Source organism: Schistocerca cancellata, chromosome 3 (genome assembly GCF_023864275.1).
Source record: "Schistocerca cancellata isolate TAMUIC-IGC-003103 chromosome 3, iqSchCanc2.1, whole genome shotgun sequence".
In the NCBI taxonomy this organism is placed as follows: Eukaryota; Metazoa; Arthropoda; class Insecta; order Orthoptera; family Acrididae; genus Schistocerca; species Schistocerca cancellata.
This window is the reverse complement of record NC_064628.1, coordinates 25,974,625-26,118,803: the sequence shown is the minus strand read 5'-3', so window position 1 is coordinate 26,118,803 and position 144,179 is coordinate 25,974,625. Positions and strand designations below refer to the sequence as shown.

Genomic DNA, 144,179 nt, shown 5'->3' with positions numbered 1-144,179 from the left:
TTGACCTCCCAACTCAACACAAAAGAATGAAAATCGTCACCTTTGGATAAACGTTAATATTGAGGGGTGAACACTGATATGAGATGTACAACTTGGCGACAAACATTTTTAATTGCATCACAAGAACTTGGGAAATGCATGATGCGGCCACAGCATCAACAGGGCGACCAATCAATGACTCTTCATAAGTTCTCACCCCGTCAGAGAGGTGACTATCGATATACTGGTGGTACAACAGTATGCTTACAGGCTGTTCCTCGGTCTCCGTTCGAGACGTCCAACAAGACTGTCTCCATGAAGGATCGTTTGCTGCTGGTAAATCTCTTTTACAAGAACGGTAACTGTGCACCATAGTCCTGCAGAAGTTCTGGAGATTTAAGGGGCTCCGGAACGCCCTATACTTGCAATGTTAAAATAACGCTTATAAATTACATCTTTCCTCACAAAGTATTTGAGGTAGGAAGTTGAACTTTTTACAGATTATTTATTGGAATATGGCCTACAACTGAACACAGGGATTTTACAAAATTTTAGTTCAGTTATTAAAGATGAATTTTTTTCAATTGTAATGAAAATTCACAAAATTTTTTTGCAATTTTTTATTTATATATTCAAAAATATACAGTTTTTTTGGAAAAAGGCTGTGTTAAATTATGCAGAAGGTGCTGTGTAACATTTACTGAAAGTTTGAAACAAATATGTTTGGAAGATCCTTAGAAAACATGTAATTAGTATGAGAAAATAAAAGTTTTGGGAATCGAGCGACAAAGATTGGATTAACTTTTTAGTGAATTCCAGGTCCATAGGATGGATTATCTTCATCCTCTGCAAACTCCTCCTCCAGCTTCCTCTTGTTCCTCCTCCTGTTTACTCTTGCTTGTATTTCTAGACTCCTTACAGCCCTGTCTGCAGCCCGAAGGCGTTCCTTGTCTAAAGCAAGCATCGCTCGTACCATGTTAGAAGCTATCTTCATTCCCATAATAACACATACCTTTGGCTTTCCAACATGTCTCCTTTTCTTAAAAGCCTTCAGAGGATTTCTAATAACTTTACTTTTACTCATTATTATACTTCAACAAAACAGAGACTCAAGAAACAGAATTAATTACGAATATTTTCGAGATAACGACAGAGTAAATAAACATGAAACAATCGACAATCACACCAGCGATATATATTGAATCATCACAGGTTAGCCACAACACATACTTTATCTCACATCACTAAAATGTACCTGATGAACACGGACGTTAATAATAACACCATTTGACAGCAGTTTAACAGCGCCACAGTGGGTCACGCCCATGTAGAACACATTTCAAAAAAAAATTAAAAATAGTTGTAGTCTTCGGAATTGAATAAATTATATATCTATTAAAAGGTAATAGTCTGCAGATTCAGAAAACGCAAAAAAGTAAAAATTGAACTTTTCATGATTTTGAGCCTTTCCGGAGCCCATTAAGGGTATGAAAAAAGGAATTGATCCCATGTCTGCTAAGGGTCTGGGCGAAAATGTCTACAAAATTCGAAGTGACAGGTTTTTATGAACATTGCAGGGGGAGGAAAGTAGTTGATCCGGCGTTCGTCGAAGATGTAGCCACAGCATTGCAGGAGTGGTTGAATGGAGGTGTGCAGACATGCAGCGCAAGGGAAATTCCCCGAACGTTGAAGGGGGCCTGGAGCCATGGAGCATTAAATCCTTTGAAACCTCCTGCGTTGCTGTCTGTACAAAATAAATATGCAGAGTTGCAGAATGTGGGCAGCAGAAAACCTGCATGCACATCAGCTGGATTTGGATTGTTTTGGGGGGGAAGAGACCAAACAGCGAGGTCATCGGGATCATCGGATTAGGGGAGGACGGGGAAGGAAGTCGGCCGTGCCCTTTCAAAGGAACCATCCCGGTATCTGCCTGGAGTGATTTAGGGAAATCACGGAAAACCAAATCAGGATGGCCGGACGCGGGATTGAACCGTCGTCCTCCCGAATGCGAGCCCAGTGTGCTAACCACTGCGCCACCTTGCTCGGTACATCAGCTGGTACCACTTCATTCTGCAAAGGTGACTGTTTGGTGCGGGTTGAGGGTATCGTTTATCACAGAGCCACATTTTTTCGAGGAGACGAGTCCTGCGCATACTGTTACCTCCACCGTCACTGGTAAAAACCATAGTGAGCATTAACATGCGCAAAACAGAGTTTGTGTTGTCAACACACATTGCCGGCCTGGTCACGTGTTCTCGGGACGTTGTGTGTTTGTCCGTATAGCGCCCTGTACATTTCGAATGTCACTACATCCCTAGTACAGACGGATTCTTTTCGTGCGTGTCGTGGATTATTTATATACGTTGCGCAGACATTTTAACAGTATCCATTTGATACCGGGGATAAACCAGCTACGTAACTTTTAAGGGCAAGTGATATTGCATTCTGCTTCTTTGCGATAGGTGTCACAGTTTAGATGCACTCGATTTTTGGTAGTTTTCGGTATGATACGGGGCTTTATAGTATTACAGAGCCTGACGTACATTTTTGCAGTGATAGTCTTGCAAAACGGCTTGAGAGTACGCTAGTACTTTTGCAAGTGTCCGGAAAACACTGAAATTGCCACACATTAGCGATTACATTTTTTGCTATTTCTGCGTATTTATTCTCTTGTTTTTGCGACCTAAAGCACAATTTTTCTTACTGGTGACACTTTGAAGTGTTTGTTTAACGCATTTTACGTACTTGCTCCCAGTTTATTAAATAAATAGTAGACTGAGTAAGAAGGGGGGGGGGGAAGTCATTGGAGAATAAATGTACTGTAAAGCAAATACAGTTGGTCATGTAACAGTCAACCCATATAACACCATTAAGGGAAGTGGAAAGTGACACAAATGAAAGAGTTTGGGGACATGTTTACTAATATTTTACGCTTCTTAATCAAATGGTAAAGAAAATAAATTGAAGGCAAAATACACCAAATAAGATGAATGTGTACTTTGATTAGCTACACTATTGTGTTTTTTATTTGATTTGTGCAGAAAATGTATTTAAACTGAATGCAGAAATTGGTAGTAGGTGCGGTGGAAAATTAAAAATAGTTGTTATAGCATCTACCTTCAGCCACACACGTCCAAATTTTTCTCTGTCTAAACATTCCTCTCCAAAGTGTTTTGAACATACTTGGGAATATTTTGTGGGGACAACATTACTCCTCCTTATTTTATGGAGCCACATCTTTACTCGTTGTTCATCCTTCGGGAAACTAAAATATAAATCACACATAATCATTCTCCATGTCCTAGACACACTTAACATGGTCTCCTACTGTAACTTTATAGTAGACAAAAAGGTTTGGACACACATATTATGCGAAAACAATTACAGACGCCCACTCTATTGAATTTATCTGTCTCCCGTCTTGCAAATCTATATACATAATCGACAAGTCACTGATAAATGCATGGAGGATAGTATTTGCTGAAACAACTAACCATTCCCTTTCCTGTTCCATTAGCGAATTTACGAGAGGAAGAGATTGTTTGTAAGCTTTTGTACGAGCCGTAATATCTATCATATAGTCATAAAATCGTAGAAAAATAGGTCTACACAATCAAGTCTTAATTATAATGCGTCTCGAAATATTTAAACATTGTACCCATGAAAAGTTACTATCCCTCCTTTCACATATTTCTCTTTGCATCCGTAGCAACAACAGTAATTCACCACAGCTATTACACTATCAACAAACGGTGAAAACACAACAAAAACTCTTGATATTATAAACTTCAAACTCTGCGGAAAGCACACACGCACAGCGAAGTCCCGAAAACACGTGACAGTCCTGGTTTAATGTTGTTGACAACTTGCGCAGAACGCAATGCTCACTCCAGAGATATTTACTCTATAGTAAAAACTATAAGTCTTTTGCATACCAACATCACTCCAAGCTTAGAGCAGTGTTGATATATGTCTAGAAGTATTTTTATGTAAGATGGTGCTCCTGTTCAAATTGTGCAGCAAGTGAAGAGGCTGCTGCAGAGGCATCTTGGAAATGCGAGAAAGTCTGGCCGTCCAGATCACCCAACCTTAATCTGTGTGACACTTCTGGCTGTGTGGTTATCTGAAGGATGTTGAATTCAGTGCTCCAATTACGAACGTAGCTGAACTGAAGCCATCCATTCCGCAACGCATTCTGAACGTGACCCCAAAACACTCTGACCTGTTGTGGAACCTGCTGTTTCTCGACTTCAACATGCGGCAGAAAGCGCTGAACAACATATTGAACATATCTTTTGCCAGTCTCTCGACAATTAGAAATCAATGTCATTCTGCTTTTCGTGTCGTGTTCGACCCCAAGACAATTAAAAACCGATTTCATTTTGCTTTTTATGCGGTTTTTGACCCCAGGACGATTAAAAACCGCTTTTTGTCATCCGATGTGGTACAATCTTGCCAAGGAGGATAGGCTTACCTGACAATCAGTGCCAGAACTGTTGACTGCCTAACTTGTGCAGTCATGTACATTGAGTAGTACGGACCACGTAAATTCCATCTCAAACAATAGCCAGCGTATTGCGATTCATCTGTCATTTTTAGCCAACCCCATTTACATAAGACCCTTACGATGTCATTCTCAGTAGTGGTTCTGTTTCTGCAGCGATTTGAAGCTGGAACTTTCATTAAGGACTCCCTTTATATCTGTTTTAGCAGATGCGTATTTACAATAAATGTTAGAGTGCTGTGCACTCAAAACCGTTGGCGTCCTCATGTGCTGTAGTGAGAGACAAATTTAAAAAAAAAGAATGGTGAGGTGAGATACTTTGACACTGTAGTGTGTGTGACATCTTAATATACTCCGCAAATCTAAGGTAAATATTAATGTATGATGATTAGACATTAAAGTGTGTGTGAATTCCCCAAAATAATGTTAATTTGTATGTCTGTGTCAAACAGGGAGGTAAAAAAAAGAAAGGAGGTGGCAATACAGACTTACGCTAAACGTTTTCTTGAAGCCAGAGTGGGTGCGGCCTGCCGCCGTTTGAAGTAGCCCAAAACATTATTAGACTACTGTTTACGCTTGCTGCTTGATCATTATTTCTGTCGTGTGAGCGCAACAACTATTTTAAACACTACAAATTATAGAGCTTACGTGAGTAACGTAGTGTCAGGAAGAAATTTAGAATGCTTTTGTGTTCTTCAATGCGTATTTGCTCTAGTAATACGAGACATTTGGCCTCGTTAACGTAAATTATTTTTTATTGCTACAATTCGGATAACCATAAACAGAAGAAAGTAATGTGAAAAGCGTACTTTCGTAATCCACTTTTACTGTATTTGTGTCAATAGCCAGGCCCGGATCTATCGGGTGGCAAACCATGGTATCTGCCCAGGCAGCAATTTGAGGGAGGGCGCCAAATTCATAATTTTGTAGAAAAAACCTTGTTTCACAAAGTGTCTAGTATCAAGCGCACGTTGGTCTATCGATTATTCACATTATTTTGCAACGCGTCAGTTTTAGAACATTTTTGAACATGTTCTAAGTTGATTTCTGAACGAGTCATACGCTGATTTTTGAATGCGTGCGCAGTGTACCCTAGAGTTGTGGCGATTCGTGAATGAGTCGTTCATTTGAACGACTCTAAGTAAAGAATCGTAAGAATCGAATCGTGATACGGACGAATCTTCGTTCAAAAGAATCGTAAGAACGTTTGCATGTTTCCGAGTCGTGACGATTGCAAGTTCCAACGATTCATCGATTCTTAGTTCGCTATGCTTCGAAGGCAACTGCCGAAACATGCCGAGTCGTGCCGAATGATTAGGACCGCCAGATGGCAGTCAAGTGGAGGATGCGTGTGAACAAATGAAGCTCGGAACGAACAAATGAAGTTCGTGGGCCGTAATATTACTCGTGAAAACAAAGCTGACACTTGGCGGTGGCTGACGGGAACGAGCGTGAAGGCATTTCCCATTTACTATCCCTATCATCAGCCACCACGCCGACGTCAGCTTTCATCAATTAAGGCATTACACGTATAACTCGAGAATCACACTTGTAACGTTATATGCATGTTTACTCATAAATAAACTATTTCTGGCATATCTTATCATGGCACAGTTCGATTCTAACCCCATTGACAATTGCAGACAAGTCCTGCCATCTGTGAGTAAGATGTAGAACTTTTTGCATTCCGTAAGAAGCGTGCCATCGCAGACTAGAATGAATCGTGAACGAATTGTAGGAATCGATTCGCAATGTGAGATTGAATCGTAGGAATCGAATCGGGAAAAAGAATCGTGTTGCCCAACTCTAGACTGTACGCAGTGTCTCTGCAAGGGGAATCCCCTTCGCATCTAGAAACGGAAAACTTCCCTGCAGACAAAAGGTGACGGTGCTATACGCGTTGAGCCGAATAAATCCGAAAGGCTGAATGCCAATTGCGGTCCGTTTTTGGTGTCGATTGGGTGTGCGAATGATCAGCGTTGTTATAATTATTATCGAAATCAATATTCATACTACCAGATCAAAAAGTACAGGTAAGAAAGATTACATATTATCTTCTCGGTGTAAAAAATTACATATTACCTTCTCGATGTAAAAGATTACATATTACCTTCTCGGTGTATCCAAGAAAATGAAATTTTGACAGAAAATTTTTGCCAGATCGCTACACAAGTAGCGGCCAGTTATGCACTCCCTGGTTAGCAAACGCGTAAGTTCTGTACCCCGAATAGCGCGGGAAAAGTGTTTTACGAACACGTAATAACGCCTAACCGAAGAATGGTTCAAATGGCTCTAAGCACTATGGGACTTAACATCTCAGGTCAACAGTCCCCTAGACTTAGAACTACTTAAACCTAACTAACCTAAGGACATCACACACATTGCTACGCAGCGTGGTTCAGGACTGAGGTGCCCGTAGAATGAACGCGAGATAACTAAAGTGGTGATTCTGGCAGGGCTAGTGAACTTAACTGGAGAATAAGTTTTGTGAAAGGCAGGAATAGTTACAGAATTAGTGATGACAAGATTGTTTGCTAGAACAATGAAGGAGAAGAAATGGGGGCATCACACAAATTATATGGAAGAATACGACGAGTCCAAATTTATATAAAAATTTCGTACTACTAGTTTTCGATCTGACGCTTGAGAAACTGGATCATATGAATGAAATGTGAAACTATTTACTTGTAGTACATCTAATAGGCATTTTATATTGGTACTTCGTGAATTATATTCTGTCGTGTTATTTATGTAAATGAGGTAGATAAAAATTGCCATTTGTGCCAAAACAGTCTCCCTTATTTGGCGTGTGTTACAGTTCCTGCAATATTAGTAAGCCTATTTCGTTTTATCTAGCTGATAGTGACAAAACAGACATAATCAAATAGAGAAACCACATCAGTTTTGGGTGCTGTTCGTATTAATAGCTTTTTCAGTATTAGACAACGATATTTTGATTTTACATATAGCAAAACGTTTGGCGAACTTTGTCTTTCGCAGAAAGGAAAGCACGCCGTGTACAGCTGTAGCAAGATTAGAGAGAAAAAACTGCTGGGACCTAAGGATTTAAGAAATGTGTACTATCTTGCTTGTCTGTTGCCTTTACTGGTTTTATGTTTCCTACATTTAATTGTATGTCACACGAAAGAGAAAGTTATTAGCTAATAGGCAATAAAGGGTGCAAATTTCCTGAAGAGTTCTTATTCTGTCAGTCAGAAATAATCCCACCCAGTATTAATTGTGAGTTTTTTTTTAAGGGGGTGTAGGATGTCAAACCGGCCGACTAGGAGCAGGAGAGTCACCACAGGACATTTTAATTTCCACTGTCCTGAATATAGACTTGATGGCTTCCATTACAAAATATACGCGTTTGAATTCCACAAACCGAAATACAGTGATGTGTGATAGAAGAACGTTGTGTGAAGAGGTGTGGCACCGCAGTTTAGCACACTATAGACCAAATAACATGTCTTACATTTCCTCGAACATGTAATGTTTTATACATAAAAAAACTGTTCAGAAAGATGCGCGCGACAAAATGAACACATCTTTCGGAAATGTCGTACATCCTGGGCTGCCTATAGCAAGTGAAACTGGATCTCCAAAACCAACGCTTGTTTGCTTACTGGTATCGGTACTGCATCTTGTTAGTCATATTTTCAGCTTTCAACTCGTATGCACGACATTTTTACTGTTCAAGTTTGCAAAAAACTTACCTACCAGTTCTTTGCTAGCCCCTAAACGTGTGCGTTGAGGAAAGAAGCAAGGCATTCTATCGTATGCTGTGCATGTCAACAAAGTGAATCATTATTGAAATGCCGAAGAAACAGAACTGCATAGAGGTGTACCTCCATGAAAAATGGAGTTCTTGTTTTACTAGATTGTCAGCGCATTAGTCTCGCTGTGGTTCACCCATTTTCTCACTCTTAAATCTTACCTAACATGGGTCATTCCGTGTGTGGCCAATAACAGCAACTTAGGGTAAAAAAAACGATATTATTTTTAAACATCTTCCAGCATTATGGAATGCTGTAAATGTGTTCAAAGGAAAGGCCTCAAACGCATAAGACCCATTAAAATTTATATTTTGTTTTAACATGTATGAATAACTTTTTAGTAACGATAGCCTAACCTGTGAAAGATGTAGTCCTGCCTTTCCAACAGTAGCGAGTGAGAAGATGGGTAAACTACAGCAAGACAAATGCACGGACAATCTAATTCGACAAGAACTCTGTTCTGCATGGAGGTATACCTCTATGCAGTTCTATTTCTTCGACATTTCAATAATCATTCACTTGCTGACATTCACAAGATATAATACAATGCCTTTCTTTGTGAGACATCCATAGTTATTTACATGTTCAATGTAACATTTGTACGATTTATGGAACGAGTCATTATATGTTTCCATCTTTTTTTTTTGTAGTTATGCCTCCATGCTGATCATTTATTAGTTTTTACATACAGACATATGCTAGCCAGCAATTCCTACCCGTCACCAATTACACATTATGGTAGGCTAATAGATAATCGTCCGCAGAATAGGAGTTGTCGAAGAGAAACGTTTCCGGTTCAGTTTCAAAGTTTACTTTGCTGTGTGTCAGGCACTTTATATCAATGGATAAGTGATCAAAACCTTTGGTTGCAGCATTATGAACCCCTGTCTATGTCACAACCTTAACGTGGCGTAATGAATGTAATTTTATCTTTTGGTATTGTAATTCCTACCCCCATGAACCATGGAGCTTGCCGTTGGTGGGGAGGCTTGCGTGCCTCAGCGATACAGATGGCCGTACCGTAGGTGCAACCACAACGGAGGGGTATCTGTTGAGAGGCCAGACGAACGTGTGGTTCCTGAAGAGGGGCAGCAGCCTTTTCAGTAGTTGCAGGGGCAACAGTCTGGATGATTGACTGATCTGGCCTTGCAACACTAACCAAAACGGCCTTGCTGTGCTGGTACTGCGAACGGCTAAAAACAAGGGGAAACTACAGCCGTAATTTTTCCCGAGGGCACGCAGCTTTACTGTATGTTAAATGATGATGGCGTCCTCTTGGGTAAAATATTCCGGAGGTAAAATAGTCCCCCATTTGGATCTCCGGGCGGAGACTACTCAAGAGGACGTCGTTATCAGGAGAAAGAAAACTGGCGTTCTACGGATCGGAGCGTGGAATGTCAGATCCCTTAAGCGGGCTGGTAGGTTAGAAAATTTAAAAAGGGAAATGGATAGGTTGAAGTTAGATATAGAGGGAATTAGTGAAGTTCGGTGGCAGGAGGAACAAGACTATTGGTCAGGTGAATACAGGGTCATAAATACAATATCAAATAGGGGTAATGCAGGAGTAGGTTTAATAATGAATAAAAAAATAGGAGTGTGGGTAAGCTACTACCAACAGCATAGTGAATGCATTATTGTGGCCAAGATAGACACGAAGCTCATGCTTACTACAGTAGTACAAGTTTATATGCCAACTAGTTCTGCGGATGATGAAGAAATTGATGACATGTATGATGAGATAAAAGAAATTATTCAGGTAGTGAAGGGAGACGAAAATTTAATAGTCATGGGTGACTGGAATTCAGTAGTAGGAAAAGGGAGAGAAGGAAACGTAGTAGGTGAATATGGAATGGGGGTAAGAAATGAAAGAGGAAGCCGTCTGGTAGAATTTTGCACAGAGCATAACTTAATCATAGCTAACACTTGGTTCAAGAATCATAAAAGAAGGTTGTATACATGGAAGAATCCTGGAGATACTAGAAGGTATCAGATAGATTATATAATGGTAAGACAGAGATTTAGGAAACAGGTTTTAAATTGTAAGACATTTACAGGGGCAGATGTAGACTCTGACCACAATCTATTGGTTATGAACTGTAAATTAAAACTGAAGAAATTGCAAATAGGTGCGAATTTAAGGAGATGGGCCCTGGATAAACTGAAAGAACCAGAGGTTGTACAGAGTTTCAGGGAGAGTATAAGGGAACAATTGACAGGAATGGGGGAAAGAAATACAGTAGAAGAAGAATGGGTACCTCTGAGGAATGAAGTAGTGAAGGCAGCAGATGATCAAGTATTGAATTTAATTGATGAAAGGAGAAAATATAAAAACGCAGTAAATAAAGCAGGCAAAAAGGAATACAAACGTCTCAAAAATGTGATCGACAAGAAGTGCAAAATAGCTAAGCAGGGATGGCTAGAGGACAAATGTAAGGATGTAGAGGCTTACCTCACTAGGGGTAAGACTGCCTACAGGAAAATTAAAGAGATCTTTGGAGAAAAGATAACCACTTGTATGAGTATCAAGAGCTCAGATGGAAAACCAGTTCTAAGCAAAGAAGGGAAATCAGAAAGGTGGAAGGAGTATATAGAGGGTCTATACAATGGCGATGTAATTGAGGACAATATTATGGAAATGGAAGAGGATGTAGATGAAGATGAAATGGGAGATAAGATACTGCGTGAAAAGTTTGACAGAGCACTGAAAGACCTGAGTCGAAACAAGGTCCCGGGAGTAGACAACATTCCATTAGAACTACTGACGGCCTTGGGAGAGCCAGTCCTGACAAAACTCTACCATCTGGTGAGCAAGATGTATGAGACAGGCGAAATACCCTCAAACTTCAAGAAGAATATAATAATCCCAATCCCAATGAAATTAGGTGTTGACAGATGTGAAAATTACCGAACTATCAGTTTAATAAGTCACAGCTGCAAAATACTAATGCGAATTCTTTACAGACGAATGGCAAAACTAGTAGAAGCCGACGTCGGCGAAGATCAGTTTGGATTTCGCAGAAATGTTGGAACACGTGAGGCAATACTGACCCTACGACTTATCTTAGAAAATAGATTAAGGAAAGGCAAACCTACATTTCATGCATTTGTAGACTTAGAGAAAGCTTTTGACAATGTTGATTGGAATACTCTTTCAAATTCTAAAGGTGGCAGGGGTAAAATAGAGGGAGCGAAAGGCTATTTACAATTTGTACAGAAACCAGATGGCAGTTATAAGAGTCGAGGGACATGAAAGGGAAGCAGCGGTTGGGAAGGGAGTGAGACAGGGTTGTAGCCTGTCCCCGATGTTATTCAATCTGTATATTGAGCAAGCAGTAAAGGAAACAAAAGAAAAATTCGGAGTAGGTATTAAAGTCCACGGAGAAGAAATAAAAACGTTGAGGTTCGCCGATGACATTGTAATTCTATCAGAGACAGCAAAGGACTTGGAAGAGCTGTTGAACGGATGGTGTCTTGAAAGGAGGATATAAGATGTACATCAACAAAAGCAAAACGAGGATAATGGAATGTAGTCGAATTAAGTTGGGTGATGCTGAGGGAATTAGATTCGGAAATGAGACACTTAAAGTAGTAAAGGAGTTTTGCTATTTGGGGAGCAAAATAACTGACAATGGTCGAAGTAGAGAGGATATAAAATGTAGACTGCCAATGGCAAGGAAAGCGTTTCTGAAGAAGAGAAATTTGTTAACATCGAGTATAGATATAGTATATAAGTGTAAGGAAGTCGTTTCTGAAAGTATTTTTATGTAGTGTAGCCATGTATGGAAGTGAAACATGGACGATAAATAGTTTGGACAAGAAGAGAATAGAAGCTTTCGAAACGTGGTGCTACAGAATAATGCTGAAGATTAGATGGGTAGATCACATAACTAAGGAGGAGGTATTGAATAGAATTGGGTAGAAGAGGAGTTTGTGGCACAACTTGATTAGAAGAAGGGATCGGTTGGTAGGACATGTTCTGAGGCGTCAAGGGATCACAAATTTAGCATTGGAGGGCAGCTTGGAGGGTAAAAATCGTAGAGGGAGACCAATAGGTGAATACACTAAGCAGATTCAGAAGGATGTAGGCTGCAGTAAGTACGGGGAGATGAAGAAGCCTGTACATGATAGAGTAGCATGGAGAGCTGCATCAAACCAGTCTCAGGAATAAAGACAACAATAATAACGGTATTGTAATTATGTACATCGTTGATCTTGTTGTAGAGCAGTGGATTATTTCAACATACTTCAGGAATGAATAACTATATTGTGAAACGGATAGAGCACAAGGCTGGCTGGCACGACGAAAAGAAAGTGCACAGAAATTTTCAGCCAAAGCCTTCTTCAGAAAGGAAGACAAGCACACATACACATAGATACAACATACACACTAAACTCACCCACACATAACCGCTGTCTCCGTCTGTTCTAGCCAGAATCTTTTTTAAAGGGGGAGGAAATGTGAACAATGGATAACAGCTGTCGGCGAGAGAAATTTAGGGCATCAGATGTTGCCCCAACAATCTGCGCCGTTACGTAGCCGTGTGCTGTGCGGGGACGTGGCCATTGATTCAATGTGGCTCGGATGTCGGAGCATTTGCGACTTGGTAGGCAGTGAAAAGCACAAGAAAGAAGAGAAACAAAGGACAAAGAGTAAAAGTAAGGCAAATCTAAAGTCAAATGACAGAATTAAAACCATTACAATAAAACTAAATAGTGCAACTGTAATTCATGTACAGGGCTATTACAAATGATTGAAGCGATTTCATAAATTCACTGTAGCTCCATTCATTGACACATGGTCACGACACACTACAGATAAGTAGAAAAACTCATAAAGTTTTGTTCGGCTGAAGCCGCACTTCAGGTTTCTGCCGCCAGAGCGCTCGAGAGCGCAGTGAGACAAAATGGCGACAGGAGCCGAGAAAGCGTATGTCGTGCTTGAAATGCACTCACATCAGTCAGTCATAACAGTGCAACGCCACTTCAGGACGAAGTTCAACAAAGCTTCACCAACTGCTGACTCCATTCGGCGATGGTATGCGCAGTTTAAAGCTTCTGCATGCCTCTGTACGGGGAAATCAACGGGTCGGCCTGCAGTGAGCGAAGAAACGGTTGAACGCGTGCGGGCAAGTTTCACGCGTACACCGCGGAAGTCGACGAATAAAGCAAGCAGGGAGCTAAACGTACCACAGCCGATGGTTTGGAAAATCTTACGGAATAGGCTAAAGCAGAAGCATTTCTTAAACAGGAGATTGGAAAACCGATGGATCGGTCGTGGTGGAGATCATGATCAACAATTCATGTCATGGCCTCCACGCTCTCCCGACTTAACCCCATGCGATTTTTTTCTGTGGGGTTATGTGAAAGATTCAGTGTTTAAACCTCCTCTACTAAGAAACGTGCCAGAACTGCGAGCTCGCATCAACGATGCTTTCGAACTCATTGATGGGGACGTGCTGCGCCGAGTGTGGGAGGAACTTGATTATCGGCTTGATGTGTGCCGAATCACTAAAGGGGCACATATCGAACATTTGTGAATGCCTAAAAAAACTTTTTGAGTTTTTGTATGTGTGTGCAAAGCATTGTGAAAATATCTCAAATAATAAAGTTATTGTAGAGCTGTGAAATCGCTTCAATCATTTGTAATAACCCTGTATACAAAAGAAAACATTGCTTGAATAGCTCCACTTACGAATGAAATGTGATTCCTTTAAACTTTAGACGATCGGATCGATTAGTACACCGGTAAATAACGCAAGTTGGAAGTTTTGATAAAACAACTTCATCTCCATACAATCACAACACCCAGCACTGTCGAAACTGGGCACGTCAGAGTGACGTCAGAGGAAAGTACCAATGCGGTGAAGCTAACGTTTGGCCTAGCTGAGATGGCGGACATCGGTTTCAAGTTTGTGACGTGCTGACATCTCCCTCCTTTTCTTAACTCGATGGTGTCAAACACCTTTGATCAAATCATTGACAGTGTAGCAGGGAAGATTTCAGCAATGATCTGTGACAAACGTTACGAGTGAAGCCATTGTTTTCATGTCACTTATCCGCTAGTGCATTTAAACTATAAAATGGCAAAATACATTTGGTGCATGGCTACCACCACAGTGATCCTTGGAAGGCATGAAAATTACAAAATTCCTCATGCCACACAGCTCCATTCGGAAGTTCCTGCACTTTGGATGATGTCAAGCTTACATTTAAAAAGAAGGGATATGGAAGATTAAGGAGTTGTGAAAAGCCAAGGATGTTTAAAGTATACATAAGTGAAATAAATGTGTTTATTTGTACTCCACATAACCTAACATAACCTTCAGAAATGCCACATTGGTGATTAATATATTGGTTCACATGTTTCTTTGGACTAATACATAAACATACATTGTGGGATTCGAGTAATATACTGAAAGCAGGAATAGCTTTCACCTATTACAAAAAGCCTCAAAATAGCCATGAGACCATCTTTAGCAGAAATAACATTCATGATTTAAAGAACGAAACACTGCACCAGTTACTTTTTTTCGCGATTTTCACAATGCTTTGCGAGAATTTATTCTCATGATCGTCCAAAAGAAATCTGTCCGACGACAACTGATCATAACATCACAACTGCAGGGCAGTTGTTTCATAAAATATTTGTGTGAATACTTCTTTTTGATAAAGAAAATAAAATTCTCGAAAACAGTCATATTAAGCATGGAAAAATATGTAACTAGTGCAGTGTTTCATTATTTAAATCGTGAATGATGCATTTGCAGGTATTCCAAAACATCGGTTATGGTGAATGAAATTAAGAAAAGGCATTTCTTAAATGAGTATCGTGTACGCAAGTATGAGAAACCAATTTCATGAGGGCAGATTAAAATATCTGTTCGCCTATTAAATAAATTTCCTTGTTCTTTATATCCTCGCACTGTAGCTCATGTAGCTAATTACGGTGAACACTGAGTTTCTCCTCTCGCTATCCACGGTTTCGCTCGCTATTGTTTCCATTTCTCTTTCTTTTCAGGCAGTGCACTAGACCGACAACACATGCGTTGTTAACTGTTCGGCATCCATTCCCAAAAAAATACGTAGAATAATTTTAAGATCGTGTAATACGTAGTTCCAGGGAACAAGTTTGGTCAGAGAAGTATGACAAAATCTTTGACAAAGGAAGAGTTTATGTCAGCCAGGAAGGCTAAAATAAAGGGGAAGTGGCGTTACAACACTAACATAACAGTCGCGACTCTGTCTCATTTTTGTTACCCACTGCGATAGCAATGTGCCAAGCGGCCATAAAGTGACACTTCTCGATATCGGATAAGTAGGAAAACTACTATTTATACTGATTTGTAACGCAGATTTTACAATAGAGAGTGCATGTTGTGCAGTAAAAATCGACAATAACTAAAAAATGCCACTAAATTTGACATTCTTTTGTTTCTTAAGGACCCTAGGAAGTATGAACCTGTAGATTATAGGTTTCTTTACGATTCTCTTGTAACGTACTGATACTTACTGAAGAATGTTATTTCCTTTCATAACAAAAAACACTGGAAGACGTGAACTTTTGCAGAAAGACGTCACAGATCACCCAACAATGCGCTAGCGCAATCTGTGAATTTGCTACGTAGTTAACCGCTATGAAAGGTAATACCTACATTATTTAACGTACCAAATAAGCCACCGCACATGTAGCTGAAGGGAAAACCGCACAGACCTCATAATATAACGTCAAAAAGCAACAAAACTGTTTCGCAGCAAGGAAGAAACTATGCCAAGAATTGTTGCTACATCTGAGCCATACACTGCAAGCATCTTCAACATCGCGTTTGAAGCAAAAGTAATTACAATTACAAAAATATTAGTGTATCAGAAAGTCAAAACATTAAACTCCATAAAAAATGGTTTACGTGTCAAGGGAAGTTCAAATGGTTCAAATGGCTCTGAGCACTATGCGACTTAACTGCTGAGGTCATCAGTCGCCTAGAACTTAGAACTAATTAAACCTAACTAACCTAAGGACATCACACACATCCATGCCCGAAGCAGGATTCGAACCTGCGACAGTAGCGGTCACGCGGTTCCAGACTGAAGCGCCTAGAACCGCACGGTCACACCGGCCGGCGTCAAGGGAATTGCCTGTCAGATGTTTCAATTGGCTCTAAGCACTATGGGACTTAACACCCGACGTCATCAGTCCCCTAGACATAGAACTACTTAAACCTAACTAACCTAAGGACATCACACACATCCATGCCCGAGGCAGGACTCGAACCTGCAACCGTAGCAGCAGCGCTGTTCCCAAATGAAGCGCCTAGAACCGCTCGGCCACAGCGGCCGGCTGCCTGTCAGAATCAGCAGCGCTGTTCCCAAATGAAGCGCATAGAACCGCTCGGTCACAGCGGCCGGCTGCCTGTCAGAATAAGAACAAACAGTAAGAGAAATATATTCTTCTTAGGCATATTCTCTTGTCAGTGAAGTAAGCTGCAGTTATTCACGAATTCAAAGGTATTTATTCATGAACACGTTGTAGCTTATATCATTGAATCAATGAAATTCGGCTGTTTGTAGAGGTATTTCAGGATAATCCGTATCCCTTGGTAATTTAGTAATGCATGGACTGCAAAAATGTAGCAATTATTCCGTTACTTAATCAGAAAAATAAATAAAATATACGCTATCCTCCGACACATGTCACTGTTTGCTTTCTCAGCGCTTGGAGCGCTAGTGTCGCTCCAGCTGTCAAATAGGAACTTCCATACGAGAGAGCGTCAAGACTGTATTTACTAGACTGTGGCGTTACCTACATGGAGGTAAAAAAAAAAGAAGGGAGGTTTGTTACGTCACAAACTTGAAGCCAATATCCGCCATCTTAACTAACCCAAAACATTAGGTTCATCGCATTCATACCTCCACAGTTCACTATGGTGATGCTTGCCCATGATGTCGCTTTTGACGTGCCTGTGCTCAGCTTAGACCCTGTTGGGTGCTTTGATTGTGTGGAGACGTACTTGTTCATCAAAAATAACAGCCTGTGTTGTTTATAGGTGTATTAATCCATCCGATCGTAATCGAATGTTTAAATGAATCACATTTCATTAGTAAGTGGCGCTGTTCAAGCAACATTTTCTTTTGTATACTGTGGTGTCACCGCCAGACACCACACTTGCTAGGTGGTAGCTTTTAAATCGGCCGCGGTCCGCTAGTATACGACGGACCCGCGTGTCGCCACTGTCAGTAATTGCAGACCGAGCGCCACCACACGGCAGGTCAAGAGACACGTACTAGCACTCGACCCCAGTTGTACAGCCGACGTTGCTAGCCATGGTTCACTGACAACTACGCTCTCATTTGCCGAGACGATAGTTAGCATAGCCTTCAGCTACTTTTGCTACGACCTAGCAAGGCGCCCTTACCAATTGATATTGTGATTATAAAGCCTGTACAGTAACGAGAGATGTTCTACAAATGTTGCTTAAAGTTAAGTATTCCAGAAGATACGTACTTTTCTTTATAGCATTCGTTACGTATCCTGTTTCAGACCTCACGCCAGCCTGCGTGAGCTTATAGCGTGCATTTCGGTCTCCTCCAACAAAACAGTGTTGGCACGTCTGTCGACACTTCATATACTGTTTGTATATTGTTGCACTGATTATTTTTATTGTAGTGGTTTTATTTCTGTCATTTGACTTTAGATTTCCCTTATTTTCCTCAGTGTCCTTTTCTTTCTCTCCTTTCCAGTGTTTTTCATTGCCTTCCAAATCACAAACGCTCTGACATCCGTGTCAGCGATCTCCTCCCTGCACAACACACGGCTACGTAACAACGCTGATTGTTGGAGCAGCATCTCGCCGGTGATTATTACTATTCATTGTTTACATTTCCTCCCATTTTAAAAAAAGATTCTGGCTAGAACAGCCGGAAATAGCGGTCATATCTACGAGAGTTTCGTCTGTAAGAATGGGTATGCATGCTTTGCTCCCTTGCTGATGCAGGCTTTGGCTGAAAATTTATGTGAACACTCTTTTCGTCGTGCCTGCCTTATGCTCGGCGCTTGAGTAGCAATCTATATGTTTCAGAGTATAGTTATTCTCTTACAAAGTTCGCTGGAAATAATCTACTGCACTTAAGTAGGATCAATGGTGTACGTAATTACAATACCAGAAGAAAAAACGACATCCATTACGCCACATCAAGATTGTCTGTAGCACACACAGGGGCTCACAACGCTGCAACCAAAAGTTCAGATCACCTACCCATTGATATAAAATGCCTGAAACACAGCAAAGTAAAATTTTAAACTACACTGAAAACATTTCTCTTTGACAACTCCTACTCTGATGAAAATTATCTATTACTGTAATGTGTCAGTGGTGATGGGTAGGAATTGCTGGCTAACATATATCTGTCTTTAATTAAAAAACGTAAAAAGTAATAAATGGTTAGCGTGAAGGCATATTTACAAAGAAAAATTGATCTCAATATATGACTCATTGCATATCATTAAGATTTATCATACAAAAGTTACATGGAACATGAAACTGACTAAGTAACTAATTATGGGTATATCACAAAGCATGTCTATACACTAAAACCTCAAAACTAAATTCAAAATTAAAATCAAGCAGGTCAGGCTACACTTACTAAAAAAACGACTTACCTACATACATGTTAACGCAAAATATTCATTTTACGGGGTCTAAGCATTTGAGATCATTTCCTTAATCACTTTTTTAGCATTGCACAATGCTCGAACATGTTTATAAAATTAAATCGTTTTTTACCCTGTAAACTGCAATTATTAGCCACACAATTATTGCACATCACATATATAAGATTTCAAAGTGAGAAGATGTGTAAACTACAGTGAGACAAATGCACAGACAACCTAATGAAACAAAAATTGTATTCTGGGTGGAGGTATCTCTCTATGCACTTCTGTTTCTTTGACATTTCAATAATATTTCACTTTGTTAATATGCACAAGGTACGAAAGCATCCCTTCTTCTTTTCTCATTGCACACGTTTATAGACAAACGAAGCACACGCAGATAAGGTTTTTGCAAACACGAACATTGAAAATGTTTTGCATAGGTGTTGAAAGCTGAAAATGTAACGAACAGGATGCAGTACTAGTAAGAAAACAAGCATTGATTTCAAAGTTCCAACTTCATTTGCTATCGACACAAATATAGTAGAGTGGAACTTAATGGATTACGAAAGCATGTTCTTCACATCACTCCCTTCTCTTCTTGGTTATTCGAAATATATTAACAAAAAAACAAGTTACATTAACGAGGCCAAATGTGTCGTATTATAAATACTAGAGCAAAGACGTATTTAAGTACAGAGAAACGGTCGAAATTGCCTTCTTGACACTATGTTATTTATATAAGTACTGTAATTTTTAGTATTTAAAACAGTTGTTGCTTGTACATGACAGAAATAATGAGCAAGAAGTAGTCATAAACAGTAGTCTGTTAATGTTTTGGTCTACTTAAAATGGCGGCGGCTCCGCTACCCTTCATCTTGAAAACAACAAAGTGCGTAAGTCTGTAGTGCCATCTCCCTTTTTTTTTTCTACTTCCATGGCTACCTACGCTGAGTACAAGGGCGATTCTAACCTCCTCGGTGTCGGCCGATGGTTATCACTACATTGCTGACGTCACACAGACGGGGGCTTAGGCCTGTTCAAAATGGTTCAAATGGCTCTAAGCACTATGGGACTTAACTTCTGAGCTCATCAGTCCCGTAGAACTTAGAACTACTTAAACCTAACTAACCTAAGGACATCACACACACCCTTGCCTGAGGCAGGATTCGAACCTGCGACCGTTGCGGTCGAGCGGCTTAAGCCTGTATTTATCCTTGGCCAGGGATCGTCAAATTTTTCGTCATAGTTGTTTGGGAATGAATGCTGAGCAATTGTTGGTGGCGGGTGCACTGCTGGAAAAAAAAAAGAGAAATGAAAATGATAGAGGTTGAAACCATGGATGGCGAGAGGAGAAACTCGTAAGTGTTCACTAGAATTAATCATCTTGTGGTGCAGTTCTTCTTGTTGTCTCCGTGCTTGCTAAGAAAATGGGATGAGAAGTTCCGCCTTATGCAATACACCTTATTTCTTTTGATTCACCCATACATGTTTCAGCACTTTTGTGCTATCATCAGTGGGTTCTACTTATTTTTAACTTACATTATATTGTTGTCCTCTTGTTTTGGTAGCTGTTATGCTACACAATATACAACATGTCATAGTTTTGAAGTTGTGGTAGGTTTTCCTGTTTTGTTGGCGACTTCGCCAACAAAACAGGAAAACCTACCACAACTTCAAAACTATGACATGTTGTATATTGTGTAGCATAACAGCTACCAAAACAAGAGGACAACAATATAATGTAAGTTAAAAATAAATAGAACCCACTGATGATAGCACAAAAGTGCTGAAACATGTATGGGTGAATCAAAAGAAATAAGGTGTATTGCATAAGGCGGAACTTCTCATCCCATTCACTAGAATTATTTACATGAGCTATAGTGCGAGGACAGTAACAACAACGAAAATCATTTAAGAATAGGTGAACAGACATTTCAGTCTGCCCTCATGAAACTGGTCCCTTATACATGATACATAATACTTATTTAAGAAGCGCTATTTCTTAATTTCATTAAACATATCGATGTTTTTAAAAATCTGCAACTGTATCATTCATGATTTAAATAATGAAGCACTGCACTGGTTACACATTTTTCCATGCATAATATGACTCTTTCCGAGAATTTTTCTTTATCAAAAAGAAGTATTCACATAGGTATTTTGTGTGGTGTTTGTATGTGTGTTGTTCTGCCTATTTTGCCCTGCAGTTCTGATAGGGTCAACTGCAGTCGGACAGATTTCTTTCAGGTGATTTTCCGAAACATCATGTAAAATATCCATGTAAATATTTGTATTCGATCATGAGGATGAATTATCACAAAGCATTGTGCAAATAGTGAAGAAATACATAATTGGTGTAGTGTTTCGTTCTTTAAATCACGAATTTAATTTCGCTAAAGATGGCCTCGTGGCTAATTTAAGGATTTTAGCAACAGCCGATAGCTATTCCAGCTTTCAGTATATTACTCGAATCCCATGATGTACCATTTTACGTATTGTTCCAAAAAACATGTCAACCAATATATAAATCACCCAGTGAGACCACGAACACTACATTGCTGACATCACACAGCTGTGCTCTCAGACCTGTATTTATTGTTAAGTCACAATGTCGTACCCCATCACTTGAGGAGTGTGAAGAGATGATTGAGAGATGCAGTGCTTGTGTTCGAGCAGTGTCAGTTTGTATTGTATACGTAGAAGTTACAAAATAATTGTCCTCGCTGTAAGCAAGTAGAAGCTGCCCTTCTTTTTTTGTTAAAAAAGTCATTTACTGGTAATGTCGGAATTCGGACTCTTATACTCATATATTCCTGATCCAATATGTTGTTGTAGTGTACTTTGCAATAAACCAGAGACCTTCATCTCCACATGCTAAGGCCACGTATGTGAATACTTGATTTGGGTGGGGATGATCAGGGGCAACAGACCGATAGGCTCAACCTCTGCATGTGCAGCGAGGTATGTTATTTTGTAACGCCAAGCATTCAAATTATGGAAATGGAAGAGGATATAGATGAAGGGGGAGATAAGATACTGCGTGAAAAGTTTGACAGAGCACTGAAAGACCTGAGTCGAAACAAGGCCCCGGGAGTAGACAACATTCCATTTGAACTACTGATGGCCTTGGGAGAGCCAGTCATGACAAAACTCTACCATCTGGTGAGCACGATGTATGAGACAGGCGAAATACCCTCAAGACTTCAAGAAGAATATAATAATTCCAATCCAAAGAAAGCAGGTGTTGACAGATGTGAAAATTACCGAACTATCAGTTTAACAAGTCACATCTGCAAAATACTAACGCGAATTCTTTACAGACGAATGGAAAAACTGGTAGAAGCCGACCTCGGGGAAGATCAGTTTGGATTCCGTAGAAATGTTGGAACACGTGAGGCAATACTGACCTTACGACTTATCTTAGAAGAAAGATTAAGAAAAGGCAAACCTACATTTCTAGCATTTATAGACTTAGAGAAAGCTTTTGATAATGTTAACTGGAATACTCTCTTTCAAATTCTGAAGGTTGCAGGGGTAAAATACAGGGAGCGAAAGGCTATTTACAATTTGTACAGAAACCAGATGGCAGTTATAAGAGTCGAGGGACATGAAAGGGAAGCAGTGGTTAAGAAGGGAGTAAGACAGGGTTGAAGCCTCTCCCCGATGTTATTCAATCTGTATATTGAGCAAGCAGTAAAGGAAACAAAAGAAAAATTCGGAGTAGGTATTAAAATCCATGGAGAAGAAATAAAAACTTTGAGGTTCGCCGATGACATTGTAATTCTGTCAGAGACAGCAAAGGACTTGGAAGAGCAGTTGAAGGGAATGGACAGTGTCTTGAAAGGAGGATATAAGCTGAAAATCAATAAAAGCAAAACGAGGATAATGGAATGTAGTCAAATTAAGTCGGGTGATGCTGAGGGAATTAGATTAGGAAATGAGACACTTAAAGTAGTACAGGAGTTTTGCTATTTAGGGAGTAAAATAACCGATGATGGTCGAAGTAGAGACATAAAATGTAGACTGGCAATGGCAAGGAAAGTGTTTCTCAAGAAGAGGAATTTGTTAACATCGAGTATAGATTTAAGTGTCAGGAAGTCGTTTCTGAAAGTATTTGTATGGAGTGTAGCCATGTATGGAAGTGAAACATGGACGATAACTAGTTTGGACAAGAAGAGAATAGAAGCTTTCAAAATGTGGTGCTACAGAAGAATGCTGAAGATAAGGTGGGTAGATCACGTAACTAATGAGGAGGTATTGAATAGGATTGGGGAGAAGAGAAGTTTGTGGCACAACTTGACTAGAAGAAGGGATCGGTTGGTAGGAGATGTTTTGAGGCATCAAGGGATCACAAATTTAGCATTGGAGGGCAGCTTGGAGGGTAAAAATCGTAGAGGGAGACCAAGAGATGAATACACTAAGCAGATTCAGAAGGATGTAGGTTGCAGTAGATACTGGGAGATGAAGAAGCTTGCACAGGATAGAGTAGCATGGACAGCTGCATCAAACCAGTCTCAGGACTGAAGACCACAACAACAACAACAAGCATTCAAAATTTGTCACCAATTTTTTGGGTATTTCCCAACATTAGCATTCCCTGTGCCTTATATTAAACTGTGGTACTTGTCTCAGTGTCATCTACATTGCTTCGGATGTTTTTAAACATTAATAAGAACGGCACCATATAACATTACCTGTTATAGCATTGGAGTACTAAGCTGACACATCAAAAACAATGTCATGGTCTTGCGACCAATTGTAAGTCTTTAACTGATAATGCATTAAGTCTGGTTAACACTCTGACTCCTTAAGATACCTTTATTTGACAGTAAGACAGTCAGGCATCTAGAGACGTATAGCAGATTTTTATCCCTAGATTTTTATTCCTGTACTTAACACTAGCAAAGAAAACCCGTGTGAAAGTGATGTTTTGCCAGCCATTGTAATTGCAAATAATAAACATGAAACTTTGTGGCGGATTAAATCTGCATGCTGGGCTGAGACCCGGACTTAGAACCTTTGCCATTCGCAGGCAAGTGCTTTGTGAAGTTTGGAAGGTAGGAGATGAGATACTGGTGGATGGCTCTGAGCACTATGGGACTTAACATCTGAGGTCATCAGTCCCCTAGAACTTAGAACTACTTAAACCTAACAGACTGAAGGACATCACACACATCCATGCCCGAGGCAGAATTTGAATCTGCGACCGTAGTGGTCGTGCGGCTCCAAACTGAAGCGCCTGGAACCGCTCGGCCACGCCGGCCGGCACTGATGGGAGTAAAGTTATGAGTGCAATTCATGAGTTGTGCTTGGGTATCTCCGTAAGTAGAACACTTGCCTGCAGAAGGTAAAGCTCCCAAGTTGGAGTTGTAGGGAAGCAGCCTACTCACGCCGTATAAAATTCACATCAGTCTTTCCATTGTGTGCCAGCCAGTCCTCTGTAATTAGCTCTGACGTCATAAATGTTGCGCAATACTTTAAAAATCAAGTAAATAACCTGAAATGTTTCTAGCATGTCAGGAGTAATACTAAATCAATATGTGCTGAATGTCAGTTCAATAACTTTAACCATTTTCGAAATTTGGACGTTTTTCTGTAAAAATCATTGGCGCAACAGAAAAGAGCTAGAAACTTAAAAATTTGTATTTAGATTCCTTTTGCATAATAATTTAGTAGAAACAGTATTCTGGATCTCACAAATTAAAATTTTTGTTGAAATTCATGATTTTCTGGTTTTTGTCTTAGAAATTAAGGAAGCAAGATAGATTAAGTAGCCTAATATATAAGGCTAGGATGTTTAAATTTAAGTAGAAGGGAGATCCGCTATAATCATGAAGATGTGAGAAGTTTCAACAGAACAACTATAAAACTATAGCTATAGCGTATCTTCAAAGAGCAAGTTCAGAGCTCGTCTACTGCGTGTAGTGTAATTAAATTAATTCTCTCGCCCAAAATATTTGACTTAGCCACGTCAGACATTTATTATGATTACTTACCTGTGTGCTGATTGTACATTTAAACTGAGAGCTTCATCGGCCATCGGCAGAGGAAGCAATGATTTATTCAATAGCTTAAAGTGGTGCATTACTAGTCCAGCGGCTAGTCGGTAGAGCGGAATTGATCAGGCGTTCCCTTAGCCGTCCGCACCGCGGCTTTATGGCTTTATATATAAGAATGCTGCGCAAGAGAAAAAGGCCCCAGTTCTCTCCAGACGATGAATAGCACACCACCTGTGCCGGGAGTCGTGTCGCGTCGGTATCATTGCTCTAAACAGCCTCGGATGCCGTAATAAGTTACTCGGGATACGCATAACTATGAAATCTTTTTCGAGTGAAGTGTTAATTCTGGGATGACTTTAATGATCTATCTTCAGTATTCGTATGTCGTATTTTCACGTGCCGTCGCGGGACAGACATTCTACCATTATTTAGTGTGGCGTTTGATGAACATTATCATCAAATTATGGCGAGCATTCACTTAAACATTTTATTTGAACAGTTATAGTTGTATCAGCGCATTAGACTCTGAACTGCTCTGTTAGTTGGATTGTGTGGATTCTTTTTGGTCTGTGACTTTCAGAATACAGTGAACATTTTTAGAGAATCGTTTTTGATTATGAATCCCAGACAATCTCCTAATTCCTCAGAGCTATAAGCTGTAGCTATAAGTGTATTTCTCAGATGAAGTGAGCACTAGGAATTATAATTACAGGCTTCACGTTTTGCTAATCACTTTCTGGTTGCCAATATTGTAGTTAGAGAGCCAGTGTTGAGAACGGCAAAAGACTGCATAAATAATAGGAACATTTTATACAACAATAATTCCACCCACCGCCCCACATATGGTTAATCGGCCGGGAAATGCATCTTTTCTACATAACATTCTATTTATATTAACAATTAATTTCCACCCGCCGCCCCACAGGGTCTTCAGCCAACACACAATTTTCATCAGGAAGTTTCATATCAGTGCACATTCCACCATGGAGTGAAAATTTCAGTCGACAAATAATAAACATGTTTCCTAGTATCATCATCTTACCCAGTTTCAACTCTATAATAAGTATCCTTCCCGGTAATGCAACTGGCAAATCAGTTTCCACATAGATGAACTTCATCTACATCCATACTCTGCAAGCCATCTGACGGTGTGTGGCGGAGTTCTACATGGAAATTCTGCAATGGATAGCCAGTCACAAACTCACGGCAACCACAGACAAATGCTTTAAAAAACTGACACTCTTGTAGAGAACACACATTCTTTGAGTCATCAGTCTTGTGACTGATCTGATGCAGCCTGCCATGTATTCCTTTCCTGTGCCAACAATTTTGTCTCAAATAGCACTTGGAACCTACATTCCAATCTTTGTCTTCCTCTACAGTTTTTACCCTCTAAATCTCCCTCTAGTACCATGGAAGTTATTCCGTGATGTTATATCATTCTGTCCCATTTTCTTGTCAATGTTTTCCATATATTTCTTTCCTCAACAGAAGCAGAAGCTTCTCATTCCTACCTTACCAGTCCACATACTTTTCAACATTCTTCTATGGCACCACATCTGAAATGATTCGATTCCCTTCTGTTCCACTTTTCCCACAGTCCATGTTTCATTACCATATAATGCTGCGCTCCAAATGTATATTCTCAAATATTTATTCTTTACTCCCCATGGTTCCAGAATCCACACAAGTGCTGAGCTTATAAAAATGTTCCTCTCCTTTTGTTCCAAAAACATTCCTCTGTGTTAGCTCTAGTGTAATTAATGCTCTTGTTAATTTGGAGCGTGCACTTCATGCTTGCTTAGACTTCATTCCAATGCTCTAGTACCTTCCATGCTTATAGAGCATCTCCATTCTCCTCTCCATCAAATCTGACATTGCTAATAGCCACAACAAACTTGTGCAATAAATAAGATCTGTTTTTGTACAAGATTGGAGAGGGTAATTATGGTCTATGAAGGCCTCACTGAGACCCTTGGTATATTTTGAGAGGGACTGCTCATCACTACAGATGCAACGGCCACAGGTGGCTAGGCTGTGTGGAAGGGGCTTCTTGGTATCGAATGGGTGGCAGCTGTCAACGTGAAGGATTGCTGGTGGTTGATAGGTCTGAACCAGGATTCTGGGTATTTAGGAAGGCCCATGAATAGGATGGCACAGGATGGTGCCATGCAGGTGCCCATAGCTAGAGGTCTGCGCGTATGCGGATATCCGCGGTATTTGTTACTTGGCGGATAAAATCGCGACCGGCGCGGATATCTGCGGGTCATCTGTGGATAATGAGCGAGGCCTCAGGACTGAAGACCACAACAACAACAACATCACCACCCTTGTATAGACCCTCTATATACTCCTTCCACCTTTCTGCTTTCCCTCCTTTGTTTAGAACTGGGTTTCCATCTGAGTTCTTGATATTCATACAAGTGGTTCTCTTTTCTTCAAAGGTCTCTTTGATTTTCCTGTAGGCAGCATCTATCTTACTCCTCGTGAGGTATGCCTCTATATCCTTACATTTGTCCTCTAGCCATCCCTGCTTAGCCATTTTGCACTTCCTGTTGATCTCATTTTTGAGAAGTTTGTATTCCTTTTTGCCTGCTTTATTTACTGCATTTTTATGTTTTCTCCTTTCATCAATTAAATTCAATATATCTTCTGTTACCCAAGGATTTCTACTAGACCTCATCTTTTTACCTATTTGACCCTCTGCTGCTTTCACTATTACATCTCTCAAAGCTACCCATTCTTCTACTACTGTATTTCTTTCCCCCCATTCTTATCAATCGTTCCCTAATTCTCTCCCTGAAACTCTCTACAACCTCTGGTTCTGTTAGTTTATCCAGGCCCCATCTCCTTAAATTCCCACCTTTTTGCAGTGTCTTCAGTTTTAATCTACAGTTCATAACCAATAAATTGTAGTCAGAATACACACCTGCCCCTGCAAATGTCTTACAATTTAAAACCTGGTTCCTAAACCTCAGTCTTACCATTATATAATCTATCTGAAACCTTCCAGTATTTCCAGGCCTCTTCCATGTACACAACCTTCTTTCAAGATTCTTGAACCAAGTGTTAGCTATGATTAAGTTACGCTCTGTGCAAAATTCTACCAGGCGGCTTCCTCTTTCATTTCTTACCCCCATTTCATATTCACCTATTACATTTCCTTCTCTTCCTTTTCCTACTATCAAATTTTCGTATCCCTTCACTATCTGAATAATTTCTTTTATCTTATCATACATTTCATCAATCTCTTTGTCACCTGCAGAGCCAGTTGGCATATAAACTTGTACTACTGTGGTTTACGTGGGCTTCCTGTCTATCTTGGCTACAATAATGTGTTCACTATGCTGTTTATAGCCTACCCACACTCCTATTTTTTATTCATTATTAAACCTTCTCATGCATTACCCCTATTTAATTTAGTATTGATAACCCTGTAATTTCTTGGCCAGAAGTCTTGTTCCTCCTGCCACCAAACTTCACTAATTCCCACTATATCTAACTTTAACATATCCATTTCCTTTTTCAAATTTTCTAACCTACCTGCCCGATTAAGGGAGCTAACATTCCACGCTCCGATCTGTAGAATGCCAGTTTTCTTTCTCCTGGTAACAATGTCCTCCTGAGTAGTCCCTGCCCGGAGGTCCGAAAGGAGGGACTATTTTACCTCCGTTCTATTTTACCCAAGAGGACACCATCATCATTTAACCATACAGTAAAGCTGCATGCCCTCGGGAAAAATTACGGCTGTAGTTTCCCCTTGCTTTCAGCCGTTCACAGTACTAGCACAGCAAGGCCGTTTTGGTTAGTGTTACAAGGCCAGATCAGTCAATCATCCAGACTGTTGCCCCTGCAACTACTGAAAAGGCTGCTGCCCCTCTTCAGGTATGCCTCTGTTTGTCTGGCCTCTCAACAGATACCCCTCCATTGTGGTTGCACCTATGGTATAGCTGTCTGTATCACTGAGGCAGGCAAGCCTCCCCACCAGCGGCAAGGTCCATGATTCATGGGGGGTTCTGGGATTACAACTCGATTCTGTAGTATGCCCTTTCCAAATAAATTTATTATTATGGGATTACAACTCGATAATAAATTTAGTTGGGAAGGGCATACTACAGAATTGCTGAAGTGGCTAAACACGCTTTTATTTGCAATGCGAATGACGTCAGATGTAGAAGATATAGATATTAAAAAACTTTGCATACTTTCATTAAATTATGCGATATGGGATGATATATTGGGGTAACTCGTCAAACCAAGCAAAAGTTTTCAGAGAGCAAAGTGTGTAATTATCTTAACAGGGACTGTTAGACCATTTTACATAAAAATCTACATCTACATCTACATCCATACTCCGCAAGCCACCTGACGGTGTGTGGCGGAGGGTACCTTCAGTACCTCTATCGGTTCTCCCTTCTATTCCAGTCTTGTATTGTTCGTGGAAAGAAGGATTGTCGGTATGCCTCTGTGTGGGCTCTAATCTCTCTGATTTTATCCTCATGGTCTCTTCGCAAGATATACGTAGGAGGGAGCAATATACTGCTTGACTCTTCGGTGAAGGTATGTTCTCGAAACTTTGACAAAAGCCCGTACCGAGCTACTGAGCGTCTCTCCTGCAGAGTCTTCCACTGGAGTTTATCTATCATCTCCGTAAAGCTTTCGCGATTACTAAATGATCCTGTAACGAAGCGCGCTGCTCTCCGTTGGATCTTCTCTCTGTCTTGTATCAACCCTATCTGATACGGATCCCACACTGCTGAGCAGTATTCAAGCAGTGGGCGAACAAGCGTACTGTAACCTACTTCCTTTGTTTTCGGATTGCATTTCCTTAGGATTCTTCCAATAAATCTCAGTCTGGCATCTGCTTTACCGACAATCAACATTATATGATCATTCCATTTTAAATCACTCCTAATGCGTACTCCCAGATAATTTATGGTATTAACTGCTTCCAGTTGCTGACCTGCTATTTTGTAGCTAAATGATAAAGGATCTATCTTTCTGTGTATTCGCAGCACATTACACTTGTCTACATTGAGATTCAGTTGCCATTCCCTGCACCATGCGTCAATTCGCTGCAGATCCTCCTGCATTTCAGTACAATTTTCCATTGTTACAACCTCTCGATACACCACAGCATCATCTGCAAAAAGCCTCAGTGAACTTCCGATGTCATCCACCAGGTCATTTATGTATATTGTGAACAGCAACGGTCCCATGACACTCCCCTGCGGCACACCTGATATTACTCTTACTTCGGAAGACTTCTCTCCATTGAGAATAACATGCTGCGTCCTGTTATCTAGGAACTCCTCAATCCAATCACACAATTGGTCTGATAGTCCATATGCTCTTACTTTGTTCATTAAACGACTGTGGGGAACTGTATCGAACGCCTTGCGGAAGTCAAGAAACACGGCATCTACCTGTGAACCCGTGTCTATGGCCCTCTGAGTCTCGTGGACGAATAGCGCGAGCTGGGTTTCACATGACCGTCTTTTTCGAAACCCATGCTGATTCCTACAGAGTAGATTTCTAGTCTCCAGAAAAGTCATTATACTCGAACACAATACGTGTTCCAAAATTCTACAACTGATCGACGTTAGAGATATAGGTCTATAGTTCTGCACATCTGTTCGATGTCCCTTCTTGAAAACGGGGATGACCTGTGCCCTTTTCCAATCCTTTGGAACGCTACGCTCTTCTAGAGACCTACGGTACACCGCTGCAAGAAGGGGGGCAAGTTCCTTTGCGTACTCTGTGTAAAATTGAACTGGTATCCCATCAGGTCCAGAGGCCTTTCCTCTTTTGAGCGATTTTAATTGTTTCTCTATCCCTCTGTCGTCTATTTCGATATCTACCATTTTGTCATCTGTACGACAATCTAGAGAAGGAACTACAGTGCAATCTTCCTCTGTGAAACTGTTACATTTCAGTTCTGACATCACCTGGTCACATCAGTCAAGATTAGGTATTTTGTGTACGATTTCATAACTATGTTTCATTATGGTAGTGTATTAATTCTGTAAATATTAGCCAGTTCCAATTTACTATAATGTATTCACATATCATGACGATTTCCTGACAAATTATTATATACACACATTCTATGTATTTTTATGTTATACTTCCCGACATGTTCCACACCCACAAGAATCATCTCATTTTTGGGTTCACGGAACGAAAACTGGATCTAATCTATTTGCCTAGCTCGCTCTGCGCATAGCGCAATTGTGACATGACGCATTATGCATGTTTGGCCTATGAATAGAAACATTAGACACAGACATAAGAACAGCATTGGTTGGCTTATCTATAAAGTCTAGTGGTATATCTCCTCATTCCTCCTTATACTTATCCTTTGCACTCATGGACTTGGAATGGACCTTTTCTGTGCACTGTCTACTTCATCACTCAAAAGTGGACAAGTTGGACTTGTATATATTTAGGCAACTTCTTTAGGTTTCTTAACTTCAAAACCTCATAATAATTACGACCAATAAACGCAAGCTATGATTTGAGATTGTAATTGGTAGAGGAATTGAAGCTTTCAACCAAATAGTTTATTTATGATTGTGTGATAAAGATTATGAATCTGACATTTTTCTTTTCAGTATTTCTGAGCAGAAAAAACAATTTTTACCAAAGACTAACTTCAACATGTACAGTTCTGCATTATTTGCATAAAAATATTTGTATAGAGAGCAATGACAGTGCTTCCCTTCCCCTCCTGCCTCCCTCACATGGACCTCCCCCCCCCCCCCCCCCCCCAACACCTGCAGACACATCCATGTCGCCTGGAAACGCTTGTTCCTGCAGGACAGGCAACACAGCAACCACATGGAGCCTAAGAAGCAGTTGTGATTGGCTGGCACCTGGCCCCTACCATTCAACTCGCTGAAGCATTAATCACAGAGTAATTTTAATCAGCTAATAATAAATATAGTTCTAAATCTCGGAATAATCTTTCTACTCAACTTTACAAAAATGCACAACTATACATGCTTGTTCATTTATACATCATCAAACTAGTATAGCATTTTCCTATTAATCAGATGAGTTTCTTTCTTTATATATATAAATTTCTTACCAATCAAATAATGGAAAATCTCATACCCTCTCAGTGGTGTGGGACTATATCACTGAGTAACCAAGGCACATAGAACTTCTAAGGTTTTTTTAATCACACAAACAAAGTAAATTTTAACATTTATTTTCAACTACAATATATTAATACAGGCGAAGTGTTTCAATTGAGTATGCTTTGTTACTACACTGTCGTTTCTTCAATGGTTTTCCTGCTTTCAGCCTATGAAGAATTGCTGCTGATGTCTCAAGGTCCTTCATGCAGCTCAACTGTAACATAACACAAATAGAGAGTTTAGTTTGTAATAAAATGATTTCTTGAATCAATTACAGTTATCAGCTATTTACTTCAACTAAAATACGCGATACTGATAATGATCAATAGTAATATACAGCAACATTATGGGACATTACTGGTTCAACAATTCTTTTACTGAAATGTGGGGCAGGTACAAAACACAATAGCTAAAGTACGGAAACTCAGGTGGTGGAAGGGAAGATAAGGCAGTTCCAACTATTAAAAAGAGATATTAGGGGGACCAAAATGTAATGTATTTTTTTGCATTAAAATTCAAACAGATAAAGTGCTAACAAGTTTTTATTTTTAATCAGTTATTTAATTGCTCTCATTATCAACAACCTTTTGTCGTCTAGTATGCAAATTTTTAATTCCAGATCGATAAAAATCAATTAGTTTTTGAGAAAAGTATCTGAAGATGGCATTTTGGGCATCATTCACATTTCACTTTTTTTGCCACTCAGAAAATGTTGTTGCTAATGGAACAAATGGAAATCCAATGGCGCAAAATGGGCAAATATGGTAGGCGAGGCAAAACTTCCCAACCCAGTTCATTAATTTTTTCTAGGACTTGTCCTGCATAGTGAACTCTTGCATTATATAGGAACTGAAGTTCCGGCATTGTCAAATAGTGGTAAAGCACTGTGAGCAAATAAGGAGCAGAGGAGATAATGTAACTCTTCATTCAAAAGCAGACACTCCAAACTTTCTGAGAACATATTTGGAATTATCTGCAATTAATTATGAAATAATTGACATAACTGAAATAATTCGGACCCCTCAATATTTCAGTTATCTATTTTGCCTTAATGGCTGCAAAATAAGGAACTTTTAATAATAAACTTTATTGCTTTATTGTCTTTCCCCGGTAGCTGAATGGTCAGCATGATGGATTGTCAATCCTCTGGGCCCGGGTTTGATTCCCGGCTGGGTCGGGGAATTTTCTCCACCCAGGGACTGGGTGTTGTGCTGTCATCATCATCGTATCATCCTCATCGACTGCAGGTCGCCGAAGTAGCATCAAATTGAAAGACCGGCACCCAGCAAACGGCCTGCCCGACAGGTGGCCCTAGCCATACGATTAAATAAATAAATAAATAGCTTTATTTTTTATGAATCAGATAATACCGCTCACTAATCAATTCAGTCAGTAATTAAGATTTAAAATAATTTAGAATCATAAAATTTTTGTTTCAAGATGGATGCCATACTTGTAAAGAAGCGATTTCAGATGACATTCAGTCAGTAATTAAGATTTCAAATAATTTAGAATCATAAAATTTTTATTTCAAGGTGGATGCCATAATTGTAAAGAAGCGATTTCAGATGACGCATAGTAATAATATCCATGTACATTTGTGAATTATTAATCTGAAATATTTTCCATAAATCAAACAATACTTGAGCCTTGCGAGTCCATGGAAAACTGTAAAATCTAACCCAGCCAAATTTCAAAGCATTAAGTAGTTTTATAATTCACGTCATGTTCTTACATCTGTCTTTAAATAGCCACCCCTACCCCAAATACACATATAACATCTCTGTCACATTGTGTCAGAGTCTGTGACTGGCAAGCACTTAGCTAACATCTAAGTGCTGGTTAAAGTGAAATTCTGCACCAAAATATGATAGGTGTGACACATATGTTTGTAAACAGACTGAAACTAAGTAATATCTTTATGTCTTAAAATCTTGGGAGAGCTAATAAATACACAACTTGAAAGTGTTATGATCTACTAATTCTGTTCATTGGAAATTATTGTTAATGCTGGTGATAATACTCCAAGTTATTTAGGGTGCAATTTACTTTCCTGTGTCTGTCACTGTACATTACACCACTGACTTTAACCAATACTTTGATGGTGTTTAGTGATTGGGTGATTCTTCGTCCATATGCATTCCCAAAGGAAGAGATCCGCATGCCTGTAGCTGTATAAATTGTAAATTGTAAAACTGGAACTAGCCATCAACTACAGTATACTGCAAATTTGGATTGGCCATTTTTAAAATTCAATTCCACGATACTTTTTCAGTACAGCAACATATGAGACCAAGAGGTTCGTCAGAACCGAGTAGAACCGCTAACCAAAGCAGACCATCACATGTTGGATAAGAAAGGAAAAATAAAGCAGCTTTGTCCTTGTCAAAAGAACAGATCTTCTAACATGATTTAGGGAAATCACGGAAAACCTACATCTGTATGGCCAGACAGAATTTTAACTTCACTCCTCCCACACAAGAATTCAATGTTTTAAACACTGTGCTTCCTTGTTTAGTAAACGAAAAGATGAGAAGGATAAAGAATTACTGTAATTTGGTAGCAAGTTGATGGCGAAAGACAAGTGCATACTGGAGTTTCAGTTCTCACCTCTAAGCTCAGAATCACTATGGTTTTAAAAAGAGATATCCAAATAGTGTATTTATCCGAGCATAAGATGACCAAGAATATACTACGCCCCTATTTTTTTAAAGAGACATTTTTATTTTTAAAATATTCTGATTATTCAAAATTACAAACTGTTTTGTTGGCACAGAGTATCTGCCTAGAAGTTAACGTTACACCTATTCTAAACCTATACCATTTATTGTTGTGTACATTTTGATAATACAAGGAGAAATAAGATAAACAAAAAGAAATAGTTTACATCAATTTTTATCTTCACTTCCTTCTTTGCTTACTACCCAAGACAGTGGCATCTCTATTTCCTAGAACAGGACCAGCAACAGTTATGGCACTGTGTGTCTACTGCAGACAAGTTGGCAAGATATTAAGTTTTGTGTAGTCAGTGGGATGATACTTTCACGCAAACAATGACAGGCAAGCAAAGAGCCAATGAATTTCCCACACTGAAACTGAAACCATTCTCTTCTTCACTGTTGTCACAAATATTTCACTGTTTTTCTGAATATGTCACGAATTATGAGGCTGTGATTAGGTTGGGACCTGATAGCACAGCAATATTTACTGCCAAAGGAACAAGCAGTAATTAAACTTATAATCTTAGCTGTCACAAATACTTGGCTATTACTACTCCCTCATTGGCTGCCTAGAACCTTCAGCTGACAAACCTCCTTCGTTTCCATTATATCTCATGGTGTGTGCTGACAACACTGCTGCACAACACACACACATATGCCACTGGGCCTTAACTATACTTTTACCTCTCCTTTAGAAATAAGTACTATTTTGAGTATTTGTCCAATTTTAAAGTCAGTTCAATTCCAATTGCAAATGGATTCAGGCAAACTTCAGTTCAAAATTGGTAGAAGTACATAAAAAGCTGAGGTACAAAGTATACATTCCCATGGTTGGTAGCACACGAAATCTGCTGCCCACTTACCATTCCCCTTCCCACACTCGTTCTAATTCTTCAAAATAAATCTGCACATGACCCCAACTGGCAAAGCAGGATGACCCCTATATTGATCTTTTACACAATGTAAAAACATTGACCTCAGCAGCAATAATTCAATCTGTGAATCTAAGACAAGCCTCTATTTTTGAATGATGAATTGAAGAAAAAGCCTTGCCCTATAACAGAGTAAATACAATAAATTCATGCGATGAGACAAGTACCAAATTTCCTGCTATTATGTTCAATACTAACTTTAACAGTCATGTATTGGGTACTCCAAGTGTAGATCATTTGAGTGTGAGGTTAGTGTTGGTCATGCCAATACAGAATGCTGGACAAACTTTCACATCTACTCATACACAATTTCTGTAGTCTCACAAGTTGCCTCCCCTTGAATGCGAGAGTTGGTTAGTTGTGAGGCTACAAAACCACCAATCAGATTTTATGATGGGACCATGGTGTACAAAAACATCCTCATGGATCTTACAGAACTTGAAAAGCATACATCTAAGACGAAATGAGTTGAAGATGTTGCTGTGGAAGCAAATGAACTTTTTTTTTATAAAATCCAATTAATTTCAATTTAGAGCAGTCTTCAGTAATATGAACACCATCCCATGAATATTCTGGTAGGCTACCATTTAATTTGAGTTGAGCTGGTGTTATTCTAGACTCTTTGTTGCATGTAAACTCATTTAAGTAGTTACAGACTGTGGTTTATTTAATAAGTGCATCTGTATTCTGCATAGTCCAATGTGTAGGGGAAAGGGTTACACAGTCAAGAAATTCTGGAAACTATCAAAATTAACGAAGTTCAGGTTCATCCCAAGTCAATACAGTAAATGCGTCATTCATGGATCGCAACCAAACTGAAAGTTTCCAGTCACCACACTTCAAGAAAGCAACATTCATTTAGTGAAAAATGTTGGCAGAAAGGGGGAGGCTTGATGTGCATTTCTGGTGTGTCTACAAACACATCAATTCTATACAGATTGACACCCAGACCAGCAACTGAAGGCGGGGTGCCCTGATGCCGCACATCAGGTACAATAAATCACAACCACTTTTTAGGAATTTGAATATTTGCTCTTATGGCCCTTTACACTTTTCAGTTTTTCACTATATCTTTTGCTACTCCTGATTCAAAATTCAGAGTAACTAATTGTGCATTCCATTACTTGTAAATATTTTATTTCTCTCTCCTTTTTTGGCTTTTGTTTCAAAAAGTATTTTTTTTTTCAAAAAGTTACAGCCTTTTTTCTCACGTGGTATTAATTTTAATTGTACAGCTCTTCATTTCACAATAATGATATAAATATCACCATATTTTATAAAATTTATCATACTTACAAGATGGAAGTAAATAACAGGATATCCAACCACTGCTCATACTAGATGTGCAATAAATGGTGACTGAGACACATTATTTGGTTCAAGTCACTGCTTCTTGGATTTCAAAATGCCCCCAGTCAAAGAAAAATCATATCCACCTACACCAAGGCAATTTAACAATTTACACAGTGGCAAAAATGCCAGTGCTATCTTATCAATCCTACCAGCATGACCTAATATCATGTGGCTTCTTCCTGTTCTCAATGATCACAGAAAATGATTGTGCTTTTTATTTGAAAAGCTTTCAGCAACCTACATCAATGTGCTGAACAACATTCCAACCCCCCCCCCCCCCTCAAAAAAAAAAAAAAAATTCCACAGAAGGGATCTTGAAAAGAAAAGAAAATGTAGATTGCGAAAGGCAAATATAAGAAGCATTCAAAAAGAAACGAGCCAGAGGCAACAAACAGGAATGGCCCGCCAACAAACTAGACAGACGAATGGGAAAGGATGGACACGCACAATGACAGACGACCGAGCAAGACACCAAGAACAACAACACGCAAGAAGCAACGGGGTCACAATAAAAAACCTCATGAAATCAACAACGTCCACTTTTCCACGGAAATAAGCAAAGCAAACACAATGTCTGTAAGCGATATATCGAGAGACTCACGCGAATATCAGACTGCCTCCCTGAGTGATGGGCAGGCGCTTAAATGCAAGATAGGGTACATTGCTATTTGCCACTGGGACCACGTGCTCTACAGTGGCGCTTTCACATTATACGTGGGCCAGGAGCGCGCACAGCCAAGGCTTATGCTGCGACCTCTAGTGGTAATCAAGGTCCACGCCGTCTGGTGCGGATTTGAAACCTGCGGCACTCTGTACCAGAACAAGTGTCTCAACAGCCGAGACACAGCCAGGGTCAATACTTCTTACATACAGGTACTGGTTTTTGTACTTATCCCTCTGGCTTGTTTCTCTTTGAACACCCCTTATACTTTCCACTTCAAAATCTATAATCCCTACCTTAGCAAAACCCCAGCTGAAATACCCATGGACACTACAGCTCATACCAGCACTAGTTCTCAGCAACACCTTCACAGGTAGGAACATCTGCCGGGTCTAGCCCAAAAATTAACCTTCCAGGCCATAACCTCCCACAATTCTGACCTCCCCTCTATCACTGTTAACCAAGCCGAAGTGGTAGTGTTCTCTTTATTCATTATCTTTCCCAACAACCTATCCATCTTGCATTATATTAAGTTCTATCTTCATCCTATTCCTCTTCTAATAACGTTCCCATAGATCAAACCATTATCAATTATGTAGGTGCTGCAGTGTGAGGTAAATCAGTTGTCATGCATACCCGCTGTTGCCAACTTTAAACTCGGCTTTTCCTGTTCCCCTACTGCTCTTCCTCCCCTATCCTTTGTTTCAGACATTCTTCACTCTTCCCATCCTAGCCTCTGTTAATTGTATTTTTAACTCCTTCTTTGACCTCCTGTTCCTTCCTTGCTACCCCCTCCCCTTTTCTCTTCTTCCTCCTTCCTCCTCTTCCCCTCAACCATCCCCAAATATTTTACCTGGTTCCAGGACCCTGTGTTTGTGTTCCCCTCTCCCCCAGTTACCTCCAATTCCGCAGCCCTCTTCGAATCTTATTATTGCCACTGTTCCTACCTTCCTCAATCTGAAACACTACTTACCAGTCATGATGCAGCATCACAAATAAGTCTTGACACTGATTAACTTCCATTTAAATTACTTAACTGATCAAAGATATTTGTGACTTTAACGAACAAAGTAACTATAGTGGAAGTTGCATAGCACTAATACTAGAGAATAGTAACACATCATTTTTCTTTAATTTTGAAAAAAATGGGTCAAATAAAACAGAAATGTGTATGTTTGTACTTTCAAAGATTTTGCTCTGAAAAAGGAATTGGAATTCCACAGTTCCAAAAGCAATGAACTTCATATCTGCCTAATCACAATCAATACTTCATCTAACAGTCAAGTGCTGGTATACCATCATAATCCTGTTCAAAGCCTAAGAGCCACTTAATTATGCATGTATGGGTGCATGAAGTATACACAAGTTCAAATATCTTTTCAGTTGATCTAATACTGTATAATATACAACTCAAAATGATACAGTCACGCACATCAGATATGAGCCAACCATTTTGCTACTGCTACATTATGCATTATTTGCTCAAAGTCTCATGAATTAGACAAACAGCTACTGGACTCACATTTCCAATGACAATCTGATGGAAGGCGGCAAGTAACTGGGCAACCTGGTTGTCTCTGCTGAGCAGCAGCTGCTGATAGTGGGCATCAAGCACTGTGCACGACCAGTTCAGCAGCCGAACATCAGTCACGTCTTGCTGCAGCTGGTAAACTAAATGACGCAGCAAGAGTAGCACCTCATCCAGTGGAAGTGTGCGCAGATGTGCTGTCAGTTTTGCATCACTCACATGAGCATTCAGAGCTAATTGCAAGAGATGTGCCCTACCAGGAGGACATAACGGCTTTATCTTCATAATTTTGTTGGTTCCAATGTCTGCATCATCATCCAGAACACCTGCAGAAACGTTAAAAAAAATGACATAAGCAATTCATCGAAAGAGCTAGTTACAAATGCAAATTCGAGTGGCATATAAGACTCACTGTATTTATAATATAATAATTATGTGAAGCTACACAAAAGGGATTACAATGTATTTCTTAGTTTCAAAATGTAAGCCATGTAGCAAAAGCTGCAATTACAATACTGAAGACAGTAAACAATGAACCAGATTCTGAACACTATTAGGCACATTTATTTTCACAGTCAAGAATTGGAAACAGAAAGAGCCACACATGTAATGAGTCCAATCAGAATCCTAAATGTTATTCACCATATAGCAGAGATGCTGAGTCACAGATAGGTCATAATTAAAGCTTTCGTCCATTAATGCCTTCATCAACAACAGATGACTGGCGCGCGCGCACACACGCACACACACACACACACACACACACACACACACACACACACACACACACACACACACACAGAGAGAGAGAGAGAGAGAGAGAGAGAGAGAGAGAGAGAGAGTCACGCAAACTCTACTCGCGCACATGACTGCAGTCTCAGTCAATTGAAACCATACTCGAGCGGCAGCACCATTGCATGATGAGAGTGGCAACTGGGTGGGGGTAAAGAGGAGGCTGGGGTGGGGAGGGGAAGAGATAGTATAGGGGGGGGGGGGGGTGGCGGACAGTGAAGTGCTGCAGGTTAGATGGAGGGCAGGGAAGAGGTGGGGAGAGGGGAGTAGTGGAAAAGGAGAGAAATAAAAAGATTCCAATGTGCCTTGCTGTGCTCTACAGTTTTATGTTATTTTTGTGAGATATAACAACACTACACAAATCGAGTTACATGCCAAATCTATGGATTTCACATGCCTATTTACACATCTAAGCAGACTTCGGTATTAACTTTGTGTCTGAATAAAATTGTGTGTGTCAGATAAATTCACTTTCTAAAACTTGGTTAAAAAACTTTATGTAAACTTAAATTTGTTTCTCGTGTCAACTGTATCAATACTCATGAACAACTCAGGATATATTGTGTATTGTTGTATGGTGAATGCAGTGAAAGACATGTTTTGTGGTACAGCATCAGTTGTAATCTACATTTGAGCTTTGTACAGTTTTAACAGTAGTATCCCAGTTTAAAAAAATAAATAAAAATTATAAATCATCCACTCCAAATTTCAGTGTCCAGCTATGTGAATAATGCATACTTTTGAACATTTTTGAAAGATGCAAATATTGTGCATAATATATTTCATAGTGAATCAGTACTTGTGATTTACAGTTACTGTAGCACAGTAACAAAGCAAGGTGGGCTTATCCTACTCACTCTTATACCACTCCTACGCCAAAATTACTTTCTTTTTCCTTTTCTCATCTCTTTTCATTAGAAGAACATATATGATAGTTACAGGAAATAACTTATTTCTTACTCAAGCAACATTTCATTAAATTTCATTGTTCATTGTTTGATTTACTGATTGCTGGTGACAATAGTATATTTAGTTCTGAAGAAACGATTTAGGTTCCCTTCTATGACCCTGAGGGACATACATGACTATAGAGGCACACTAATTGCTAGGGATAACAATAAATAATGGGCCATTCTGGAAAAGCCACATCAGCTGGTTCAGAGATATTATTCCTAAAAGCTATCAACTACAGCACAACAGAGGGCACCACACTCTTGGTGGAGCCATTGAACAGGACGCTTTGCTGATTGCTGGTTTTCAGTGTTGCTACAGATGAAGGCAAATGGAAAGAGTCACCACAGTTCTAATGGAAACATTTTTTTAAAGACATATTCTTGGTTTTCAATTATTACAAACTGCCTGCATGTCAAATTTCAGTGCTGCTTAGAAACTGTTTGTTTCGTGATTGACATAGCTCACTTAAAAGCCCACTTTCTCCGATTTTCAGTAAGCTTTCTTTTTTTCTAAAAAAATAATATTTCAGAAGTTATACATGTGCAAAACTTTTGTGCCATAATTGTGTATTACAATTTTCTGTTTCCAAAACTGTATACTTTCACTTACTTAACCAGTCAGTTTGTTAATTATTCAAATTAGGAGACTTAACATTTTAGAGACTTCTTAGCGAACCTTGGGAATTCCAATGCACATTAAAACATCACTCTCATAAATGGTACCTATTATTTTTTATTTTCTAATTAAACAGCTATTGGTTAATCAATCTTACTTCACTGGCTACTGCACCGTTGTCACTTTTACTTTTCTGTCTTTTATGTTAACATTTTGAAATGGAATAGCTTAGTATTTTACCAGTCTGTTGTTTTATGTAAATGCATGTCTATAGGTAGGTGTTGGTATTGAGCCACTAAGTCAGTATTTGGTAGTTAAAAATGTATGTGGTTTATGAGCATTCAACACAGTGGTTACCATCAGTTAAATGTGTACTATATTTATCTAAATATAAGACAACCCCCCCCCCCCCCATTTTTTTAAGAGGCTCCTTCAGAAATTTTTATTTTTAACATGTTCTGACTACTCAAAATTACAAACTGTTTTACCGATATAAAGAATCTGCCTAAAAAAGTTAACATTATACCTAATCTAAACCAATGTCATTTATTGATTGTCTGCATTTTGATAACACAAGGAGAATAAAATAAGCAAAAAAAAAGGTCTACATCAATTTTTAACTTCGCCCTTTTCTAACTACAGTGTCCCGTGGTGGGACGGTGCATGCAGAAAAAAGGAAGGCACCCAGGGAACATTGCACAATGGAAGTTTATTTGACAGGCAAGCAGGCAAGAAAACATGAACAACAGAAAACAGAATCTCCATGAAATAAAGTATGAGATTGTCCTGATCTAACAGAATAACTGCCACTCATTCAATAAAGTTCCAGGAAGGCACGAGAGAAAGCACACAGTCTGGGATCACAGGTTACTCAGCTGCAGTCAGGTTCGGAATTGGTCATGATCTAAATCGTTGGTTGCGCTGTCACTGTCTTGGTGCTATTGCATTGCATCGGTGCCTAATCACAGTACTTGGATTCAGAGTTGAGTTCAGACTCAGCATCAGCTGGAGAGCTGCAGGCAGTGGTCCTATAGAGGCCACCCGACATGTGGATGCCAGGAAGTGTTCAGCACAATGTAGCTTTGCAGATGTGAGGTAATGCCGGCTGTGTTTGGTGATCGTAGTGCCCTCGTTACCACAGCAGTTGTCACAGTGCAGTGGAGCTGCATCAGCTGCAGGCATCTGGCAGAGAGGCAGTCCACAGAGCAATGCTACCGTATTTACTCGAATCTAAGACGCACTCGAATCTAAGCCGCACCTGAAAAATGAGACTCGAAATAAAGGAAAAAAAAAATTCCCGAATCTAAGCCGCACCTGAAATTTGAAACTCGAAATTCAAGGAGAGAGAAAAGTTTTAGTCCGCACCTCCAAATCGAAACAAAGTTGGTCCATTGTAATACGAGACACAATTTAGGTTGAATGAATGACGATACACCTACAGTAGTTTGGTTCGAGTTGTAAGCTTAGCAGTTAAGCTTTACCAGGTAGCCCTTGCTATGCGTCAGGCACTCTGTCCGTATTTATACGGGTACCCTTCCTTTTTCATGTGCTTCGTCTGGTTTGAATCGATTGCTTATTTTGCTTTGATCTGATAAGTGCCGTTTTCTTTGTTATAGGTGTTTACGTCACTCTAAGCTGAAAATGCATTACTGTACTGTGTCATGCATTGTTTGTCGCATTCTGATAGTGTGTTTACGGCCTGTCGCCGCTCGCGGCATGGCTTGCTTTTGTGCGCGCTACCACCGTTTACAAAAAAAAAAAAAAAAAAAAAAAAAAAAAAAAAGGAGAGGAATCGTCTCATTAACGAAACAATGGAAAGAGACTACTATTTTTGTTACTTACACTGCTGCTTTCTTTGATAATGATCAACAAGAACCAAATAATAGACTGCGTATGATAGAACATGTTCTGAACGAGAGTTAGGCGAAAATTTTTCTCCGTTTGAAAATCTTTGCGGCCGCTTCTTTAGTACATCAAAATCTGCACAGAAATTAGAGTCATCTTAGATTTTAAAATCTAGTCAGTTGCCGTGCTTCATTTCTGACTGTATCACTTTTAGGCATAAGAATAATACGAATATAAACGTGACACGATAGGTATATTCTTCCGCGTTTGCTGTTGTCTCACTCTAGTTTCGTAGTTTATTAGGCAGACAGGATTTAAATGAGATAGCAGCAAACACGAAAAAATACATGGCAAAATGTTTATATTCGTATTATTCTTATGGTGAAGAGAATACTGTATGTGATTCACATTTCATCAGGTTCCTATTAGCAACCATCTCTTCTCACAGGTAGGCAAAAACTCAGAACGTAGAGTTGGCCATATTGACAAATATCCCAAACAGTCTTGCCAGTCGGATTTTCGTAGTATATTGAAATTCTGCTACATTCGAAGATGAACAATACGGAATTTATTTTTACTTTGTTGGATAACGTATGAAAATGCAGTGGTTGAAACTCGGGGCGGAGAAAAAAGCTCGTCTTCCACCTTTTTTTATATTTATTTACTGACGCAGAGGTTTAGGCGCCAGTATTTATCTTTGTGCCTACAAATCATGCCTGTGTAGCGCTACATATATTCGACGGCAGAAGTTAGTTGTGGCGGCACCTACCAACATTTTTAAGAACTTCCGCTTGCTTTGCACTCGATTCTAACCCGCAGGCGGTTTTTTGGATTACAAAAACCGGAAAAAAAGTGCGGCTTGGATTCGAGTAAATACAGTATGTGGCATGTGTGCAGGGTCATCAGGCACCAGCTAGACAATGCATTCCTCTTCCTTTTGGAGAGAGATGGTGAAGCCATCTCAACAATTCAGTAATCTGTTGCACCCCTATTTTTAATCTTCATCATCATCATCATCTTCATCTTCATTTGTAAGCATACTGGAGTTCCTACTCATCCTACAGTATGCCATCTTCTGAGCCATCCACAACATTGGCTATGCAGTACTTTCTAAGGACCCAGTGGCCCAGCATGGGTATTGAGAGTTTCTGTAACTTCCCACCTGGAGCGAAGGCTTGGTCTCCTTGGCAAAGCCACTCATTGTAAAGCTGTCTGTCACAGGTGAGCCTTAAAAGGTCTATTCAAAACAACATCCATTACTTGAAGTTGTGAGGTGATGCCGACAGGAATTATTACCTGGTCTGTGTTGTTATTTGCTAAGAGATCCTTAACTTGCTGGGTGAGATATCCCATCAACAAATCCAGCATCAAAATTTTCCTTCTATTAAGCAAAGAAGCCTGGTTTTCTCTTCCATACAATCTTAAAACAAGTTAACATCAAGTCTTGTCATGCAATCCTTTCCTTGGCATCTAAATATAAGTCCTGCTGGCATTTTTTCTGTCTACATTGTTTCCCTGTGAAGAATCATATGTGGGAAGCTTCCTCCCAACCACTAGTGCCCTCAGCCTTCTCATTGCGAGAACTTCTGATAGGAACACTTAATGTCCTTCATGTTGACAGCAATATTTGACGCATATCAAAATAAACTGGTGTCAGACTGGCCTGTGTGGCTTAGCTAATAGTCATGCCATTTTCTTAGATTGATGATCTGTATTACTAGATGGTTACGGACACCTAGTCCCAGTTGCAGGTTGGTTATCTAACAGCTTCCAGTACTTCACATAAATATGGGCTAAAGTTAAAAATTTAAAGTACTGACATGATCTACTTCTTAAGGGGATTAATCTTACATTAATGGTTTAGCATGATAAGTCAAATATTAATTCATAAAATCAAATATTAAACTTGGAAACTTTGTATATTCATCCAGTGTTTGACAATGAGAACACTTAGTGACTTCCAACAACCTTTACACATAATTTCACACCTTTTCAGAACCTTTTCTCTTACATCATCCACAAAATACATTTTTGCTGTTCACGCAGTAAAACTTCAGCACCAGTCATGACATCCTAATCTCTACTTCCTCACTACCAGATCTATTCACAACACAGAATGTGCCTGCAAAATTATCACACCACATGTTACAAAGTTCAGGAAATATGACATCATAAACGTGAGATCACAATGGCGAGGGGGGGGGGGGGGGGGGAGTTTACTGGTATGAGGCTGATATGCAATATGTTTTTCATCAAACTCAATGTGAAGTCACTGAGCTAGAGCTGTTCTGCATTGTAACATAAGCCCCACTCTCTTCACCATCCTCACTGATCAGCCAGTACTTGCTTTGAATTCCATAACACATGCAGTCAGAAAATTCCTCTGTATCTCCAGTGCCATAACTGTTCAGCTTGGGATGGATGGGATGGTCTTTCCCGAGTCCTTCTAAATGGGCTTGAGAATACTAGGCTGTGCTCTAGGGTGAGTGATTTTTTCCGTGACAGCTGATGTTTTACATCATCTGTTGGTAAGAAACTTCTGGAACTTCTTACAGCAAGGGGCACCTTTCAGGTGCACTTCTAGTGGGAGCAGAGCATGGCCAATGAAGAGGCCAACATGCTGCTCCTGACTCTGACATGCTGAAAGGGTTACATATTAAAGAATTCAGTGGTGCGCTTTGGAACTCATGCAGGCATGTATCAGTCCTTTTTGGGGGGGGGGGATTGAGATAGCCCTCTGTGATGGAGCTTGTGTGTTTTAAAGTGGTTAACATTTTGCGGGTCAGGAGTTAGTGATCCTCCATAGTCAGCTAGGTGCTTTTCCTGTATGGAAAGCCTGCAATGCATTTGAAAATCTGTACCTGTGTAAAAAGCATGAATTCTGCTGAAGCACTTTCATGACTTTTGCAGCAAATGTTGGGGTTTAGTGAGTGTGTACATGATCAGTACAGTAGAAAGAAGCATCATAGCACAGTGTGGAGCCATTAGCTAGCTGGAGATACTTTTGGATAAAAGGAACAGACTTGGCTAGGTTTAACTGAATTACATTTGTTTCCTTGGAAATTTCAGCTTGGTATTTCTGTGATCTTTTCTGCTGATTTTGAACTAAACTCTTTGTTTTGTTGTGGTACAGGTTATTGGTGGAAGTTGCTAGGAGGGAGTTAGAGGCAGTGTATGAACTGTTAGCACTGTACATACTCCAGTCCAGTGGTGATATCCGGGCAGCTTCCACAGATATATGTAAACTCTGTGCCCTAATGTCCCATCCATTGCAAAAGGAACCAGAAAATCCAGTTCATGCTCGAAGTAGAGGATAATGGTGGAATTCCATTCCTAGACATGGAAGTATACAAGACAATGGATGTCACATGTGGCACAGAGTATACCAGAAGCCAACATATACAAACAAGTACTTACATGCCTAATCCAATCACACCAAGCACAAAAGAACTCAGTCATCCATTCCCTGACTACCTGCATGCAGCACCTACGTGAGCCACACAATGTTAACACGTGAATTCAAAAGGCTGTGAACATGTATTTACCTTCTTGGTAAATACATGAAATTAATTCACAGTTGCGAATATGGACAGCCATCAACTGTATAGTGGAACAATGACAATGAAAATCCAGGTCGGACTGGAACTCAAACTTGGATTTCCCACTTATTCCAAATAGCTGGCTTACCATTAGGCTATCTGAGAATGACTCATGGCAAGATACATGGCTGACAACATATGGAATTTTGGGTCTGGCCATGAGTTGTGCTTGGATAGCCTAAGGGTAACGTGACCGCTCATGATAAGCAGGAAATCTGGGTTCGAGTCCCAGTCCGGCATGAATTTTTATTGTCTTCGTTCCATTATACAGCTGATGGTTGTCCATATTTGCAACTGTGAATTAATTTCATATATTTCAAAGCAGCTGTGGTCATTGCAGTGCCTGTTCCAGTAACATTGCATCATAATTTGGAATAACACTGACACTGTAATATCCTATTCTTAGTAAATGGTTACAACTTTAAATCAAATCACACAGCCAAGGAAACAAACAAATGAATGCAGGATGGGCAGGGAATCATCAAACTGCAGCCAGCACTGTGCTTACCCTATGTGAAGAATGTCTCTAACCAGACTGGTAAATACCTCTGTTGTGTTGGTGTCTAATCTGCCTTCAACAGCAGCCACAAGATCCAGGATGTGTTAAGCTCCACCATGGACAAGGTAGATGTTCTGCACACTGCAGATGTGTACAAGGTGGGATGGGAGTGTGGGGAAGTATACAGTGGTGAAACCTGCAGGCCAGCAGCAACATGCCTACAGGAGCACAAGCACTATATGTGACTTGGGCAGCACAACGAATCTACAGAGGCTGAACGCCAGACAAATTATGGCAGGGAAATAAAATTTAATGAAACCTGTGTACTTGCCCAGCACCCAGGGATGGTGCAGTGCAACATCTGAGACACCACTGAAATACTGAAACATCCTTAAAACACTATGGGGTTGCAATGGGAAGTTTCCCTTATAAGTATTACTGCACACGTCAGAGATCTCCCATTGTACCTCACACAGCCGTCCAGCTGTGAGGACACCTATGTAATATACTACCTACAGTGCTGCACGTCTGCTTCTTCATGTGCAACAACAAATGCTGGTCACACAATATCAGTTATCATTGATATTACTTCACAAACATGCAAGAGTCAGGCTTGCCCCATCCTGGTTGCCAGCCATTAGATCCCAATAGGCCGCAAAAACAAAATGAAACATGAGTGTTACGATCAAGTAACTGCTGCTGCACACCCTACACCCAACTGGAGGAAAACATGGCTTCAAACCTCATTCGTTGATGACTACCAATATAGGACACACTGTAAGAAGTAACAGACAACAGCAGATTCTTACTCATTCCATCACAGTTCTTTCTTTCTATCTTTAGCTTGGGCCTTTGGCCCGCAACGATGCAGCGTCGGCATGGGTAATCGAATTTGGCAAGGTTAATTTAAGGGGTGACCAGATGCCCTTCCTGCCGCCACCCCGTACCCCTGGGACGGAATTAGTGTACCCCAACTGTCTGTGTCTAGTGTAAACCATGGAATAGTACGAAAGTGTTCAGATGTCTGCGAGCTGGGTAACTGAGGCGGGACATGGGGACCAGCCCAGTATTCATCTAGTGGGATGTGGAAAACCGCCTGCCTAAAAACAACATCCAGGCTGGCCGACACACCGGCCTCTATCGTTAAGCTGCCAGACGGATTTGAAACGGAGCCGGTGCGCCTACCCGCATTAGTGCTCTCGGCTAACCTGGCGGGTACTCATTCCATCATAGTAACCTATTACAATACGTTTCTCACTTCTTCCATCACAAGAAACCGCTTACATCAATGTTTTTTTTTTAAATTATGGCCCAAAGTCATCCTCATCCTCAGTGAGCAGTCATGGCAAAATATAAGTTACTCTGGACACAAAAATACACCAAGAAGGAGGGCACTGTAACCATGGCCAAAATGTTTGTTTCACTAGTAATACGCTTTTAAGGTGTAATAAGGTAACATACCCAAGAAAACTTCCATGTCAACTGATTCTGACCACGGAAGTCTTCGCAATTATAAAAAAATTATTCTTACTATGTGTAAATTGGTAGACAGAAATACAAGTCATTGGAACTGGAGGTGCCTTCATTCAAAAGAAGAGGAAAATTGTTGTGTGAAATGATAATAGTGATGGAATAAGTAAAAAGAAGTAACACAAGTGATCAGGTCAAGAAAGACAAGTGACAGAAGGGGACAAGAGAGAAGTCAATAAGAGATGGCAACAACTGAAAAATAAAAAAATATCACGACTGTGATATGTAAAATATTTGATATGATAGTACAGGAATTTTTGTCATGCCACATGCAGGAGTTGGTAAGTCAGCTAACTGGTTTTAACATGTTATGCATTTCCTATAGCAAAATATGTGAATATGCACTGCCATCTCAGATTGCAAACGGGTGTCCTCCAACCTATAAATACAGTTCTATTATAAAGATCTAGGGATTAGTTTCATGGCTCAAAACTGGATAATAACGGCAGTCTTTTGCATTTATTCTAACATACTTTACTGTCAGGGCTTGACAATGCAAACTGTTAATGGATTAATTAATTAGTCAATGGTGTACACTATCTGGATTTAACTAGCTGTGGATTGGATTCTGTAGTCAGCATCTGAGCATTTTCTCCAGTAAAGATTAGACAATTGCTGCTCTATCAATCAATGTGCATTTCATCTCAACATGATCACACTTAGACAAGTACTTAACCACTATGAAAATATTAATTCATCTTCGAATTTAACCTAATAAATTAATTTCAAGTTGTGACAACACAAAATTATACTAAATGAATGCATAACTGTGAACTTTACCATTCATTAAAAATGATGCATCCCCGTCAACAGCTGGCACACCAGAATCAAAAACTGTATCATTCGCTGACAGGCAGAATGACAATACTTGCACAAGGCCATCTTCTGGTAAGTCTGTGAGGTGTCTTAAGCACCATTCTAGACTTTTAACATCTTTCTTCTGTATCAGATGAGGCAGAATTTCACAAAATATTCTGGAAACAAAATCAAACATTATGCTTAAACAACTCTGTTGTCCAGTGTAATGTCAATGAACAGAACATTCTCTTTAACTTTTCATATCATGCAGTAATATGAAACCAACAGCACTCCAGACATTAAAAATCAGAAATAAATCATAACAGCACAGGCTTTACTGTAAAATAGTACAGCTATCAGCTTTTAGTCTATTACCCACTAATGAAGAGATTGTTTCAAAATAATGGAAACACTTGTACTTCACAACACTGCATGTTTGTGAAGTAATATCAATGATAACTGATGTTGTGTGACCAGCATTTGTTGTTGCACATCAAGAAGCAGATGTGCAGCATTGTAGGTAGTATATTACATAGGTGTCCTCGCAGCTGGACGGCCGTGTGAGGTACAATGGGAGATCTCTGACTTGTGCAGTAATACTTATAAGGGAAACTTCCCATTGCAACCCCATCAGATTTAGTCTTAAGATGGCCCAGTGGATAGCCTGTCAAAAACTGAGCACAGATCAAGCATGAAAACAGGAAGAAGGTGTACTGAACTGTGAAAAAGGAAGCAAAAAATTGAAACACTGAACAGTCCAAGCTGAAGATGTGCACCATCTAGTGAATTCGAATAGCCATGGCGTCATGGTTCTGTGGTCATGCTGTTGGACTGCAAGGTGGGAGATCCGTGTTCAAATCTCACTTGTGCCCCATTTTCTTCTTCTTCTTCTCAAAATCGTGAACTGTCCATCTAGTCAGTGATGTGTCTGTTTTCTGTATTCAAATTTGTGTCTACGTCATGGAGTAACATCCATTTGCAACAGCGATGTGCAAGGGAGGGGCCTCCAGACGTATGTAGCTCCTATTTGTTTTACACAAGTACCGCAAGTTACAACTCCTACATTCTATTTTGGAAGTTTTGGCTCTTGAATTCCTTTGTAACATAATTTACATCTGTATATTTGTTGTTTTTATTTCTGTGAGAGGTCTATGCGGCATCTCATCTGCTCTCACTTTTCATCACATTTCCTTGCAACAGTAGTATATTCTTATGACATGACTGTATTCTATAACCAATGCGTAGTACGACAATTACCAAGACTACAGAAGGAGAAGAGAAACAGCAATGAGCGACAAAAAACAGCAATGACCGACAAAAAGCTCATAATTTTGTGAAAACAAAGGTGCATCAGGAAGATCTGAACATAGATTTCCCACTTTGCAGTCCAACAACATGACCACACAACCACAACAGTATGGTTCTTGGACTTTGATCGATGTTGTACACCTTAAGCTTAGATCATTTACTGTTTCTACTTTGCTCCTTTTCTCACAGTTCAGTACACCTTCTTCCTGTTTTCATGCTCGATCTATGTTCCATTTTTGACCGGCTATCCAATGGGCTATTTCACCACTAAACCTGAGGGAGGTGCGATGGGGAGTTTCCTTTGTCAGCACTGCCCATATATTAAGTAAATTAAGAGCAACAGATCAATACACGGTTACAGTTTGACATAATGTTTACATACAAACCATCAGGTATGGGCATATCCTGAGGCAGACAAATATGGGCCACAGAATTGGTAATAGTCCTTTGTACGGAACCATCCTAGACTTTACATGAAGTGGTTTAGCAATACTCCAAAAAACTAAAGCAGTGTAGCTGGACAGGAATCTGAATACTGTTTCCTGCAAATACGAGTTCAGAGCCTTAAGCATGCTATCTTCCAAGTCTCAGTGAATAGAATCATTTAACTTTACAAGGATTGCCGAAAAGAACTGTAAATGAGATAAGATGAGGGTTTAGTACTCAACTGATGACTAGGTCATTTGGAATGGAGCAGAGCCTCAGGCTGCATATATTGGAACAGGAATTCATCCATCACCTCTCCAACGGAACCATCCCTGTATGCAGTTTAAGTGATTTAGGGAAAACATAGAAAACCTAAACCTGAGTGGTCAACAGTGACTGGAATCCTATTCATCCTCAATGCAAACATTGTACACTTCACTCGGTAATGAGATTATGTGAAATCTGTCAGCATCAGCAGTAATGACTTCCTGCAAATGACATCTGACATATGCCTTAGAAACTGAACAACTGCAATAAGACAGTGATCTCAGAATTTCTGATTCCCAGTAGAATATGACAACAACATACATGTGACAGTGGAACAACACATATAACAATCACTGGAAGAAAAAAATTTCGCCTCGTTTTTCCTCAAACATCTTTGAACACAGTTGCACCATCCTCAGTGGATATTCTGTATTTAATCATGTTCCATTTGGACTTACAGTGTTTATGAGGTATCCTCATTACTGTCATCCTCAGCTCTTTAGAATTACTGCAGCTCCTCTGCAGCCTTTTGCTTTTTTTCCCATGGCTGAAGAGTAGTGACTAGTACCTAAATATCTATGCAGTTACTTCCTTCCACATTTGTTTTTCATTACATATATTTCTCTGTTAACTGAGTTTCTTCAGATGGAGAACACAGTAACATTTCGTACTGCATTGTTTTTTAAAAATTACAAACAATGAGCTTTTTGATAATTTAAAAAATGGCCACTTTCCATTCATAACAGGCACCAAAAAGCTTCTGCAAATGACAGACTGTAACAATAATATCATCATCCCAGTAACACCTTGTACATTGACTGTACTGAAAGTCAAAAGCAACCCAGTGTTATGAATATTACTTTTTATTTTTTAGACAACTAATGTATACCACTCTAAACTATAAAGTTTTCATTCAATTTTCAACACTATCTCCACTTCACTGCATACATTTTTCCTATTCTTCTCCAAGTCTGTAATTTCCTTTGCAATAGAAGTCATTTCTGGCTACTCAAAGATAGTCATGCTCTGCTTTCTTGAAGTCCTCCAGTGTCTCACAGCACTGGATATGATGGTGTTCTTTCACAAAACCAAAAAGATGGTAGACTGCCATGCTATGGCTGCAGGGTGGAGAATACAAACGCTCGAATTCCTAATTTTCTCCACCGTGACATAAGCAGTGTGTTGCCAAACATCCTGCTGCTGGACAATCTTCTTCCCAAGGTTTCATTGTGGAATACTTAGATGTGTCTGGATGTAAAGAACAGCATTTATGGTTTGTCTAAGTCAAACAGCCAGAATGCAATCTTCTGCGTCCCAGAAGACTGCCCATAACTTTCCCAGCAGATCACACTGTCCTTGCTCTCTTTGCAGATGGTGAATCCTCATGGTGCCATTCTGTACTTTGTCACTTTGTTTCAGGTTCACAACAATGGAATCAGTTTTCATCACCTGTCTCAATGTTCATCACAAAATCATCTCCTACATTTCAAAATCTCCTCAGAACACACTGGGTGAAAGTTTGTATCTCAGATTTCCAGTGTTCAGTCAGTAGAAGTAGGATTCACCTGGTAGAAACTTCTTGATAAACCAAAGTTTCAAATTTTCTTAAATTGCAATCTCACTCTCAGTGGCGTAACTGATTAGGTAATGAACTCATCAAGTCTTTTACTGTTGTCTACTGTGAAGGCAGTTCAAGGATGACTGCTATAGGTCTCATATATTATACTTTTGTTCCTGTCTTTCAGATGTTTCACCCAACTCCTAATCCTGCTGGCACACAAGAGCATGTCTCCAAAACCACACTGAACTCTGGGATGAATCGGAGCTGAAGATTTTTCTTATTTAACAGGGAATTCAATGGCAGCACATAGTAGGAATAAAACACAGATCAGCTGTTTTGTAAAGATAGCCTGTAGCCAAAAGATAGAAGTTAATACTATCATTACTTTGCCAACACTTAGTGCAAATATTGTAAATGGCACAACTATAATTAAACATGATAATATTCTTCTCAGGTATGCAGCCGGATCATAACGTCTTCATGACACAATATTTCCGCGGTCCAACTGGCCGCCATCTTCAGGTGAGAGTGCTGGTGCACGATCTCGCCGGAACTGACTTCCCAGCGCAAGCGGCGGCCCCTATATAGGCCGCAGAAGACCCACAACGCATGCGCGAGAAGGTGCCGCAACTGCCCTCTAGCGCAGTAAACATGCCGCGCCGCAAGTGGTGGAAACAGGCAAAATCGAGATATCGCTGTCAAAAATTAAAAAATTTTTAAAAATTTTTATTCCGACGATTGAAACACAGACCGTTGTTTTTTAATGTCAGATAACACCGGGCCCCAAGTCTTACTTAAAAGATAACCCTTGTCTCTATTAATAAGATTGTCAGATAAATGAATCTCTATGGATTCTTTTAAAACACAGTCCCAATAGCGAGATGCAGGGGCAACCATTTGTGTCGCGTCAAATAGCATTCTGTGTCCCTCGGTGAGATAGCGCTCTGCCACTGCGGATTTCTCAGGTTGAAGCAGCCGTGTGTGCCGCTGATGCTCAACACATCGGTCCTGAATGGTCCGGATTGTCTGACCAATATAAGCCTTCCCACAGTGGCAAGGGATCTTACACACACCGGGCTTCCTCAAACCCAAGTCATCCTTAACAGAGCCAAGAAGCGCTCTAATCTTGGCTGGCGGACGAAAAATACTTTTGATATGATATCTTTTCAGAGTTCTTCCTATCTTTGAGGAAATGCTCCCAGCAAAAGGCAGGAAAGCCACCGATTTGCAGATATCTTCTGGTGGTTCAGGCAATGGTCCAAACTGGAAAGCACGATGGATCTGTTTATCTGCATAGCCATTCTGCTTGAACACAACCTTAAGATGGTCCAATTCTTGTGTCAAGCTTTCTCCATCTGAAATGGCATAAGCTCTTCTCGCCAACGTCCGCAGGACCCCCGTATGCTGGAACAATGGATGACAGCTAGAAGCATGCAGGTAACGGTCCGTGTGCATAGGCTTTCGATAAACACTGTGTCCCTGTGTCCCATTCTCCTTTCTGTACAGCAGAACATCCAGAAACAGAAGCTTTCCATCACTTTCCACCTCCATGGTAAACTTAATGCTAGGATGCAGGGAATTAAAATGATCTAGGAGGCAGTCAAGAGCTTCTCTCCCATGAGGCCACACCATAAACGTATCGTCAACGTACCTCCAGAAACAGGTTGATTTTAAGGACGCCGTCTTCAGTGTCATGTCCTCCAAATCTTCCATAAAAAGGTTGGCAACTATTGGGGACAATGGGTTCCCCATAGCCATTCCGTCAGTCTGTCATTGAATAAAAAGTACGTCGACATCAGCACGTGGCGACAAAGCCTGGTTGTTTCCTCATCCAGTTTCTCACCAATTAATTGCAAGGATTCTTCCAGAGGAACCCGGGTAAAAAGCGATACGACATCAAAGCTCACAAGCAAATCGCAGGGACTAAGAGACAAGGACTTCAATCTCTGAATAAACACCATAGAATTGGGAATGTGATGTTCGCATTTACCGATGTGAGAGCCAAGAACAGATGCTAAATACTTGGCTAGATTGTAGGTAGGAGCACCCAAATTACTCACGATCGGACGAAGCAGGACCCCCTTTCTTATGAATCTTGGGTAGACCATATAGTCTCGGTGGCACGGCAGCACCAAGACGAAGTTTTTTGAGAACGTTGTCAGGTAAAGAAATCTTCTTCAGCTGCAGAGATTAGGCAAGAGGTCTCACATACATTGCGGCGGGCGCCGCCTCCACGGAGTAACATCTCCTCTCTCGAAAGGGCAGCCGTCCGGTTCATTAGAGAAGATGAGGATCTGATAGTTCTACCAGCGGACAAAGGCAACGCAACGGTTCTTCTGTCACATGATGACTATCTGGGAAAGATGGATCTCTTACTTGCAGGACGACCCAACTGAACGGAAAAAACGAAAGACGCTTTCACTGCTGAAGAAGAGTTCTTTACTTGACGACGTTCTCAAAAAACTTCGTCCTGGTGCTACTGTGCCACCGAGACTATAAACGAAAGACGCTTTCACTGCTGAAGAAGAGTTCTTTACTTGACGACGTTCTCAAAAAACTTCGTCCTGGTGCTACTGTGCCACCGAGACTATACGGTCTACCCAAGATTCATAAGAAAGGGGTCCCGCTTCGTCCGATCGTGAGTAATTTGGGTGCTCCTACCTACAATCTAGCCAAGTATTTAGCATCTGTTCTTGGCCCTCACGTTGGTAAATGCGAACGTCACATTCCCAATTCTATGGTGTTTATTCAGAGATTGAAGTCCTTGTCTCTTAGTCCCTGCGATTTGCTTGTGAGCTTTGATGTCGTGTCGCTTTTACCCGGGTTCCTCTGGAAGAATCCTTGCAATTAATTGGTGAGAAACTGGATGAGGAAACAACCAGGCTTTGTCGCCACGTGCTGACGTCGGCGTACTTTTTATTCAATGACAAATATTTTGAAAAGACTGACGGAGTGGCTATGGGGAGCCCATTGTCCCCAATAGTAGCCAACCTTTTTATGGAAGATTTGGAGGACATGGCGCTGAAGACGGCGTCCTTAAAACCAACCTGTTACTGGAGGTACGTTGACGATACGTTTATGGTGTGGCCTCATGGGAGAGAAGCTCTTGACCGCCTCCTAGATCATTTTAATTCCCTGCATCCTAGCATTAAGTTTACCATGGAGGTGGAAAGTGATGGAAAGCTTCCGTTTCTGGATGTTGTGGTGTACAGAAAGGATGATGGGACACTGGAAAACAGTGTTTATCGAAAGCCTACGCACATGGACCGTTACCTGCATGCTTCTAGCTGTCATCCATCGTTCCAGCGTACAGGGGTCCTGCGGACGTTGGCGAGAAGAGCTTATGCCATTTCAGATGGAGAAAGCTTGACACAAGAATTGGACCATCTTAAGGTTGTGTTCAAGCAGAATGGCTATACAGATAAACAGATCCGTCGTGCTTTCCAGTTTGGACCATCGCCTGAACCACCAGAAGATATCTGCAAATCGGTGGCTTTCCTGCCTTTTGCTGGGAGCATTTCCTCAAAGATAGGAAGAACTCTGAAAAGATATCATATCAAAAGTATTTTTCGTCCGCCAGCCAAGATTAGAGCACTTCTTGGCTCTGTTAAGGATGACTTGGGTTTGAGGAAGCCCGGTGTGTGTAAGATCCCTTGCCACAGTGGGAAGGCTTATATTGGTCAGACAATCTGGACCATTCAGGACCGATGTGTTGAGCATCAGCGGCACACACGGCTGCTTCAACCTGAGAAATCCGCAGTGGCGGAGCACTGTCTGACCGAGGGACACAGAATGCTATATGACGCGACACAAATGGTTGCCACTGCATCTCGCTATTGGGACTGTGTTTTAAAAGAATCCATAGAGATTCGTTTATCTGACAATCTTATTAATAGAGACAAGGGTTATCTTTTAAGTAAGACTTGGGACCTGGTGTTATCTGACATTAAAAAACAACGGTCTGTGTTTCGATTGTTGGAATAAAAAATTTTTTAATTTTTTAATTTTTGACAGCGATATCTCGATTTTGCCTGTTTCCACTACTGGCGGCGCGACATGCTTACTGCGCTAGAGGGCAGTTACGGCACCTTCTCGCGCACGCGTTGTGGGTCTTCTGCGGCCTATATAGGGGCCGCCACTTGCGCTGGGAAGTCAGTTCCGGTGAGATCGTGCACCAGCACTCTCACCTGAAGATGGTGGCCAGTTGGACCGCGGAAATATTGTGTCATGAAGACGTTATGATCCAGTTGCATACCCAAGGAGAATATTATCAATTATCACGCCAGGAAAGCCTTCATAGACATATAATTAAACATGTTGGGAACTATACTACACAGTAAATGGTTACTCTTACTCCTTCCATTATTTGGAACATGCTACTACTACTACTACTACTACTACTACTAGTAGTAGTAGTAGTAGTAGTAGTAGTAGTAGTAGTAATAATAATAATAATAATAATAATAATAATAATAATATCGTGATGTTAAAGCACTTCTTTATACAGTTAAATATCACAATGAAATACAAATATTATATTACAATACTTTTGATTAATGCTTTAAAAAATCAAGCATATTTTATGTTGCATCAGCATCACAAAAGACTTCTTCCTTAACAATTTCATATGCTATTGTACAATACAAGAACAGTGATATAATGCCACCCAAACCTTTCACACTACAAACACCAATTCTTACAGCCTTTTCGTCATGGTATCTCCATCAATGTGAAAACTGTATCACCATCCAAAGAGAAACTGCAACGAAACCAATGCACTCAACATGTCACAATTCTGCTGTACAAGTAGCAAATAGAAGTAGTGAAATTCATCAAACAACATTATATGCAATGCTCCAAGATATTGAGAGACCTCACCATAAACATGAAAATGCCATCTTTGTCTGATCTGATTTTCCGATTCTATTCAAGGCCTCCACAGAAGATTTCTCTTACATCAGGAAAATGGACAGATTTGTTTGTTTTGATGAAACTATACTTCTCAGTGTCAGGAGCATAATCCAACATTTAAGGGCATATAAATGAACTGATTGATCATTTTACATAGGTTCATTTATGTGAGCTGCTTGCAGCAACATTCTTGCAAGTATTGAAAGATGATACAGGAACAAAGTTGTTTTAAGTAACAACAGCTGAAAGTCACCTTTTCAAAGACTGAAAAGTGGGTCAGTGTGAATATTCAATATTGCTCTGTTACTTATGTTAAACAAGTTATCGTCATTGCCCCTTTTGATCAACATCATATATTTCTATGCCACAGAAAATAATCATTCTGACACACGATGTATTAAACTAATCACAAAAAATCTCAACAGGTGCACAACAATGTATACTCTAGGAGATTAAGTAATGACTGACATTTTGGGAAAACATTTTGACTTTTATTCTTGAATCACAAACAGTTCTACAACAGAGAACATTGGTGCTAGTTAGTCTAATTGGAGAGCTTAATTTCCTTCCCATGTTTCACACAAATACAACTGGCAATAAGTAAACAAGAAAAATAATCACTGGCTATGTATATCATTTCAGATATTATCATAAAAATGCACAGCATCCTGTACAACTTACAGTGCCTGTGGCCAGCCATCTGATGCAACACCTTCGAGCCTTTCACGAATGTGATTCGGTGCCGTGGAGAAGATATTCTGTGCTGAACCCACACTGGAGCTAGTATCACTGGTAGTGCCCCAGTCAGCCACAATAGCTGGCCGCAATCCAGCTTCAGAAAGAAGAGGCCGTGAAGTGCCAAGTAGGGCAGCGAGGCGTTCATCACCTATGTGAAATGGCACTACCACCAGGCTAAGGCCAACAGGGAGAAGCAGTGCCGACTGCACACGCCACACCTGTGGCCGCGGGCTGAAGAGTTTGAAGTGCAGTCTTGATTTTACCAGTCGGAACTGCAAATTCAGCACCAGCATAAAGGCACCTAATGAAAATAAGAAAAACAAGCACCCAAATTCAGTGCATAGCAATGGTGATGTACATTTGTTCAGTTCCCCCCCCCCCCCCCCCTAACTGGGCAAACTGAAATACTGCATGTCCCAAAAAATATCCAACAGTGAGTCGTATAATGCTAACAAAAACCTTAAGGTTGTAAAATAGCTAACATCAACCTGGAAAAGTTTGCACTGACTTTCGATCATTCTTCCCCTTCAGGTCTTATTTTGTATATCTAGCTACAAGCAGTACCAAGCCTTAGTAACCGAAATAAATAACTCATTTATTCAATGAAAATAACTGAAAAGCACTGCTTTGTGATACCCGAATTTGACTAAAATCTCACTAGAAAAGCATATATACTGGCTCCAGTGTCATTAACCGACAACTAATATTTTTTTTCATAAAATCTGAAACTGTAATCGGAAGGCACAGAAAATGGTATGTTTCTGCGTTGACAAACATGACACAAAAAACAATTGTTGTGCAAAAAGATTAAGGGAGTGCAGTCAAGTGATGTCTTCAACAACTGCCAATATTTTGAGAGGTACGCAGAGAGAGGGGGCAAGAGGAGATGGACAGAGAGATGGATGAGAAGGAGATGGACAAATAGAAGGGACAGGTGTGGGAAGTGTATACGCAGATGGAAGATGCAGATGATTGGAAAAGAAACGTGGTGAGAGGAGACAGGTGGAAGTGGAAGGGATTTGGAGAGGCAGGTGGAAGAGGGACAGGTTGTGAGGAGGTAAGTGGAAGGGGGGACATTGTGAGGAGGCAGTTAGAGAATGCACTGGGTGTGAGGAGGCAGGTGGAAGATGTACTGGGTGTGAGGAGGCAGGTGGAAGATTTACTGGGTGTGAGGAGGCAGGTGGAAGATATACTGGGTGTGAGGACCCAGGTGGAAGAGGGATTGTGTGTGAGGAAGCAGTTGGAAAAGGGAAAGGGGTGTAGCAGGAGGAAAGAAGATTGGGGAGAGATTTAAATTTATCCAGATTATTCTGCTGAAACTATTTCAACAAGCTCTGATATAAACATGATATTATTTGAATACAAAAAGTGTGGAAGTAAGACATCCCTACTCCACCTAGGGATGGGGTGAGAAGGGAGTGATACATAAATATCTTCTACTACATGAATGAGCACTTCAGCGAGTTTTTGTCAGTGTGTTTCCTCATGGTTAAATTCCAAATATACATTTAACATCCTGTGTGGAATCGTATGGTGTACTTATGTGTGCATATATGTGGTGGTGGTGGTGTTGTGTGTGTGTGTGTGTGTGTGTGTAAGTAATACAGGCTGCAGGGCGTTATGAATAATCTTGATGTTCCGTGATCAATCTCATGGAGAAAGCTTTCGGAGAGAAGCATGTCATGTGCTGACTTGGGCACGTTTGCCCAAGAGATTACAGCAGCAGAGTGGGCTGCTTTGTATTCACTCCACATGTATCCTGATATTGTTAGTTTATTCAAGGACAAGGGCTATGCTACATTTGTGTAGGACAAGCAGGATTATGTACAAAAGATGCAGTGTTTACTATCCAATCCAGCATATTGTAAACTCAGAGCTGATCCAACAAAGGGCTGAGAGGAAGACTAATAACCTCCTGAATAAACATTCCCTGTTGAAAGAGATTATCCCCCACAGTTGGTGCTCCAAAATAATGTGTAGCAAAACACATTGCTATTTTGTTGAAAACACTTGTAGGCCAGTGTGTACATCACATTAAGAATGCAGCGGATTTCTTATGTCAATTAGAGGGACTGTGTTTGAAAGAGTCTGATATTTCAGTGAGTTTCGATGGAGTCTCCCCACTCACATTCCTCTGTCTCATTCATTAAGTGAGGTTAGGTTCAGTGTTGAATTAACTAACTTAGTTCAACATATGTTGACTTCCTTTTCTTTTTATTCAATGACCTGTTCTATAAACAGACAGATGAAGTTGTGATGGAGAGCCCTTCGTCACCTATTATTGCTGAGCTGTTTATGGGAGATTTCGAGGAACGTGCCCTGGAGTCAGTGGCTTTGAAACTTGTTGCTTTTTTAGATATGTAGATGATACTTTTGTTGTTTGGGCTCACGGAATTGAGTTAAACAACTTTTGAGAACATCTTAATTTAGTCCACCTAAATATTCACTTCCTTGATGGAAGTGGAAAAGGATGGCTACCTTCCATTCCTTGATGAAAAGGTTGATAGTACATTGGGACTGCTGTTTACAGGAAGCAACTCTCACTGATTTGGACATTTAGGCTGATAACTGTCAGCAGCTGGCTCAGCATGGAGGTGTACTTCATACCTTAAAACACAGGGCCCATGCCATCTCAGACCCTGCAAGTTACTCAGCTGAGTTGGCCCACCTCAAAGTCACCTTTCACCTGAAAGGTTACAGTGAAAGCCACAGGTCAGCTTGTTGTGCTGTGGACCAAACACAAATCGAGTGAGTGATGAAAAAAATAATGAGGCCGCAGCCTCATGTACATTTCATTTCCAACAGGAGTGGTTGTATTCATAGAAAAATGATGTGAAGTGTGTTTTTCGAACACTATCTAAGATAAGGGCCCCTTTAGGGTCTGTAAAGGGTGATCTTGGTTTGAATAAGGCAGGTGTCGACTGAATCCCTTGAAGTTGTAACATATCATACACTGGTTAGACCATCAGGACTGTGGAGGACTGCTGGTGAGCCTAAGCATCACACATGCTTACAATAATGAAGCAAATCTGCTCTTGCAGAATACTGCCTTGACACCAGCCATCCTAAGTAATATAACAAGATGGACAATCTGGCATGTACTTCTAGCTGTTGGGACACCAGTTTATGCAGGCTTTTGCTTGAATCCTGATCGAATCTCCCCCCCCCCCCCCCCTCCCTCCGATCAAACAACAGAGGGACAGAATTAATGCTACCATATCACCTGTTACTAATTAAAATTCACTACCAATGATTTTCAACATTTGTCATCTAAAGTTGTGTGGCGGCCCTTTTATGGTGCCTATGTTGTCTTTCTGCATGTGTCCTGCTTATTGAAGATTTAAATTTTCTTGCATAACACTCTCTCACAGCATTTATGCCTTAAAAATGGCAGGGTGTACACCTGTAAAAATATCAGTGACCGTCAAAGACTTCACCCACCTGTAGTCACAAAAGTTATTTGAATATTTTATATGTGGGAGAAACTGAAGTTTCACAATATGATTATTTGCAAACTAGTGTGTACATAATTTCTCATTAAAGTTTGAAGTAATTGCATCGGTATTACAATAAAATGACAGAATCTTCATGAACAAATTTTCAAGTGCTGTGGCACATCAGTCTTATATGGGAATTCTCTCCCCACTCCAATGGTGTAGCAGCAGCCAGTTATCATGTGCTAACATGCTACAGCACACTGTAAATAACACTCTAAAATTATCCTATTTCTCTTCAAATTAAGCCAGAAATCAAACTTAAAATTACACCATTTCTCTTCGAGGGCAAGCCACAAATCACACTAAAGTTATGCCATTTCTCCTCGAATACATGCTGGTATGCAAATAAAATGGACAAAAACATGTTTTGTAGTACTCTCTTCAATATGACTAGAAACCAGTATGCTATGATCAAGTGCTGAAATGATCATCAGCCACACTATGATGAACTCAGAGAAGGAATCCAGCTGTCTGTTTTCCACTGGGCATGCTCTGATATGGTGTCATCCCTTCCAGTCCTATGACTACTAAGTTGCTCACAGCACAAGAGTGGTATTTCTCTTTGAAATTCCATGTAACATATTGTGCAAGCATAGAGGGGTATAATACCTCTGTAAATATCAAGCTGTCAAACCAACAAGACAACATTTGTGGACAAGAGCAAATAAAAAAAACATATTTAAAAATGCCGAAATTTCAATATGTAAGGCATAGTTTTCTATTGCAGAATCACAAAAATCACTTGACAGTGGGCTAGAAGGCTAAAACTAGTCATGAACAAACAAAACTAATACAGCAAAAGTGAGAAATGCCACCACCTTTTAGTATGAAAGTGTTTTCTGTAGGTTATCTGCTATAGAGGCACTTTTGCAGTCGATCTTCGGAGGAGAAAGTGAGATTTAAGGAGACAGATAGGTCTTTTCTGGATCTAAAGCTAAAAAATGGAGGAAATGGGATGAGACTCATTGACCTGGCTCAAGCTATGTGATTAGAAGCAGGTAGATTACCCTTCCAAGTTTGTACAATATACCACTTGGGTGATCCACAGGAACAGGTAAAAAGCTCTCTAAAGGATCTACACGTATAGCATGGGGGATATCTGAGCAGCATATCTCATAATGGTGTGGCAACTAAGCATTTAAGACCACAGACTCACAATTTTGTGGCCCGAATTCGATTCCCACTGGTTTATTTCTTTTTTCTATTTCTCGAAGTGTTACACAATTATAAAATTAAATATATTTAAAAGTTCAATTGATATACGTACTATTAATAAACTGAATTTAGTTACGATTACTACCCTTACAAATTAAAAGCCTAAAGATGACCAAATATGTAAAATCAGTAAGTGGGTCTAAATCATCTATTCATTCTCTCAGTGACCACACAACAGAGAGAAGGCCAAAATACTGAATTCGGTCTTCCAAAGTTGTTTCACCGTGGAAGATCGTAGCACTGTCCCTCCTTTCAATCGTCGTACGAACATCGAAATAGTAGATATTGAGATAACCAATCGCAGAATTGAAAAGCAGCTACAATCACTTAGTAGTGGAAAGGCTAGAGAACCAGATGAGATGCCTATAAGATTCTGTAAAAATTATGCAAAAGAACTTGCTCCCCTTCTAGCAGTAATTTATCGTAGATTGTTTGAGCAACGAAAGGTACCTAATGACTGGAAAAGAGCACAGGTCATTCCCGTTTTTAAGAAAGGTCATAAGGCAGATCCACACAATTACAGACCTATATCGTTGACGTCAATCTGTTGTAGAATTAAGGAACATGTTTCATGCTCAAGAATTATGGTGTTTTTGGAAACTGAACATCTCCTCTATAAAAGTAAACATGAATTCCGCAAACAGAGATTCTGCAAAACTCAGCTCGCTCTGTTCCTCTACGAGATCCACAGCGCAGTGGACAACAGCGCTCAGGTTGATGCCACGTTCCTTGATTTCAGTAAGGCATTTGACACCATCCCGCATTGCCCTTTAATGAAAAAAATATGAGCTTACAGAGCACCCGAGCAGACCTGCGATTGGATTCAAGACTTTCTTGCAGATAGAATGCAACAAATCACTCTTAATGGAACTAAATCAACAGATGTAAAGGTAATATTCAGAGTACATACAAATGATCTAGTAGAAAGCATCGGATGCTCTTTAAGGCTATTCGCAGATGATGCAGTTGCTATACCAAAGTAGCAACGTCAGAAGATAGTGAGAATCTGCAGAAGACCTGCAGAGAATTGATGAATAGTGCAGACTCTGGTAACTGGCATTGAACATAAATAAATGTAACATACTGTGCATAAATAAGAAAATAAATCCACTACTGTACAGCTACACTACTGATGATAAACAACCGGAGACAGCGTCTGCTGTAAAATATATAGGCATAACTATCCAGAGCGACCTTAAGTGGAATGACGATATAAAACAGGTAGTGGGAAAAGCAGACACCAGACTCAGATTCATTGGAAGAATCTTAAGGAAATGTAACTCATCCACAAAAGAAGTGGCTTATAAGGTGCTTGTTTGCCCAATTCTTGAGTATTGTTCATCTATCTGGAATCCCTATCAGGTAGGACTGATAGAGGAGATAGAGAAGATCCAGCAAAGAGCAGCACATTTCGTCACGGGATTGTTTACCTGGCGAGAGAGCGTTACGGAGATGCTAAGCAAACTCCACTGGCAGACATTACAAGAGAGGCGTTGTGCATCATGGAGAGCTTTACTATTGAAATTTTGGGACAGCACTCTTCAGGAGCAGTTGGACAACATATTACTTCCCCCCACATACATCTCGCATATTGACAATGAGGAGAAAATTCAAGAAATTAGAACCAATATAGAGGTTTACCAACAATCATTCTTCCCACTCACTATTTGCGAGTGGAACAGGGTTGGAGGGATCAGATAGTGGCACCGAAAGTACCCTCTGCCACACACCATTAGGTGGCTTGTGGAGTATGATGTAGATGTAGATGTTGTAGCACAAATTTTGCACAAGCCGCCACTGTGTTGGTGTCATCAGAATTTATTAAGCATGTAATCCATGTAAATGATTGTCATTTTTATACTCTTAATTACTATAATTCATAATTACCCTAACAGAAATACACGCAACAATAAACATATTTACCCCGTTTCTCAGTTACAAACAATTATTATTACACTGGGGTGCACTGTGAGTACATATTCTGAAATTCCTCATCATGATCTGGAATATGGTTTGCTGTAAGTTATCACAGTTCACTGTGGTCAAAAGTTATTGACTTTCAAAGTTTTCAGTGATTTGCTAACTGCTCCATCTTGCAAAAAGTGCACATGCAAATAAGTCTGACATGTCAAAATTTTGTGCACCCATACTGTTTGATGAAATGCCTCAACAAGCACTACATCTCTAATACTTGCTGTACAAACAGCATACATCAAAAGTATAAAGGGCATTTTGCCCACACCTCCCTCTGTGGTTACCCAGTTCAAAAATCTTCTTGCTAACAATGTGCAGGAAGGGTCAAAGCATGTGTCGTCTGCTAGATCAGCTTTGGAACCACATTACCTCAGCATTTGCTGTCTAAACAATCTATAGAAGTCATATACCCGTGTTACTCAGCACTACTGCCCTAATCTATCATGCAAACAGTAGCTCATTACATGTTGTATTCATCCGAGGAGATAAATGTAAAAGTATGTGTATGCATATGGAAAGAAACTAAGTGGGTACTATAAAACTTGACAGGGTCATTCTCAAATTTCAGGAGCTTGCAAAGTTGCAATATTAATTTTCCATTACCAGTAAGTCAAAACCAATAAGTCAAACCAGTTCATATCCATTGGAGATGACAGCACAATATAAAAATAAAAGTAGAACAACATGATACATGATGACATACATGTCAGACATGCCAGCCTAAATATGGGACTACAGGAAGGGCAATTTTATTTTACTGTTACAGTAAACGTCAGAAAGATTCTAAAGCCCAGGTTTGGTGTGAGTTTTGTAGTTTATTCAAGGAAAACTCTCAGTTCTTATCTGTCAAATTATACTGAAATGATTAATGACATGCAAGTATCTTTTTAAAAATTTCTCTTTCTGTTTTAAGTGTACTCATTAGGCTTACAGCTCTTTTCGTGTCCTGTCCTTTCTCCTTCAAGAATTAATAATCATAAAAATGATCTATGATCCAAAGCATCCCCAACAGATATTTCTGCTGCCTCTCCTTTGTGCTTTTGAAGAGTGTCTGATCAGTAACTTGGATGAAAGTATAAAGCAACTAACCTTACAGTAACACCAAAATGACTCGGATGAAATTGAACTCGGAAATCTGCATCATATAAATGTTAATGCCAGATTATATCACTGTCAAATAGGACCCTCTTTGCATGGCGAAATTTCATGTACCAAGCCAATTTCAGCTGCAACTGTCAGTTCACAGCCTAGTGGCATTACAAAACAACACTCTTATTTTGCACAAATACGAGTTTTAAAAAAGTAAATAATAAAGAATTTGTTATTAACACAAAATGTGTGTAAAGCTCCAGCAATGTCTCTTCAATTTAGTTTCAGACTAATTTTTGCAATTATTGGACCCAAGTATGGAAGGTTTACAAGGGAACACACTTCGTTACGAAATAGACCTGACTGTGTGCTTAATGCAAATACTTCACTCTTATATGTTTCAAATATTTAACTTTTCAGTTAAAGAATGGGAAATGTCACACATAAGTAATAACAGCACAAGTCAAATAACTTTGTTTATAGTCCCTTTAGCACGTAACACATCTCGCTAACAATGCCAAAAAGCATCCAGTCTCATGCAAAATTATGCATGTTTCACATTCACAATGAAGTAACCATTGCTACAGTGTGTTTCAACTCTAAAAACAGGTAGTCATTAATCATGACAGCCTTTTTATTTTATGTTTTGATATCAATGTGTTTCTCCATCAAAATTACTGATAAATAAACACAACACTGTTTCAACCATAAATCTCGTAACTAATACTATGTGCCTTTCTGTGAAATAGCTCAATTACTCAAACACTTTTCTCCTACAGACTGATGTTACACATCCAACTATTAATTACAATCTCTAGCAAAATTCTTCATACTGATTGACCTGCAACGTGGCCGCATGCGATACCAAGACAGCATGGGACCACTAACACTGGGGCACAGAACAACAAGACAATGCACCATCAGTGAAAAAGCACACTAAGCTCCGAAAGTTCCAGAAGGCAGCAATAGGTACGGAGTATAATATTGACATATTATAACATTAAAGATAGAAGTACTCATAACAAATGTCAAGTAAATATGTGACTATGTCGCTCTTAAAATGCTGAAACACACACACACACACACACACACACACACACACACACACACACACACACACCTGTAATGTTAGGTTAAGAAATTATCCATTAAACACAAACCTTCTTCACTAGGATCTGCACCATACAACATTAAATATGTGCTACTCAGTGCCTTCAGCACAACTGGATTCTTGGTGTTGACACATGAGACCGCTTGCACAAAATTTCCGGGAGACTTTATGTCTGAGGTATGGAAGATGTTCAGTGAGAATAGTTTGCCATCACTCCCTGAAAACCCAAATGTTCATTTGATCAAGCCTTTCAATAAAAACAGTGAAACTGGTATTTATATCTTAAAACATGTCCAAATACTCACATAAAGTGAAAATGTGGCAGGAAGATGAATCCTGGACAACTGTAAAGCCTTTTAAGGTTACATCAGGTTCATCCCTATTTAAGTTTACTTTTTGTATTTCATTCCTGGATCCAACAACAGGTATCACATACAAAAATACACCATTCTGCAACAAGAATAAGCACTAAGGGAACAAACTCTTCCATTACGGCACTGCTGTACAAAACATTCTCGGAGTTCTTGCTATGGCAGTTCAGGGTAAATACAGTCTACTACCCTGAAATAATGTGGCCAGAAGTCCAAGGATCTTTTATAGAAGAATAAGTACTAGCACAGTCTAATTGTGTTCGTATATGTTACTCTTGTTATTTCAGAGATACAGATGTACAATAGAACTAAAATGCATAAGAACTGTTTAGATCGCCTTGTGCTTCGTACCACAGACAACATGACAAACAATTAATTATGATGTGGAACGAGTCAGTATGTAACAAATCTGATATATCAGACACATCTTCCAAGTGCATGTGTGACAACTAAAAGGACATTTATAGTTATACTTACCAGTTTTCATCATATGATAGTGATAAATTAACTTCATTTCCGGTTTAATACAGCAGAAATATCTCCCCCCCCCCCCCTCTCTCTCTCCCCCCCCCCCCCCCCCTTACTCTTTGCACAATACTGAAGCTGATCATTGGTTAACATGTGTAATTTTTCCTTACAGTATCATACTTGTGAAAGTTCCAGTTACTTCTAGACAATCAATGATTGTTGACAACAACAGAATAAATGTACTGTGAAGATGATGTTGGCATATGCAGCTACATAAAGAATTCCACAATGGACACCATGTGTTACAAACTATACTGATGTGACAAAAGTCAAGGGATAGCAATAGGCACATATACAGATGTTCGTAATATCACATACACAAAGGTATAAAGGGCAATGCATTGGCAGAGTTATCACTGTACTCAGACTCAGGTCATTCATGTGAAAAGGTTTCCGATGTGATTATGGCTGCATGAGGGAATTAACAGACATTGAACACAGAACGGTAGTTGGAGATAGACACATAAACATTCCATTTAGGAAATTGTTGGGGGAATTCAATATCCGAAATATACAGTTGTGACAGTTCACCTTCTTTATTTCTTCGTTTGTTGTCCCCAGTGTCGATGTACTGCATTGTGATACCAGCTGAAAAATGGGGTGTGGAAGTACAACACTGACTACTTTAAATAATGTAGCTGACAGGTACATAGTTGCATTTCACAGTAGTTTACTTTCACTATTCACAACCTATCCCTCCGCCCACCTAAATAATACACAGTTTTATATGGCCAGTGCACTATGGTTTTAACTTTCCATAAGCCTCATTAATAGTTTGCACGCAAACCTCCACATACTGCTACAATAGTTTACTGTTGAACATCTACGAGCAGTAAAAACCTAACCACAAAGTTCACAGTTCTATTCAGAAAGGTATGTATGGAGCAGACACTGTCATTGTTTTAACACAAGGCCTAATTGTGTTACACTTATTTCACGGATGCACTGTTGTTGATCCAACCAATACAGGTTCCTCGTCTGATACTCGGCCGTGAACTGACTGTCTCTGGACAAAAAATCATGCTCTTATATACCCTCACAATAATAGGTGCTGAAACTACACATTGGTCGAAGTTAAATTCACAGAAATTACAATTAAAACTTAACTCATTTGATTAACTGAATAGATCAGAAAATTGATTTTCTTTAACAGTTTTTTCTACAACATGAGTGAGGCTGAATTATTGTTTAAATGATGCAATTAACGTATATCGTTACACAAATAATACCTTTGATAAACTGTCAATTACTTTGGAATTAATTAAGGGCTGACTTTGCTAACATATTTTCAAATAGAGCCAAATAGAATCTTTAAGAGTAGCATTAGTTGTTCCTCCAAATGTTTATAATTAGTACAGAATTTATATTTGTTTATACATCAACAACAGAATTTAAGTTAGGAAACAATTACTGATTTTGTCCTTTAATGAAAGTATAAACTAGGAATAGTCAAAATAAATTAGAAAATCAATTACATACGTAAAACTAAGCACAAAATTAGATCTGATGTTACATTCTTTAAAACTGAGGGCCAATATTTCTCTTTTATGAAAATGCAGATTATACTCACGTATGTTAATGGCAATCAGTCAAAATTGATAAAAACGAATTTAAGGAGGCAGATGGCAAAACAAGAGGGTAAGTAAACATATACCTACTTGCTTTGTCACACAGTGTCAAGTGTCCCCAGAAAATCACATCTGATGCATTACCTCTCACCAAGGACAACGCAATGGCTGATGGCCTCCACTTAATGATCGAAAGCAGAGGCATTCAGAGAGAGTTGTCAGTGCTAACAGACAAGCAGCACAGTGTGAAATAAAAGTAGAAATCAATGTGGGAGTTATGATGAACAGATCCATTAGGGCAGTATGGAAAAATTTGGCATTAATGAGCTATGGCAGCAGATGAGCGAGATTAGTGCCATTGCTAACAGCATGACATTGCCCGCAGTGCTTCTCTTGGGCTCTTGACCATATTGGCTGGACACTAGAATGGAATCGTCAGATGAGTCCCGATTTCAGTTGGCAAGAGCTGATGGTATGGTTCGAGTGTGGCTGCAGACCACACAAAGCCAATGACCCAAGTTGTCAACAAGGCACTCTGCAAGTAGAGGGTGGGCGACAATGGTGTGGGCTGTGTTTACATGAAATGGACTGGGTCTTGGTTATGTTTTGCTACTCTGAAACCATCTGCAGCCATTCATGGGCTTCGTGTTTCCAAACAATAATGGTATTTTTATAGATGACAATGTGCTATGTCACCAGACCACAATTGTTCGCAATTGATTTGAAGAACATTCTGGACACATCAAGCAAATGATTTGGCCATCCCGATCGTCCAACATGAAACCCATCAAACAGGGATGCGACATGATTGAGAGGTCAGTTCATGGACAGAATCCTGCACCGGCAGCACCTTTGAAATTATGGATGGCTACAGAGGCAACAGGCTCAATATTTCTGCAGGGGACTTTCAACAACTGCCATGTTAAGTTGCTGCACTATGCCAGGCAAAAGGAGTTCTGACAGGATACTAGGAGGTATCCCATTACTTTTGTCACCTCAGTGTGTTACCTGTCATTGACAAATAAACACATTCTTCCACAATATTTTTTTTATTTTTATTTTAAAAGATTCAGGCATAACGTTTTTTGTTAATACTTTCTACACTGTCACACAGTTACACATCTGTGCAATGTAGCACTACAAATCAATAACAACTAAGTTGTATTAATGTATTTTAATAATATTAATAATAATGTGAAATGCACACTCATCCATTCACTCCACAAAAAAGGGGACAAAACTGAACCAAATAATTACAGGGGTATCTCACTCGTGCCGGTCACGTATAAAATCCTATCAAAAGTTCTCACGAATAGATTAGAATAACAAGCTGACCCACAAATAGGAGAATACCAGGCTGGTTTTTGCAAGGGACGATCATGCATAGAACAGATCTGGAATCTGTAAATGATTCTCCAGATGAGAAACACCCAAAAGACAGTGGCCCCTTTTGTAGATCTTAAAAAGGCCTACGACTCAATAGACAGAGTAGTGCTCTGCAACGCGCTGGAAGAATTCAGCATTGCCAGAAAGACAAGAGCAATCATTCGCCAAACATTAACTGTCACAGTCTCCCAGGTTAAATTTATGGGGGTATCTCTGAACCATTTGAAATCCAAACTGGAGTGGGACAGGGTGACGGACTTTCACCATTACTCTTTAATATCATTCTTGAAAAAAATTAATAATAGATTCAATATGAAGTGTTTAGCTTTTGCAGATGACCTTGCAATCCTCACAAATAATAGAAAAGAAGCCACTAATGCCATAGAGAAGTTACACGAAATTGCACAAAGAACTGGCCTGCAAATTTCGTATGAGAAAACCCAGTACATAGAAAGAGTGGCACAAGACAAATTGCCTATTGTGACAACCCATGGGAAAATGGTACAAGTACCACATTTTAAGTACCTGGGAGAAATCATCCAGCCATCAGGGGTCAAACTAATGGCCAATGAGGAAATAATAAAAAAACTACAGAAAGCATATAAACTCATGTGGAACTATTATAACAAACAGTCCATATCCATTAATGCAAAACTGAGGCACTACAACACTGTCGTACTTCCGGAGGCACTGTATGCATCTGAAACAACACAAATAGGTGGGCAAACTAAAATCAAAGAAATAGAGAAACATGAAAGGAAAATTCTCAGGAAAATTTTTGGCTCGATACAAGAGCAAGGAATTTGGAAGAAGATACCAACATCAGAATTCTAGAAATACACAGACAAGATCACAGATACAATAAGGAAAAGAAGAATGCAGTTCTACGGACATATCCACAGGATGAATGAAAACAGAATTTCAAAGCGAATTCTTAAAGTCATCAACTCAGGCAGGGGAAAAAACAAAATCAATAAAAGAAGTTGAAGAGGACCTCAGACAAGCACACATAACAGTAAACAATGCAGAAAATAGAACTGAATTCAGGATCATCATCAAAAAAACATAAATTTGACACCACGACACAGAAGAGACCAGGAGGCAAATGGACAGCAGAGCGAAAGAAACAACACAGTGAACAAACGAAGAAAATTTGGGCTCAGAAAACGATAAACAATCATCATCGAGGAATTCATGCTCTCTTTAAATGGGAATAATCAAAAATAATAACAATAACAATAATAATAATCTCTACAAATGGTATTATTTTCAGTTTCCTAGTACTTGAAATGAGATGGGTAATGTGTTATGAATGTTTGTTGTTATGGACCATCCCCCCAACCTTTAGCCCTCATTGAAAGTGCAATACTTCCTAAATACCACTTGTTTTAATAAATAACAATAATGACAATTATAGTTAAGTAGGCATTCCATATTCTTATAAGTGATCAGGAATATTAGTCCATAATACACCAATCCATTTAAACAGCCCCTTTCATCTCTAAAATCTTCTGGCATCCATGTTGTAAAAGTCACTAACCTTAAACATCTTGTAATACCTATGTACTTTTGAGTTCAAGTTCTTATCAATGCGCATACTCAAACTTCTGAGTTTTTAATTTAAATTGTCACATAAGCTGCATCACTTGAGGCAGGCTGTATTTTGCAAAAAGTAAACTTTGTCCCATATCACGCGCTAAGTGATGATTAAAAGTGACACTTTATTTTGAGCAATTTAATTAACACATATTGCAGTTAAGTGAGCACAGGGATTATTTTGAGTGGAAATAACTAACTTTATATGTTTATTATACATTTGAAATGCTATCTGTAGGCCTAATTTTTGCAGCTCATAAATAATGAAAATTTGTGTACTGTACAGTGTGTCAATTGGTTTGCAACTGTTTTTGAGCACAAATTTTGTTTCTCAATGTGTAACAAATGTGGATGTTACCGTAGGGTATTCAGTCAGGAAGTGGTGAAGATTGTGGCTTGGAGTTCCAGTGGGGTAATTTTAGAGGGGAATTGAATGGGAAACTCAAAGCTCTCTCATGGAACTGTTGGCTATGTTAAAAAGACGAGAGAATTGTAGAGTAGAAAGTACAGATTTGTGCCTTTCAGGCTGCATTAAATTACGTGAAATTTGAACCAGATAGGTTGAAGGGAGGAAAAAGTCTGTGGGAACTGGGGAAATGTAAGTAGTAATGGGCAAAAGGGTGAACAGTTATTCTGCTTCTTCATCTGCATTTGAGATTCCACAATCTAATAAATTTGCTGTGTTGCCTGAAGTGGTAGGAGAAGAGCCTCTCATCCAACTGTAGGTTGTAGCAGACTTTTAACAGAAAACTGAGTGTCAATGAAAAAGAGATTCTGAAAAAAAAGTCTTGCTGCTAGGTAGCTGATACTATGCAGGCATTTAAGACAGATGATACAGGACAAATCAGAAGCAAGATACCAGGTCACAAGTATTTTGAAACCAATAGGAAGCCTTAGCTTGTCTCTGTCCCCTCCCTGTCTCTTTCTTCATCTCCACCTTCTTCATCCGTCTCCCTCTCCCCTCTCCCCACCCTCTCCCTCTTTCTATATCTCTTATATGCTCTATCCTCAGAACTCCTTTCATCTAGCTGTGCAGCCGTTGAATCATCTGTCGAAAGATCCGCCTCACATTATCCTGTTACCCTTTCCTTGCCTCACGATCGTTTCCCACCCCCACCCCACCTCAAACTGCCCACACAAGTTCTCTCAATAACTGATAACAATCAGTCTTGCTGTGGTAGTGATCATTTGGGTATCCGTGTAAGTGAATGTGCATACTTTTTGTAGAAAAAGAGCAAGAGCTCAAAAGCTACTATGAACAATGTTTTCTGTTACATGTATCTATGCATCATACATCTGCCCACTATAGGTGGGAGATTCTTTTACATATTGTTCCATGTACATGTAGATCCAGGAATTTCCATTATTGTTGATAATATAGATGTCTCTCTCTCACTTCTCCTTAATTAATAAATAATTAATAAAGTTACATATTCTCTCAAAAATAAAAGCTCATCTGGATTTGATAGTATTTTTAACAGAGTGCTAAAGTGTTTCCCTGCATAACAACTATTGTCATTTCTAAAATATGTATTGTATCACTAACTCAGAGCATTTTTCCAGTGAGACTGAAATATGCCATTGTTAAAGCTGCATCTATAAGAAATGGAATAGGACAACGTCAGTAACTACCAACTGGTTTCACTACTGCCATCATTTCCCAAAAAATCTGAGAAGGTTATATCGTCTAGAATAGTAGCCTACCTCAGCAACAATAATATCCTTAGCAAATCACTGTTTCAATTTCAGAACAGTTGATCAACTGGGAATGCCAGTTATATATACAAGGTTTGTTCAAAAAATTTCGCTACATTCAGAATTTTGTACCAATGGTGTGTTGACGCAAAATGCGGTTGGCGACCCTATACAAAGCTGTGTGTAATGTGTAACTGCTGGAAGTTTCATTGTTGTATGTCTGTTAGTTATTGTTCAGTGCTGTATTGGGTAGAAGGTCGTGTCGCACAGTTTGCGAATTTCAAAATAGCAGAAGCAGAGGAGCAATGCGTCTGTATTAAATTTTGTATGAAACTCAAGAAAATCTTTACAGTGACACACCAAATGATGCAGGAATCCTACAGTGATGAGTGATTAAGCCACACTCAGTGTTAGTAGTGGTTCACATGGCTTGAAAATGGCAGGATGGAAGTTAAAGATGACCCTCATTCAGAACACCCTCCGACAACTATTGACGATGCTCGTGTCAGGAACATTAACAAAATTGAGCATGCCAGTCAGAGATTGACTGTCCAAGAGATTACAGAACAATGTAACATTTCAATTGGATCATGTCATGAAATCCTGACACAGCATCTTGGAATGGATTGTGTTGTCGCCAAGTCCGTCCCGTGGCTCATGAGTCAGGACCAGAATGACCTTCGCCTTGCAATCTGAGAAGAGCTTTTGGATCGCGCAAATGAGAGTGAGATGTTTCTTAAGAGAATCATAACCAATGACGAGATGTGTGTCCATGGGTCTGATGTTGGGACCAAGGTTCAATCTTCACAATAGATTGGGAGAGGTTCTCCAAGACCAGAAAAAGCTAATTAGCTTAAGTTAAATGTCAATGCCATGCTGATAGTTTTATTTGACTTTGAAGGATTAGTTCATCATGAGTTCTCGCCACAGGGACAAATTGTTAATCAATGGTACTATCAGGACATGTTGTGACACATGTGAGAAAATATGAGAATGGAAGGGCCTGAAACGTGGTGAGACAATTTGTAGCTCTTCCATCACAATAAGGCACCCGTACATTCATCGCTTTTGGTGCATGACTACAGCACAAAAAATTAAATCACTGTGCTGCCTCATCCTCTATACTCACCAGACCTGACCCGTGTGGACTTCTTTTATTTTGAAAGTTGAAAACCACACTGAAAGGACAAAGATTTGCAACTCTTGACGAGATAAAAGAAAGTTCGCAGATGGCTTTTTGCACAATCCAGCTATAGACGTACCAAGACTGCTTCCGGAAGTGGAGACAGCATTGGGAGCAGAGTATCAAATGTCAAGCAGAGTATTTCGAAGGACACCATGCACAATAAGTAAAAGGTAAATGTAGAAAAATTTTGTGGACAAAGTTCCAGAATTTTTTGAACAGACCTCATATATTCACCACATTTTAGAAGCATTCCACAAGGTTCAATCTCAGACACAGGAGCACATAGGTGCATTTAATGTACATTAAAAATAGATTAAGCTGTCAGACACATGCACATGCGCACACACACACACACACACACACACACACACACACACACACACACACACACACACACAGAGGCCAAACAGAACTGGTTCCATTTGCAGATGACATTGATAATTTATCGTAATAAATCCAAGTAGGCATACAGGAACAGAAGAAATGACAAACAATGTTCAAAAAAGTATTAGAGAATGTTTTGCTGCAAATGATTTCAAAAAGATGTGACATGCACATATAATGGTATGATGTCAATGATATAACTACATAACACATGGAGCAGAAGTAATAACTATGGTGAAAAAGTCAAAATTTTAGGTGTCTATTTTGTTGATAACTTAATCAGGAAAAACCACATTCTTGAACTCCTAGAACAACTCAGTTCAGCCACATTTGCACTTTCAATCATTGCAAATATTGAAAACTGATAAGTTGTTATGTTAACATATTTCACATAGAATAACATTATGGAAAAACTCAAGTTTAAGAAATTTAGTTTTCATTGTACAAAAAGCTCATCCATGATTATTTTGTGGACATCTGTTTAAGGAATTAGGTATTTTTGACTACTGCTTCACAGTGTATGGGTACTCTCCCATGAAGTTTGTTGAAAATAACTCACTACATTTGAAAAGGAACGATGATGTACTTAGCTACAAAGCAGAAGAAAAAATGACATTCATTATTCCACATTAAGGTAGACTTTAGCCCAAAAAGGGTCCACTACTCAGCCACCAAAGTTTTTAATCACCTGTCCAATAACATAAAATGTCTGGCAGACACTGGAATTAAATTTGAAAACTGAAAAAGTTTCTCCTTGACATTTATTTACATGATTTGTATACAGTGGTGAGTAAAAATTACTAATTTACAACTGAAAAGGGGAAAAAATACTTGTAAATGGTCAGCATGTAGCCATACTGTTGAGACTGAAAGAAAAATGGCCAAAACTAGAAGATGAATATTTTCAGGGATTTGAAAGGTCAGTTCAGTTTTATAGATTAAGAATTCTTTTCGCCTTGCTTTGCAATCTAATAATAAAAATAGTAAAAATGTTTTTTTAACTGCTTAAAAATTACGATGTGTCCTACAGTCTGTAGCATCTTAAGAGTCCATAAAATGTGGTACATATGAATATAAAATGACTCATTCCATACAGCTTCTGACACTTGCTTGGACGACAAGAGACAGTGCTGTGCTGGGTTGTGCGGCTCACATGTCTCTTCCAGTTGACTCATACGTTGTGTGTGCAGCTGATCCTCTTCTTTGGGTCATCAAATATGTTGCTCTCACTGTTTAATTCTTCTCTGAAGACTGTATCAGGTTAAAGGGAATAATATTAACCAGCTCTCTATTCTTGAAATAAATCATGGACTTGTAGAATCTTTTCAGTTCAACAATCATATATTTTCAATTCTCATCTTCAAAGTAACAATTATTCTGTACAAGCTCCAGCAAGCCAACTGCTTCCAAGATAAACGTCAGAATCGACAAAATACCCATACAATTACATAAGTGCTGCCTCATACAGAGCCAAGACATCAAGTGAGAGTCTCTATACAATACACGCTTCATCTGTCTCTGTAACAATCCTCATGACACCACAAACCACAGAACATTATACAAACACTCTTTGACTTTTTTATGTAAATTCCAAGGCACTGCTGGTAACCACTTGTCAGGGCCGCTCATCTGATGCAGCTCCTGGCTTCTCATGACAGCTGTCCCTCCTGCACACACAGATGAGTGTGGTGCAGTAAAAAGGCTCTCTCACCCTCATCATTAAAATGTCGGGTGTTCGAGACGGTGAAGAGCTAAGTGTTTCTAGAATTTACCCCGAAATCCTCGAAGCACTACATATCCCTCCCTTAGCTCGAACAGCAATATTTTACGCATATTCATCATGTACATTAATATCTATCACAACACTAATTTATATTTCAATCAGTATACAATATATCTCTTTTAGTCCTTGTGTACTTAATACCTATATTTTCCTTTTCTTGTTTTTGTTCGTTTCGACAATAACTATCTGAGCATTTTACCTGATGTTGGAGTTAGTACTTTTACATCTAGGAATTGTGCTGACAGCATTTTTGTTTTCCAGTCACAAACTCCAGGTGGCATAGACTATTGATTGCCTCATCCTTTAGTATAATTCTCTAAACTACCTTTTCTTTAGTACTTAACAGTCTCATTTCCTACAGTAACTTGTAGTCTGGAGAAAAAAATGAACGTGTTCTTTCTAACACTCGAAACTCCTAATAACGCTGCCGATGTAAAGAATCCAAACTTATCAGAATAATCTCTATAAAACTGTGTGACTTCTGTCATGATACTGTCCTTCCCTTTAGGCACAATACCTATACTTTATCTCCGGGTTGATCCTATGGATGCACTACCTCCTTCCGTTTTGGTAGGTACGCCTCTTTCTTATTCCTATATTCTATGGTACAGGTCAATCCCCTTCTTGGTGCCCCTGCCCGCACAGTATAGGTCAGCCTCTCTTCAGTCTGCCTATCTGCCTTTTTCTTCATTTAATAAAAGCTGGGTGCGCCCCCCTTATCCTTTGTGAGTAGGCCCCATGGTTCATTGCCCTAGTATACATATTTATGTGTACTGTCGCTAAATATTACCTGGCAAAATTCAGTTCTACTTCACACTTCACTCTTACCTCTGGGTACCTTATTTGATGTCCTAGAGTCCTCCATAACTTTTCAACTTCTACACTTTCAGCAGACCTCATATTTATATATAATTCAATATATCATACCTTTCTTTATTCTATACTTCTCCTACAAACCATTAGAACAAATATTCAACTGATATTCCTAAATAATTATCACCATTAGTTCCTCCCTGGCTTATGCTCATTAGTTCTTCCTTAGTTTCTGCTCTCCATTTCTCACACTTCCTTGTGCGATGTAGAACTGCCTCTGTTCTTATACCTATGTATAAATATATAAGAAGTAACAGAAGATAAAAAAAAAGGGATGATGCAGAACCGTCATATATCAACCATACAATATGTGCATCTACTCATATGTACATATGTCTTTATTCCTCTCCATCCCTTGGCAGTTCTGACATCGCTTCAGGTTTCTAGCCCATAATTTTCATGTTTGTGTCTAAGTGTTCAAATGGCCCTGAGCATTATGGGACTTAACATCTAAGGTCATCAGTCCCCTGTCTAAGTGTAACCTTGTGTGTATGTCAATGTGTGTTTGTGCAGCCTGATTCTTTGGCCTACTTATGTGAAATAAGTTGAAGGTTATAGGAAACCACAGAGAATGAGAAGGACTTTAGCAATAGAAGTATATGCATATGGAAAAAGGGAAAGATAGACAAGTACTCAGATGACAAGTAAGAAAGTAAAAAATAGAGATGGTTACTAAGATTGAAGGAGAAAAAGGAGATAGCCTTAAATACAGGAAAACCCTTCCCACCCCCTTCCCCAGGATCCTTACTTCGCCAGTACATGAGCGAGAAGCCGGAGGAGGTATGATGTTCAACGTCTCCTGCAGAACGAACATTCTCACCTTCACCTTTGAAGCCCCCGAAGAAAAATCTTAGCAACATCTATAGAATGGCAAATGGTGAAGAATCAATCACACTTGTTCGTGATGGTTATCTGAAAGGTGTGGTAGGTTAGGTGTGGTGTGTGTGTGTGTGTGTGTGTGTGTGTGTGTGTGTGTGGTGCAAGTCATGTCTTTACCTACAATACCCACCCCTTTCAAGATCGATACAAATCCTCCCATCTACACCACATCTCATAAAAGGTATAAATGTTCTATAAAAATAGAAAATTATACACTACGATAAGATAGTTATTTCATTAGTCACCTCATATTATATTATTCTTAAATCTAATATTCTATTCTGTTCATTCAGTCTTAAAGTCACATAGTACCATCACATTATACATTCTACCAGAATATTATTCTGTTCATTTCATTTTACGTTTAGAGATCACTGTTTATACATGATTCTCTTAAATTAGTCACAATCTTCTTGTAGTCATGTTCGGTCACTTAAATACTAACATGATAGGATAGTTTAAGAGGTTATGAATAGATTACAGATTAGTTGAAGATTTGAAGTGAACTAGATGTAGGAAAACTAATGTGGAAACAACACCGAAAACAATTCAGAAACCGACGGTCGTCACTCTGTCCGTTAACACAGAATGTTAACGTCCCTGGGGAACAGATGTGACTCCGCCCGCATCCCATGAATCTGACATTAACCTCACTTGAGCAAGAGCAAACCGGTACTTCTCTTTACATTTTGAGTGAAAGTCTCCCTACAGAAAAACAATCACCACTTTACTAGGTAACACAACATCATATAAGGTTATTCTGTTTTCAACTTTGTCATGGACAAGTTTGAATTTCTTGCACAAGTTGTCTATAACCTTGTTAGTATCATTCTGTTTGGAAAAAGCAACAGTTGCAACGTTTATGGAGATTATACTCTCAGTAATTTCTCGATCTATAATTCGGTCAAATGGTTCTGCCAGATTACTTACATTTATAAAGTCAAAGTTCACTATTTTTTCTTTGAAATTTTGTTCTACATTATTTACTTGCATGTTGACGCATGCAATTTGTGATTGGACTGTAGGAATTGGCTTATCCTGTTTCTCAACACTCTCTTTCAGGGTGCACAACCTTTGCTTTACAGCATTGAATGTAACATTACATACATGCTGAAATGATCCTAATTTTTCGACAAGTTCCGTATCTATATTATTACATTTATCTTCAATGTCATATTCTAATTTTTTATATCTAAAAAGAAAGATGATGAGACTTACCAAACAAAAGCGCTGGCAGGTCGATAGACACACAAACAAACACAAACATACACACAAAATTCTAGCTTTCGCAACCAACGGTTGCCTCGTCAGGAAAGAGGGAAGGAGAGGGAAAGAAAAAAGGATTTGGGTTTTAAGGGAGAGGGTAAGGAGTCATTCCAATCCCGGGAGCGGAAAGACTTACCTTAGGGGGAAAAAAGGACAGGTATACACTTGCACACACACACATATCCATCCTCATATACACAGACACAAGCAGACATTTGTAAAGGCAAAGAGTTTGGGCAGAGATGTCAGTCGGGGCGGAAGTACAAAGGCAAAGATGATGTTGAAAGACAGGTGAGGTATGAGCGGCGGCAAATTGAAATTAGAAATTAGCGGAGATTGAGGCCTGGCGGATAGCGAGAAGAGAGGATATGCTGAAGGGCAAGTTCCCATCTCCGGAGTTCTGACAGGTTGGTGTTAGTGGGAAGTATCCAGATAACCCAGACGGTGTAACACTGTGCCAAGATGTGCTGGCCGTGCACCAAGGCATGTTTAGCCACAGGGTGATCCTCATTACCAACAAACACTGTCTGCCTGTGTCCATTCATGCGAATGGACAGTTTGTTGCTGGTCATTCCCACATAGAACGCTTCACAGTGTAGGCAGGTCAGTTGGTAAATCACGTGGGTGCTTTCACACGTGGCTCTGCCTTTGATCGTGTATACCTTCCGGGTTACAGGACTGGAATAGGTGGTGGTGGGAGGGTGCATGGGACAGGTTTTACACCGGGGACGGTTACAGGGGTAGGAGCCAGAGGGTAGGGAAGGTGGTTTGGGGATTTCATAGGGATGAACTAAAAGGTTACGAATTTTTTAGTTAAATCCTGAAATTGCTCATCCTGTCTTTGGTTAAACTCAGTGAATAGTTGATCAAGATGAGTATTCAAAGAACTGGTTTGTACACTCTTTAAATCCAATTTCAGATTTTCTACCTTATTATTTAAAGAGTCAAATTCAGTCTTTAACAAAACCATATTAGCTGCTTGACTGTTTAAGATTCCACTTTGGCTACTTAAAACATCACTCTGAGCATCTAATTTGATGTTCAATTGTGTATTTACTGAATCTAACTTAAGAGTTTGATCACTTAGTTCTTGTCTTAAAGAAGCATTTTCAGCATTTAAATCTGCTCTTTGAGCATCTAACTTAGCATTTAATTCTTTTCTTAATGAAGCATTCTGATCACTTAGTTCTTTTCTTAAAGCCGCTGAATCTGCTCTCTGGGCTTTAAGTAAATTCACTACCTCAGACCAGTCTGGTGCCTCCTTACTGTCGTAGTCATGGCTAGTTCTGAAGTTTCCCCAGTTTTTTGAATGCTATCCATATCCCTATTGATTTTCGGCCTAGTGATCATCTAAAACAACTTCACCTCTAAATGTACTAGCTACAGTACTATAGTCTTTGAACAGTTTCTTTTTTATCCCCCTACTCAAACAATTATTGTTGTTCCCTCACCCAGTGTAGAGTTTTATGTTGCGTCGGCAAGCAGGTGTAGAATCAGCACCGGTGAATAGCACAGGTGCCGGCAGCGTCAAACGTTGGTTGCGGTGTTGGTGAGTGGAAACGAAGTCAGCAACGGTGAATGGCAGCCGTTGCAGTCAACGTCGGTGGCTGGTTACTGCATCGACATCAGTGGCTGGTTACTGAGTGTGTGAGAATTGCTTCCTCCCCACACTCAAATCATCTTAATTGGGCCCTCCATTCTTTTGACATTATTACCTTCTACCGTCTTATATTATGTTGCTTTCACAACTTTCTTCCTTTGGTTCAGTAGACACAACGCAATTACTCGAAACAGTTTCTCAGTCTTGTTATGCCTGGTTGCTATGGCAACTCAAATATCTTCTTCCCATTTTTGGCTTACAATTTCGCTTTCTCTTCCAGTCCTCTCACTTGGTCGCCACGTTCTAACGCTTTCTTGAATGACAAGAGACAGTGCTGCGTTGGGTTGAGCGGCTCACGTCTCTTCCAGTTGACTCATACGCTTGCGTGCAGCCGATCCTCCTCTTTGGGTAATCAGCTAAGTCGTTCTCACTGTTTAATTCTTCTCTGAAGACTGTATCAGGTTAAAGGGAATAATATTAACCAATTCTCTATTCTTGAAATCATAGAATTCATGGAACATATTTTGTGTTCAGACATAATGACCTTTCTAGACTCTGAGAAGCTCATCTGCAGAAACCAGCATGGTTTTTGGAAACAGCGATCATGTGAGACACAGCTGGCCCTCTTTGTGCATGATATACAACAAGTTCTAGATAACGGCTCCCAGGTTGATGCCATATTTCCCGACTTTCGAAAGGCGTTCGACTCAGTTCCGCACTGCGACTCAGTTCCGCACTGTCGCTTTCTCCAAAAAGTGCGCACTTACGGTCCATCCGATGACATATGCATTTGGATAGAAAGTTTTCTAACAGACAGGGGGCAGTATATCATCCTGAATGGGGTGACTTCAACAGAAACAAGCATAACTTCATGTGTGCCCCAGGGCAGCATAATAGGTCCGCTTCTTTCTACGATTTACATAAACAATCTGGTTGATGGTATTGACAGCAGCATTAGACTGTTTGCCGATGATGCTGTAGTCTACGGGAAAGTAACAACACACAAAAGTTGTGAACAAATCAATGAGGATTTGCACAAAATATATGCGTGGTGTAATGACTGGCAGTTATCTCTCAATATTAGTAAGTGTAACCTACTGCATATAACAAGGCAAAAATCCCTATTAATGTATGAGTACAAAATAAATGCCCAGTCTTTGGAAGTGCTAACATCCGTCAAGTATCTTGGTGTGACTATTCAAAATGATCTCAAATGGAATGATCCAGATTACACAAGTAATGGGTAAGGCGGACTCTAGATTGCGGTTTATTGGTAGAATCCTGAAGCGATGCAGTCCTTCAACAAAGTAAATAGCTTACGATATGTTAGTTCGTCCAGTCTTGAGTATTGTTCGTCTGTATGGGACACTTACCAGATGGGTCTGATTCAAGAGATTGAGAAGGTGCAAAGAAGAGCGGCAAGATTCTTGACTGGTACATTTAGCCATCGCGAGAGCTTTACATATCTCATAGTAAGTTTGCAGTGGGACACACTTTCAATTACATGGCACACTAAATGGAAGGGGCTGCTCACTAAATTCCGAAATCCGGATCTTCACCGAGGATGTAGAGCATATATTATTACCACCAACTTTCAAATCGCGCAATGATCACCATTCAAAGATAAGGGAAATTAGAGTTCATACTGAGGCATTCAGACAGTTGTTTTTGCCTCGGGCAATCCGTGAGTGGAACGGGGGGGGGGGCTCTGACTTTGGCGCGAATTGTGCCCTCCGCCACACTACTTCGTGGCTAGTGGAGTACATATGTAGATGTAGAAATAAATCATGTACTCATAGAATATTTTCAGTTCAACAACAATATATTTTCAGCTCTTATCCCCAAAGTAACAATTATTCCATACAAGCTCCAGCAAGCCAACTGGTTCCAAGATAAATGTCAGAATCGACAAACCACCCACACAATTACATACGTGCTGCCTCATACAGAGCCAAGACATGAAGTGAGAGTCTCTATACAATACACGCTTCATCTGTCTCTGTAACAATCTTCATGACACCACAAACCACGGAACATTATACAAACACTTTTTGACTTTTTGATGTTAATTCCAAGGCGCTGCTGGTAACCACTTGTCGGGGCCGCTCATCTGACACAGCTCCTGGCTTCTCATGACAGCTGTCCCTCCAGCACACACAGATGAGTGTGGTGCAGTAAAAAGGCTCTCTCACCCTCGTCATTAAAATATCGGGTGTTCAAGACGGTGGAGAGCCAAGTGTTTCTAGAATTTATCCCGAAATTCTCGAAGCATTACAAACTGATGATTAACTGTACAAATGATCCCAGTTTATTTTAAACTAAATGAAACATTTGCTACACTGCATTTATTTAGTTATTTATTATCTCCTCTCATACATTACTACTGCAATGAAGGTCAGTTCTTGTGCTGTACAGGAAAAATGCAGTGTGTCGTATGCCAGTTTTGTTGTACTCCTTTTACAGAGAATCCATCAGCAATTTTTTAACACAAAGGTTTCCTTACAATGTTTATTCAGTAGATATGACCCCATTCTGAACATGCTGATTCACTAGGCATAAGTCTGAAGTTTCTTACTGTAGCTCTTTGTATTTGAACGGTTTTTCGGAATGAAAAGTAGTTCTGAGATACATACCTAAATTTCAGTTTATGTAGAAAAAATTGGAAAACAACAGGAGCTTTTGAAGTGATGTGCTACAAAGGGATCTAATTTTGTTCACAGGCACCTAACATTAGCCTGAATTTGAGTATCTGCATGGTTCAGACAGAAGATATCAAGATATGAAACTTAAGGAACAACTTAATTGCTGTATTTCATTCATGTTTTATTCCTAATATATTGAGAAGCAGGTTACCTGACTATGTTTTCTGCAACTGAGGTAAACCTATTCATGGAACTACAGTGTACATTCAACATTCATTATGTAAATGCACACTATCGTACATGACTGTCAGCATTCAGGAGCAAGTTTCACGTAAGTGATTAATAATAAAAAGACTTCTTAAAAATACATTCAGTACATATAATTACCTTTACAATGAACTGTCTGTTCACCTTAGGGTCTCTAACCATTAACAAATTACAACATAATGCCTCAACATATTCACTATGTGATCAAAAGTGTCCAGACACCTGGCTGAAAATGCCTTACAAGTTCGTGGCACCCTCCATCGGTGATGCTGGAATTCATTATGGTGTTTAGCCTTGATGTCAACTTCCACTATCGAATGCATATGTTCAATCAGGTGCTGGAAGGTTTTTTGGGAAATGGCAGCCCATTCTTCACAGAGTGCTGCACTGAGGAGAGGTATCGATGACGATCGGTGAGGCCTGGCACGAAGTCGCCGTTCCAAAAGATCCCAAAGATGTTCTATAGCATTCAGGTCAAGACTCTGTGCAGGCGAGTCCATTACAGGGATGTTATTGTCATGTAACCACTTTACCACAGATCGTGCATTACGAACAGGTGCTTGATCATGTTGAAAGATGCTATCGCCATCCCCAAATTGCTCTTCAACAGTGGCAAGCAAGAAGGTGTTTAAAACATCAATGTAGGTCTGTGCCATGCAAAACAGAAAGGGATGCAAGCCCCCTCCATGAAAAGTACAAGCTCACCATAACACCATCGCCTCCGAATTTTACTGTTGGCACTACACATGCTGGCAGATGACGTTCAACGGGCATTCGATATGCCCACACCCTGCCAATGGATCGCCACATTGTGTACCATGATTCGTCACTGCACACAATGTTTTACCACTGTTCAATCGTCCAATGTTTACACTCCTTACACCAAGCGAGACGTCGTTCGGCATTTACTGGTGTGATGTTTGGCTTATGAGCAGCCGCTCGACCATGAAATCCAAGTTTTCTCACCTCCCACCTAACTGTCATAGTACTTGCTGTGGATCCTGATGCGGTTTGGAATTCCTGTGTGATGGTCAGGATACATGTCTGTCTATTACACATTACGACCCTCTTCAACTGTCAGCGGTCTCTGTCAGTCAACAGACGAGGTCGACCTGCACACTTCTGTGCTGTACGTGTCCCTTCACATTTCCACTTCACTATCACATTGGAAACAGTGGAGCTAGGGATATTTAGGAGTGTGGAAACCTCACATACAGATGTATGACACAAGTGACATCCAATCACCTGACCACGTTCGAAGTCTATGAGTTCAGCAGAGCACTCCATTCTCTCTCTCTCACGATGGCTAATGACTACTGAGGTTGCTAATATGGAGTACTTGGCAGTAGGTGGCAGCACAATGCACCTAATATGCAAAACTGCATGTTTGGGGTGGGGGGGGGGGGGGGGGGGTGCCCAGATGCTTCTGATCACATATTGTAGGAGCCTGTAAAAGCTAAATGAAAATGGATTTTTCTTCATCCAAAGCCAATTGTGCATCCTTTGACAGATACTTACAAGGAGCGGTCCCAGCAGTAGAACCAACTTTTTAAAATAATCTATATGGTGATGTATGTTAAGGTCCATGGAATCACTCCCTGCAGCCATTCACCATGGTGGGCCCTCATTAGCGAGTAATCAATGAAAAAAATTCAGAATTTCACTAAAAATAGTAACAATTTACAGACCAGTTGTATAGCGTAATGGTTAAGGTAATGACCTCACATTAGAAGATTGTGGTTTCACACTTTGTTATGCACTCTGAAACTCTTTATTTTTAAATCTTTATCGAAATTACTTTTATCATTATTTTTATTCGATTAATTGGTTTAAATGCAATTTTTTCCATTCCCTTGTCACCACATGTAAGTCATTGTATGAGATATATCAACTGCTTTCATTTTCCTTCCTATCAGCCTTTTACCACTTGGAATCCCTATTAATGAGATTTCGATTATTGTTAACTTTGACTTAAAGTCTTCCACTTCATCATTTTAAATTTTTGTCCATGTCACTGCATTCATTACTTCTATTTCCCATTTTGCTTGAAATTTGTTTTACTTACAGTCCCCATTTTCCTTTAAAACATCATCCAAGTTATTTTGTCCATAGTACAATAAGAATTTATATTTTAAATGTTTGTATGACCGTTGCAATCCAAAAAGACGTACATCTTGTAAAGAAGAATACATTCTTGATACCACTGCACAGTACATTATCATGTCTTTTGTTTTTTAATCGACAGATCAGCATTTTCAAATGTTTATACATTAAGACAGATAAATAAAAATAATTAAATTCACATGCATAAATATTCCAAGTGAAAAATAAATATAAGAAGAAAAAATAAGAGCAATTGAGGAAGTTAATAAGTTGATTACAATGATGTGACAAGGAAATACAAATTTTAAAAAAATTGTTTGTAAACCAATTAATTGCATAAAAATAGTGACCAAAGTCATTTTGACAAAGATTTAAAAAAAAATAAAAAAGTTTCCATTGCTTGACGAGATTCAAACCATGCACCCTTTGCATGTCAGTCAGTAACTTAAAGACTACAGTACTTTTTTTTCTCAACCAGTCCATAAATAGTTACTATTTTTAATGTTAAACAGCATCACGTGGAACTCCAATTTTTTTAATTATTTTTTTCTGATTACCTGCAAATGAGTGTCCATCAGGATGAATGGCTCGAACATGTGATTCCTTGGACCTTAACCTAAGACACCGTATAGAATATTTAAAACAATCAATCCCACCCACTGCAGTTAATTTATTTTCTTTTTCATTTTGCTTAAATCATCTTATTATATCCTAATGAGACACTAAAATCCAAGCCCCTGGATCTGGAGTGTGACAAATACTCACTAGTTACAGTCCTTTGTGAAATCTTTCGGAGTGTTCATCATGACTTACTGAAATATCAACATGCAATGCCTAGAAAGTTTACTTTACCTCTCCTTTGGATTTCTGAGAAGGTACATTGCTCTTCCTTCTGTTATTTGATGAACTAAGAAACTGGCCTTGCTGCTGCTGCTAATAAACAAGTTCTTTTTCCACTTCTGATGTTGCTGCATTTAATCAGTGTGTCACTTACTTCTGACTTATTCTTCTTCTGTATTATGATTTTAGTTTCAGTGGTGGGCACAAGAAAACCAGAAATCTATAACTTAGAACTCCAGAAACATAGAATGCCACACACTGGCAAATCATGATTTTTTCAAGTATTTCCTGATTATATTTTTTTGACTAGGGTTACTTTCTTACCTGGCCTTATTTTAGGTGTGTGCAACAGTAGTTTTGTAAAATTCAGAAGTGCATGTCAGATTTCCTAGTTCTAGCCAAAGGCACAAAGTATTCAAACAACACATGGGAAAAAAGGTTCAGATTCCACAATATCTAATCCACTCTAATAACACACAACAGTTAAAATGCTACATTTCACTTCAGATCAGTGCTGAAATGAACTAATAAGTTATATTTTTTGCCACATCTGTAATAGTTAACCTTAGTTTCCCAAAATCGTAACACCAGCATCCCATCCTTTTTTGTACAAGGAGACTATTTTGTTCTAAGTATCAATCACACTTCAAATTAACTATGTTACTATGACTGTCATACCTTTGAGTCACGTGCTAAAAAAGTGACGTAATTTCTTCCTTCAGAGGATATAATATAGGAATCTTCAATTTCTTCGTCTGATGCCAAAACTGGCTTTTGGGTGTCTTCTTTCCTTTTTTGCAAAACAGCATCTAATGGTAACACACGACCATTTTTGAAAAGAACAATGGGAGGTTTTTCTTCAGAAGATGACAAAATGCAGTTTATGGGTTCCTGAAACTAAGTTGAAAAACATTTAAACATTAGTGTTTTATACCTTACACTTACAGTATTATTAAAATGAGTACCAAATTAAGGAAAGAAATTTTAATGACCCTACCTTTATTTTATTTGCTTTATCCAACCTGTCATCATTCTCTGTCCATGTCCGGATTTGGTTATAGTGGAACACACCCACATACTGTTTGTTTGCTTTGTCGTATATTACTGGTGAAGTCAGTCTGCTTTTTGTGCTCCAGCTACCAATCTGCTTCTGATCTTGCAACTGCAAAAGAACATCAGTCATAAAAAGTAACCATTGTAGCAGTAACAGTAGGAAGAGCAATAATGCTGACAGTAGTGGCCAATTTATTTTTTAACTCATGTTGGAAGTATCATTATGATTATATGTTGTTACATGTAGAAAAATATCTGAAAAACATGTCATACTTGTTCAGTCTCAATGATTAATGAAACAAATCAAATGCGTGAAACCAACTGACAAAATACATCTTTTATTTCATAGTTCGTTAGATGAGCTACGAATTCTGATTCAAAGAAGTGGTGCCATCCCCCACCCCCCCCTTGCTGTTATAAACACATGCTGACATGCTGAGTTAGTCTTTCATGTTAGTCCTATTAGTTGATTTCTACTTCTTAGTGTTTCGAACGGGCCTACTTTGGACCACGCTTGTTCAACTGTTGGGCTTTAATATTTACCCAGTACTGTCACATCCACTGCCGATGTAACTCCTTCCTTTCTCCTGGTCAGGGAGTACCATTCCTTCGGCTTTTCCTGAAATGCTCGGGCTTTCTTCAGGGTACGTCTCACAGACTACCTGTTCTTGAGATCAGTTATTCCCAATTCTTTAACGTCCTTTTCAGTTTCTGTCAGCCGAGTGGTGTGAACCTTCTTGTTTTGCCAGAAGGTGAACAGACGGTCGGTCAATTTGTTTGGAGGCAATCTTGCAAAATGACTATAGAGAGCTACCCTTCTTTTTCTAGCACAGTCACAGACCCTCTCAATACGTTCATAGAGCTCTCAGTTATGTCACCTTCTGAATTCCCATCTTCTTCTACTGGGCCTAGGATCTTCCTGAAGATTCTCCTCTCTCTCTGACTTCCAACTTCTCCATCAGACCTCTCCAGTTCATGGAAAGACATTCCATGGCATACAGGGCTTCTGGTCATATGGCTGATGTGTAGTGCTTAAGTTTCAGGTTGCATGAGGCATTTTTTGTTGTAGGTTTTATTAGTCAGTCGATAGGCTGGTTCCAACTTGTTGACTCTCATGGATAATGTTTTTCCTGATAGGTTGGGTTCAATGCATTTGCAGAGGTACTTAAACTTCTCAGTCCTTTGATGTTTCCCTGGTCTAGTAACATCTCTTTGTTAGCTTCTTTGATGTTAGCGAAGAACTCTGTTTTCACCAGCGACACTTGAACACCCACTTTGGCTGCCTGTTTTCTGAGGCAGTTTACCTGCATTGTTGCCATTTCAAGAGAATCAACAGTCAGTGCCATGTCATCTGCAAAAGCCAGGCAATCTACAATCATCCCTTAGTTCTTACAGCCCAGGTAGACACCACTCTGAGAACCCAAATTGGTCAGTTCCTTGCACCATACTCTCACAACCTTTTCAAGGTTGATTTATTATATGCAGAAAGTCACAAAAATACGAAGTGGTAGCATGGAGTTGGGTGTCCTTACGATGCCTGAGGCTTTTATATGCCTACCTTCCACCTATCTTTTATAATTCTCCCTTCAAGCATTATTCTTAGCTTTTAGAACCAAGTAATCCCTTCCCAATGGGTAATACTTTACAGAAGTATATTACAGTGGTTGCCTGTTTGCATGTTAATGTGTCACCTGATCGAGTTCTGACCAACCAGCCCATCCTCTCCAACTTCCATTAACAATTTCGTCTTCTTTGCCCTATATAAACCTGTGGTTCCAAAAGATAGCATTACTGGTTTTTGTTTATTTTTTTATGTATTTTTATGTGCTGTACTGGGCACTGCACCTTCTGAAGGTAAGAACAGATCAGGGCATCTTTCTCGTGTATGAACCAAGGTGGTTCTTATCCTCCTTTAATCTAGTATGTGTAGCAAATTTCTCATTGGAATTTCCCTTTTATACTGTGATTATTTTATTTCTCTTTCAAATTCATAATCTGGAAAAATAAAACATTTAATCTCTGCCAGTATACCAATTTGTTAACTTTGGTTTATGATCCTATTGTAAGCCTGGACTATTAGCCATGGCACTTTCCTTTAAGGGAAGCTGTAACTATGAGGCCACACCTTCGAGATGAGCAGTCAGTCACAAATTGGTCAGCACTCAGCTGGGACGCTCACCTGTAATTGCTTTTCTCGAAATTTCCATTTCACGGCTGTAGGTAGTACATCTGAAATGTAGGTTTTAGCTTGTAACTAAAGAAGAGAAAAGAGGTTGGCTATTGAAAAATATCATCTAGCATGCTTCTTACAAGGGGAGGGCATGAATTGGGAAACTCAGATTGGAATGAGGCTTGGTTGGCTTGTAGTTACCTAAAGGGTGTTATCCTGCAAGCAGTGATAAAACACACTGACCAGCCAAAACAATTTCAAAATTTCACCCACACTTTATACAGGGTGTACCACTTATCTTGACCACCCTAAATAACTGTTTGTCCAGATGCAAATTACAAAATGTTTCAAGCAAATGTTCTTTAGCCATCAGGGGGACATCAATCAGCACGATTGCCTTCATTGTAGCTTTGTTATTAACAAAGATATGAACAGCGGTATGACTTGTTTAAATGGCACCTTGTATTTTTTTATTCAGTAATTCATTTCCTCTCTTAAAGAACTATTAAAAAATGTTTTACTTTGGATTCCATGCTACAGCCAACTCTCCCACGTCATCCCCTACTAACAGCACATCTATATCAACAGCTTCAGTCCTAATACTGATTTGCTGCAGCTCACCACATGCAAGCATCTTCTTCTCCAAGTAACTACAGCAACCAACATACATTTGAACCTGCTTACTGTATTCATCCGTTGGTCTCCCTCTACCATTTTATTCCTCACACTTGCCTCCAATACTAAAATGATTCCTTGATGTCTCAGAAAGTGCAGTATTAACTGATCCTTTTTTTTACTCAAGTTGTGCCATAAATTTTTTTCTCCCCAATTTTTTCCATACTTCTACGTTAGTTACACAATCTGGATGTGGGAACAATTTTCTGACAAAGGTGGGTTGGACATGCACATCAGAAGAAGGCACTGGTGAGAATAAAATATCTTTTTAATAATTTCTTTACTAATACATCCACCATGTGACTGGTCGGAAGTGGCTGTGGATAGGCATGAGAGCAAATAATTCTTTAATTGACCGCGCCAATTCATACAGCCATTCAACTGTATTTCTGTGTACACCTAATATTTATTCTGGCACTGTAGTGGCAGGCAACACAGCACGGTATACAGTGCACACATGCTGCTACGGAGACAGCATACTGAGCTGGCATCTCTGGTATGCTGGCATTGGACTGACAGCAGTGGTCCAGCTCCATTTGTGGCTTTCTGCAGTGTGGAAGATTGCAATGTACCAGCGGTGTGGCAAATGGTGTTGCCAAAGTGTTGGCTGGCCAGACTTGGCAGAAAGGTGAAGGTTACTCGTTCGCAGCCTGGCTGTGGCAGTGGTGATGGCGGCAAGTCTGGTTGACACAGAGTGGGCATCACATTACACTCTGATGGATTGGTTTGGCCGTACTTAAATGCTGCTACAGCTCACTGACTTTGCGGGAGTTAGTGTCTTGTGCCAAATTATCTGGAATGGATGCAATGACTGGCTATCATAATTGGCAGTATGTCAATCTACAGTTCTTCTTAGAGTCCGATCTGGATTTGTCACATTGATGGCTGTGACACAGAAGCAGCAGAAGTCCTCTCACGTCATGGGTTGCTAGCACCCAAGTATTCCATCGCTGGCTTCAAGTACCATTTAACTTCTCTTTTCAAACATTACTCTCCAAATACCTTAAAAAGATTGTAGGCTTAAATTTATATTAAATGCTGACCAATTCCTCCTTTTCAGAACTGCTTTTCTTTGCTATAGCCAGTCTGAATTTTATATCCTATCTACTTTGGCTATAATGTTACTGCACAAATAGCATTTCCAAATCTAATTCCATCATCATTGTCTGATTTACAAGGGACATCCAGAAAGTAAAGAACATTTTTCAATAGCAAGATATTCTTTAAAAATAACAAAGAAACTGGATGTACATGTTTTGGCAAATACTTTATTTAATTTTCCACATAGTTGCCTTGCGCAGCAGAATTTCTCATGCAGCTAGGCTTTTGTCTGCTGGGCAGTATGTGAACATGCATGGTCATGCGACAGAAGAGTTCTACATAAGAGCTTGCTTCTTTGGTGGTTGTGGATTGCCCAAGAAAGACATTCATGGGTAGCACATTATGCATCACTGTTGACTGTTGGGTTGCAAGGAAATTGATGAGTACGGCCACTTCACTGTCCCAGAATACAGACGCCATCGGTTATTGAATTGATGCAGTTTGTTTGAACTTGTGTGGTTTCTGAAGCAGTTGAGGATGATGCCAACCTATAGACTGTCACTTCACTGTAGCAATGTAAAGGGAAACCTGTGTTTCATCTCCTGTAACAATGTAGTCAGTGAATGATTTGCCATCCATTTAACAATGCTCCATGAACACTAATGCAGCACCCTTTCTCACAGCTTTCTGGTCATCCATGAGTGTGTGTGGCACTCGCCGTGTGTAGGCTTTGTGGTACGCTAAGTGCTGAGTGACTATTTCATGCACTACTGAATGACACCCCTCCTGACATTGACCATGCACAATGCTTATCATGAATTTTCGATTCTCTACAATGATGCTATCTATCTTCTGTCTGAGTGCACCTGTTATAAGATGGAAGGTTGCCTTGATCTCTCTTTGTCATGAACATCTGTTCTCCCATTCTTAAACATTAAAGCACACAGGCTGCATTTGTTACACCTTTGCCACAAATGGTAAAAAGTCTGTGGTGGATGTCACAAGGTATGTTAAGCCCAATTGACAGAAGGAAAGAGAGCTAAGAAGAAGGACTTCCTCATGGAGAAAGAGCCACTAAATATGGCACAGAGACAAAGGAGGTCCTAAACTAAAGATTAAATGTCTTTCAACACATTGCTACGATGAATAAAAAGTAAACTGCAGCTTGTAACCCCGGAAATGCATATCCTCCTATTTCCATCTATTTTACTATGAATTCTTTCCTTATTTTGTTACCTGAAGATATGACATTTCTGTGTCTTTATATATTGTAATTGTTTTACTATTTATGCATTTATGTCGATGTATAATTGGTTTGTTTTGTAAATATTATTTGTATTTTTACGCTGGGTCTGGCCTAGGGAAAACTATGCTATCGAACGACTACATCGATAGGTCGTGTGGAGAACCAAAGTGTTAAGGATCTTTGGTAGTGTTAACACTGTTGCGTGGAGTGCGGGCAGAGCAGAGGGAGTCTGGCTGGAGTAGTGCAGTGGAGCAGGTGTGTTGTGCGACGCTCCTGCGACTTGCCGCGCTTTCGGGTTTGGCAGCATGTAATTGCGCTCGAATTGCTATGATAGTTTCTGACACGGTGTCGCGGACGGGAAGCATTAACTGGCGCACATCAAGAGCCCGTTTCGCCTGGTGACCGTGTCAAGAAGGAGGCGCGCCAACATCCAGCTTCTGCAACAGCGACGGCCGACAATGAGTGACTGTCGCCACCTCCTCGACCGACGGCTTCAAACTTTCGATCAACCAACAAGGAAGACTGGAAGCACGTAAAGTTTTAGAACTGTATGGCAGACCTCAGCTTTTAAAACTGTTGCATCACAAAAATACAGCAACTTAGCATGAACCTTTGTTGCTCATTGTCCCAATTGCATTATCAAGCAGTGTCCCTTCCTTTTCCGGAATGAACCAGAGTGTCGTTGAAATTCAAACGCCAGCATTAAAATAATATCATTCCATTTCACTGCTTTAATTTCAAAGTTCAGTTAAAATATTCATAGCTGGCTACAATATTTAGATTACACAAGCACAAATTAAGAGTGCGAGTTTTGTTACCATATTTTAGCCTACCTGTGACTGCAGCTCATCTTGGTATGTACTAAATTTTACTATTGTTAATTGTTCAGAATCATTTAATTCAAGTTCAAAGTTAAATCTCTTATTTCTAAATTGCTTAGATTCAAGTAGCTTTTGAAATGATTGTTGAGGTAGCCCAAGACTAACCTTATTTTACTGAATTTCGTAGTGCTTCAGAAACAAATCTCGTTATTAATTCCAGTCACTAAATTAACTTTCAATTTTCCAGTTTTAATTAATTCTTTTGCTAAATTAAGTCGGAATGTAGCGAAATTTATTACTTCTGACAAACTTTCAGTTTTCACACAACAGTTGCCACGCTTTTAGTGCTAATTATATGTGCAATAACCTTTCTTTTTCAGTTATTATAGTAGTTGTCCATAGGACTGGCGACCGTAATTTTCCCCAAATCTCAAATATCTAATTAATGCCAATTAATTGTTAACGTGACTACCGCACATTTACTTTCTTTATTAATTTTACCCTTTTCTCAAAATTAATTTCCACCAATTTCATTTGCATTTTTCCTTTCATTTAGATGTAACCCTTTCCTCCCTCTTTACAGACAGATTAACTTCGGTGACAATTGCTTTTCCCAAATTCCCATTAGGTACACGCGGTTTAATTTTTCACTGTCATTAAGGTCGATAAGTGAGGGGGAGGTTACAAGCTGACAGCCTGCAGGTTGTTCGCTAAAACAGCCAATAACTCAGATGGCAGACAGACACTAGAACTTAAGTGTTTAAAAAAAGGCATTTGGTTAGGAAATGGCAAACCATGAAAGGTTGACGATGACAAGCACATAGACATGGTGTATCACCACCTAACAAATGACAATGGCTATAATGACAATGTCCAATACACAACCTAGCTAAAATGATCTCTTTGTGGCGAGAGGGCCAAGAGGACATCAGCCAAGTCATTCGGAAAATAATACCATGGGGAGAAGGTGGCAATCAATTGCATTCATGAGCATCCCTACCACAAGTAACACTTTTGGCCATGTTTTGGCAGGACATGAAACTGTGGTTGTAATGTTAACACTGGTAGTAATGCATTGGGTTTGGAATGTTAGGTCAGACCATGATGACTTCATAGCCTGCTTCGATCTTTAATAGAAGCACAACAATATCAAACATGGGAAAAGAAGTGCATGTAGATACTAAGGTTACATCAACCGCTTTCATTGCCCAATGGACTGCAGTGATACCCTGATCAGAAAGGCAAGTTTGAATTTCTCCCTCAGTCTGACCATTGAGCAGTAGAGTGTAAATAGCACCACATGAAGAATTCAGTGTTCGATGGGCCTCGACATGAACGGGATAGCCATGGAGGTACATAGCTGCAAGCAGTTGTTGGGCTTAAAAACCACAATTGGTCTCCAAAAGCAAAGCTCCAGTATGGAAACGAGAGCAGTATTTCACAGGGCCTGTAAATGCATCATTACCTTTCTGAATAATAAACAGATTAATCATAGTACAGGACTGATCTCCATCAGTATTTTATAACATGAGGAACCGAGGTGCAGTTGAGAGAGTATCTGAATCTTTAGCATCATGCCATTTACATTAGTAGACACAGAATGAGATGAAGATTATTGGCTCACTGAAGAATTCCTCCGTGATTGCCAGTGTCCCTGACAGTGCACTCCTTCCTCCAAGAGGGACTTGCCTGCCTTAGGTGATCGTTCATGCCCTGGATCACACCTCCTGACTCCTGACATGGGGGATGTATTGCCAATTTGAGAAGGTAACAGATGAAGCAATCACTACTACCTGGGCCTGGCCTGTACCAGGGGGTATATGCGAAACCTACCTTTCAACCCAGAGCTGGAAATAACATGTTACCCAGTAAGCTGTTAAGCATCAAACATGTGGGCCGGCCTTCAGGAGCACACAGCAAGGAAAAAGAAACAGAGAGGAACTGCAAACACCAAAGTAGAGGAAGGGTAGGAGATGGAGAACAATGAAAGAAAGCATGACAGTAAATAACAGATGAGGGTATGTTCTGATGTCAAGCTATTAAAATCTCAGAACACATTCCCAACAATATCCCAGACGTGTTACCCCAAGGAAGGGGGAAAAGAAGAGCAGAAGGATACACACACAGCACGAAAAGAGAAGAGCTGCTGCAAAGGCTGGGCCCCATGGTAGCCAAGCACGAATTTACCAAAGAGTGGTGAGGTCCCCAGGTGGCGAGCAAGGATAATGGAATGCAGTTGAGTTAAAATCAGATGATGCTGAGAGAATTAGATTAGGAAATGAGACACTTAAAGTAGTTGACAAGTTTTGCTATTTGGGTAGCAAAATAACTAAAGATGGTTGAAGTAGAGAGGATATAAAACAGACAGGCATTGGCAAGAAAAACATTTCTGAAGAGCAGAAATTTGTTAACATCAAATACACACCTAACAAGGGAACATCCCCATCGCACCCCCCTCAGATTTAGTTATAAGTTGGCACAGTGGATAGGCCTTGAAAAACTGAACACAGATTGATCGAGAAAACAGGAAGAAGTTGCGTGGAACTATGAAAAAATAAGCAAAATATATAAACTGGGTCGTCCATGTGTAAGATAAGCAATATTAAGGGCAATGTGAGGCGAGGAGCTTCGTGGTCCCGTGGTTAGCGTGAGCAGCTGCGGAACGAAAGGTCCTTGGTTCAAATCTTCCCTCGACCGAAAATTTTAACTTTTTATTTTCAGTTTATGTGAAAAACTCTTATGTTTTCATCACTTTTTTTGGAGTGATTATTATATCCACAAGAAAACCTAAATCGGGCAAGGTAGAAGAAACTTTTCACCCATTCGCCAACTGTACTAGTTGGGTGGGTCGACAACATATTCCTGTCATGTGACGCACATGCTGTTACCAGTGTCGTATACAAAATATCAGACGTGTTTTCCTGTGGAGGAATCGGTTGACCTATGACCTTGCGATCAAATGTTTTCGGTTCCCATTGGAGAGGCACGTCCTTTCGTCAACTAATCACACGGTTTTGCGGTGCGGTCGCAAAACACAGACACTAAACTTATTACAGTGAACAGAGACGTCAATGAACGAACGGACAGATCATAACTTTGCGAAAATAAAGAAAGCAAAATTTTCAGTGGAGGGCAGATTTGAACCAAGGACCTCTCGTTCCGCAGCTGTTCACGCTAACCATGGGACCACGGCGCTCCTCGCCTCACATTGACCTTAATATTGCCTATCTTACGCATGGACGACCCAGTTTGTATATTTTGCTTATTTTTTCATAGTTCCACACAACTTCTTCCTGTTTTCTCGATTGATCTGTGTTCAGTTTTTCAAGGTCTATCCATTGTGCCAACTTATAACTAAATCTGAGGGGGGTGCGATGGGGATGTTCCCTTGTAAGTGTTAAGAAGTCTTTTCCGAAGGTTTTTGACTGGAGTGTAGCCATGTATGGAAGTGAAACATGGACAATAAACAGTCCAGACAAGAAGAGAATTGAAGCTTTTAAAATGTGGTGCTACAGAAGAATGCTGAAGATTAGATGGGTAGATCACATAACTAATGAGGAGGTACTGAATGGAACTGGGGAGGACACATTCTCAGACATCAAGTGATAACTAATTTAGTATTGGAAATGGCTCAAATGGCTCTGAGCACTATGGGTAGAGGTCTGCGTGGATGCGGATATCCATGGATATATCTGCGGTATTTGTTACTTGGCGGATAAAATCGCGACTGGCATGGATATCCACAGGTCATCTGCGGATAATGAGCAAGGCATCTGCCCAGTACGTATGTTGCAATGTTAGTTGAAAACTTCAAGTCTGTTGACATTCTTGGAATCTTGCATGGCCCGGGTAGAGCGGATATCTGTTGTCCTGAGCCCCTGGTTACAACTGATGTAGCTGTACCCAAGAGACCTGCGCCTAATACGTTTCCGCGACTGTGTCTTTTGTGTGGCCTGTGAAGTGCTCTCTGGGCGGCAAACTTGCCCAGTGTCTACTAGACAGGTGCCCGTTGCAATTTATCGCTGCCTTCAGTTAGCGCTTTGTAGTGACCGAGTGACAACGTGCATCGTAGCAAATATCAGTGAGAGTTCTTTCTTCAAATGAACACAATATCGATGGATACAATATCGTGTAAGGTGAAAAAAAGGTGATTTTACATTAGTGAAGGAAAACAAATTGAAATCACCAATTTGGAAAAAATTCGGATACGTATTTGACGGCAACGAAAAGATAAAAGATATAGTGGCTTATTTTGCATGTAAAAAAGTATATTTCTGCACTGGACATAAAAGTGGAACTTCAAATTTGCTAAAACATTTGTGTGAGGTTGGACAAAGTAGCGTAATTACTTATTTAAATACCAAGAAAGACGTGAAAGTTCCTGAAGTTCCGCCAAATTTGAAGACAGCCGCAACAGAAAAACTTTTCAATCTTGTCAGCAAAGACATTTTACCATTCAAAGTTGCATGTGGATGTGGGTTTCTCGAGACGGCACAGTTTCTTATTGATGTGGGGGCCAAGTACGGTGCAGTGAGTGCTAAGGAACTGCTAACTCATCCAATGACCATATCCAGAAATTTGAAGGAAACGGCAGATCGTCTGCGTGAAACTGTCTCTCCAGAAGTGAAGAATATATTCAGAGATGTAGGTGGAGCACTAACTGTCAATTTAAGGACTGATTTGTACCGTAAAATAAACTATATGGGAGTGACTGCGCATTATGTTAATTATGAAGAAGAGAAACTTGAGGATCGAGTGTTGTGCACCAGAAGTTTTGAGAGTGAGATTAAAAGAACAGGAGAAACATTAAACTTGAATTAATTAAGATACTATGGTCATTCGATTTATTCAGTGCTGTGAATAACATTGTGTTCGTTATGGATAGAGGTCCAAATATTGTGGCAGCACTTCGCCAATACAAGAGGCTCTCGTGTTCAGCACACATTCTTAATACTGTGCTGGAGCACACGACTCGAGGAGACGCGAATGATGAGAAGAGTTACATGCAGCGACTAATAAATTCCTGTTGAGCTGTCACAACTTTCTTTAAAAGGTCTAGTCTTCAGAATCACCTTCAGAAGCCACTGAAAACAGATATAGACACACGATGGAACAGTAAATTGGATATGTTTGAGTCTATTAATTCACAATGGTTTGAAGTTCTGTCAATTTTGTCAGAGAAAAATCAAGATAATTTGATTGATTCTATAGACAAGAGGATGTTGGAAGATATAATAACCTTTCTGACACCATTTAAAATAGCTTCTTGTGATCTCGAAGCCTCCAAAACCCCTACGCTTGATTTGTGTGTGTTGCGGAAGTTAAAACTTCTCTCCTTCCTTGAAAAAAATGATGGCGACAGCCCATTTCTGATAGATTTAAAGAGTACAGCCAAATATATTTTAATCAGCAAATGGGATATAACAGTAACCCATAAACTTGCAACGTTTTTGAATCCAAAATATAAAAACCTAAAATTTCTGAGCAGTGCCGAAAAAGATGAAGTTGTAAAGGAAGCAAAAAATTGTCTACAGTTAAAAGATAAGGAGGAAACAACATCTAGGGGAAAAAAGGTCTCACATACTTTTTAATGAATTTGAAGATTCCTCAGAAGATGAATCAACGAGAGATCCTGACTTTGCGTCAGATGAAATTCTCAGATATAAGAATGATAAAGTCCAATTTTCAGAAGCCATCGACCTGATAGCTTGGTAGCACTGGCGTGAAAATGTCTATCCACATCTTTCCAACCTTGCATACTTCGTGCACTGCATTCCAGTGTCCAGTGCGCCATCTGAGAGAAGCTTTTCTACTGCGGGACAAATAACGCACGGCCGAGACACGTCTTTCAAGCCACAGATGATTGATGACATCATGTTCCTACATAGTAATTTTCCAAAGTAAAAAGGTACTTGTACAGCTTCTCTTACTTCACTGTATTTTTTGGGCTTATCTGAATTAGTGAATTAGTTACAAATTTTTTTTCATCTGATTCTTTCTTTTACAGAATTTGAATCAGAAGCAAGCAGAAGATGAAAATATTTAATCTGAAGCCTGTGAGTTTTTATTGTAATATTTATAGTAAAGAATTTCCTTGACATATTGTTAGTATTTTTACTATTCCCAACAAGAACATTTAAGTAGCATTAGGTAAAAGAAAGAAATATTTAACAAGCAATTTGTTTTGTTGTAATTTTCCTATTAAACAGCTCAATTTCAAGTTTTTACTCTTCGCAACAAGAAAATTCAACAGCTAACACGTCAATATTATTAAACTAGGTAATTATGATCTCATAAGTGCCTACCTAAATTTTAGCGTGCACTACAGCAACATTTGCAGCCGCCGAGCATTGTTGCTCTTTGTGAACAGTGAAACAGCCCGGCCGGAGCGGTGGCACGACGGGCCTTGTAATTAATTACAAGTGGGACTTCAAACTACAGCTCACGACCACCAACAAGCTGTGACTGCGATAACCCGTGAAAGATTATTCTGATCACATTGAAAATTTACAAAATATTCAAATCATCCAAAATAATAATGTGTCTTTTAATTTACCAGCCAATTAGTAAAGATAAGGGCTGAAATTCGTAACAAAATTGAACATTTTAACTGTAACTCTGTATTGCTTAACAGGGAACAGTGCCTAACATTTGAAGTTATGGGACAGTGGTTTTTATATAGACATCTTGAAATCGTTTGCAGTTCCATTAAACTCTGAAAAAAAATTATTTTTTAACATTGAAAGTATTAACTGCGAAATCTACTGCAAATTTTGTCTTAGTAATTTAGACCATAGACCAATGTTGAGGATGTTTTAAAGTGTGAAAAACTTTGTTTAGTTGAGAATGAAACAGACATTTCATTTATCACTAGGTCTTAATTCAATAAATCAGCCAAAAGGTAAGGTTCGAGATTTCAATCGTATTTTTTAGCTAAAGCTAAATCGACTCCTAATTTCTATAAACACTGATTTTGTTGTCACTCTTCAGAAGACGAGTTATTTCTTACAGACAATGTCAATTATTGCTGGCAGTTTAACTTTTTCACAGGTGCGTGCAGTGTAGGCCTAATACCGTAAATATTCACCTGGAAATGATGAGGACTGAACGCGTAAGCTATAATATAATCATCAGCTGACATGAATGGCTTCAAAATTTGACACAGCCAAGAAGTGAGTACAAAAAAGCTGTCGGTAAATGATGCAATGTGCTAGTAACAGTTTAAAACCATCGTCATTTTCAGCTGCCTTGGCACAAGAGCAGCGAAATATAATTGTTTCTATAAACGTATTTTCATCATTTAATACTATTACATTGAATTTTATTTTTTTAAATAGCATTTCCAATCTCACGAGATCTGGGCCGCTACTGTGTGCTTTCCTGTTTGGAATGGTCTGCTTTAGAGTAGGTATAGAGCATTTCCTGTGATTTAAGAAATCAAAAGTAGTTAAGTTGTCGCAGAAATGGCACCCTAACAATAACTATGCCATTACATACCATAATTCTAAGTACTACTGTCTGTTACTATTAATTACTCATTCAAAACTTAAATATATGCGGATAAGGAACTTGCGGATGTGGATTAATTGCTGCAGATGCAGTTGCGGATTAGGACCTTGCGGAAGCGGGTTGCACTTTTCTTATCCGCACAGACCTCTAACTATGGGACTTAACATCTGACGTTATCAGTCTCCTAGAACTTAGAACTACTTAACCCTAACCAACCTAAGGACATCACACACATCCATGCCTGAGGCAGGATTCGAATCTGCGACCGTAACAGTCGCGCAGTTACAGACTGAAGTGCCTAGAACTGCTCAGCCACTGTGGCCCGCTAGTATTGGAGAGAAGTGCGGGAGGAAAAATTGGAGAGGGAGACCAAGAGATGAATACAGTAAGCAGATTCAGAAGGGTGTAGACTCCAATAGCTATCTGGAGATAAGTAGGCTTGCACAGGATAAAATAGTATGGAGAACTGCATCAAACCAATATTTGGACAGCAGACCACCACAGCTACCACAGCAGCAGCAGCTGCAGCAGCAGCAGCAGCAGCAACAACAACAACAACATGCTGTTCATAATAGCTCAGCTGCATTCCTTTATTCTTCCTTTATTACCACTATTTGATTCTGTGTTTATAACCCTGCACTCACCTGGTCAGAAGTCTTGTTCATTCTGCCACTGAATTTCAATAATTCCCAATACATCTAATGTCAACCTATCCATTACCTTTTTAAGTTCTCTGACCCACCTGCCCAATTAATGGATATGATATTCCACACTTTGGCCCACAGAAAGCCAGTTTTGTTTTTCCTGATGACAAAATTCTCCTTAGAAAGTGGCACCTGATAATCTGATGGGTAACTATTTTACCTCTGGACTATTTTACTCACGAGGATCCCATCATCTTTTAGCCACAGTCTCAGGAAAAATAAAAGCTGTAGTTTTCCCTTGCTCTCGCCGTTTGCAGCATCAGTACAGCAAGATCACGTTACTTGATATACCAGTCCGGATTAATGAATCACCCAGACTGTTGTCCTGAAACTACCAAAAAGGCTGCTGCCCCCTTCAGGAACCACAAGTTTGCCTGACCTCTCTACAGACACTCATACACTGTGGTTGCACTTACAATACAGCTGTATGTATCACTGAGGCATTCAAGCCATCCCCCATCTCAGCAAGGTCCAAGTGGGTAGGAGTGCAGAGGTGGGGGAGGGGGGAGTGCAGAGGTGGGAGGGGGGTGCCGATATGCAGAGGGGGAGGGGGAGGGGAGAAGAATTATTTCAATTAAAAAGGAAAACTAGCTCATATTTTATAATATTAGGTTCGATATCTTTCCATCACCAAGTGATCTTCCACTGGCTCTAAATGACAATAAACTGAGAAAAATAACAAGTAAGAAAAAAAATGTTTTCAATGCTCTGATATCTCATTACGACCCCCCCCCCCCCCCCCCCAACCATTTCTAACTTCAATCAGAATGCAGACTTATACATTGGAGAACAATCTTCCAATAATGTCAATTTTCTTTCACTGTACAGCATTCACACACAAGGCAGCATAACATTCTTCTATATGTTACTGTGCTGCCTGCTGTCAAGAGTTCCCTCAAATCTGTGAAGTACTTCTGCTCCTCTCGCAGAAATCAAATCCCATTAGGAAATTAAGAGCTGCCCACTTTGTTTTATCATTGCTACATATTCTTCACAATGTTGAGGCCCTTGCAGTCTATAAACCACACTTGAATCATTGCTGTTCGTGGATATTACCTTCTCATCAGTGCCATGGTCAGATGCACCTCTGCGAATGCCATCTGGTATACACATTTTCCTAGCTAACTTCCTGTTCCACGACTGATCTCTGCAGGCGTAGTCCAGCTTCCCTCAGCCTTCAGCAAACTGTGTCATTGGAACTGGGGAAGTTGGTCTCTTGCCGCAAAATGCTTTGCGTTTAGGAAGGAAAGCTGTCATCTGTTATCCACAAACACTCTGTTCTCTGTTGTGTGCTCAACCTGTTCCTGTCTGTGGCAAGAACTCTATTGGTAGTGCCTCTTTCAACATAATTCCTTCACTATGTCTCTACAAACATAAATGGTACACCACGCCTCCAGCTGGCATCTCTACTCGAAAATCCACCATCTTCAATCAGAGCAAAGACTCATCTCAAAGAAAATGTTTCCAGTAAACCACTGCAACTGACTGCATGCAATGTGATTTCTGCTTGCCAGTCGTATACTGATGCCTGGGAAGGAAATAAACATATGTCTGTCAAAAGGAGCACCAGTAGTGACTAACTGAAGGAAAATCTTCCTGAAACTTTTTGCTGCTTCAAATGTACCTGTAAGGTGAAGTGGCAAGGTGCACTCGTACTAGTTATATCCTTACTCATTCACTGTTGGTCGAACTAATCTGCGATTAATTTATATGGGAAAATGTAAACAATGTTTGTAAACACTTAGGTACAATAACTATTAGCTGTAGCCATACAAATCTGTAACATTTCATACACCAAACTGAAAATGTTTGATTCTTTTTAAGAATAGCTCGCCAAAAATTGTTTTTGTGGTTGGAAATAAGGCACCACTTGTTTCACTACCTTAACTATTTGGCAAAAAATACTTTAATTATAGTAAAGTCAGTATGTAGTAAATATGTAAATACTCAGGCTACAGTGCAACCACTCCTTGGTGTGGTAGGAGAAGTAACAGATGAACTGGGAGCACTTGTGGTGGTTGGCAAGTCCAATGAGGGTTGAGGTTACTACGGAGCACCAAATTAAATGGATTTGTTAGTAGCTGTTTAAGGTTCTGGAGAAATTAGCAAAGAACCAGTTTGCAAAAGCTTTCACCAGATAATCAGAACCAGACAGATGGCCAAAAATGTTGGTTTGATAGAAAGGATTATGTCACACCACTCGAAAACAGATTGGTGAATAATCACAGATGTGCCACAGTGTATTTGAAAATCTGATCTGGAATAGTAAATCACATCTGTATTGCTGTAATCTTACATCCATCCTTACACACCGGGTGCTGGTAGGCTAAGAGGCAGCATAATATTGGGAGTCAATGCCAACATGGTCACGGGTATGGGACAGGTTGGAGTACAGGATGTAGTATTCTTTACAGCAAGTATAAATCCAGGAGGGTAGGGCAATGGATATGGAGAGGTAGGATAAGTCACTGGAGATGCTTAATGGTGGAGATGACATAGCGGATAATAAACTGCAGACGATTATCCACCAGTACAGAGCTGCACTCAGTTACTCACCAAACTAAATTACATTTGATGCCAATGTTTGTGGGTTTCAGAAAACATGCAAAAGCTTTATAGAGCTGAAAAGGATGATGGAGTAAGATGACAAGTTTTGGGAGGGATTGTGAATTGCAGTAGGTTTTGCTGATCACGCTAGCTTCCAGATACAGAAACAGTGATACAATGGTTTCCATTGTGGAACTCTTATAAGGAGGCTTTTTAAGAGGTAATCACTGTACTCTATATCATCAAAAAGGTGTTACCTACATCTGCAATAATAAGATTAAGTTAGGGTTAATGCTGAGACTGAAGATGTTATTTATTCAATACTCGCAAACCTTGGATTTCTGGGTAGAGAATGGTGTGCTCCATTATCTCTGGACTCCATACATTCTATAAAACACAGTATGACCATCAACCAGCAGGCAAATTGCTTAAATAGCCAGTGCCATTATGTTCCTAGAGACGATTCAACAACACAACTGCAGAACAGTCCACTAAAAACCATAAACGCAACATGTTCTTCCCAAACCCAACCTCCCCTAAACCACACCAACCCATCAGCTACTACTCATCCTGAACACAATACCCAAATAAAAAAGAATTCACATCTTCTACATGAAAAAACAACAAGTAGCAACAATAATATGTCACCAACACAAACTCTCGAATGGCCAGCCTCGAATTCTCACATAAGAGAACTCCTCCGGATAGAATGCCACAAGCTGTACCACCAGCAATCCCACAATCCCACATACTGTATACTGATTCCTGCTCCGAGATGCATACCTTCTCCACAAACAAAGCGCTTTGCATACTTGCAATAGGACCCAACAACAGTAGGAACTTAATCATACTCAAAATGTCAGTCCAGTGAATAGTTCATTGTTAATAAGGTTTCTATTAGCTGATTCTCTGTATTAGTGTGTATCTTGCCTAGTTCCTACACTCCTGAAGGTTCTTCTTGGTTATGGAATGTGTGGAACATAATGAATGAAATTTTTACTTATTTGAAACTGCACTGTCTGAGTCTTTATGGTATTAAGACTAATATTGTTTGCTCTGAACTGGCCTATTAAGGCCTACAAAACCAATAGCTATTGAAATTCATATAATGTACCAAGAGAAAAGGAGAAAATATAAAAATGCAACAAATGAAGCCACAAAAAATGAGCTTGACAGAAAAAGTGAATTGGGAAAGCAATAACAGCTAGGGGAGAAATGCAAGAAGGCTGTAGCAGCATGCATGACTATGGGAAAGTTAAATGCCACCTATAGGAACATCATAGAGATCTTTGGAGAAAAGAGAAGCAGCTGCATGAATATCAAGAGGTCCGATAGCAAGCCAGTACTATACTCTGATTGAAATTAGTTTCTGATTGATGCTTCAGACAGATAACTGGTAGGGGACAACTGCCAGCCAATCGTAGCTCTTTCTCTATCACCACATGATCGCTGTTTTGGCTATTTTATAGGTACATGCAGCACTTTGTAGAGCATAGCCGGCTGCACACTGGCACCACTGCCCCAACCACTGCAATCTGTCAATCACAAAGTAATTTTAATCAGAGTATAAGCAAAGAAAGGGGGAGCTGAAAGATGGAAGAAATATATGAAAGGGCTGTGGAAGATGAAAAGAACCTGAAGACAGTATTATACAAAAGGAGGAGGAATTCAATGAACATGAGGTAGGGGATATGATACTGTGAAAAGAAACTGACAGAGCACTGAAAGACCTAAACTGTAACAATGCCCCTGGAACAGATGACATTCCCTGATAATTACTGAGATCCTTGGAAGAATATGCCACGAGAAAACTGTTCCACCTGGTATGAAAGACATATAAAGGCAACCTGCCACTTCAAGAAGTATGTAAGAAGGCTGGTGCAGATAGGTGTGAGTATTACCAAACTATGAACTAAATAAGTCATGTTTGCAAAATACTGGCAAATTATTGACAGAAGAACAGAAAAGTGGTAAAACGGATTCTGGTGAATTGTAGGAAAACGAAAGGCAATACTGACCCTTCAACTTATCTTAGAAGATAGGTTGCAGAAAAACAAACCTATCTTTATTATGAGAAGGAAAGTTGCAACTCACCATATAGCGGAGATGCTGAGTCGCAGATAGGCACAACAAAAAGACTCTCATAATTATAGCTTTCGGCCATTAAGACCTTCATCAGCAATAGACAGACAAAAGTGCACGCACGCGCACGCTGCTCACACACACGACTGCAGTCTCAGTCAACTGAAACCACCAGAATAGCGTGGAGAGCTGCATCAAATGAGTCTTCGGATGTAAGAGAACCACCCATCACCGTGATTTAACTCCAGTCAGAATTTTGTTGGTAGGGTTGTATACAGCTTCATATGTGTACAGAATCCTTTACATATAAACCAAAATGAGAGGTCATTAACAAGGTCTGCATTCTTTAAATGATTACTATGAAAAATTCTGGAATGCAGCCTTGTGTGGTTAACTGACTGTAAATGAAGTTAAAGAGTGGTACCATCATGGCAGCATAACATTTTAATACTCTGTTGATAACACCATCACAGACACAACAAAAACTTTTCTTTAGGAACCTAGAGAGATATATATCAATCAGTTTTTACCAATAGCCTGTTGCAAATGTATACAATGTCTGTTTTGAAAAATGTTAAGGACCTGCCTTTGATAAATTACTATTAAGTATATTTTTTTCTGGCACTGGGAGGCCAAATAAATCGAAAGAAGAGGAGTCATTCCATGTCAAGTCAACCCAGCTGCCAACTTGACCATCTCCAGGCCCCCAAAGTTCCAAAAATGTGTGCAAAATTCGAAAAACACTGCTCACAAAAATGACTGTAATTTCTGTTTTAACAGAGACAGAATCATGGATCACATAATTTTGGAAATGGCTAAGAAAAGACTGCAAATTATATACAACTTGGCCATGTTCAAACAATCCACATAACTAAGGTCAGTGACCTTGAATATCTCAAAACGTATCACCTTCAAAATTTCTGAGAAAGATATATTTGCTTCTTGATTGTTACACAAAACATAATGAAAAATCAAGTTGGGATGTCATCTGGATTAGGAGATGTGAGTTAATATCTAAAGCTATGTGACACAATAAAGCAACAGAAATTTAATGCAAACTGAAACAAAATGTCATAAGTACTGAAAAACATGTTAACTTTTCAAAGATGGTGTAATAGCAATGCACAGTACGGAAGCAATATGAACAGCCCAAATGCAAGTATTTGTAATACGCAAGGTAACAGCACGATCTCTGACCTTCAATGACACAAAACATGATACAACCATCCTAGACAAATGTATGATATGCATGGAAAAAAAAGAAAAAACATTCAAATATCACAACCAAATGCAATGGCAAATGCATCATCAGTAGTTACCTAGCCTCAACACTGGGAAGCAAGATATAACACTTTCTGAGCATCTTCTGGTGAAAGGGCATACATGTGACATGTTGCTGTACTCCCATCAACCTTTGTAAAAATGTCTATCTTGTCCACAGTAAAGACGTCAGGTTTCTTGGGGTACACAATGAAGGTGAAGGGCCATGGCGATGTAGGGAGCTTTTGTAACCCCACTGGTATATTCATTAACATTCAAAACACATCCAAGCCAGCAGCAACCTTCGTACATACATACAGGGTATGAGTATTGTTGGGTCTGTGTTAGATACTCATTTTTGATGTATGGTGAATTGGAGAAAACATTCATTTGGATTTTGTTATGGCCAGTGGAAATAATGCAGTGCAACTAGTGGGTGCCAAGAATAGTGCAAATCTGGGCTAATGACTCTTGAAAGAGAGGAGCTTCCTCATCATATTCCCTGTTAGTTTTATTATGAAAGTGATACACTGTAACGTTCTTGGAGCACCATTCAATAAGCTACCTGGGTGTCATCATCTGAGAGGTGTAGATGCACTGCAGACTGGTATGGGAAGCAAGTCTCTCAGTGGTACCCCAACACCAACACATGGTCCTCTGCCATATGTTGTGGCAAGGAAATAAGACTCTCAACAGACACCGAAATCACTCTGATGAAAATATACGTTAAGCAATGGCATTGTAAAAGATGAACACACACAACACTGTAATGTTTAAAGCATTCTGATTTGCTAACAAATGAAATGTGATCAACTGCATAGGTCTCTGGATGTCATATTAAACAACAAATGGATGAATAGAGGTCTGTGCACTGTTCCACTGAACCCCCTTAAACCTCATCCTGCACGACAAATGTATAATTCTCTGCAAAATCAGAAACAACAATGTATTCATTGTCACAAGTGTCCCTTTCAGATTGAAAAGACTGTTGGACAGCTACGAAGCTGCAGGAGCTTTTTTGAATTCTTCAATGGGGTTTCCCAAGAAACCTTCCACAAAACAGACATGTTTGGAGAGATGTTTTGTCTGTAGGTGTCCAAAGTTTGTATGTTATTTCATCAGTTCCATTTTCAACAAACAAGTCCTCTAGGGTATATAATGAAAGATTGTGCACCTGGGCAGTTCTCACATTTTGACATATAACATTTTGGCTGTGCAGGATTACAAATGCTCTCGGAAAGACAGTGTTTGTATGCGTTAAGGTGATAGTTGTCATCATCTGTTCTCTCTTTCAATCTGTAACCTTCCAACATGAGCTTCACATTTTCATAAATACTGCAAACACACACACTGTGGGTACTGGTTGCACCAGCCAGAACACCATTCTTGGGTCGTAACTGGCAAACTTTGGATAATGCTACTTTCAGCTTTATCTCGGGATGGCCTGATAAAAATCATTAGGTTTTTCTATACCAGTCATTTTTGTTTATGAACCCTGGAACCATTTCCCTTGACAGAAAAAAAATCCTTCTTCTCGGGCACATAGCGGCCTAAATCCACTCTGTTGTAAAATTCTATGTGAAAGTCCACAAAATGTTCACTTACGTCTTGGATTAGGAGTTCCTAAGATACTACATTCTTTGACCAATTATTAAATAGTTTGAGGCTTCAAATTCATTTTCAATCATTCGGATGCTCCCACTTTTCAGAAGAAACATCAATATTTGGTTCTTCTCACCGTTTGCAGTGCTATTACTAAATTATTCTTTCAATTGCTTTATACATTGAAGCACCAATGAAACTGGCATAGGCATGCATATTCAAATACAGATATATGTAAACAGGCAGAATAAGGCGCTGTGGTTGGCAACGCCTATATACAGCAACAAGTGTCTGACGCAGTTGGTACATCGGTTCCTGCTGCTACAATGGCAGGTTATCAAGATTTAAGTTAATTTGAACATGGTGTCATAATTGGCGCATGAGGTAGTGATGAAGTGGGGATTTTCCCATTTCACGAGTGTACCGTGATTATCAGGAATCCGGCAAAACCTCAAATCTTCGACATCACTGTGGCTGGTAAAAGATCCTGCAAGAACAGGACCAACAATGACTGAAGAAAATCATTCAGTATGACAGAAGTGCAACCTTTCCACAAATTGCTGTAGATTTCAATGCTGAACCATCAGCTAGGGGCAGAGTGTGAACCATTCAACAAAACATCATCGATATGGACTTTCAGAGCCGAAGACCCACTCATGTACGACCGCATGACACAAAGCTTTACATCTCATCTGGGTCCGTCAACACCAACATTGGACTGTTGATGACTCGAAACATGTTGCCTAGTCAGACTAGTCTCATTTCAAATTGTATACAGCGGATGGATGTGTATGGGTATGGAGACAACCTCATGAATCCATGGACCCTGCATGTCAGCAGGGGACTATTCAAGATGGTGGAGCTCTGTAATGGTGTGGGGCGTGTGCAGTTGGGGTGATATGGGATCCTTGATACGTCTAGATATGACTCTGACAGGTGACATTTACATAATGGTTGGCATCCTGCCTGATCACTCACATCCACTCACGTCCATTGTGCATTCCAATGGATTTGGGCAATTCCAGCAACACAATGGGACACCCCACTCGTCCAGAATTGCTTCAGAATGACTCCAAGAACACTGTTCTGAGTTTAAACACTTCTGCTGGCTACCAATCTCCCCCGACATGAACATTATTGAGAATATCTGTGATGTCTTGCAACGTTCTGTTCAGAAGACATCTCCATCCCCTCATACTCTTACAGATTTATGGACAGCCCTGCAGGATTCATGGTGTCAGTTCCCTCCAGCACTACTTCAGACATTAGTCGAGTCCATGCCATGTCATGTTGCGGCACTTCTGTGTGCTCACTGGGGTCCTACACAAGATTAGGTAGGTGTACCAGTTTCTTTACCTCTTCAATGGGATTTCAGATTCCATAATTGTTTCACCCTCTGCTTTTTCTCGTATTTATTTTGGAATACTTAAACACTTTCTCAAACTTATTCTCTGCATATGTTTTTTCTTTGTCTCTTCTTTTCCACTGGTGACTCACCAATGATACCAGACTATCAGTTAATTCAACTAAACCAACATCATGGTCAACAGATGTGTGTGAGGAGTTACGCTGATTTGTGATTCCTATATCTTTCCACATAGTAGGTTCAGCCACAAGCCCCTGTTTCTGTTTCATTTTTTTCCTGCGCCTATCACACATTTTGTGGTCTGTCATTATGCCACCAATCATATCAACATTTGTACTTGGCATATTACAAATGCATGCTATTGGCCTGTTCATATTCCTACCTTACTGTTTATTGCTATCACACAATCTTTTTAAAAGTTAACATGTTTTTCAGAACTTTATGTTATTCTGTTGCAGTTTGCATTCAGTTTTTATTGATTTATTATGTCATACTACTGAAGAAATAAATTAATATCTCCAAATCCAAATGTCATCCCAAGTTGATTTTTTACTATGTTGTGTGATGTAATACGAAGACGCAAATATATTTTTTCAGAAATTTTGTATGTGACATGTTCCGAGTTATTCAAGGTCACTAACCTTGATTATATACATTTTTTGAATATGGTAATGTTGGACACCTTTTTAAAGCTTGTTCTTAGCCATCTCCAAAAACATCTGAATCATGGTTCTATTTCTATTAGTACAGACATTACAGCTATTTTTGTCTGTAATGTTTGTCACATTTTCCGCATATTTTTAGACCTTTGGGTAGCCATTACTTTTGTCATACTTGTGCTACTGATAAACCAGATATATCTACAGTATTTAACAATCATTTTCTGACCATTGCTGGTGAATTAAATAAAAATATAGTTTCTACAGGGAATCATATAACTTTCTTAGAAAATGCCTTTCTGGGATAAACGTCTGAAATATTCCTCTGTGATATAGACAAGGGGGTGACTGAGTCAATAATGAAATCACTGAAGACTAAAGACTCTCACAGTTACGATGGAGTGCCTAGCAGAACATTTAATATTTAAGTAATGTGCTGCACATGTTAGCCCTGTATTTAGTCATATTTGTAATTTTTCCTTTAGGAATGATCAGTTTCCTGAACGATTAAAGTACTCAGTAGGAAAATCACTTTATAGAAAGGGATAATGTAGACAATTTTAGACCATTTCTATGCCATCAGTGTTTGCTAAAGTTATTGAAAATGCTGTGTATGTAAGAATAATTGATCATTTTATATCACACGATTTGCTATCAAATGTACAGTTCGGCTTTAGAAGTTGTTTAACAACTGAAAATGCTATAGGCCTATTTTATTTTCTATGTAAGGTACTGGATGGATTAAACAAAAGGTTTCGAACGCTAGGCAGATTTTTTTATTTAAATAAGGCGTTTGATTGTGTTGATCACAAAATATTGCTTCAGAAGTTGGACCATTATTGAATATGGGGAGTAGCTCACAATTGGTTCACCTCTTACTTTAGCAAACAGACAGTAAAAGGACATTATTCACAATATTGAGAATGGCTGTGAGGTAGGGTCTGAGTAGGGTATGGTCAAATTGGGGGTGTCCCAGGGATCAGTGTTGGGGCCACTCCTGTTCCTCATTTATGTAAATTATATGACCTCTAGTATTACGGGTAACTCTAAAATATTTCTGTTTGCTGATGACACAAGCTTGGCAGTAAAGGATGTTGTGTGCAACATTGGCTCATTTTCAAATAGTGCAGTTCATTAACTAAGTTTATGGCTTGTAGAAAATAAACTAATGCTAAATCACAGTAAGACTCAGTTTTTACAGTTTCTAACACACAATTCAATAAAACCTGATATTTTAATTTCACAGAATGGGCATAAGATTAGTGAAACTTACAGTTCAAATTTCTAGGTGTTCAGATAGATAGTAAACTGTCATGGAAAGCCAACCTTCAGGATCTTTTTCAAAGACTTAATGCTGCCATTTTTACTATTCAACGGTATCTGAAGTGGGTGCTTGTTCGTCACAAAAATTAGTCTACCTTGCTTATTTTCATTCACTTATGTCATATGGTATTATATTCTGGGGCAACTCTTCCCATTCTAAAAGGATATTTTTAGCCCAGAAACAGGCAGTTCAGGCAATAAGTGGTGTAAGTTCACAAACATCTTGTCGATCCCTGTTCACGGTTCTGGGTATTTTGACATTGGCCTCTAAATATATATATTCCTTACTGTCACTTCTTGTTCACAATATTAGCTTATTCCCAAGAATAAGCAGCTTTCACACAGTTAATAGTCGGCACAAATCAAAACCTGTATTTGGATCGGACTTCCTTAACTCTTGAGTAGAACAGTGTGCAGTGTACTGCTGCATCCATTTTCAATAAGCTACCACTCAAATTCAAAAATCTTAGCAGTAATCCACACACTTTCAAATCGAAACTGAAGAGTTTCCTCATGTATCACTCCTCCTATTCTGTCGATGAATTCCTTGAAAAATTAAGCTGATTCTTGTTGTATTGTTGATTGTGTTTACTTAAACTTATGGACTGGCTTTTTTTCAGGTTCATAAACATTTTACTTTTATCCGTTATTACAATTTCATGTACTAACACGTTCCATGACCTTGGAGGTTTGCTCCTCAATTTGGTCCTATGGAACTTGACATGTAAATAAATAAATACAAATCTGAAAAATGCCATTTTTTTCTCTCCTCATATGCAATGAATACACATTTGATAAAAATCAGAGATTGTCAGCTGTGTTGATTTAACATAGAATGATTCCTATTCTTTCAGTTTGCTTCCGCACAGTGCCAGAAAAATTGTACCTAATAGCAATTTATCAAATGCAGCTCCTTAACATTTATCAAAATAAGTGTCATGTACAGTACGTAGTAGACAAGAAAGATTGACATTACATATCTCCCTAGGTTCGTAAATGAACATTGAGGTTAATGCTTTTAGTACATCATCATTTCTGTTGTAGCTGGCTGAGAACGCTGTTTTATTTGCCTTGCTGTTATTGTTTCACATTTCTTTGTCTTTATGTCGTTCCTTTTGATTACACGAGCCAAAGCTACTTGATAATGGTACAGGTCACTATCTAATTCACAGAAAATTAATTTGAAAAAAAAAAAAAAAAAAAAAAAAAAAAAAAAAAAAAAAAATGTAAAATGTAAAATGAAAACAAATGGTTTTGTCATAAGAATTTAAGTAATGTGTTACAACGATGGATGACAGTAGTTCTATTCATATAAAGTATGATACAGGATGTTTGGTGGAACATTGGTTTTAGACAGTTTAAAACGGATGAAGATGACAAAACATCCTGAAAGTTTACTGTGGCAGTCTATCTACACATCGGAAATTAATGACACTACGTAAAGGGCATAGTCATTTAAAGATAAAATACATACCTATGCACAACAAACTATGAAAATGTGAAGCAACTGCGCTGCTTCTTTATGGGTCAGCTTTGTTTGGCTTTTATTTCTGTTTTGAGTCAGCACTAACACTTCGGGTTTTGAAAACAGCATGAGCCACCAGTATATACTTTGAGATGCAGTCTCATATAGGCCTATTGTGTATTTAGCGCATGTGATGCTTCTGTTTGTAGCTATATAGTATATAATGGCAACTGTACAATGTTACTCGTATGTATACAGTTCACGGTATTCTAACACCACACACACAGTTCAACAACAGAACAGTACAAGACAGCATTTAATCCATGGCTATATGTTATACACTTGTTGATAATTCACAGGCACTCATCTCTAGTTCCATGTCAGGACAGACAGAAGTGCACACACACATAACTATGCAGTAAATGACATCTTTTAGGCTACTAGGCTGTTATTAAACTGAGAACATACATTTGGTAGGGACTGAATTACTGCATAATGTTGAGTCATATGACACTTAACACTGGTATCAAATACAATATGTAAACTGGTGTTTAGTACAGTACATGACTGCCATTCAAATGATAAACGTAGTTCTGCTTTCCACTATAAGAAGGCAGTTCAGCACACTCCCACGTAAAACTGCTTGACAGTGTACAGTACGGAACACACAGTGTCAAGGAAGGAAGACAGGGCTTAAAGTCCAGTCGATTAAGAGTTCATTAGTGGCGGTATACAAATTACGTTTGGTATACGAAACCGGCATTGCTCTTTCGAAAGGAACACCTAGTAAGAAGGATTTGTCTGTTGACTTACCGAGTAAAAATTAAATCATCAGAAAAGTGTGAACATAAAACAATGATAGATTCGAAGCACTCTGGTTTCTCAACCATTGTTTTTCACAGTACGTACCTTATATCTTATAACGATATTTCTCCCAAGTGTCACAAGCACAGTACCGGGCTGGGAATCGTCTGTTACACCAAGTAAACTACTTTCGTCAATCAGTGGGCAAAGCCCATACGCAACACCTAATTTGGCCATTAACCAGTATCACATACTCTACACTCACCACACGTAAACAAACACACCGTGGTTTACTTTCAGTAAATACTTAAATAATATCTATGATGCTCTGCGCAAAGTTTCTTGCTAAATTGGCATGGCTGCCAATGTCTACGCAGTGAATTTAAGCCGGGTTCATAGATGCAACTAGTGGATTTCTATAGTTGCACCGTTCACACGGACGCCACAAATTCTACGTAGTAGCACAATTTTCTACATGGCGTCAATAGAAATCTTATGGACGATTGTTATGTTATAGTGCAGCTTATAGCATTAGACTTTTGGAGAAAATTTAATATATATCGAAAGGATAAGGAAATGGAGGTGGTATATTTGTTGCAGTTGACAAAACAGTCAAATCCACCGAGATATAAACTGAAGCTACATCTGAGACTGTTTGGGAGAGACTCAGTATCAGGAGTGGGCATAAAATGATAACTAGATCCTTCTATAGCCCAACAGACTCATCTACTGATGCAAACGAAAAATTTAAAGAAAACTGCAGTCCACTTGTACGTAAGTTCCCCAATCATACTGTAATCATCGGTGGAGACATCAGTCATCCAACAAATAATTGGGAAAATTACAGTTTTGTTAATGGTTGGAGTATTAAGAAGTTTTGCCAGGTCGGAGTATTAAGACATACTGTAAAACTTTACACAATGCCTTTTCTGAAAACTACCCAGAACAGACAGTTAGGAACCCCATTCACGATGAAAATGTATTGGAACTATGTCAACAAATAGAGCTGACATCTTTGAGGGTGTCCACAGTGAATCTGGTATCAGTGACCATGCTGCAGTTGTGACAACAATGATTACCAAAGTACGAAAGACAACTAAAATAAGCAGAAAGATACGTATATTCAATGAACTAGATAAAAAAATCAGTAATGTCATATGTCACTGAGGAACTTAAACTTTCAACACAGGACAGGAATATGTAGAGGAACTATGCCTCAGGTTTAAAAGAATCGTTAACCATGCTTTGGATAGAAATGTACCCAATGGAACTTCTAAACAGAGATTACTGTATAATAGATGAAAATCAAAGTGTAGAGCCATAGATAGAGAACGATGTCGAATGAAACGCATTTGACTGTCAAGAGAGCAATGCGCGATGCCTTAAGCGACTACCACAGCAGAATATTGTCAAATTATATTTCACAAAACCCCAGTAAATAAGACACGAACGGAAACTGAGGGTAGTGAAGCAAAGGCTGAAATTCTTAACTCCTTTACGCTGAAATTCTTAACTCCTTTACGAAGAAAAGCCAGGAGAACTTCCCCAACTTAATCCTTGAACCACTGAAAAGATGAATAAAATAAGTATTAGTAACTATCAGTGGTGTTGCAAAACCGTTAAAACTGACCAAAGCTCCAGGGCCCAATGAAATCCCTATCAGATTTTATATTGAATTTGAGGCTGAGTTATAGCCCTTCTTCTAACTATAATCTATCATAGATCACTTGAACAGAAAACCGTGCCTAGGTCTTGGCAAAAAGCACACATCACACCCGTCTATAAGAAGGGTAGTAGAAGTGATCTACAAAACTACTGTCCAGTATCCTTGACATCAATTTGTTGTAGAATCTTAAAACATATTCTGAGCTCATACATAATGAGGTATCTTGAACAGGATGGCCTCCTCAATACCAGTCAGCATGGATTCCGAAAACATCAATCACGTGAAAGCTACCTCGCACTTTTCTCACATGACATACTGAAAGCTTTGGATCAAGGCAATCAGGTAGCTGCAGTATTTCTCGATAACAGAACTTATTGTCAAAAGTACGAGCATATGGGGTATCAAGTGAAATCTGTAATTGGATTGAGGACTTTTTGGTAGGGAGGATGCAGCATATTATCTTGGATCGAGAGTCATCGTCAGATGTAGAAGTAACTTCGAGTGTGCCCCATGGATGTGTGTTGGGACTCTCGCTGTTCATGTTGCATATCTATCATCCTGTAGTCAATATTAATTGTAACTTCAGATATTTTGCAGATGATGCAGCAATCTGTGATGAAGTACTGTCTGAAAGAAGCTGCACAAATATTCAGTCAGATCTTGGTAAGATTTTAAAGTGGTGCAAGGATTGCCAATTTTCTATTAATATTCAGAAATGTATGATTGTGCACTTCAACAAACGAACAATGCAAGAGCCCATACTGCTTTATCTATTACCGAGTATCTCGCCAGACATTCTGTTATTGTCATCGGACATCCGCCATATTCGCCCGACCTTTCGCCTTGCTATTTTCCCTTGTTTACGCAAATGAAAAGGCGACTGAAAGAAAAGCTTCATTAAGATACCGCAGACATCCAATGGGCTGTGACAAATAAGCTTACAAGCATCACAGTTGAAAATTTCACTGCTTGCTTCAAAGATATGCAGAAACGTTGGCAACTGTGTATAGATAACCAAGGGGACTACTTTCACAGGAGCTAGGGCCATTACTTGGTAAGGGCAACTTTCAATTTTTTTTAAACCTGTTCTGGCACTTTTATGATAAAAGGAGTATTAAAAAGAGAAGCAGCTGTGTGGACATCAAGAGATTAGATGGAAAACCAGTACTATGCATAGAAGGTAAAGCTGGAAGGTTGAAGAGAACATAGATGAAGATGAGATGGGAGATATGATACTGCAAGAAAAATTTGACAGAGTACTGAAAGACCTAATCCGAAATAAGGCCGTAGATTGGACAATGTCCCATCAGAACTACTTTGCTCTGCGACCAAATGCAGCGCTGTGTGGACATCAAGAGATTAGATGGAAAACCAGCACTAAGCATAGAAGGTAAAGCTGGAAGGTTGAAGAGAACGTAGATGAAGATGAGATGGGAGATATGATACTGCAAGAAAAATTTGACAGAGTACTGAAAGACCTAATCCGAAATAAGGCCGTAGATTGGACAATGTCCCATCAGAACTTCTTCGCTCTGCGACCAAATGCAGCGCTCTATGGATATCAGAATTTACACAGCAACGTTGTGTGGTTTAAATCATCACCCAACCTGTCACAGTTCCACAACCAGACATAGGGCTTGCTGTCTTTAAACGTATGTACCACAATCATGGCATTACTGATGACAGTTCAAAGTTCGCCACTTTACTGTGTCACCTCGGAGAGCATGCAGACCTTATTAGTAATGTTACATTCTCACCCCCAACTGTCAACAAATATGACATGGTGAAGACTGTTCGCATGCAACGTCTTACCCGAACACCAGAAGAGCAACTACATCAAGCTATCTCCGACAAACATTTAGACAGTTAATTGATGTGACACTAATGCTATACCACAGTTTGTAGGCTATATGATTGTAAAATTAACTTCTCAGTTACAATTAGCAGTGATTAGCTATGCATTAGTAAGGCTACAGGCCATGATTCTTGGCAGCCACCAGCCAAACAGCACCAAGCGCTCAGAGACAGCTCTGAGGATGATATGTCACTCTCACACATGGGAGTAACGACCTTCACCCAGTTAACAAATACGACCAGCTGACAGCTATAATTTACCTGTTGACAAAAAGATGTGAACACACCATTGCTGATTTCAAGTACATTTCGGTGATAAAGCTCATAACTGCACAGCTCCCTGCAACTACCCAAAAAGGAAGGCCGATCCGCAATAGGGGACCAGACTGTCACACGAAGTCATGTCACCTGCCACCTCAACATGTAAGTCAATCTCGCTGCACATCATCTTCGCACAACAGACTCTACATTTTAATATTTTCTCGTCCACACAGGATCTGAGGTTAGCATTATTCCAGGTGATGCGCCACCAGCAGGGAAAAATTTATCTCTCTTCCAGCTCTGTGCAGCAAATGCTACATACATCACATCTAAGGTACCACACCTCAAACCTTGGACTTTGGTTTTCTCTTGGAAATTTTCATTGCTGATGTTAACGAGCCACTATTGGGGGCTGACTTTCTACGACATTTTCAGTTATCTCCTGATTTGTATTTTGGAACTCTTTTGCCTCACAGTAGCGGACGTTATTTCACAGTTTTGACCTGTGTTCCATCATCCATGACACAACCAGTGACTAAAGAGCTCAGCTACAAAATTGTCATTTCAGTTGACACATGCAATTACTATCGTTAGATAATTCAAGGCTGCCTCTCATTGGCTCTGGAATTACAACATACTAGGCCGCAATATTTTCATATATGACAGGAACCAATCCGCCTGCTTAAAGAAAACCTCACAATATGTGAAAAAATTCGCTCATCAGCAGACGAGCTCACTACCACACTTATATATCCAGAACAGCTCACTCGGAAACATCCTCACCATCTCACCATCCTGCTTCTCTCTTCACAAATGAGCTAGAGGATTCGGGACAGACTCTAGCCGACACTCATACACCCCTGGAGCAGCTTGCAATAGCTTTATCAACAACTGTACAGGTCACTCAAGTGCATTCTTCTTCTGGTGCCCGTTCACCTGAAATACGTGTTTTCCACACTTTACATAATCTCCATGAGCATTCCAACAGAGCATGACCAGTAACGGTACAGTTCATAAAATAAACTCCACACTGGGTCTGCCAGTCCAATGCAAAAACTGTAGTCTGGCTCCCAATACACTCCATGTGGAGTTGGTTATATAGGAGTTATTGCAAGCTGAGATTGTTAGAGGGTCTGATAGGCCTTGGGCCTCATCCACTCAGCTCATACCCAAGAATAACAGCACTTTTAGACTGTGCAACGACTATTAGGCGCTCAACTCCCACATAATAACCTTTCCCAAATATTCAGGAGTTTGTACTTTATTTGGCAGATGCTTCAGTTTTTAGTGTATTCGATAGTAAGAATGCATATTTATAGATCCATATGAACCTCATGATGTGCCATAGACGACTATCGTCACCATTTTCAGACTGTATGAATTTCTTTATATGCCATATGGTCTTACAACCGCAGCACAAACTGGCAAAGATTTATAGACAGTGGTATTTTTAAATTCCCCTTCTGCTACATTTACTTGGATGAGAGTTAAGTTTTCTCTACTTCGTGAGAGAAGCATGAAGACCATCTCAAACTAATTTTCGATGCTTTACGCAAACTTGGCATCATCATCATCAGTGATTATAAATGTTGGCTGAGTCAGTCTCAAGTTACCTTTTTTTGGTCATTTGGTTTCCTGCAATGGCACACAGCCTACATCTCCATGTGCTGAGTTCATTCATCATCTGCCATGACCACAGATCTTTCATGATTTACGCCAGTTCCTTGGCATAATAAATTTTTATTGTAGACACCAGCCTAATGGAACTGGCGTAAAGACAGCTTTTACAGACGCACTATCAGGCAAGCACACCCTAGGCAACAAGCATTTGACAAAATTAAAGACGGTCTTTCCAAGGATATTACACCGGCTCACTCAATATCCATTGTCAACTCACTATCAGCACAGACATGAGGAATTTTGTGACTGGTGCTGTCTTCCAACAGTCAATAGCACGAACACAATGACCACTGTTTCTTCTCAATAAAGCTGACAGACTCATAACATAACTGGCCAGCCTAAGATAAAGAACTGTTGGATATGTTTTTATCAATGTGGTACTTTAAAGATGACATTGAGGGCGGACTTCTGGCAATTTATATCCATCATCACCTCCTAGTGGATGCTATTCGAAATCCCGCAAAAGATTGTAGTCCTTGGCGCTTTCGCCATCTGGACTTCACACTTTGGAATTCACAATAGATGTCCAAAAAGTGCATGGTGTGAACAGTTTTGTAGCTGATTTTGTTTCGCAAGTAAACACTCTTTCAATAGGTACTGAATCTGATAAACTTGCAACAGTGAACTAGAGAGCTCACAGTTACATGAACTTCTGCATAGCAACACAATGTGCACAGAAAGTCAGGACGTTCTGGTTCTTCAAAACAAGTACTATGTGATCTCTCTCAAAGCCACCTTCATCCACTGGTACCATGCACCACAAGATGAGCCATATTCAATAAACAACATCTTAGAATTTATGCCATAACCAAGTTTGTCATTGACCACTTAGTCAGGCCAAATGTCAAGAAAAACTATAAATGATGGATACAGGCATGCACTGCCTGTCAGGATGGCATGCACAGCCACAATTCGATGGATACTCTATTCCTAAGGGCCGTTTTCAGCACGTCCATTTAGATCTTATTGGGCTCCTTCCAAATTCAATTGGATATTGATATATTCTTTCAGCGATTGACAGAGTAACACGCTGGATTGAGACTACACCAATTCTGAAAGATCTGCAAAAGTATTTATCAGCCAATGGATTTCTGGTTTTGGATGCCTATCCATAAAAACAACAGACCAAGGCACTTTCGAGTCAGCACTTTTTACTGAACTTCGTCATGTATGCAGTGCTTTCGCACAAAAGCAACTTACGATCCACCAAGGAATGGTCTTATAGACCGCTGGTACCATACTTGAGAAACTGCTCTCATGTGCCAAGAAGGGAAATGGACAGAGACGTCCTCCCATGGGTTCTTCTATATGTGAGTATGACTTATCAAGATAATCTCTCTGCAACTCCTTTGCAGAGAAACCCTCTCTCTTCTAGCGGATTTCATGGAACTTTCGCAACTGCCTACAGACAATGTATTGCTGCAACTTATCTGCAAAATCAAATGCATACCCAAAGATGCCATCACCACAAGTGCACAGACCGCAGAAAATCTTGGCCTGTAAAGCTCTCCAGGATAGTGACAACATAAAGATGCGCTATGATACTGTTCAACTGGCATTACACCCACCCCACTCAGGACCTCACAAAGTAATTAGATGGAGGAGAGGCGACAATATCCTTTGACATTCTGATGCACGGTAGACCAACCATTGTTACAGTCAACAGACTTAAAATGGCATCACCATACTGAGACACATGGAAATAAAAGTAATCACATAGATGATACTCCACATGTTGACCTAGATGACAATGTAATTATAGTGTAAGGAGATCTCAGACTAGTGGACAACTTTCTTCCCATGGACGGACAACAAGATCGGCAATGCGTCCATGATGGCACAGAAACATTCTCCCAACAACACCAGCTCTGGTCGGAGATCACTAACCCATTTCTCACAATCATAGCTGCTAAAGGACACCACCAGCTGTAACTTCTGTCATCAGAAAAAGACACATCCACTGCACTGACCCCGCAACCCTCTCGCCTCAGCCTCCATCACCAGGCTTCACTCTCTTTTTGGCCGACTTCATCGACTACCGCTTCAACTCGTGCAGCACCACTTATTTTGACCCACCTCTTTTGGCTGCTACTAGCTATGCCTTCGCTACTTTATTTGTTCATGAGACCCAGAAAATATTAGATACAGGCTCCCAGGTAGATGCTATTTTCCTTGACTTCCGGAAGGCGTTCTATACAGTTCCGCACTGTCGCCTGATAAACAAAGTAAGAGCCTACGGGATATCAGACCAACTGTGTGGCTGGATTGAAGAGTTTTTAGCAAACAGAACACAGCATGTTGTTATCAATGGAGAGACGTCTACAGACGTTAAAGTAACCTCTGGCATGCCACAGGGGAGTGTTATGGACCATTGCTTTTCACAATATATATAAATGAGCTAGTAGATAGTGTCGGAAGTTCCAGGCGGCTTTTCGCGGATGATGCTGTAATATACAGAGAAGTTGCAGCATTAGAAAATTGTAGCGAAATGCAGGAAGATCTTCAGCAGATAGGCACTTGGTGCAGGGAGTGGCAACTGACCCTTAACATAGACAAATGTAATGTATTCCGAATACATAGAAAGAAGGATCCTTTATTGTATGATTATATGATAGTGGAACAAACACTGGTAGCAGTTACTTCTGTAAAATATCTGGGAGTATGCGTACGGAACGATTTGAAGTGGAATGATCATATAAAATTAATTGTTAGTAAGGCGGGTACCATGTTGAGATTCATTGGGAGAGTCCTTAGAAAATGTAGTCCATCAACAAAGGATGTGGCTTACAAAACACTCGTTCGACCTATACTTGAGTATTGCTCATCGGTGTGGGATCCATACCAGATCAGGTTGACGGTGGAGATAGAGAAGATCCAAAGAAGAGCGGCGCGTTTCGTCACAGGGTTATTTGGTAACCGTGATAGCGTTACAGAGATGTTTATCAAACTCAAGTGGCAGACTCTGCAAGAGAGGCGCTCTGCATCGCGGTGTAGCTTGCTCGCCAGGTTTCGAGAGGGTGCGTTTCTGGAAGAGGTATCAAATATTTGCTTCCCCCTACTTATACCCCCCGAGGAGATCACGAATGTAAAATTAGAGAAATTCGAGCACACACGGATGCTTTCTGGCAGTCGTTCTTCCCGCGAACCATACGTGACTGGAACAGGAAAGGGAGGTAATGACAGTGGCACGTAAATTGCCCTCCGCCACACACCGTTGGGTGGCTTGCGGAGTATAAATGTAGATGTAGATGCACTTCTTATTGTAGTGAGAAATGGTTCATGCATGCCTCTGCTTCTGCAGCCAGTCATAGCACTTGTGGTCATGCACACCTGTGTGAAGTTGAACACCAGCATCCTCCACACGCATCCACCCACACCCCCCCACACCCCCCTCGTGCCCACTGAGTATTCCAAGGAGGAAATTCTTTGGACAGCACTGCAGCTCTGCTGTAGCAACAATCTCTGACTCAGACAGCTCTATTCTTGTGCTGTGTACGCTTGTGTTTTCTATATATCTCCATCAGTTAATAAAGCATAGATATTTGGAATTTGTGATCTGCTTTATTCCATCTGGAGTATCTCTACCTACAAGGCCTGTTCAAAAAAATTCTGGAACTTTGTTCACAACATTTGTCTACACTTACCTTTCACATATTATGCATGGCCTTTTCCGAAACAGATACATTGTTCCCAACGGCGATTCCACTTCCGGTAGCAGACTTGGTGTGCCTCTTGTTGGATTGAGCAAAGCGCCGCCTGCGAATTTTTTTTATATCGTCTATAGAGGCAAATCTTCGTCGTTTCAGTGAGGTTTTCAACTCTGAAAATAAAAAAAAATGTCCACAGGGGCTAGGTCTAGTAAGTATGGAGGATTAGGCAGTGCAGTGATTTCGCTTTTTGTGCAATAGTCACGCACTAAAAGGGATGAATGTGCGAGTGCATTATCGTGATGGAAGAGCCATGAATTGTCTCGCCACGTGTCAGTTCATTTCCTTCTCACATTTTTTGCATGCATCGCAACACATCCCGATAGTACCATTGATTAACGGTTTGTCACTGTGGCATGAATTCATGATGAACCAATCCTTCAAAGCCAAAGAAAAGTATCAGCATGGCTTTGCATTTGACCTGACTTGAAGAGCTTTTTCTGTTCTTGGAGAACCTTTCCCAACCCTTGGTCTCAACATCATAACCGTAGATCCATATCTCATCACCAGTTATGATTCTCTTAAGGAACGTCTCGTTCTAATTTGTGTGATGCAAAAGCTCTTCACAGATTGTGAGTCGAAGGTCTTTCAGGTCTTGAGTCATGAGCCGTGGGACGAACTTAAAGCAACACGATACATTCCAAGATGTTTGTGTCAGGATTTCATGATGATCCGACCGAAATGTTACATTCTTCTGCAGTATCTCAGACCGTCAGACTTCAATTGGCATTTATGGTTTTGTGGACATTCTTGACAAGAGCGTCGTCAGTAGTCGTAGCAGGGCGTCCTGAAAGAGAGTCATCTTTAACTTGTGTCTGGCAATTTGTGAACTGTGTGAACCATTCCGAGTATGGCTTAAGCACTCATCACTGTAGGCTTTCTGTATCATTTGGCACGTCGCTGTAAATGTTTTCTTGAATACACGCAAAATTAAGCAGACGCGTTGTTCCTCTAATTCAGCCATCTCGAAATTCGCAAAATTGTGCAACACAATGTTCCACTCAATACAGCACTGAACAATAAGTAACACACATACAACAATGAAACTTGCGGCAGTCACACATTAAACGCGCACGTGTGCAGAGGTGGCAACCGCATTTCGCACCTACACACCATTGGCGCGAAATTGCGGATGCTCCGGAATTTTGGAACAGACCTCGTATATTTACACTACATCTGTAATTATGCTTTGCTGAGAATCACAGAATGTAACAAACTCGAAGTCAAATAACAACGCGCCCTTTCTATCAGAAGCACAAAGTGGCCCAGTAAGGCAAATCCGTACTTGTCGTCACGTCACAACAAGACATTCCACAGTGGATTTCAAATGCGGTATTGGCACAAACCGTCAGCAGACTGTCATGTCACGTCACATCACGTCGCGTTAGTGTCAAGGCTTTTAGGGGTGAAAGTTTTGACGCTGCCGTCGTCTGCTAACATTGGAAGTTAACATATTTTCGCCATACTCACTAATGTTATAATAGTTAACCTGGTGTTTTGTCTCTTCTTAATCTTTATTTTATTATTTTGCTTTGTATTCGTGCCAAATTGCAAATGTTCTATGGCCACATTATATTGTACAATTGAGTGTTCTCCCATAAGCGAGATAAGATATCTGAAAGCGATAAGTTATTTAGGTTTTACAATAACAGGACAGAGTTGACACCTACAGTGTGTGTAAATAAAAACATAGTTGATGAAGCAGTTTTCATTAAGCAACATTTTCAGGGAAGAAGCTCAAAAAAAGGGGCAATATACACTTTTTATGAAGACATACTTACGTAAGAAGCAAAACATACTGTATAAGGTAAACATGCTATATTTGTTCCCATATATATATATATATATATATATATATATATATATATATATATACGATTTCCCTCTTATATATATATATATATATATATATATATATATATATATATATATATATGATTTGTTTGTGCATATATCTTTTCGCTAGCAAACAGATATTTATGTTTTGAAATGTTGTTTCTCTTCTTACTAGACAAAACGGATCAACAACATACGTTATGAAATTTGCTTTAGCCGCTAATAAGCTTTATCACTGTTAATTCCTCAATTCCGAACTGTCATGGAGATAAAAGAAAGAAAGGTGATGGCGCTATAGACTTTCGCTGTACATTGTTTTGAAGACAGAGTAGGCGGGGCCAGCCGCCACCGCACGTAGCTGACGATTGTTTCTCGTCCACTATTTCCTTCGTGTGCACACAACAACTTTGTTAAATACTAAAAATTACAGTGCTTGCATGACTAACATAATTCCAAGAAGGCAATTTCGAACGTTTTTCTATTCTTATATGTTTATTTGCTCTAGTTATGCGATACATTTGCCCTCGTTAATGCAACTTGCTTTTTATTGATATATTTCGAATAACCAAGAGGAGAAAGCATTTTTCGTAATCCTTTTATTTCCACTTTATTGCATATGAAGCTGGAACTCCGAAACCAGTGCTCATTTACTTACTGGTACTGCTTTTGTTCGTTACAGTTTCAGATTTCAACTCTTATGCGCAATATTTTTAATGCTCCCGTTACAACAAAGAAAAAAAACATTACCTACGTGTTCTTAGCTAGTCCATAAACGTGTGGAATGAGGAAAGAAGCAAGGCATGCTACCCTATCTTGTGCATTTCAACGAAGTTCCGCTAGGGCAGCCGGAGCGCGGGTATCCCTGCTGCTGCGTGTCGCTACCGCTGTGTGGAGACGAGTTCAGTTGGCGTGTGCACGTGGCAAACTCATGTTTGCTGTTATTATTGCGAAAGCAAATTGTCGGGCCAGTATGCGTGAACCATGTGCAAAGGAAGACGCGGAAAGCAGAACAGGACAATTGCGATCAGAGACACATCGATGACGCACTTGAGGGTCGACTGAGAGTAAAATCATGGAAGACGAACCGGGCATCCCCAATAGCCACCAGCTCGTAGGCGACACCTCCGCCAGCTCCAAAGAGGAAGGGCAGACGATACGTGATCACATAGTCATAGAGCATACCAACTACAACAGGTATGTTCAAACACAACCTCTTCTTCCAGTATCAGAGCGAAGAATGGTTGGACTTCCTCAGTACACTCGAAGGCGCTGTGAAGAGAGGAATCAGAGTCAAATGCGTGGACAATGACGCTGTTATAGAGATTCGATCGGAACTCTGGGCCGACTATTAGACTCTCAAGTCTTTCCTTGGCATATACATAGTTCTAGCACTGGAGAAGATGCAACAAAAGAAGAAAATGGTAGCAGTCAAGGTGCTTTACAAGGGGGCTACCACGGCTGTGTAATAAAAACACAGTCTGCAGAGAGCTTCAGAGTGCTGGGTTCGGAGATGTGGCCATAAGGGTACACAACAAAACCAACAGAAAGAAGCTGCTGCTCTTCAACTTGGCTGTAGACATAGCTGAGAACCAGCAAAGAAGAAACGAAACCAAACAAGTCCATGAGCTGATCAAGCTCACGGGCTTCAATGTGCAAGTGGAGCCTCTCCTGGCGAGATACTGCCACAGTGTTGTTCTCTTCTTGCTTCTCTCGCTTTATTTGTGAGGTTTGCCTTGTGGTTGTCATGCCTCATAGTTCTTCTCAGGTGAGGCTGCTCACCTTGGTTGTGTCACAGTACATTAGCAAGCTTGCCAGTCTTGCTTGTCCATGGAAGGCCAATGACCAACCGGCATGTGCCCAATGCTGGGGACCACATATCGCAAGCTATCCTGGCTGTTGAGTCTTTGCTGGCCGCAAAAACGCCAGCGACCTGCTATAGAAGAAGATGACATCCCAGGTGAGCTCAGCAGACATTGGACAAGCCAAGAGGAGACGCCAAAGGAGGCGAAAACGTGGCAAGAAAGTGACTTCGCCTCGAGAGCAGAACAGAAGTGAAGCAGAAGCAGCCTCCGTTCTTGCACAGCTGGCTAACCCCACCACTAGTGAGTGAGATGGGGGGGGGGGGGGGGGGAGGGGAAGGCTGGCTGCGTGTAGCAGAACAGAGGCAGTCAACACTGAACTGCTGCCATGAAGACCAAGCCACAGTGGAAGAAGGTGGTGCAACAACCAACTGCAGGCAAGACGTATGGAGCACTGACTTTGATGCAGGACGTTGTAACCCAGTTCCAAATGGTGCTCCATGCGACAATGGAAGCTACCTGCCGCTTGCTACGGGGACCTTCCGCAACCAGCCACAAAGGGAGGCGAAAGCCACTCAGACCAGCGAGCATGCTAGCACAACGATGTCTACGCAAACGGGGGACCACCCAGTATGCCAAATAAAATCACAGGTGACCCAGATGCCCACGTCGAAGATCCAATTCAAGATGGTTGCCAATCATGCCATCCAGATGATGGATATCGCCTGTACAACCATGCAGAAGGAACAGGTGGCACAACCAAGGTGAGGAGCCTCACCTGAGAACAACTATGAGGCATGTAAATCACCAAGGTAAACCTCACAAATGATGGAAGAGAAGCAAGAAGAGAAAAACACTGTTAACTCCAAGAGGTTGCTGAGAAAGCAGGACAAACAGTTTATGCTGCAAAGAGAGGACACATGGCAATATGGATAGAACTCAAGCCAACCTACTCCAGAAGACGCCATTAGGTTCCTGCAAAAGACATAACAGCTTTAAGCGGAGAAGCTTGATACCAAGGGGTTTAATTACAATTTCGAAGTTAGTGTTGACATTAAGTTAAGAGATAAAGTAATGAATAGCGCTATGTGGCCCAAAAATGTTGTGTTAAAGCATTTTTTATTTTGAAGAATGACCAATATCCCTGAGAAATAGGCTCCACTGCGATAAACAGTTAAAAGGAGTAACTGAGTGAAAGCAGATCATACACCACCCAGAAAGTCACTCCTATAGTTATAAGCAGTGCCACTGTATAATTTTTTTAGGACTAAACTTGATGTGGTGTCATTCTTAATAGAAGAAAAGAAGCCAGATGTGCTGTGTCTATGTGTAAAACTGGTTAGTACATGGTACAAAACAACTGCTTACTTTGGTGCTGTAACTATATATGCCAACAGCAAATTCAGTATTAAAGAAACTGATTTGAAAAGCTACTCTGTGGACTTAGATTTAGAGTTGACTTCTTTGGAGTTCATAGATCTTAATATAATTGTTATCTCAGTATACCATTCTAGAAATGGCAACTTCGAAATTTTTCTTAATCAACTGGAATCTCGGCTGCATTACTTAATGTGCTTGAAATAAAAAATTGCATTGTGTGGTGATTTCAGTGTAAACTATGGTGAAGAGAGCACTAAGGAGAGAGAATTTATGAAACTAGTAGCCAGTTATTGGCTATTTTCAATGTGGAGGGTAATGATATTATGGCGAAATAATAAATTTAACAACACTTTATCATAGTAACATATTCATTCACTTTGTGATCACAAAACGCAACAGCACAGAACAAAACTACTAATATATCGAACCACCACACAGCAACCCCTGGGAGTGCGGAGCATGGAGTAGGAGCAAAAGGAGAAGGGAACTGTATTGGGAAGGCTATTAGGGAAGACACAACACAATCGTTCACCCAGGTCCGTTGGTGTAGGGGACGACTGGCGCGGGAGAGCGGGATCTGAATAGGAGGGGAAGGGAGGGACTGTGAATGGTCGCCTATAGACAGAATGACAACTGACAGTATGACATCCTCATCGATGAAAGCTTGAAGGGTGCTGTTGATAAACTCTTTGGGTAAGTGAATAGCTCGGCCGAGCATGAGGTTAACATCCTTAGATTTACATACATGAGAAGGTTCACTAAAAACAAATAAATAGTCCTTATGACATTGCACTGAGATGTCGTCCACAAGGAATGCCTGTAATATGTCTGGCTTTGCAGCCATCATATTCAGGTACAATAGGCTCTTCTGAGAACGGTTGGGAAGGCAGCAGTTGCAAGATGATGTAATGTGGTGTGGGGTACCAATCACAGATGGATTGTTCGGTACGGGTATCGTGAGAAAGACCGCCTAACTTATGGTCCCTCTCCATGATTGGCTGCTGCATTCGGAAGTTGCGTGCCAAAACGACAATCTTCTGTTATTAGTACTAGACAAACTGAACAGTGTATTTACTTGTATCTCATATTTAAAGTATCTCTCAATAGCATGCTGTCATTCCATTATTTCACAAGTGTTAATAACCGGCAAAATAATAAACAACTGCAAAAGGAAAGGGCAGACGAAGCACTTCGGTGATCTTCAGATTGCACCTAACTAGGATGGCAGGCAAAGTAGTTTGGCTGTGAGATCAGAGCTGGTTCAGCAGTCTCGGAGGACAGACATGTTGTCTGCTGAAGTATCAGTTAAGACTTAACATTTAATGTCTAGTTTGTGAATGGAGCTGCTTTGACAGTGTCAGAGGGCAGTCATGTTGTCTGCCATGGTCAGTGTTGGTTAAGACTAATAGCAATATCTAGTTGTTTGGTACACATAGTTGAAAACAGTGTATCAGTAATTACGGAGATAAGCAGTTCATTAATTTGTTGAAGAAAAGAAATTATTTGTGACTCTAAAGTGGAATGTAATTGTGCAGTTTCTCATGTTCTGCTAATAAGAAGCGAGTGGTATCCCATATAACCAAACTGATTGGAAATACAATCATTTCTTAAATACCAGTTCCTCAATGAGAGTATCTTACAGCCTCAAGATAATGGATTCACGATGTATGTGCTGTTTTCTGCGCAGGGGACAACAACTATAGAAAACAGCAAGTTGGTGAACATTTATTAGAACTTATGCATTTCACTCAGGGTAGTGGAAGCAAATAGGCACGTCACATGTACTGCAATCTTAGTACAAATGAGATCAGTGGCACATCATCTGTGTCAACACAGAGGAGGTATGAAAAAAAGAAATATTTTTGACAAAAGGGATTTATCGCACACACATGTAGATGTTACTTCTCTCTAACTCTCTCATTTTCAACTTGCTGTATAGGGCGTCCCTGGTGCAGATAATCTTTGAAGTCGAAGTTCTTGGAAATTATGAGGCTAGATTTTATTAGTGAGAACTGTAAACTGTAAGCAACCGGTGAACTGTGTAAGGACCGTGATTCATGTGATCCGTAAATGGCCAGAAGACTGCATCATAACTGTGATAAGTAGGCTTTAAACTGTGTTTGAACTGGTTTAAACTTTACTTGAACTATAGTAAATGATGCTGCAAAATCAAATTTTCATTTACAATGAAAGTAGTAACGGTGCAAAGCAGAAATGGAATGTGCGAAAATGCAACGAGAATGAAAGTTACGTTGTGTGTGCGGACCATGGGATTACGTTATTAATCATTACTTCAAGATTCTTCATATTACGAGGTGGCGCAACGTGCAGGGCAGCGTGAGATAATCACATATAACAGGTGCGGCGGCAGCAGGCAGAGGCGTGCGCAGTTAGCACTACACGGCGTTTGGAGTGTCAGCTTCAGCACACCACGACAGCGGAGTTGCAGCCAGTGGTGCAGCTCCCAGCTATGAGAATCAGCGGCAGTACGCCGAGGAAGAAAAGTTGTGTTACTGTTACGCCTACATATAGCTCTCTTAGATTAATAATTGGAACATTAATATTAGGACGTCTGGGGAAAGTAGAGAAGGAGTTCAGTCTCACAGTAGTAGTAATGAACTAGTGGGACAGATACAGATAATTGGTGGTGAAGTCAGATATGGGTTTGGTGATATGTCGAATGTAGTCCAAATAACGAACGTGAAAATGTAAATTCAAACTTTGGTGATGAGTCCCAAACAGCGAATTCAGTAACCAATAATCACACTGAGAATTCTGAAGTAGCCATGAATTATTTGACTGGAAATGTAGAGTTAACCAACAATGAGGGCAGTGGAAACGTTGATTTAGTGGCAGAAAATGATTATGTAAACCCAGGATTTGTGGTACCTAGTCAAACGAACGAGTCATTGGAATGACGGTACCAGATTTAATTACTCTGACATTGACATTACTAATGAGCCAATAGATGAGCTACACACATTAAGTCATGATACAGAATCAGCTGACATATTACCAACTCAGGATGGTGATCAGGAAATGAGGTCTATAAAAAATTAATTTTGCAAGAACAAAAAGAGGAATAAAAAAACACAAAACAAAATAGAGAAAATGGATAAGCAATTAAGTAAAACACTAAAATGAAATAAGAAGGAATTAAGTAATAAAACAGATAAACGGTTACAAGAAAATAAAGAGGAGTTAAGCAATAAAATAGATAAGGGGTTAGAAGAAGTCAGTGTAGCAATAGCTGAAATCAACAATAAATTCAATGCTATGGAACAAAAGGCTACAAATCTTGAAGATAAAACAGGAATGTTGCAGGAAAATGAATTATAAAACAAAAGATTGGGGTAAAAAGTTGGAAGTCTGTAAGTCAGAAATAAATCAAATGGTTGACCATGAAATCAAAAAATTAAATAAGCATTAACAGGATCAAAATGGGATGACTGAAACAACAGTTAATGACATTTGTAATGTAAGAAAAGAGCAAAGCAAAGCTATCAAAGCATATCAGGATAACCACACAATACTATGAAATAATTTACAAAATATCAAAAATGACCATGAAATACTTAATCGTAATATTTCACAAGTAGAATCCTCTTGCAAAGGCAATACAATTGCGATTAAGGGCAAATTAAGAGAACTGGAGTAGAAAGTATTCCCTGAAATGCAAGACAAAATAGAAAATAAAGTTAAGCAAAAAGTAGAAATGTTATGTGAACAAGAAGGAAAGAAAGGTGTTGTCTTTTTAAGTGATGTAGCAAATTACACTAATGCTTATAAATTCCATCATTTTTCTAGTAAGGAAACTATATGCCCAGGCAGTTTGATAGCAAAATTCCTGAAAACATGAAAGAACAGCAAAAATATTAAATTCGCGGCCAGTAGGTTAGAAGGAGAAGCAATATCGTGCGGAACTGGGGTCAGTAACACATGTAAAATATATAAATAATTCATGCAATAATTTTTGAATCAATACTGGGCTTCTAGCACACAAAACAGTTTTAGAAACGAAATCTTTGAAGGCAGAGGCTTTGCAAGTAGTGTTCGAAGAAACTATAAAGAATTTTTCGTATGTTACTGGGAAAAGACCCAATACTTAACCAACCCATTAATAGAATCTGACCTAATAGAAATTATTATACTTAAATTCCCAGTATCAGTACAAGAGAAGTTAATTAATGTAAATAAAAGTAATATCAGTCACCTAATGCATGTGCTGGAGCAATTACACTCATTGTCCCGCAATAGTCAACTACCAGAAGGCTGGAGAAAGAACAGGTGGCAGACAGACCGCCATAATGACAGAGAAAAAAGCCGAAAGAGAGGTCCGAATCGATATGACGAATGGCGTGACTGGGAGGAAAACAGACAACCGCATCATAGTTGCAGCCCGTCCAAAAGAGGGAGAGGCACTTTTCAAAGGGGTACAAACAGAGGAGGTTATTATGGTGGAAACAGGGACTATTACGATAATCAAAATAGGGAACATACTCAGGTAAGAGACAGGAATCATACAGAGCTGGGAAATTAGTAGACAGTTTGGATATGGTCCACAAGTGAACAGCCAAATGTAATGGACCATTAGTAAGATTCTTAGGATATAACGAAAGGGATGAAGTAAAAAATGTACTCATGGATGAAGATAGGCAGGAATTAAAAGGAAATGTACCAACCAACAACTGAAATTGAAATACAAAACACGAAAACAATTGCTATCCTAGATTCAAATAGCAAAATTAGTGCTGCATATAGCAATTTATATGAAGAAATAAAGAAGGATACAGATGTTCCCGAGTTATCAGTACAAGGAGTTAAAGTTGTCACAGCCTCTGGATCTAGAAGTAAATTGATAAAGAAGCAGATTTTAACAGACTTTAAAATGCAAAACAGATCATTTTTCAGTGAATGCCATGGTGGTTCCCAGACTGTGCATCAATTTGGTTTTGGGGACAGATTGGTTAATTGCTAATAGGGCAATGCTAGATATATCAGAGAGTGCAATGAGGATAAGAGATGAACAGGAGCAACAAATATTTAAATTTAGTGAAAATGGGGCTACACAAAATATAGGTGAAGTTGCGAGACTACAAATCATAAGGGAACATATTTACTGGAACTATGAACCAGAAGAAAGCTTATGTTTGTACATGGGGGTGGCTACAGATGAAGAGGTAAGTAAGTATAGAGGTTAGAATCAAGTCGCATGTAATGAGGCGTTGAATAAGGTAGAGGCACATGAACTGGAAAAGAGACTACTATGGCATCAAAAAGCATTTTCAAAGAAACCAGGGTGCATGAAAGATTATGAATATGATTTCCAGGTAAAACAACATGATCCATTTAGGTTTAAACCGTATTCCATTCAGTTGGCGAAAAGAGAAGCAGTAGATAAAGAGATGGAAAAAAGGTTGAATGGAGAACTATTAAACGATCTCAAATTATTGCAGTTATCTTGTAATAGTACCTAAGAAAAATGGCTTAGTATGCATAACGTTAGATGCTAGAGCCTTAAATAAAGTCATTTTGTAGTCTCTGCAAAGTCAGAAGGTTGAATCCTTTTTGTGGACGAGGTGAATAGGCGATGATCAATTACTCTTAGAAGAACGTACCATTTCTAGTTGTAAAAGTTCCTAACTGCATTCTTTTGCAGTGCGAAGTTTCTCAGCCGATGGATGGTGTACTTTTGTGTGGACATCAGACCCTTCGGTAGTATTAGCCTTTGACATGTACCATTCATAATAACTTTAATGGAGAACCTCATTGGGCCTACACGGCAGAAGGCACTCTGGAGCAGGGAACAATGTCACATGCAGCACTGTGAAACTGAGAATTGACCTGTAAAATAGATGGTGAAGGTGGTGAAGATTCTCTGCCATCATGTACTATGTCAGCAGCTGCAGGTGTGGCGTCCAGGCCAGCTGCTGTATGTGGTGTCAGCGTGGCGAGAGGGGTATGGTCTGTGTCAGCGGTGGGCGAGGCAGTGCGAGGGTGTGTGGGCTCGACATGAGTATGCAGGATGGTATCAATCGTAGCGGCTGCATAGTTCACTGGTTTGGTAGCTGTCGAACGAGCATAGTTTGCCAACGTGGAGGAGACAGACTGCTCGCTGTGGGAGCAAGAAGACAGTTCGCGAGGAACGTTGCCCATAGGTAGCAAGTCTGGAGCAGTGGCCGGGATTGTAGTGGTGGTAGCTGCTGAAAGCACTGTGATGGTCGTTCGTGCACATGCCAAGTTTGCGGAAGTGTTGTTGATCAATGCCTGCAGTGACATATTGGCCATACATAGGGCTGCAGTGTCATGTCATTGGTTGAGTAGCTCGCACAGTGAATCCACCAGGTCTGAAATAAGGGATGTGAGGACAGCCAATTGATGCACAGGGACAGCCGTTGTAGTTTGTGAACATATGGGTGTTGTGACGAAGGAGCCCTTGATGCATGTGTCAGAAGAGTGATGGAGCAGCGTTTCTGGCGTTAAATTTGGACAGAGGCTGACACAGCTCATCAGTGTTGGCCACAATGAATGTCCGTTCAAATCAAAATTTCGGTTTAAGTTTGAGGCAAAGGCGTGTGGAGCCGTAGAAAGTGACCAACAAATTGATTGCTGCTCTCCATGTCATGACGGAAGATGTCAGTGGCAAAGTTGACAGTGCTGGAAGTTTGACACTGGTATCTGTGCCGATGTCGACCAGGAAGAATGTGTCGCTGATGTTGACACGTTTGTACAGTCTTCCCAGAGGTAGATGTTTATTGTGCGAAGATTGGTGTTGGTGCAGACACCCTGTAGAATACCCGCGAGATGATGCACCTAACTCATCCTGCGACAGAAGTCTGGGTGCACGACACACAGTGGCTGACACTTCTGACCCATTTCTTCGTGATGGGTGTGGTACCAACACAGCTGATATATGGGGTGATATTGCGTACTGTGTGCAACATCTGTAGTTGCAGCGCTGGAATCAGATGAGGCAGAGAGGGGGCATGGGTGAGGAAGGATGGAGGGGGTGGCCGGTTTACTGCTGCAGGCTCCAGGTAGCACCTCAGCTAAGGTTGTTGACTGGAGTGACCTCACGTGGCCTCGCTCGAAAGTGCATGCTGGGATGTGTGCAGTATTGCCAACTGTTGGTGAAGAACTTGCAGTGAGTTGTCGAAGTCTGATAATTTTATAGGTGTTATTTGCTAGCCATAAGCACAGCTCTAATGGGTCGGTGGCATGTATAAAAGTTGCAGCTGAAGAGCTTTCAGTATTTTCACTATCCATAGCGACCACAAAGCGGCATCAGATAGGAAGGAGGGATCGATTAATGCTATGATCTTTTCACCACAACTGCTATGGTGTGAGCTCACCGAGCAGTATGTTGTGCACTATGTGATTAATTGCTTCTTGTGGCGTTTTTGACAAGCCCTTATTAATAATAGATTTTGCACAATCATAGCCATCCCTCGTTGGTGCCGTGAGGATGAGATGAGACATCAAATCAGTGTGCTCGTGCAGAACTGCAATCAAAGATACGAACCGCATTTCATCAGATAAGACTCCATGGATGTTTAGGATGCTGTCCACAAAGACAAACCATGTCTTTGGGCTATCCTTGTTAAGCGGAGGCAGTTGTGGTAGACGATGTTGCGGTGGCCTGCGGAATATCTGGATGCTCGACTTGACACTGCTCTTGATGCTCGTACATATAACCCGACGTGGCACATGCGGTTGCAGGGGTGACTGGCGCTGCATAAACGGCCATGGCTGCCAAGAAATTTGGTACACATGACACAGTACACTGGGGAGGTTTGTTTACTAGTTCTGGTGCACTAGGAGCACCGGATGGGATGGCGGCAAAAGTCACATTTTTCATTGATAGAAAGTCACTGTTCAGGCACCATTGCTATTGAACTGAACCGAAAACTTGTGGTTCATCAACGAATTTGATGTGGTTATGTGAATCTACCGGCAATATGGCGCCATGGTCCAGAGCCGACGGCATTGTTTGTAGGTTAGAATCTGAAAGGGTAACAAATGGATTTTGTGACACAGCAGCACTATCGCCTGCACAGAAACCCATCGAAGGAGTGGCATAATGAGTCAATTGTCCTGGAAAATGTTCACAGAGTGTAAGAGAATGTGCAGTGATGTCCATTGTCTGTGCACTTTGTTCAGAAAGTTGTGTTGAAGCTGATGCACTTTGTTAAGAAAGTTGTGTTGAACCTGATGAAAATTGGTCACAGTTAGCTATTTGCAAATGATGAAGCAGAAGATGTACGTGTAGGCATAGAACCAGTTGATGGAGTCGGTTGCTGCATTGTAACAGTCATTGCTATTGTAGGCCACATTGTCCTATGATATTTCAATCACGGAAATTGTCCAGATCGATGGACTCACAGACAATGTGCAACACAGGGTCACCAGTGTGGCGAAATAATAACATTTAATACCACTTTATCATAATGGTATACTTTATTCGCTTTGTGATAATAAAATGTAACAACACAGAACAAAACTAGACATGAAGTGAGTTCAAAGATCATCATAAACAGAGATCAAACAGATCAATGTATCAAATTGCCACAGTAGCAAACCATCTACCAATCAGAGGTAGTGCCCGCCTTGACACTGTGATCACACATCTAAATAGTTGGGGCTATAACTGTAGTTGATCTAATAATCTCTTACCACAGTGCATTAGTTATGGAACTACGTACAAAAAGAGGTAAAAATGAACTAATTGTTACCTGGCATTCTAATTATAAATATATAAGGAAACACTAAATACTTTTCAGGCAGCCATAATGCAGTAAAGTAGCAGCCTGGATTGCAGGAAATGGCAGGAACTGATGCATTTGAAGAGTTCTTCGAAACATCAAAGCTAAGTTTGACTATATATCTATCCAAAGAAGACCAAAAACTATCCAGCAAAAATAGTAGCGGCTTTGATCAAGAATACCATCATAACGACTGGGAGAGCAGTGTGCTGACCCCACGCCCCTCCTATCCGCATCCTCCATGACGTTGACACGGCGGTCGGATGGTCCCAGTAGGCCACTCATGGCCTGAATACAGAATGTACAAGTATGACATAGCCACAGTGTGAAAGAAAAAGCATGGTATACTGATGAAATGAAAAAATTAAAATGCATAGTACTGCTATTACATGCTCAATACAAAACAGTAACAGATCCCAGAGCAAAGGAAGTGATCCACAGCAGATATTTACAAGCAAAATGTCATTATAGAAATGATGGAGAAGAAGCCAAAAAGAAAGCAATGATAGGTTCATTGAAGGAGCTCTTACTCATGCACTGAAGCCTGGGACCTGATCAATGAACACAAGCAGAAAACCATCTCTCCCTTAAGGTTGCATACTCCAGAGGTTTTGAACAGTTGTTTCACTGCCATTATGGGAAACACTGTATGCGCAGCTCCAGACCTCAATATAGACCCTGCAGCTGCCGTAATAGATGACAAAAGATGCACCATGATGAAATGGAGAGAGTTATAAAAAAAATGAAATCATAAAGATTGACCAATCTTATGAACCTTCTCATAGTTGGGATGTATACAGGACATCTAATAATATCCCCAAGAAAATTATTTATCGAATTGCTGAACCATTAACTGTTTTAATTAATAAGTGTTTCGCTTCTGGTGTATTTCCAGACTTTCTGAAACTTGCATGAACAGTGCCAATTTATAAAAAGATTGACTCAGCCATGGTAGCAAGCTTCAGACCAGTCTCAATCACTCCAGTCTTCACTAAAGTCATTGAGACTGTACTGAATGACCAAATCTCAAATTACATTGAACTTAATGACTTCTTCACAGATACGCAGCATGATTCCTAGGAAGGCAAATCTACAACAAGAGCAACACTAGATCTGGTTACTTGAGTAAAGCAGTGTTTTGAGAAAAAAGAATCTGTAGCACTGACACTTTGTTACCTTAGTTAGGTATTTGACTGCATTTCTCGTAAACAATCTCAATAAATATGGAGTTGGAGGCACTGTTATGGCAAACTTCAAATTTTATTTGGAAAACAGAAGACAGACTGTATCCGTCCAAGGAGCACTATCATGTGAAAAGAAGTTGGAATACGGCAGCCACAGGGATCAGTAATGGGCCCCTCCTGTTCCTAGAATTTGTAACTGATTTAAGCTCTCATGGACAGTACTTGTAGTTCACGAAAGACACAACTCTTCACTCAAAATGCATTGATGCCAGGAAGGCTGAAGAAATATATGCTTTGTTTGATGCTACAAAGGAATAGTTTGTTATAAATAAAATGAAACTAAATGAATAAAAAACGCAAAAATTGGAATGTAGCTCCACTGACAAAGGATATCCAGAAAGTGCCGAAACTGTGAAGCTTCTGTGGTTCATGGTGGATAGTAAATTCATGAAACAACCACCAATACGGGTGGTGTCCACAATTATAACACATGCAATAAGGACAACGTAGACATTCCAAGCTGTTGACTCTCCATGACAGAGGACAGTTTTCAACAAGTAGCTAATAAAATGTTCAACCATCTAAATACCAAAATTCAGGCCTTGGGCTTGGTGGAATTTTGAGGAAAGATGTCACAAAAGGTACATCCTAAACCACTGTACAGTTTAAATGAGTTCTTTGATGGTGAAACGGCAAACTGGACTCCCTAAACAGTGCACTGCAATATGAAATGAAATGAACATGTACTTGTTGAAAAGTTCTTACTCAATATGTCATCAAGTGTTATGCTATACTAACGCAAATTTGTTTCTGAATACTTATGCTAATTTGTTCTTGTATTATAATGCTTGTGTAATCTTAAGCTTGTAATACTGACACAGTCTATCCCATCTTGACTGGCAAACAATGTAGCTATGATAATAAATAGAAATAGTAATAGAGGAAGTGTACGATTATTGAAAAATCAAAAAAAAAAAAAAAAAAAAGATCTGCGTGTTGGTAAACCTCCATGCAGAATAGAGTTCTTCTTTTATTAAACTGTCAGTGCATTAGTTTCACTGTGGCTTACGCATCTTCTCATTTTGAAATTTCTCGTATGGTGCACCATTCAGTGTGTGACCAACAATAGCAGTTTACAGTGTAAAAAAAGATATAATTTTTTAAAACATGTTCCAGCATTGTGCCCCCCTGCGGGTTGGGGGGTTAGAATAGGCCCTAGGTATTCTTGCCTGTTGTAAGAGACGACTAAAAGGAGTCGACCCGTTTTGGCCCTACAAGTTCAGGTCCCATTTTCTGGTTTGACCTGCCACTTTCCAAATTCAACAGAAGTGCAGGCCATATGGGGAAGGATGCCTTACATGGTGCACAAGTTACCCTTAATGACCTTAGATTTGATCTCCTGAACCTCTTTTTGTCATGGGTTTGCATCTCAACCTGCACTTCAACTATTTGGGCGAGGACACTTTCCACTGTATATCATCTTCTTCGGTTATCCCCTGTCCTCTTTCACCCCCATAACAATATTGGATTTCTCTGCACCCAATATCCAGCACTTGTTGGTAGCCCCCTGACAACACACATTGCTGATGCCTGAGCTGTAAAATCCCCATGCATGCTAAGGAGTAGACGCCTGTCTTCATGGGGCATCTGGACTCGCGGCAATGGCCATCATGCCAAGTGGCCTCTGCTGTGGCTGGGTGGCGCCCGTGGGGAGAGCCCGTGATCAGAGTGGGTGGCACCAGGGCGGATGACCCGCAATGAAGCGGACTAAGTCATCTTTTTCTGGGGACCAAGTGACCCCAGCAGTCTCTAAGAAAGAAAAGGTTGATTTCAATGCTGACAATTATGACCCTAAATTGTTCCCCTCCCTAGCAACACCTTGGGACGAATGTAGGGCTTCAGAGCGACAGGATCCTTATTCACCATGTTACTTAGTTTGTAGCAGAACTGATGGGTACTTCTTTCTGGAAACGAAGCCTCTGTGTTTTGCTGAGCACCTGGAGGATAAGTTCGGGGAAGTGACAGCACTATTCAAAATGCGCAGTGGGTCAGTCTTAATTCAGATGGCATCCCCAACCCAGTCCCAGGCATTACTCGCCCATGTCAACCTCTGTGATATTCCTGTTTTGGTCACTCCCCACAAAAGCCTCAATAAGGTGCAGGGAATTATTTTCATTGCGACCTCCTGTTACAGTCCGATGACGAGGTTCATGCAATTTAGAACAGCGGGGTGTTCATATCGTCAAGCACGTTTACAGGGGACCCAAAGACAATAGAGTTGCCACTGGTGCCTTCATCTTGGCCTTTGAGGGTGATTCATTACCTGAAAAGGTCAGGGTGATGGTTTACCAATGTGATGGAAATTCGGGCAGATGTCGTCCCGATGCCCTTCCAGCGCCACATGTAGAGACTGTGGACGTTCGCTGCATCTGAATACTCCATCTCCATGTGTGCCTCCTCCCACGTGTATGAACTGTGCCCAGCGTTACAACCCTGCTCGCCAGACTGTCCGGTACTCCAAAAGATGCACAAAATTATGGAGTACAAGTCCCTGGACAGGCTATCTTACAGCAAGACTAAACTCAAATATAAATGACTAAACCCTGTTCCCATGCTATCTTCGTTGCTGTCGCCATCGATGACGCCATTATGCCCATCCTCTATGGTTGCTCCAGTGGGCCCTCAGGGCTGCCCATCTTCCTCCCCCATCTAGTTGGCTGGGGGCACATCTTCTTCTATTGCTCCCAGAGCTTCTACACGGTCCCCCCCCCCCCCCAAAGCGGTC

General features: G+C 39.9%; 1 protein-coding gene across 1 annotated transcript; it reads right to left on the bottom strand.

Annotated features, from left to right (window-relative positions):
* Positions 1 to 32,103: 32,103 nt before the first annotated feature.
* LOC126176828 (nucleolar protein 11) lies at positions 32,104 to 117,583 on the bottom strand. The gene is made up of 9 exons (XM_049924011.1): positions 117,371 to 117,583; positions 89,936 to 90,100; positions 89,617 to 89,835; positions 68,277 to 68,421; positions 68,021 to 68,188; positions 59,029 to 59,386; positions 49,857 to 50,050; positions 39,237 to 39,568; positions 32,104 to 32,262 (listed from the first exon to the last, which is right to left on the bottom strand). The coding sequence occupies exons 1-9, from the start codon at positions 117,500 to 117,502 to the stop codon at positions 32,137 to 32,139; spliced, it is 1,839 nt and encodes a 612-aa protein (XP_049779968.1). The 5' UTR covers positions 117,503 to 117,583; the 3' UTR covers positions 32,104 to 32,136.
* Between the last annotated feature and the right edge of the window lie 26,596 nt (positions 117,584 to 144,179).

Bases quoted from the DNA above. Each gene is read 5' to 3' on its own strand.
- LOC126176828 (XM_049924011.1), bottom strand. From the start codon at position 117,502: ATGGCCAAATTAGGTGTTGCGTATGGGCTTTGCCCACTGATTGACGAA. The intron at 90,101-117,370 runs GTACGTACTGTG...GTTCTTTTGCAG, and splicing joins ATATCGTTATAAGATATAAG to TTGCAAGATCAGAAGCAGAT. The intron at 32,263-39,236 runs GTGAGTCCAGTA...GTTATGTTACAG, and splicing joins ATCAGATTGTCATTGGAAAT to TTGAGCTGCATGAAGGACCT.